General features: G+C 39.4%; 1 protein-coding gene across 6 annotated transcripts; it reads left to right on the forward strand.

Moving 5' to 3' along the window:
- The first annotated feature begins 27327 nt into the window (after positions 1-27327).
- On the forward strand, positions 27328-95575 carry ABCA5 (ATP binding cassette subfamily A member 5). 6 transcript variants are annotated; one of them, XM_057536456.1, is made up of 39 exons: positions 27328-27349; positions 38626-38745; positions 39821-40025; positions 41824-41985; positions 42888-42976; positions 44512-44741; positions 46634-46775; positions 48111-48299; positions 49727-49874; positions 51835-52003; positions 53140-53198; positions 54403-54513; positions 55739-55914; positions 56754-56873; positions 57928-58066; positions 59261-59351; positions 59538-59677; positions 60642-60761; positions 63520-63721; positions 65908-66083; positions 68400-68527; positions 68920-69057; positions 71214-71327; positions 72671-72841; positions 73811-73924; positions 74768-74902; positions 76396-76470; positions 77245-77336; positions 83028-83154; positions 83457-83574; positions 83676-83767; positions 84541-84716; positions 85092-85167; positions 85769-85863; positions 86574-86693; positions 87786-87935; positions 88316-88395; positions 90018-90073; positions 90593-95575. In XM_057536456.1, exons 2-39 carry the CDS (start codon positions 38644-38646, stop codon positions 90698-90700), a joined length of 4935 nt encoding a protein of 1644 aa, XP_057392439.1. In that variant the 5' UTR covers positions 27328-27349; positions 38626-38643; the 3' UTR covers positions 90701-95575. The 6 variants fall into 6 exon arrangements, with proteins under 6 accessions (XP_057392439.1, XP_057392437.1, XP_057392438.1 ...); XM_057536454.1 differs by lacking the exon at positions 27328-27349 and adding an exon at positions 27425-27546; XM_057536455.1 differs by lacking the exon at positions 27328-27349 and adding an exon at positions 27588-27612.
- Positions 95576-105078: the final 9503 nt, after the last annotated feature.

Raw genomic sequence — 105078 nt, forward strand, 5'->3', positions numbered from 1 at the left:
CGACTTGATTGTCTCCAGGTTTGGGGGGAAGGAAATCTTTCAATATGGCTTTTTGGCTGTAGGGGGTTGGGTGGGGAAAGCACAGGAGCCAGTTTAGACTCAGTACTTCCCTCTCTTTTGCTGTAGACGCTTCTATTCCGTGTTGACTCTTGAATTTTCTTTTTTTTTCCTGGTGGTCCTTTTAAAATCGAAGTCAGGTCATATCACTCCATTTAAAATTCTCCAGTGCCCCCCACCCCACCTCTTTGAGAGTGAAAGCCGAAGTCTCTCACTGGCTCTCTGGGCCCGTAAGGCTTTGCCTGCATCCTCACTCCCAGTACCTCCCTAACCTGGTCCAGTTCTCTCCTCTTCCTTCTTTCTGCTGAGACCCGCTGGCCTCCCTGTTAGTCCTCAAGCTCACCGGGTGTTTACCTGCCTCAGGGTCTCCTACCTGGAACATTCTTCCCTCCTTCCACCCCTTCCTATATCCTCAGGGCTTGCTTCTTTTCTTTCTTTAAATCTTTGCTAAAATATCCCCTCAAAGTGACCTCTGACCGAGCTCATTGAAACTACAGCCCTCAGCTCTGTCCCTGCTTGTTTTCGTTTTCCTCCATAGCACCTGTCACTTTCTAATACACGGCATCGTTTCCTTCTTCATTTTATTTACAGATTGTCCTGCTGCTCTTCTCCCTCCCAAGATACGCGTCACGAGGGCAGAGATTTTCTAAGATAGCACCTGGCACACAGCATTTCATAAACGTTGGTTGAATTTGTTTGTTTGTTTTGTTTGTTTTATTTTGCTCATGACATCGAGGGAGAGAAGTTCTTTGAGGATGTTTCTCCTGCCCCTTCCATCCTTCTCACTCAGTCTTCTCCAACAACCTATTTCATATATCTTGATGAAAGGCAGTCTTGTTTCTAGAAAACCTGTTCCAGGGTGTAATAAGCTTGCAGTCAACCTGTTCCAGGGTGTAATAAGCTCTTAAGCAGGATTCCTTCCTTGTAGAGCAGTTTACCCAACTACATTTTTAAGCATCTCAGCTCAGGTTTCTTTGTTCAATGGAGTAACGTAGAAATATATACCGAAATAAAATATCCTTCACTCTCTGCATTGCAAGGTCTATCTATTTTGGTGGTAAGGTAGTCTAGGAGGAGAAAGATAGGGCAGTTGGAAGTTTATTTTGTTTATTTATTTTAAAATTTATTTTATTTATTTATTTTTGGCTGCCTTGGGTCTTTGCTGCTGCGCACGGGCTTTCTCTAGTTGCGGCGAGCAGGGGCTACTCTTCGTTGTGGTGTGCGGGCGTCTCACTGTGGTGGCTTCTCTTGTTGTGGAGCATGGGCTCTAAGGTGCGTGGGCTTCAGTAGTTGTGGCACACGGGCTTAGCTGCTCCACGGCATGTGGGATCTTCCCAGACCAGGGCTCGAACCCGTGTCCCCTGCATTGGCAGGCCACCAGGGAAGCCCCGTAAGTTTATTTTAACTCCCTTGTTTTGATTCATTTATTTGCCATTCCTTCTTTTATTTCCCCCACATTATTAATGCCTCTTTGGCAAGTGGGTGACTTCTGTGAGTGGCAGAATTACGAGCAGTGAGGAGGGGGTTCCCTTCAGACTCCACTACATATTTTTCCAGGTGTTTTTTCTTGAGCCTCTGCATCCTTAGGCACTTCCGGTGATAACTAAATCTCTGCTAGCCCCTTGGCAGATTTTGAAGGTATTTAATATGAAATCAAAACACGATTTTAAGTGAGATATTGATTTTGAAGATTCATAACCAAAATATATGTAGTTTAATGATACATAGGTTTGTCTCTCAAGAACTCTGTAGTCTTATTAGCTTCAAACCACCTCAGCTAAATCCTTTGTGTTATTTTGAACTCTTACCAGTTAACTCTGAAGACACTTGTTCACTAGAATCAAAGCTCACTTGATCATTAGACTAAACATGAAAATCATCATCATTGTGTCTCAGGTGCTATATGCCAAGTACTTCACATGTGTCATCTCATTTAACCCCCCCAGAAATCTATTTAGGTAATTAGAAGGGTAATTTTTTAAAGGTTAAAATCATAACCCTAATACAAATATAAAAGGCACACGTCCATTTATTTATTTAACGTATTTTATTTAATGATAACTTATTAATAAACGAGGAAACCAATAAGGTGTTATAACTGATTCAAAGAACAGTTCAAAGAACTACACACATGTAGTCAATTAGGAATACTGAAATGAACTTACAAATAAATGTAAAACAGGTTAATATCCAAAGACAATGATCAATTACATTTCAGTAGACAGTTTGCATATGGACAAGACTCATTTGAATTACTATCAGTATTTTACATCTTGTGGAGTTACAAAACAGCTCAAGGAAATAACCTATATGGGAAAAGAGTCTTAAAAGAATGGATATATGTATGTGTATAACTGATTCACTTTGCTGTACACCTGAAACTAACACAACATTGTAAATCAACTATACTCCATAAAAAATAAAAATTAAATTTAAAAAAATAGCTCAAGGACAATGAAAGGTAGAGATAACCCAGAAGGTTGTGCTAGACAGGTCACCCAATACTCTTCATCCATGTCAAAGTCTTTTACTATTGTTGTTTCAGTGTTTTCCTGACAGTATGATTCCAACTTTGGAGGTTTTAGAACTCAGTGCATAGGAATAAAAGATCACTTTACTATAAATAAAATCTTCAAATTTTTGGTAAACAAAAGATGATCTTTAAATAAAGCAGGTAATCACAGAATATTAGATCTGGATCAAACGTTGCAGATAAAACTTGACATTTTATACGTGAGAGAATCTGAGGTTGAGTAATTTGCCTAAAGTCATAAAGCTGGGTGTTGGCAGGTCAAGAGAAGAACAGAGAAACCAGGACTTTCTCCTAGAGTATTATTAAAATAAAGAGAAACAAAAAAATTTTAAAACCTTGTGTGTTAGAATTACCTTTAGATATATTACATTTAACAAATTACCCCTCAGGACTTCCCTGGTGGTGCAGTGGTTAAGACTCCACACTTCTACTGCAGGGGTCCCGGGTTCGATCCCTGGTCGGGGAACTAAGATCCCACATGCTGCACCACACGGCCGAAAAAAAAAAAATTACCCCTCTATCGTTACCAAGATGAACTGGGGTCTGCTTGCCCATGGCAGAGCAAAGCCAGTCTACTGACACTGGGCAGTGGTGAAGGAAAGACCAGCGTTTACGGCAGGGCACCCAGAAAGGAGAACAGGCAGCTCATGCTCAAAAGACCCCAACTCCCTGATGGCTTTCACAGAAGGGTTTTTAAAGGCCATGTTTTCAGTGAGGGTTGCAGGGTGCATGACTTTCTTCTGATTGGTGGGTGGTGAGGTAACAGGGTGATGCTTCTGGAATCTTAATCATCAACCTTCTGGTTCCAGCCAGGCTGGGGTCCATGTGCTTGTGGTCAGCATGCAGTCACCACCCTCCACCTGGGTAGGGGGCTAACTTCTGCAGAACAACTCAAAGATAAGTGTCAGATTGTTATGTATAGACCTTGAGGGGGAAGTAAGGCTCTGCTTCATCACTGACCTGTTGTTTAAACCATCACTCCTTTTCTTGCTTGGCTGCTTTTCCTTTGTTTCTGCATTCCCTCACTTGCCTAATTAGTGACTGCTTGGGTCTGCTCTGTGGAACTCAGGGAAGGCCTAGAAGATTAAGCCTCTTTCTCCAAACAAGAAACAGGGGACATGGAGGACCTTTTGTACCCAGGGGGGGCCCTGCAGGGTCCTGGTCAGTTTTAATCCCCCCTTTTCTCTGATATTCCTCAATCCTAGGGGGACCAGGGGTGGGACAAGAAAAGGAATACAGTTTTGGATAGAGAAGTTAATCATAAACTTGGCAGGGGAATCGGTTTTAGGGGGACTCAGTTTCACTACGATAAAAATGAACTGAAGCAAATATCAGTTAGGAAAGTTCCGTAAGATCATAGTTCAGGATAAGATCAGGGACTGTGTTGGTATCAGAAAACCTATTTTCTCCCATCAGGGCAAAAGTGACAAACTCACATTGCCTAATGACACAAATGGTATATTCATTTTAAGATTACAAATATTTTCTTTAACTGTAAGGTTTCACTGAACTGAGTATTATTTCTTTGATTCAATATATCTGCCAGGAGACATTCTCTGAAAAGGCATGCTCATCACCTGACGGTCTCTTTTTAATTAAGTCAAAGGATTCCCCTGCCTTAAGGACACATTATCAAAGAGATTACTTCAGTTACAGACTTGAACACTGCTTTAGTAAATTAAGGATGTACTTGACATTTAATCCAACAGAAAAGCAACCTGAGAGCTACAATATTTAAATTAAAAATCAAGTCATGTTCAGATTTGATTCATATATATGTACATATATATATATATAAGTATATGTATATATAAACATATCAGTTTGTTACAGTGTTTCTTTGCTACTTAAGCTACTGAAATGCACATATAGGTAATCAATACAGCTTGATTTAACATACTTTCACAAGTGGGAAAGTCCTGGAGATCCATTGATCTGCTTATTCATATTGTAGTTGTCAAGACAGGCAGACCCTCAGATATATTGCATGTTCAGTTGCACTAAAATAAAGCGAATATTGGAATAAAACGAGTCACATGAATTTTTTCATGTGAAAAAATGAAAAAATAAGTACATATAAAAGTTATGTTTACACTATACTATAGTCTGTTAAGTATGCAATAAAATTATGTCTAAAAAAATAATGTGGATAACAATATAAAAATATTGCTGTTGGAAAAATGGCACCAAGAGATTTGATTGATGAAGGGTTGCCACAAACCTTCAATTTGTTAAAAAATACAGTATCTGTGAAGCACAATAAAGCATAGCACAATAAAACAAGCTCTGCCTGTGTAACAGTAAGTAAACAGATACCATAACTTACTGTTGTGGGAAATAAGCAAAGGCTCCTGCATGGGACTGAATCACATTAACTGTTTTTTCTACTTAATCCACGTCCGTTTTCCAAAACCATTCACTCTGAGAAAGCAATCCTCTGACCAAAGTAGCAACTAATCAGTCAACATTAGTGTTGGAGAAAGATTGTTTAGGTCTTTTATGACCTAAAGGCTGGAGCACATCTGGTGAACAAGGAAAAAGTGTTGCAATCTCTTGTTTGGAAGAGAGATCATCTGTCCTGGGCTAGTACATGCTTGGCTAAAAAAATTACTTGTGCTGGCAAAGGCATAAACATTCCCAACATAATGAGATTTTCTCTTCAGGTACATCTTGCATTTGGAAAAATCAAAAACGTTGGAGGGACTGCTGTGAAATCTCTTCACTGTACTTGCAGTTTTAATTGGTTCTCCTTCCAGCACCACGACGACGTTTAGACGCCACCAGCTGAATGTCATATTGAGCACTTTGGGTCTGTCGAAAACTTTATTAAAATTGCAAATTGGGATTTGAGTATACAGACTATAGAGGTTAAATGAAACTGGGATTTAATCTAGAGAAGAGAAAAATTATTTTTAATCCTGAGTTAGTGATTCAGTAAATGCAGAGACCGCCTGAGTTCCATGTTTAGTTGACGTAGACCATACAGCCTCTCTTTTTCTCACAAATGAGATCCAATTCATGAATAAATCTGTAGGCTCCACCTTCAACATTTATCTAGAAACGGACTTTTGTTGTCACCTCTACCTCACCTTGGTCCAAGCCATTGTCCCACTAATTTATTACTATAACCAGTGATATCATAATGGAAGATACTGAATTTATCAGGGAACATTAAATTACTATTTCTTAAGAATTTTGGGACTTCCCTGGTGGTGCAGTGGTTAAGAATCCCCCGCCAATGCAGCCCTGGTCCAGGAAGATCCCACATGCCACGGAGCAACTAAGCCTGTGAGCCACAACTACTGAGCCCGTGTGCCACAACTACTGAAGCCCATGCACCTAGAGCCCATGCTCCGCAACAAGAGAAGCCACCGCAATGAGAAGCCTGCGCACCGCAATAAAGAGTAGGCCCCACTCGCCGCAACTAGAGAAAGGCTGCACACAGCAATGAAGACCCAACACAGCCAAAAATAAGTAAATAAATAAATTTATTTTTTTTTTAAAAGAATTTTGATTGTCTGTGTTCACTCTGAGTGTAAAATGTTATCAGCAAAGGCATAATGAATCTCCAGGCTTTTCTACCATATTTGATTTCTGAAATATTTATACTGATAAGGGTTTACCTAGACATATTTAACCTAGGCTAGGCTGTGTGCACTTTCTACTTTGAAAAATATTCCTATGCAGCTCTTACTATTGTAACACATCAAACAAACTTAACCCAATTATTTCTAGCATCTCTCTTTTCATAAAATAAAAGCACAAACCTTTGTGCTTTTCCAGAGGCCCTCTAGGAAATCTCAAAGATGGTTTTATTATAAAAGATAGTCTGAAATTTTTTTAAAAATTCTATATGAAAAATGTTGTCAAAGGAAATTGGGGGACTTGATTAAGATAGGATAATGGGTGCCTGAGAAATTATTTAATCAAAGTGACAGTATAACACTTAAAAATAAGCATAGATGGGAATTCCCTGGCAGTCCAGTGGTTAGGACTTGGCACTTCCACTGCAGGGGGCATGGGTTTAATCCCTGGTTGGGGAACTAAAATCCCACATGCCACACGGTGTGGCTGAACAAAAACAAAAATAAAAATAAAAATAAGCATAGAAAATAAATGTCCATCTATGAACCAGGAAGTGGTCCCTCACCAAACCCAGAATCTGCCAGCACTCTGAACATGGGCTTCAGATCCAAGTCCCCAGAACTGTGAGAAATAAGTTTCCGTGGTTTATTAAATAATTAAATTTTTTAAAAGCATAGAAATAGCATTATTGTACAGAACTTAGCTCTTTCATAAGCGAGGATCTTTGCTTTTCTTTTTCTTGAATAATCGAGTTCATAATAAAGTCAATATAAAATGAAGAAAATTATTTATGACATGGACCCTCTGCTTTGTAGGCAGATTATACATCAGGTAAACAATAAACTTTGATATCATAGGTGAAGGCAATAATTGGTAAACCAAGGAAGACAGCCCATCAGAATTGAGAAAATTTTGTTATAATTTTTAACATTTCATAGCTTTTATTGAGACTCAGGTATAATAAATCAAAGCAGATAAATTCAGTTTCAGAGTTTTGTGCTTAATTATGCTCTTTCATATTCTGGAACAAACTGACATTTTAGGACAGTAGTTTCTTAGCGTATGATGTCAAAATAATACTAATATTAATACTAGGATGACATTAACGTAAATATGCAGTGTGTTCATTATTCTTATCTTCAAACCAATCAAATAACTTTTCAGTTTTTCAATTTCCAAAACATTAAGTCTTGATATTTATAACTCACATAGACAAAAGTTCTTTAGGATACTCCACAGGTCCTAAAAGTATAAAGTAACTCAGAGACTAAAAAGTCTAAAGATTGTTGCTTCAGAACAAAACTAGTGTTCCTTGAAAAGTGAAAGAACAGTGGTATTTCTCTGTCACTCTTTTTCTTGGTATAGTTTCAACCTCTTGTTTATAACATTTAATGAAAGTGATGAGCTTCTATCTCACAGAGAAAAGCAGGGAGTGGACAGTTGAGAACTATCAGACACTAGCCTTTTTTAGCAGACTAGCAGCACCCATGAATACATATAACTTTCTGCAGCTGTATTATTATGGACTGAATAGTTGTGTCCTGCCACCCCAATCCACATATTGAAATCCTAACCCCCAATGTGATATTAGGAGATGGTACCTTTGGGAGGTGATTAGGTCATGAGGGTGGAGCCCTCATGAATGGGATTAGTGCCCTTATAAAAGAGATCCCAGAGAGCTGTCTCACCCCATCACCCATGTGAGGACATGTCACTCATGTGAGGACACAGAGAGAAAATGCCCATCTATGAGCCAGGAAGCAGGCTCTCTCCAGACACCAACTCTGCCAGCACCTTGATCCTAGGCTTCCTAGTCTCCAAAACTGTGAGAAATAAATGTTGTGTAACCCATCGAGTCCATGGTATTTTTGTTATATCAGCCTGAACAGGCTAAGACACACATACATCTCTTACATGGTCTTAAAATGGCAAAAAAAAAGAATACATGGATTAATATGACCCAAAGCTATAGCTTCTCTGTAGCACAGAAAAATAAAAAGCCAAAGTATATAATGATCATCTGTTGTTTAACTCAATTTAATGTCAACCCAAGGCTGGATGGGAAATGTGAGCTGGAGGAAGACGGGTGGATAAGACATAACAATCAAAGACAGCTTGGAGGTTCTGAATTTGGGTGGCTGCAGGGGCAGGAATGCGATGAAGAGAGATAAAGATCTCAGGATGGTAAGCACCTTTCTCTGAAAGAGACGATTTCTGTTTGAGATGAAATGAGTTTGAGATGCCACAACAATCAAAGGGAAATGAGCATCAAGCATTTGGCCATTCATCACTAGACTCGCAAGATGTGTCAGGGCATTCGTTTGCGCTGGGTTTTCAGGGTAACAGATTTGTGAATTGTCTTCATTGAGGTCATGCAAATAGATGAAATAGCCAAAGAGAAGTTTGTTTCAGAATTTAATTGTTACTCTGTGCCTAAGTATTACTTGTTTTGTTCCTGAAATAGTGTTGCTTATAACTGTTTTGAAAGTGCAAAAGCCAAAAGAGGTTACACCATAGCACATTCAGGCTTGAGGTCACCAACACAATTAAAAAAAAAAAAGTTTTGATGAACACTTCAAGGAGACTCAGAGAATTATGCCAGTTTCACCTTCCTTTTCCCTACTTGGAACTTCCTTCTGCGTTGGTTTCCCTTTAATTTGTGACTTACATGAATTTTTAGCTCATTAATTTCTTGTTGTGCCTGACTTGAATTTTGCAACACTGTTCTGGTTTACCTTGATGCCAACCTGGAAATCTAATGGGATTCTGCTTTTGCAACTAGCTCATGGTTTTTATTCAGGAGATGATACGCCCACCTTGCCTAGGTGCCCAGAGCACAAGTGCCTGGTTTTCAACTCATGGTAAATCTAGTACAGCTTGTGGCTCGGTCACCACTATCTTTTCAAAATGTTTCAGGAAATTTATAAACATTACAAAATTATGTTATGAAAACCAATTGTATTTCTACCTTTCGCAATGTACACATCAGTATTTAGGACAGTGCGTGGCACACAATAGGTGCTCAATAAATAAATGTTGAATAAATGGGTGGGGGTCTTGGATAGGTAGTTAGGTAAGTTTGAGTTATTTACTGAGGTGGTTCTCATCCCCTGTAAGTTGCACTGTGAAATTTGAACTACTCATTATGCTGGGGGTAGAGATGGAACCATAAAATGCGTGGCATTTGACCTCGAAGATAAGCCCTTGAAACACACATGAGAAAATATTCTTGGAACTCTAGACTTTTCATCTTCAGAGCTGGGTTTTGGAAAGACGATAGTGTTTTGAGTTTCAAACATATGGAGATTTAAAATTTAAGAATAATAAATGGGAGAGGGAGAGAATAGATAAAGAGCCAAGGTATGCTTGTCCCCATCTTCAACTTGACCACGTTTGCCCAAACTGTGGAAGGAGTCTCTTTGGGTTGGGGGAGGAGGAGGATCTGGTTTGAGTGAACTCTAAGGTCCTTTACCCTGTCTCCTCGTAATTGGTCCCGGAGTAGGTTATGAATGGTGCAGTTCTGGGCTTGAACATCTGGGAGTAGAAAGGACCTATGTGTCCTGCTTCCCAAGAAAGCCCAAGGTTGTGGCAAGTCCATGAAAGAAGAATCTCCACCCAGCAAAGTTCAGTGGCAGTCAAGGAGGAGTGGTGTCGTGGCATCTCTGGATAGAGAAGGTCCAAGGTGGCTGCCTAAGTCTTACTTGACTCTGACATAGCCCAGGGGGCGTAGACTAAAACTTTCCATTCTCATTGAAGGTCATCAGAATGGCAAAGGGAAGAAAGGTCGTGGAGCTGTTTGGGATGAAGATAACATGGGATGAACTTCATGAACTTGAAGTCCATAAGTGATGGGCCAGACTATGTGATGAGGTGATAGCAGGGGTGCAGCCCAAATCGATGACCTGGACTGACAAATTGCCTCTCTGTAGAGGTCAGTGGAAGAGAGAGGGTGAGAGCAGACCCGAACTCTTCCCCTGCTGTAGGATCCCCGCTAGCCTGCCACGTCATTATACCCTGGGCCCTGAATCTGTGCTGGCGGTAAGATGTCACATCCTGAAGGGACTGACGGTGTTAAACCTGAATGCAGGGATAAACGACTGAAGTCTTTGACTTTATTTAGCAGGTATTAGATTGCCTTCTCAGCCAGCAGACAAAATGGGGACTCTATAGGGATTAAGTATTCAGAAAAATAAATTATCATTACAAACACCTGCATTTGGGGCTCTCTCCTCTGTGCTCTTCCTAATATGTGTATTTCTTTAAGAGTGAGCCCATGTATCTACTTGGTTACCAGACGACTTACAACTAAGTAACAAAGTAGCAAGACTTCTTAAATCTTGTAAGGGTAAAACATAAAATAGTTTTGAGGTATGTGCATTTATCACTTAGAGATGCAAATACTTATAAATTTTTTTAAAAATTATTTTATTTATTTACTTTTGGCTGCGTTGGATCTTCGTTGCTGCGCACGGGCTTTCTCTAGTTGTGGTGAGTGGGGGCCACTCTTCCTTGTGGTGCGCGGGCTTCTCATTGCGGTGGCTTCTCTTTGTTGCATGGTACGTGGGCTTTAGTAGTTGTGGCACGTGGGCTCAGTAGTTGTGGCTCGCAGGCTCTAGAGCACAGGCTCAGCAGCTGCAGGCACGGGCTTAGTTGCTCCGCGGCATGTGGGATCCTCCCGGACCAGGGCTCGAACCCATGACCCCTGAATTGGCAGGCGGATTCCCAACCACTATGCCACCAGGGAAGCCCTATAAATTGTTTTTGAATGTGCTCCTCTAGAAAGACTCGAGGAGGTTACGGGCAAAGGCAACCGATCCACAAGAGCAAGAGTTGTATTTTTAGTGTCCGGCTGAAGTGTTTGTAATACTAATGAAAGTTTAATTTAGGAAGGGACCACATCCAACTGAAGAATAGGGAGCAGGAAAGAGCTTTCTTCAGTAGCGTAAGGTCAGACGCGTTTTTATTTCCACTGAAGCTTGAAATTCAACTGTGTTTAGAAAATTTCAGCATCCCAATGTTGGAAATAAGGCAAAGCATAAAGTGTTAAATGCAAAACAAAAAAATAAATGTTTGCGTGTTCCACTCAGCAGCCCCATCTGAGAGGAACATAAATTGGATTTATGTACTGTAATTTAAATAGTCCAATATGAGGGAATACATCAGATAGAGAAGCAGTTCTCCCTTATTTTCCTATCTGCAACATGTATACATGGGCAAAATGAGGAAGAAAATGCCCCTTTTGGGCTTACAAAAAAGGATAGACCAAATAATAATAATACCCCAAGTTATTTACATAAGATTTCATTATAAAATTCTTTAATTACTCTTATTAAGATAGTTGGTGGGCTTCCTAGATAATACACATTTAGCTCTCCTGTCTTTGCTTTACCCTACATTTACATATCTGTTGACTTTGAAAGAAGATTGTTATATTACCAGCAGTAATATATGCTTATTGTAGAAAATTTGAAAAGAATAGGCATAATCTTGCTACCCAGACATAATAACTTTTAATGTTTTGTTATATATTCCTTAAGGATTTTCTCTATGCATCTATACATTTATTTTCATAGTTGATATCATAGTACCTAAATAATTTTTCATCCTGTACTTTGTAAAATAAGTATTTTCCATGGTTAGGAAAAAAACTTTAACCCTTTCATTGATTGATTAATTTTCTGTCTTATGTTGTATCACAACATACTCAACTATTAATATTTTTTGAACAGTGTGTTTGTTTTCCTAGTCTATAAACAATACAAGGACTGTTTTTAAGTTTTCATATAGGGCTACATTCCAGTTACCGTTCCCTGATCCACACCCTCACCTCACACGCAGGATAGGGTCCTGGAGTAAGTCTAACCCCACTGGACTATGGCTTTATAAGAAAAGAAAGTGAGAGAAATCTTTCTCTCTCTCCATCACGTGTGCACATAGGGAGAGAGGGCAGCTGTCTGCAGGCCAGGAAGAGAGCTCTTACCAGAAATGACCTGCTGTACCTTGATCTTGGACTTGTAATCTCTGGACTGTGAAATATAAGTTTCTGTTATTTAAGTCACCCGGACTATGGTATTTTGTTATGGCAGGCTGAGCAGACTAACACATTTTAAAAGTTATTGATACGTACTTATAAATTACTTTCCAGAAAGTTGTTACCAATATACATTTCTCCAGCAGTATGCAAGGAGTCCTATTGCCCTGTACTCTCACTAGCACATTCAAAACATTTTTTAATTTTATTCTTTCAAGATGTATCTATGTATCAGTCATCTATCTCTCTTATCTATTTTTTTAAAGATTTTTTTTTTTTTGGCCACGCCTCGGGGCTTGAGGGATCTTATTTTCCCAACCAGGGATCGAACCCGTGCCCTTGGCAGTGAAAGAGCGGAGTCCTAACCACTGGACCTCCAGGGAATTCCCTCTTTCGAAGTTTTTTGAAGCTTGTTCTTTTAAAGGTTTATTTCATCCAAATAGACTTAGCTTCTATGGCATTGCCCCATGGATGTACCACTATATTTTGAAGTTCTCAGCGTTAGTAGTATTTCATAGAGGTAAAAATGGCCACTCAGGAATCCTAAAGCAAACACATAAGAAAAAAAAAAACAACTTTTTTTAAATTTCCATTATTTCATCATCTCCATTTTATATTCATGGAAAGGAAAAGCTAAGAACTAGGAACCTGAGATGGTTTCAAGGCAATTTGTTAATAGGATTGATAATCAAAGACCTGTGATGTAGGCTTTCTTCAATATGAAGCCCTCATCTATTTTGCAATGAAAGATGTCATTTTCTTTTTCTTTTTGGCCGCGCCGTGGGGCATGTGCGATCTTAGTTCCCCGGCCAAGAGATCAAACCCTTGCCCCTGCAGTGGAAGCACGGAGTCCTAACCACTGGACCACCAGGGAAGTCCCCAAAGACGTCATTTTTGTTAGAAAACAGTAATGTAGAAAAATTGTCACATGCACAGAAACCATACTCTCCCTCAGTAGCTTTTTATCATGCTCTTAAATAAAGCCCTGGCTAGCAGAGCATTCTCCTTTCCACACTATGCACCCTAGACTGTTTATGTTTCCTGAACGATAATTTTCTTTCCTTCGGCTTGCAATAGAAATCAGTAACTTAAGAGACAGCTTGGATCTGAGAACTAAATTCCACTTTTCGTCTCCTTTTATACTAAGAACATCGTACCGTGCTCTGTGCAGAATGCAGATGTTCATAGCATAAATTAGTTTACTATTAAACAGTAACAGAAATTTGCCGGTGATTGCCACTGACAGTTTATCCTGAGGATAAATTCACAATGGTGTGACTTGTGTCTGACTCACTTTTCCATTCTCCATTCTTAACTCACCTGTTCCATACAGTATTACCTTACAGTACACTGTGCGCTGTTTTCCTCACTTTGCCCTGAGCTGGCAGCAAGTGAGTGGAGATGGAAATATCTTTCACGTCAGTCTGTCTTGCCTCATGACATTCTCAAGCTGTTTTCCCCATTGTAGCGTTTCAAGGGCAGTTCTGCCCTACTGGGTCCTCTTACAGCAGTTTGGATTTCCATGGAAGGGCTGCCTGCAGAGTTGATAATGGCACAGAGAAGAGAGAAAATTAAATTCTCCTGGGTTGACCAAGTGGGCAAAAGAGAGCAATCCAAGGTCAAACAAAGGATATTTCAAGAGTCAATCTTCAGGGACTTTCATTTTATGGAAAACCCAGCCAGAAATGCCCTCAGCTCAGAAAGTTTTCCTTATGAGGTTTGAGTTTGCATCTTAATGTTATTTTTATAGCATCAGTACTGGTTTTCATCTACCATAAATAGAAACAACAACAGCAATAACAACAAACCACTGAGTTGAGGAATTGAAATGATAATTTGCGCAGAGTGATGAATGGGTAGGGTATGGAGTAAAAATGCCAGTTCTTCATATAGAAAAATGTTCTATTTCAGGAAAAAAAAAAAATTGTGGTTCTTTAAAAAAACCATTTCAGTGACGCTTGTTTTGTTCAATTTAGAAGTGCAGGTATAGCAATTCTAATTTCTTAAATGTCAAATGCTCTTTAAATTGAACAGAAAAAGATGTAATTAAGTGTGTAATGTACTTGGAATGAAATTAGGCTCAAATTTAATTCTTCTTCTGTGCCCACTGTAGTGTGGGAGATGCCAGTTTTTTAACAGTCATATAGAAAAAGATGACTTTTTAGTATTAGGATCTAATATAATTGAATGCATGCTGGAGAATAATACTCACATAGTTTCAATGGAGACTTTTAGAAAAGACTTGTGTCTAATTCAAAGAACATTTTGATTTTTGCAGAAGATCAGGTGGTGTTTCTCCTCTTTCTGTTGACCTGCATGCCTCTGAGAGGTGGGGTGACCAGGAGAGCTCAGCGATCCCACATCACTACAGTTCAGTTAAGATCCAGAGTTTTAAGTGTATTGGTATTCCCCCAGAAAAGGGAACTTTCTCTCATAATATTCAAACATGCCATAAAATAGTAACTCACGGCTTTATCAAGACTGCCCCAAAATGGTTATGTGGTCCTAGACAAATTTTAGACAAATTAGAAGTTATCAAGCCCTGATCTCAAAGAAAAAGAATAACCGTGTAGTGTGATTACTCTGTATGCTAAGTGTGTCACTTGTATTATATCATGTAATTCTCGTAACAGCCCTCTGAAATAGTTACTATTATTATTTCCAAGTAACAGATGAAGAAACTGAGACATGTCAAACTTATTCCCCCAAGATCCCACAGACAGTACATGCTGGACCTGTGATCAGAATCTACATTTTGAAAGTCACTTTACTCTGTTGCTCCTGATCCTACACAAAGTCTTTCTTTTAATTAATTAATTAATTAATTAATTAATTTTTGGCTGTGTTGGGTCTTTGTTGCTGTGCGTGAGCTTTCTCTAGTTGTGGTGAGCGCGGGCTACTCTTTGTTGCGGTGCGTGGGCTTCTCACTGCGGTGGCTTCTCTTGTTGCGGAGCACGGGCTCTAGGCACGCGGGCTTCAGTAGTTGCAGCACGTGGCTTCAGTAGTTGTGGCTCAGGGGCTCTAGAGCACAGGCTCAGTAGTTGTGGCTCACGGGCTTAGCTGCTCCGCGGCATGTGGGATCTTCCTGGACCAGGGCTCGAACCCGTGTCCCCTGCATTGGCAGGCGGATTCTTAACCACTGCGCCACCAGGGAAGCCCCTGATCCTACATAAAGTCTTGTAGGCTACAGGCGGTATGCTTGGGATGGAGGATTTGGAATAAAATGTTTCTGCAACTACCATATTCTTAAAATGTTATGATAGTTTATGAACAAACTGGCTACAAATAAATTTTTAGCATTGCCTGTAAAGCAGCACAAAGTACACATTTGATATTTTGAAACCAGTACATGCTTAAGATTTCACAATACTTGATTTTTTAACTGGTAAGTGGTCTCATTTTCCCAAATGTAGCCCTGAATGGAAGGACCCAGGGCCTCTCGTTGTCTTTGAGCTAGTTTACAACTCAAAGTTGGAGTAATGCAGATGAATTTTGTGCAGAGGAATACAAAGGATCATCGCCCTGTAGATACCACCCAATTTTGCATCCATGAGTAAATTTACTTCAGCATTCCTAATTGTGTGTGTGACTGTGTGTGTGTGTTTGAATTCTTCCTTGAACCAGTTGTAACGTCTGACTGACTTCCCCCATAATTTAATGAGTTAAATAAAATCTTTGATGTACGTTCACGTCGTATTTGTATATGACTCATGACTTCACCATTAAACTTTTTTTCTTTAACACTTTATTTCTTCCTTCTATTTGAGCATCTATTACAGGGGCCAAATCTAACCCCAATCCTGTTTTTGTATAGCCTACTAGCCAAGAATGATGTTCACATTTTTAGCAATTTAAAAAAGAAAAAAGAAAAATAATATTTCGGGGCATGGGGAGATTGTACAAAATTCAAATTTTAGCATCCATAAATAAAGTTTGATTGGAGCACAGCCATGCTCATTAGTTTATATATTGTCTATGGCTGCCTTCCTGCTACAACAGTTGCTCAGTTGCTAGAGACCTGATCTAACCTTCTTGCCCTCTGCCACCTTCCTTCTCGTTGCTGTATCTCATCGCGGCTCGTTCCTGGCTGCCACCCCCGCCCCTCCCCAACCAGACTCCCAGTGACTGAAAGGATTCTGACGTCACCTTAGTTCTCTGAGTACCGCGGAACCCTTGAGAGCCCCTTTCGGGCTGCGGGTGTGGACGAGGCTCCCAGTGTCCACTGCTGTCTGTTGCGTTCCCTTGCTCTCTCCTCCCCCAAAGAACTGTCTCTGCTTCACTGATCCTCTGCTGGCCAAACCTTTGCTGCCTGCCCGCTGCTGCCTCCTAATCCAGCCTGTAGTATTACTAAAACATTGTAGTATTCAATTAGTATTCTTATATTTTGAATTCCATCAATTAAAAAATTGTGAAAATTTGTTTTCTCCCTGTTATAGAAGAGTCTATATAATATCCTAGATTTTGCCTCTTGGCCTGCAAAGCCTAAAATACATATCTCTAGCCCTTTAAAGAAAAAGTTTGCCTATCCCTGTTCTTTAATTGACAGGTACTATTCTAGCCCCTGAGGATATTGCGGGGACCAAGAAAGAAGTAGTTCGTGCCCCTGTGGGGCTCATATTCTTAGAAGAAAGACTGAAAGTCAGCAAATTAATATGTATGTATGTATAGGAGACTATCCTTGTTCTTAGGTAACACACACCATATTTAGGGGTAAAGGGGTTTGAGGTATGCAACTTACTCTCAGATGGTTTGGATAATAACAACGATGTGTGTATCTACAGAGTTTTGAGAGGGAAAGAGTGCTACCCAAGAATTCTGTGCCGGACTTCCCTGGTGGCGCAGTGGTTAAGAATCCGCCTGCCAATGCAGGGGACATGGGTTCGATCCTTGGCCCGGGAAGATCCCACATGCTGCGGGGCAACTAAGCCCACGTGCCACAACTACTGAAGCCTGCACATCTAGAGCCTGTGCTCCGCAACAAGAGAAGCCACTGCAATGAGAAGCCCGCGCACTGCAATGAAGAGTAGCCCCTGCTCTCTGCAACTAGAGAAAGTCCATGAGCAGCAACAAAGACCCAACACAGCCATAAATAAATAAATAAATTAATTAAAAAAAAAAAAAAAAGAATTCTGTGCCCAGCTAAATTGTGATTCATGTGTTAAGGCAACAATATTGCATTGTAAGCATCAAACTTGCTAAGGGACTAGATCTGAATTATTCCCACCAGAAAAAAAGAAATGATAATTATGGGATGGGATGTGAAGTGAAAGAGGTGCTAGCTAATGCTGCAATGGCAATTATACTGCAATATATAAATGTACCAAATCAACATGCTATACACCTTAAACTTACACAGTATGTTAAATTTATTTCGATTTAAAAAACAGGTTTTTGGATGACCATGATGCCAAGTTAAATTTAGTATCTACTGACATCATACTTTGTTTTACAGTTGGTTCTGTGCATGGATTTCTCCTTCACTATAATTAAGTTTCTTGAGGGCAGGAACTATGCTTTGCTATAGTAGAGTGCCTTGCACATGTCAGAGTAAGAACTCAATGACCATTTGTAGAATTAAATCGAATAATGGCTGAAATCTCTTGCCAGGTATAAGCATATCATTGTACCTTCTTTCCTATGCTGTACCACTATACATACATACATGTATATGTGTTACCTTATGATTTTGATGAGGTTGTGGATATTATAAATATTCATATTTAAGTTAATAGTATATAATTTCACTTTTCTCCTAGATAGGTACAAGAATTGAGTGTAAGAGCACCACCTGAAAAAAAAAAAAAACACTAAAAGAAAATATAATTGAGTTGTTGAAAGCCCTAGGAACTGGTGGTGATATTTTTAAGCTTCAAAAACCTGGACCAGGAAAGGCAAATATGTGCTTGTCATATTATTTCTTCTCGTTTACAGTGCCTTTTAGCAGACTGCTAACAGATGAGGGTACTCTTTCTTCACTAAGAGGATTGGTTTTAGACTCCTTCTTAACCTGGTGTCCTCTTCAGCCACTACTGAGCCACGTGAGTCAGCATGTGATGAAAAACTGGTTGTCCATTCTTGAAATAGAGGAGAAGGTAATCAAATCTAATTTTATAAATATCATTTCTTAATTCCCTTTAGTCCTTTCTTGCCTTCTGTTTGAGTGATTCTTTTTCTTTCCCTTTTCCTCCCTTCTTTATTTATGAGTTATATGTTTATCTCTACTTCTTAGTGGTATGTCAGTGGGGAATTATTGTGATGCAATGGTAGCTTCCAAGGCCACTACCAAGGGGTTAACTTGGAAAGGCTCACAGAACAAATTAAGATGCTGAAATCACATGGTTTGTTGACAAGAGGCAAGGGAAAAGAGAGGGAGTAAGGTTAATCGTATTCTTAGGAAAGGCTGCAGTTGAGATGGAAGGACCGAGTTACCTGAAGCCTGTAGAGGGAGATGTTCGTGTGTCCCGACCCCCCTGTTTCTGCACCAGCCTTCCCCTCTGACCTTGTGGCTGTGAGGACCAGCATTGAGGGTGAACAGATGGAAGGTGTCTGGAGCCTGTTCATACTTTCTCTACCAGACTCAGGGCCTGGGATGCCTGGCTAGAGCTGTAACTCCACCCTGGTAACTTGCTGAGCATCCGTGGATTTTATCTAACTGGCTTCAGCAGAGGGCACACGGGGCCAAAGTAAATCCTCATGAAGTTTTGGTGTCTTGTATGTCTCACGAATGTGCTAACCTGGTCCTCCCATCCCTTTCTGTCTGTATGTTCAGTATCCATATAGTCTCCTTTCTTTATCTATAGCAACATATCTATGTATCTGTTCATTGTTTCTTTCTTTCATTTTCTATTACAGAATTGAATGTTCTTAAATGTTGCAGCAAACACACATGACAGGTGATTACACATTTTTAACATGCATACTTGATTTTACGATGTCCGAAATTAATCAATGATTGATTGTAGCCTCCTCTCAGAAAAACCATAATTTAGGAACACAAAATGTTTCAACTGTAACCTCTCCTTCTTTCATGTTACGATGTTTTAATTTTCTGGGTTAGAATGCATTATTATTCCAACCAATACTCATTTAGTTTCCCCCAACGTGTAAAATTGCACTCTCACAGACTAGGACTTTGAATTTCTATGGGAACCATTACCTTCCCTACTCAGCTGAGACTGCTGAGCAGAGGATAAGCTTGGCAACTTCCTGAGCCTTCAGAAAGTGAAAATCTCTTCAGGGTCCTCATTTACACAGGTATTTCAGTTCAGCTTCTCATTAAGTGGCTCTAGGGCCACATCTGCACTGGGTTAAAACCTCAATTCCTGGATCTTACTACTGTGACTTTGAATTTCACCTTTATTTCTGCCATCTGAAGCTTTTGCTTTCTCTATTTTGAGATCAGTTTTATATTTTAAAATAGTTACACTGTACCTGTCATTTCTATAAATTTGGAGTCTCATGCCACGACCGTCATTTCTAGGTAGAAAGACGATTTGGTTCCACAGGTCTTGCTAAACGAACTTCATCCAATTTATTCAAGAGGCTATCACGAAGAATCATCATCTCACTTCTGATTCTTAGAGTTTTTGGCAACAACGTATGGATATTATTCAAATCAACTCAATAAATAATATTGTGCTAAATATTTCAGGAAACATAAAGATGACTAAGATAGTCTCTGCACTCAAGAGGCAAACATTATACAGTACAGAGATGAAGAAATGTTCATAAATAATCATAAGGCAGAAAATCTTTACGTGCTAGAGAGATGCATATCGCTTTGCAATAATGCATGCTACATTTATTATTAAACAAAATAGTAAGCTCGTTAAAAGAAGGAAAAGGGAATGGAAAGAAAGCATTTTCTTGCAGTAGTAACAGGAAGAGTTTCATGGGGGAGGTGCTAGTTGAAATGTGTCTTGAATAATGAGTGGGATTTCTAAAAGTATCAATAATAATGGAGGGGGAAGTATTGGAAGAGAGGAAGTGAGTCTTCCAGGTTGAGAGAAAAGCATCCGTTTAGATAAGGAGATGGGAGAGTGGAGGGCATAAATGAGGAACAGCAAGTAGTGCAATTTGCCAGGTTAGGATGTTAGAAGACAGTATTATTAGAATGTCAAAATAAAAGAAATGGAAATAAAGCTTGGGTCAGGATGAGGTGGTACAAGATGGGCACTAATTTAATTTAATTTAAAGTTTCTTACTGTCCTATTTATCTAAAAGGAAAGGAGGATGTTGGTTTTACCTTTTAAGGATAAACTTAAGAACCAGGATCACTTAAAATTTCGTTTGAGTGGCTTCCTCTTCTCAATGTCCTGATAGCTTAGTTTCACTAGTTTCCGAGGTAAACTGAATCAGCATTTTCGTCTCTCAGGCATACAAGCTCCATCTAGTGGCCAAAGAAGGTAAGCACTGGAATGAAAATCGATATAGAAAACATTTATTTTTCACTTGTTTATATAATGATTAGCTAATAAAAGTGGGCCATACTCTAACTGGACCGGGAAATCAAGTAGTCTCAAACAACTTTTATCATTGATTTAAGAAAATATTGGATCAGATAAAAATGGATTATAGACCAAGGACTTCTTAAACATGAAACCTTTGAAAATTTCACATCAGGGACTTAACATCAAATTGTATTTTGGAATGAACCTTAAAGCAGGATCTAGTTGAGTTTCTAGAGAGTCAAGAAAAGGCAAGTCCACGTAAATGAGGAAGAGGCTGAAATATTGGAGTTAACGGTATTCGACCAGAATATTCTCTTCTCCCCCGTGCCTAACTCCTGCTTTGCCTTCAGATCTTAATTTAGATGTGACTTCCTCTGGACAGTGTTCCTTGACTTCTCAGGTCTGGATTAGATGAATCACTTAATGTCTGCCTAGCGACCGCCATCTCCACGATGCCGTGACCACACTGCACTGTCACTTCCCGGTTTTGTCTGTAGACCTCATTACAGTTTAAACTCCTCAACAGCTGGTACCGTGCTATTGGTGTTTACTTTTCTATCCGTAATGCTTAGGGTAGTACCTGCCATCTAACAGGCACCCCACATATATTATTTACAAAATTAAGGGACAGATAAATGAAGAGAATAACTGTGAAAGAAATGTCCAAGGAACACATATTGAAAGTTAATATCAGTAAAGCTTAAACGAAAAAAGAAAATATTTTCAGGAAAATTACTAGTAGAAGAAAAACTTTTTTTCTTCATTGTATGTTGATTCTGCACATGAAGTCCATTTACTTGTCATCTCTGGTGCTTTATGATTTTCAGAGTCCTTAGCTACTCTCTACCTTGGTGGGGGAAAAATAGTTTTTAAGATACTACTTGAAATAGTAAATACTTAAGTATTTTAAAAATAGTTAAAAACTAACACACCATTGTAAAGCAATTATACTCCAATAAAGATGTTAAAAAAAATAGTTAAGCACTAAATATTTTTAAATAGAGGAAAATAGCTCATGGTGTTACTGTAGAGATTAAACAAAAGGCTGCATATAAAGCCTATGGACCAGTGTGTAGCACATCATGTGTGTTTAATAGTTGGCACTTTTATTCTTTCACCACCTCATCTCATAAACTCCTTGAAGCCACCCAGAGAGTCAAAGGAGGCAGATATTTCAAAAGTCTTTTTTACAAATGAGAAAACTCATGATTATAGAGGCTAGCCATATTACAGAGTTACATCAGTTACTACGTTTTTGAATCCGCACTAAGTAATATTGATCGTCCCTTCGTTGTCACCATGTTGCTTACCTAGAGGGAGAGAAGAAAATAAAGGACGTTTGGATGCTACGTAATCACAGGGCCACCTTGCAGAGGATGAAACTATAAGGGGTGTATTATTTTTTTATTGCTGCTCTAACAAATTGCACAAACTTAGTGACTTAGAACAACACAAATGTATTACGTTATAGTCCTTGTAGGTCAGCAGTCCAACACAAAGTTCACTCTGGGATAAAACCACGGTGTTGGCAAGGCTGCGATCCCTTCCGGAGGCTCTGGGGTAGAATCAGCGTCCTGACCTTTTCCATTCCTTCCTGCCGCTTCACAGCCAGCAGTGGTGGGCAGACCTCAGGGCACAACCTGCTGACGACCTCTTCGCCCTCCTCTTCTACTTTTAAGGGTCCTTGGGATTACTCTGGGCCCATCCGGATGATCCAGGAGAATCTCCCTGTCTTAAGGCCAGCTGATTAGCAAACATAATCCTCTTTTTCCATGTAAAGTAACATATTCACAGGTTCCGGGGATCAGGACGTGGATATCTTTGGATGCACGGTGGCATTATTCTGCCTATTCCAGGGGAACAGTGAATTCTAAGGGGAATCCTGGCAAAGGGATCCCCAAAGGAAAGCAAGGGGTAGGTGCTTGTGGGCATAGTGTTTTCAAATGGAAGTGTTAGAGGTATGACCATCAGCTACCTGAGTGGGCTAGTAACTCCTGTTGATCTGGGCAGACACTAAAACCTCTGGATGCTGTTTCCGTGGCTACCACCAGGACCTAGCCTATTCTGTATTTCTGCAGTTTTCTTTCCAACTTGAACACATGTAGGGGTTGTTATATATTTCTGTTAAATTGTATCTTTTACGTCTTAGCTCAGAGTTCAAATTGTTAAAATGAATTTTGTTTCCTGGTTCTGTCTTCAGTCGTATCTTCTATGCTATATAGGTTTTGTTTCATACTCTGATTTGACCAGAAAATGATTTCTATATCCTAACCTATGTAAGTTATGAAAGATTATCAACAAAAATTTGGCTACAGTTACCCAGCTTTGAGTTTACCTAATTATTATTATGTCAAGCCCTTATTTTAGAGTCTCATCCACAAACATCATGGAGGGCCAGATTAAATGCTTTGCTGAAATTAATTTCTATCATGACTATATAATTCCCATTTTTAATTCAAAGATTAAAAAAGAAGTATAGTATATAGCATGACATCCTTAGTTTAGTGATTCTGGTTCTTAGTGACCACCGACCTCTCTTCTAAACGTTCATAAAATATATGGAATGATGGACTCTGGAGTTTTACTTTTCTGTTCTAAAGTTTTCAGTGTCTTTTAACCATTTTTTTTAAAAAACAGGTGATCTATTATCTTTTTCATTTTTTACAGTTTCTCTGAACTTACCAGCAATGCAGTAGGTCTTAGGTTACCTGTAAACAGCTGTGGGATGTAATTTGTGCCCAGAAACATGAACTTATTTGAAATAGATAGGTGTTTGCGTACCGTCTCCTCAGCCATCTCGAGTTTCAGCTCTCTTCCTATGTTGTTTTGCCTTTACCACTTTCAAGTTCGTGTTCCTTAGTGAAGAAGGAAAGAACACACAGATTAAGTCGTCTCTTTTTTCAGCCTGTCTGTTATTCTCTTAGGCAAATTGATAATCCTGTGTTTATAAAAACCCATGCAGGCTTATTTCTCTGTGCTCTCTGATACATTCTCCACTCTGGTTAAAGCACCCTCCCTGTCTTTCCCTCCTGAAGGTACCTGGTAACTCTAGACCTCAATGAATTCTCTGTGGTACTTTATAGTTTGCAGCACATAGTTTAACAGTGGAACAGGTATTATCTTCCATTAGATGCTCTTTAATTATTATTATTATTTTGTGGTCTTAGAATAATTGTTGATTTCTTGACCTTTTTTTGGTTCCCCTGCACAGTGGGGCTTCTTGCTAAGCAAGACTACTAGGAACTCCATAGACATTTGTTGGTTGGTTGAGTTTTTAAATATCAAATTTGGCTAGACCTTCTTCAAATATTAATCTCCTTGAGTAATTTTTCCATTTGGGGAAACACAAAGAAAGAATATAATACTTGAAATTCTTTTTAGGGTAATGAAAACAGTAGTAATAATTAGTAGTAGCAGCAGCGTTAAACGCCAAACAAACTAAAAGTACCTTTGGAAGTCATTCCCTTCTCCAACCTTCCACCAATTATTAATCATTTCCCTAAGCCATGTATTAACAATCTCAGCCACATTTGAGGTGGTAGCTTGGAAATCTATCGTTAAAGACATGAGATGCTCTTTCAGCTTTGCCAGTCGAGGCTGCGTTGCTTGATTTGTCTCGCCTTATCCTGGAACAAGGCGGCAGTTGAGCTTCTTTGAAGTTACACCTCATTTAAACACTAAATTTAGGGACCGCATCACTGTCTTGGCATATGTTTTCAGCTTGTAGAAATGGTAAATGCTGAAAAACAAATAATAATAAATAGTGTTTAATAGTTACAGATTTTAAAAGTGGTTTATGTAATTTTCAGTGTATTGATAATCATGCAAAATAATGTACTGATTTGGCTGCAGAAAAACCATGCCCTAACAACTTAGCAATTTTGCTCTTAGTTTTGGATAAAATAGCATCAGAAAGCCATGAAGTAAGGCTTTGGTCTCTAGGAAGTAAAAAAGCAACACAAATAGAATCCATTGTTGGCCAGCAGGAGGTTAGGATGTAGGTTGGCATTTAGAGTAGCAAGCAAGACAAATTCTTTCTCTACGTTAAATACTGTGAAAATTCTGGTGCGTCCTCGTTTATTTTGTTCAACTAGGCAACTTGTTACATCTCGATCTACGACTTCTATGGTCTGTGTGTTCCCATGTGATTTATTTGTCTAGAAATGTATTAATTGGATATGGGGATTTGGGTTGCCACCATGACAACCAAGCAGTATAGCTTGTTTACTTTTTCCTAGACACAGAAGCTTGGAAAGGAACATCTTTCCTGCAGCTGCCTATTTAGTACCGGGACCTGGTAACTATGGAAATTTAGATCGAGATTCTGTGGCTAAACTGTTCACAAGGTACATGCAGTCTGCTAAGTAGCTGGCTCAAAGATACAGTAAAACATGTCATGGCCAGTTCATCACTTTGCAGCAGTCTTTTTATTAAAAAGGTCTTATTACTTTCTGAATAATTTATTTTTAGTGTTTGTGATGTGAATAATAAAGGCTCCTCAATTAAAATATTTAAAAAAAGGTCTTATTTAGTATTCTCTCTGTTAATATGATTCCACAAACTGTATTTTCATAACTTTGTCATCCATCCATAAGAAGAATTTAAAATCTTTCTTTTATTAGGTAGATTTTGTTCAGTGCATGGTGACCTTTTGGGGGGATAATAATGACAGTGTTTACATACTGCTGTACATGTGTTTTCTCATCAGCAGTGTTACCCACAGCATTTACTGTACACCATTATGATGCACAAGACCTGGAAATTTAAATTGGTATAAGAAAAAGCTCTTAATCTCAGACTACTTACAATATGATTGAAGAGAGTATATAAGTAAAATGACGTGAACAAGATGGTAGCATGTGTGCAGTTGAGAGGAAAGTGAGATCATTTTGTCTGGGGTGATGAGTTTTTTTTTGGTTTTGGTCATGTTATCCTGAAGTAAGAGCAGAAGTATAGGCAGACTGAATGACAGAGAACATTGCAAGGATAAGAAACTCAGGAAACAAATGTCTAGAATAGTGGTAGAAATGATGCATAGACTTTTGAAGTTAAAGCGGTTGAGGCAACTAGTGAGAAGTACAATCGGAGAATTGGGGTGAATGTATATTTCAGTAACATTTTCACAAGTAGATTTATTTTTGACCTCCATTTATTTACGTGCCCACAAATCCTAGGCCATTAAGAATGCATTCTTCTGAACTTGTAACTAAAATGTCTTAGATATTCCAAAAGAGAAAAAAATACATCATGTATAGTTTTCACTACTTGCCTTCTTCAGTTTTCTGATGTAATTCCTAGAACATTGTCTCCCTTCCCCTGACTCTCACTGCCAGATTTTTTTTTTTTTCCTATTTATTTATTTATTTTTGGTTGTGTTGGGTCTTCGTTTCTGTGCGAGGGCTTTCTCCAGTTGCGGCGAGCGGGGGCCGCTCTTCATCGCGGTGCGTGGGCCTCTCACTATCGCGGCCTCTCTTGTTGCGGAGCACAGGCTCCAGACGCGCAGGCTCAGTAGTTGTGGCTCACGGGCCCAGTTGCTCCGCGGCATGTGGGATCTTCCCAGACCAGGGCTCGAACCCGTGTCCCCTCATTGGCAGGCAGATTCTCAACCACTGCGCCACCAGGGAAGCCCTCACTGCCGGATTTTTAATCATGGATTCCGCTAAAGCTCTTTGAATTTCCTGTTTAATCCATATTCAGTAGGAGAAATAACACGTTTCCTTGTTGTTGTTTTTTTTGGTAGAACTTAGAGTGACTGTTGGAGAGATTTGGTTTAAATTTAAGAAGCAGAAAAACTAAGATAAGTGAAAAAAAATAAAAATACACAATGTATACAGGATCAACGGAATTTTTAAGGTCTTAAAATAGTTAAATTCCCCAAAAGTAAAAAAACTGTGCAAAGAAATGTGACCATACAGAAATCTGGAGAGTAAAAATCTGTTGTGAGCTTTTCTTCCTTTGCAATAACTCTGACCACCATTTAGGTCACTTTGGGCAGTAAAACTCAGAACACCAGTTTACATTTTTAGCAAAAATAAGTGCGGTATAGAATCTCCCACAGATGCGGTATGTCTCAGGCCATTTGGAAGATTCAGGATCTGCCACATCCCAGACTCTCAGGAGGACATTTCGGAATCTAAAGCATCCTTAATGTCCACATGTCCTAGGTCAGGGTCTGATGGCACGAGGACACTGCACCCCACACGGGGCGGCGGGAAGGAGAAGGGGCTGCGGAATGCAGACCTGGGAGGGGACCGCTCAAAAGCCGAGAGGCAGAGAAGAAAGGATTCTTAGTGGGTATGACGCAGGAGGCAGATAAGGATGGGGCGGCGGACCAAGGTCACACGCCAGGATACTGCAGAGTTTGGACTCAAACCGGAGTCCCTGACTTCAAGCCCGTTGTTTCTGCCTGTGTCCCGGGGGGAGAAGGGCGAGGTCCCCACGAAGCAGGCAGATCCGAGGCGCCAGGTGCCCTGGGGCTGAGCCACGAGGCCGCGCTGCAGAGACGGGCGGCCAGGCGGACCCAGGGATCCCGCCCCTCGCAGCCCCGCCCCTCGCAGCCCCGCCCCTCGCAGCCCCGCCCCCTCGCAGCCCCGCCCCCAGGGTCGCTCGCCGCGCCTGCGCCGGGATGCGCGGGGCCGAGCGGCGGGAGCGCGCCCGTCCGCGGGCTGCGTCCTCGGGGAGCCCCGCCCTCAGGTGCGTCCTGCGCGGGGCGGAGCGCGGCTTCCGGCGCTGCGCCCTCCCCTCTCCGCCCCTCCCCTCTCCGCCCCTCCCCTCGCGGTCCTGCGGCGTCGGGGGCGCGCGCGCGGCCGCCCTCTCGGACACTGTTCCGAGCTGTGGTCCCCGCAGACTCCGCGCGTCTCGGCCTGTCGGCGCTGCGGCCCGGCCCTGAGGTGACGCGGTCGCCCAGGGCTGCGGGGTGTGAGGCCCGCCGGGGTGGCTGTCACCCCTGGGAGGGGGTGAGGGGTCGAGGAGGGGCGGCCGGCGGGGGAGGGGCGGTGGGTGCGGCCGGGGGGTCTGGGGCGCGGAGTGCAGCGGGGCTCGGAGGGGGCCGAGCCGGCGGCTGGGGGGCAGGAGGGTCCCCGAGGTTGCGGCGCGTCCGGTGGAGGAGGATGCTGTTCGCCCCCGGGGTGTCGGGGTGCGGATGCCGGAGTCGCCGCGGGACCCCCGCCTTGGGTTGGCCGGGGTGGTCTCCATGCTCAGGGCGCCGTTGCGGAGGGCGGAGATGCTGGGAAGGAAATTCCCTCTGAACACCTGGCCCCGAGCGCGGGTTCCCTTGGGGGCTTCGGGCTGCCCCTCACTCTGCGCGTTAGGAGGAGTTCGGGAGAGATGCGCAGAGCTCGGGGCACGGTTTTGGGGGGAGATGCCCTGATTCCTGAAACGCAAGGCTCCAGGCGTGGAAGTATTGATACTACAGCAGACGCGAAAGCTCGGGAGGCTGCCGGCGCTAATAGCTGCAGGAGGGTTGCTCCTGGGCTCCCAAGGCTTGGACAGACGTTTCTAAATTAGTAAGTCTGAAAGAATAAAGGCAATCACGTTTACTTTCCATCGAGGACGTTGTGCAGTAACAGAAGGGGAGAAAAGGAGCGTATGTTGGACTCCGAACCGTGAGCCAGGTTCAGTGTTATCTCATTCAGTCTTGCCAGCATCCTTTGGAGGTCGGAGGGGTCTTATTCTATTGGGCAGATGTGGAAAACGCTTCCCAAGAAAGTTAAGTCACTTATTGCGGTCCCAACTAGCCAAAAGGGCTGAGATTCCAACCCAGGGATGCCAGACTCGTCCTTGATGCACTATATTTTGCTTCTATCCAGAGAGCGATGTTACATTATATTTTTAGGGAAGACTCCGTGCAAGAGAACATTATTAGGGCAGTTAGGGCTCTTGGGGGTATTTGGGTTAAAAGCTAACTAGTAAGGCATTAATCCTGGAATATGTGCTGTTTAAGTGTACTTTCCTTCAAACAGGATTCAGTATAGGGAAATCTTGCATTCAGGGTCAAAGCAAGTTTATTAATACATTACAGGTTTATTTGAGTGTCTTTTATATTCTAGATGCTAAGCTATGTGCCAAGAATGCCAAGATGAATACGATTTGTAATCTCTGCCCTTGAGCTTGAGAAGATGATTGCATAAAAGAATTTCGTAGTATTCTCATAAACTGGAATCTTTGCTAGTGTGTGAATTAATCGGACTAGAATAGTTTTAAGCACAAATTTTTAGGAACCTGTTATATATAAGAAAAGGTATTGGATAACTTGTCATGTGGGTACCATTGCATTATTTTCCCATTCAGCAAGAAATACTGTCATAAAATTTAGGTTAAATCATATTGACAGTTATTATTTTCTTGTATTATTATTCTACCTTCAGTAAATTTTAAAACACTAGAGAAGAAGAGAACATTTATAATTTATCCCCTGTTAAGTTAAAAGGCTTGATTTCTTTTTTTGACTGTGCTGCACTGCTCGTGAGATCTTAGTTCCCCGACCAGGGATTGAACCTGGCCCTCAGCAGTGAGAGTGCTGAGTCCTAACCACTGGACCACCATGGAATTCCTGTAAAAGGCTTGATTTTAATAGTGCCTTTTTTTTTTTTAATTTATTTCTGGTTGTGCTGGGTCTTAGTTGAGGTAGGCAGGCTCCTTAGTTGCAGCTCACTAGCTCCTTTAGTTGTGGCACACATGCTCCTTAGTTGTGACGTGCGAACTCTTAGTTGTGGCATGCATGTTGGATCTAGTTCCCTGACCAGGGATTGAACCCGCATCCGCTGTATTGGGAGGTGGATTCTTAACCACTGCGCCACCAGGGAAGTCCCAATAGTGCTTTTGTTTTATTAGTTGAGAAGCCAGTGATGTGTGTAGCTGGGCAGGAACTTCTTTCAAGTCATCTGCCAAAATGTTCTTAACCTCTTCTTCTAAAAAATAAATCTTAAAGGTATCGTTGATACCAGATTCCATTTAGCTTTTATCGCTCAGAGTTCTAGTGGAAACAAAGTCTTCGGTTTAGGCCGCAGTGGCACCTTGTTGAAATGTATAACATTCCCTCTGATGCAGCTGTAGGTAGGTGGATAGAAGGGGTAGTGGAACGTTTTGGACATTTCTCCTGATGGCTTCAGTTTCTCAGTGAAGTGGGGGTCAAGGTCATCATCATTTGAGGGCGATGCTGTGGGTGGAAGCTTTGGGGGTTTGGGGATCAGGAGAGTGAAAGGACTAGTGAAATACGGGACTGCCAGGCAATTAAACAATTATTCTTAGGTATGAAAAGTGCAGTCAAGGAAGTATGGGTACACAAAATAAAGATGTCTAGTCTAACTTTGCATACAAGGTATTTGACAACCTGTTTCCAGGGCCTGTCCTAACAGTGTCATCTAGAGGGTACACCTGCCCTTTTTGCCCCAATTCACTTTGCCCGAGCCTCTGCCTCATTGCAGGTTTCCCTGTTCTTTACACAAGTCAAGCCCCTTTGGGGAGTCTAGTTCTTCCATTCTTTTTCCCTGCCTGGAATTTGCATTCCACTCTTTCCCAGACTCTTTCCCCCAGTTGCACTTATCACATTATATTAAATTTTATCTATCTGCAAAGTCAGTGACAGTGTCTAACTCCATTTTGTTTTTTTTAAAAAAAATGTTTGGTGCATAAATCCCTCAGTAAATGTTTAATGACTATGCCGCTTTTCTTCTTTCTTCCTCCTTTTGTCTGTAACGGTGGTCAGCAAGCTTTTCCTGTGAAGAGCCAGATAGTAAATGTTTTAGATTTTGTGGACCACATGGTCTCTGTCTTGATTACTGAACTCTGCCGTTGTAGCACAAAGCAGTCACAGGCAGCACAGAAACAACTGAGCATGGCTCTGCTCCAAGAACACTTTATTTCTGGTCTCGAGATTTGAGCTTCCTATAATTTTTACATGTCACAAAATATTGTTATTCTTTGAGATTTTCCCCCCCATTTAAAAATGTGAAAAACATTCCTAACTACTGGGCTGTACAAAACAGGCTGTGGGCTGGATTTAAGCCCCTCGGCCTCCGTTACAGAACTTTGATCTATAAAGACACCAGCAAATCTGGATAACGGAACTTGCGGTAAGATGATACTGGTTTTAGTATTACCATGGGTGGTAGAGAAGCAAAGATAAAGAAGGCAGTCTTTTTTGTCGCGGATTTCATGGTCAAGTTCAAGATTAAGATGTAAGCAAATCGTGATGGCACAGTATGGTAACTGCAATTGCAGTTTATTTATTGGAACAAAGGAGGAATAATCAGCTCTGCTTGAGTGGATCAGAGGTCACCTCTAATAGTCCTCTGTTGGGGACACTTTCAGCTAAGATCCTTTCCAAGAATCTTTTCGAACTTGCTAAGGTGACTGACCACATCTTTTGCCAGGATGGCTGTGAACATTCGGATGGCTCAATTCCTTTGTTTTACAGGATATAATCTTAATCTGTTCCTCTCAGAACTAAAATTAATACATTCCAGATAATTTTTTCTGACAGTTATTTCTAAAGGTCATGCACATTTTTACTGCTTTGAGAAAGGTGAAATATATTTCGTAGCACATATAGTAATGTTTCTTTAATACAGTAGTGAATTTCTGATACTGAATTTTGGGTTATGTAAATTTAGTCTTTAAGTCAACTATTAATGCATGAGAAAAGGAAGATGGGCTTTAGTGGGCTTTCCGTTTTCTTGCAATTTATTAGATTTCATGTGAATTATTTTTATCTAGGAAAAGTATGGATATATGGCTGTTAGCATCACTGACGCCATCTTGGGCTCTTACAGTTTACCCTGTCCTTTCACCCACCCTACCCAGGACTGAACTGTGCAGTAAGTCACTTTTCTGTTGTCAAGGCTTTGCAGTTAATAGAAACTGTTTTAATAATCATTAGGATCAGGTGGCCTCTATGCTCCGTTAGTCCCCAAACAATGATGATGTATATTCCCGGCGCCCACGAGACTCATGACCCATTCATGAATTTTGACTTAGGAGTGCACGTCCCGTTTCCAAGCACCTGCCTCCATACTCTAGGTTAGCTATAAAGTTGTCCCAGCGGCCCCCGCCGGTGTGGGGTGCAGCTGCTAACGCGTGCAGGTCGTTGTCGCCCGATCCCGAGCCCACCCTGTGAGTTACCCTGTGATAAACTGATCCATTGATTACGTGGGGCTGCCTGCCTCGTTTTGTTTTTCGGTCACAAGGTGCTTTCTCAGTTCAGTGAGCACTTTTCATTCCCTCCTTCCTCCAACAGAAAGTTAAATATTTAATTAAACCTTCAGTGATACTAGGTGCATAAAACTAATTATTATTTAAAGCTCTATAACAAACAACGCATTCCCCAGATATGCTGTGGAGCAATGGAAAGAAACTTTAAAGATTCTTAAAAATAATTTTGTACCCTTATTTCTATGTCTTTGTCATAGTTCTTGAGCAGTTAAGAATTGGCTTTGTTAAAGAATTTTAAAGGTACTGCCTTGGTGAGACTTTGGAACTGTATCAAGTATTATAAGTTTTCCAAAAAGTAACGATTTGTTTAAAATATGCCATTAGAAGTTTTATTGTACTTAAGTTGTTAACTTGTGCTTTCAAGGGTGGTCTTCTAATATACGTTGCAAAAGAGAAGGTCGTACATGTGTTGTCTGCTCAAAAAGCTGCTTTTTTACGGTTGTCTGGTCGTCTCTATTTACAGCGCCCTGGGCTTGTGTGAACTCTGTTACTTGTGAGTAAACTCCCCCTGGATGTTGACTGTATGATTCTCTTCCCACTTACAGCCAATGTTAAATGCGGGGCAGGCCAAGCATCCTTTACTGCCTTTTCCTTTTGTCCTTTTGAATCTCACCACATAAGGCTATAACGTTTGGGATAATTAAGGGGAATTATAGTGTAGAAAGAGGAAATTTAGAGCTTTATGCTAAATATGGGTTTTCTTTTGGTCCAGGAAAAGGCACAGGACAAGTTAAACTTTTTACAGATGTCCCCTTGCTGGCCATGCCTCATTTCTAACTTTTCAGCCCTGTTTTCAGCTGTGCACTTGAGTCAGAAGAGCCACTTTCATGTCACCTCTGCGGGGTGGATTTCCACCTTTCTTTCAGGAAACCTCACTGCCCCGCCCATAGGGCTTGGTTTCAGCTCAGACGCTGTTTCTTTATCTTCGGCAGAGGTCTTCAGTATAGAAAGCACTGCCTTCCCATATCCTTCCTCCATCCCAAATCCCCCCTCCCTACCCTGCAAAGTAGTGTGGGGCGGGGGGAGCAGAGGGGACTTTATGATCACCCCACCAGTGGCAGGTGTAGGCTCCCCTCTTTTCTTTTTCCTTCTGTCTTCTCCCAAAGGACAACCATTAATTCTCAGAGACACTGTGGTCTCAACACTTGAAGAAGCAGCACAATATTTCCCTCAGCATCTGTGGTTTGCAAGGAGCCTTTTACAGTAGTTAGTGCTTCACATCATGATGCACAGCCGTCCTCGCCTGATTTATTCCTCACGGCCCTTTTCAAATTGCACCTGCTTAGACTATGTGGGTTGTGGGTGCCCAGGTGGGCAAATAGGTTCATTGTTGTCAGTTTATAAAAACCTGTCTACAGCTTTGAAGTTACTGGTTAGACGAACATTAAACTAAAAGTTAATGAAGAATCGATGTTAAGAATGTTTCATTTTAGTTTTCAAACACCCAAACCAGGTGTTTACTTTCTTGAAGAAAACAAGCAATTGATTTTTCTTCTTTAAGATGTTTTGTTTTAATAATTTGAGTAGATAGAAGTTCAAGGTTATTGTAATTTAACATTTTTCACATGATTAGACTGGAGCTTATGAATATAAGAAACATCAGTTTGTTCAGGTGACTCATAGCACTGATTCATCTATATACTTCATAACAGAGTTCATACTTTCTGGTCATCATTTTCTTCCGTTTGTCCTTTGGCCATCCATTCTGGGGGAATTTCCTTGACTCAGTCTTCATTCTAACTCACCGATTTGGCATTCACCCCAGCTAGCAAGAATTTTATTTCTGTCTGTCTGTTCCATTTCCAAATTCTCTAGCAGCTTTCTCTTAATTGCTTTGTCCTTGTTTCATGAGTATGATATCCCTTGAGGATATTAGTTATACTACTTTTATAGACAGTAGTGATCAACATGTGTAATTACTTGCCATGTTCCAGGCACCATTTTCAGCTTTATGTGTATTTATTCTTTTGGTCATTCTGACAGGGACAGAGTAGGGAGACAAAGTAGGTAATTAAATAGTTAATCCCACTAGGGGATCATAAATAAAGAAAAAGTATGGGAGACCCTGTAAGTTAACAATCACTCAAGAAAGCAGGTTTGCTTAACAACAGAACCAAGCAGCAGAAGCACGAGACATGCCCCCAAACAATAAAACAATGGTGGCATGAGACCCACATCCTGCCCAGTGAAGTCGGCAAGTTAATGATCCTTGAGAAGGGGCTTACATGTCTGCATGCACTAAGAGCAGAGATATCGGGGAAAGGTGACATTATACCAAAACCTGAAATAATTTACAGTATCATAGTATGTGTAACAGTACCACCGTTTTGCTCATTTCCATAGCGCCGTGACAATCCCGGTTGGGCCATATGGGGTCAAAAACTCCCCCGCCACCATGTAGGAGGAGTTAATAGTGGAAGACTTGAAGAATGAAAAAGAAAGTGGTCTTTTCCCCCCTCCCCACTTTTCCTTTGCTTATAAAAATGTAGACCACTGAGTTCTCTGGGCGGCACTCCCTTGCCTGGGGGCTTGTATCTCTCACAAGCGTCCTGTACTGACAAACTCTTCCTTCCCTCTCACTCTGCCTCTCCCTGAATTCTTTCTGCGCTGAGACAGAAGACATTCTGGCTGAGGAAAAATGATAAGGAAGAAAAATCTACCTAGAATAGAGCTCAGGGGCAAAAGGAAAACAGCATGAAAACACCTTTTGCTTCAGAAGGGATTTTGTGCTTTGGAAGAAAGGACAAAACTGAGGCTGAATAGACACTGAAGTGACTCCTTTGATTAGTCATTGTATGTCATCTTCTGCAGAGACATTTCCCTGTTAATATGACTTTAAAGCTACTTTAAAAACTACATCAATGGTTCTCCACTTTTTATTGGGCCCTGCACACTCACTCCCATTAGCGTCAGTAGAATTGTATACTTAGTAGGCAGGGAGGCATGTGAGTCTTTAACATTTCCCTTTGTTCCTGACACACACTTCACTTTGAAAACCGCTGTTATCCTTCGGAGTTTTCTAACCATGGAGTTAAGAACACATTATACTGTTACACTGGTTGAGTCCTTTGATGTGAGAAATAGAAACTGATCTAGCCAGCTTAAGTGAAAATAAAATATACTGGGTAGATAATAGGGCATTTCACATAGTCCAAGGAAGAAGAATCAGGTTTTGGGCACAGTAGGTATCAAACCTTAGGGGAAAGCCTAGTACGGAGAATGTATGAACCTTCTTAAATGTTTCTATTAATCTGTTTCCATGACTCCCAGTCTCTGGGTCTCTTAGTTAAAAATTCCACTCTGCCCGGAGAAAACTTAAGTGCTACCGCTCAGAAGTAGTTGTGGTGATGGTAGTCGTGGTGTGTCTGTTGGGATGGCGAGGTGGGTGCACAGGTTCATGGGCTTCAGGCAAGGCCGTTAAAGACTCAACCCTGAGTTCAGGGAGCAGTTCTCAAAAGAAGGAAGAATACTGTGAGTCCATCAGCTGCTTTAGGAGGGGCCTTTTTTCTAAAAATGAAGCATCAAGCGTGCAGCGTTCAATCTGAATGAATAATTCAGTGGCTCCCGGTAAATCAATGTGTTTTGGCAGATAACTTGAGAATGTTCTTGCTGTTAAATTGGTTAGTGTTTCTCTGTTTCGTAGTAAATCATCCTCGAATGAGAGTGATCCGTCTGTGTCTCTCCCTTCCACCCTCCCTCCTTCCTTCCTTCCTTTCTTCCTTTCTTCCTTTCTTTCATCGGCCTAGAGATGATCACCAACTCATTGCAGGATCTGATATAACAGGAATGAGGCTGTTGGAAGAATTTATTTTGAGTGTATCCTCCTTTCTTGGCTGCTGCAATTTTGCTCTTTTTAATTTACTCATCTAATATTTTTACAGTATGTCTAATTGTGCAATTACTTTTTTCCCCACCATATAAGGAACACATATTGATGGGAAAATTGAGAAAATAGAAAAAAGCACAAAGGGAATGGAAGTTGTCTAAATCTCATCATTAAATTTAAGAAAAAGCTCTCTTCTGTACATATAGAGAGGATGTTTATTTGATCCAAACTTTAATTATGTATATTGCCTTTTGGGGGGTAAGACAAGCTGCCTCTAAAAAGTTGCCTGCTTTTTTATCCAGGTGGAGACGGTCAGCCAGCTTGGAACAGACTGCTCTTGTTGTAGAGGGGGTCACACCAGTGGCTGCCATCAAATAGGTTTATATAAAACAAGGAACAGATATCTCTCTGAAGAAGGCTTAGCGGGACTTTTTTGGTGTCTCCTCCAAGCTGCCCTCTCGATACCTTTTTAGGTGATGGGGCCGAGCCAGTTGGAGCAGGGACCACGGAGAGTGCACTCGGGAGCCCGGCCAGGCTGGCTTCTGCTTGCGTATAACCTCTTTGAAGAACTGCGACGTGGCTTCGGCAGAGGTCCACTCGCAGAAGGGGCCCCAGGGGCCTCCAGAGGGTCAGCTTAGCCTGGAAGAGAGCTGCTGGGCCTGAGATGCAGTGATTTAGGTCGTACAGCTCAAAAAGTATACTGAGGTGAAATTTGTTTCCGTCACTCCAAAGTGAGACCCTGTGCTCATTAAGCACTTTCTCCCCTTCTCCTCTGGCAGCTACCAGTCTGCATTCCATTTCTGTGGATTTGTGTATTCTGGAAATTTCACATAAATGGAATCCTATTTGGCCTTCTGTGTCTGGCTTCTTCCACTTAACGTAATGTTTTGGAGGTTCATCCACGTTGTAGCGTGTATCAGTACTGCGTTCCTCTTTACGGTAAATAGTCAACCATTGGGCGTATACACCACAATTTGTCTTTACCTTCGTCTGTTGGTAGACATTTGGGCTGTTTCTGCGTCTTGGCAGTTATGACCCTGCGTGAACGTGCACTTGTTTGAGTCCCCATGGAATAGTGGGATCACATAGGAACTCTTTAACTTTTGGGGAACTGCCAAACTGTTTTCCTCAGCAGCTAAACCACTTTGCAGTCCCGCCAGCCGTGTGTGAGTACCCAGTTTAGCCACGGAGTTTCTTATGAGAAATTTGCTCTCATTCAAAGCAGTATTCCTGTAGGTGATGCAGTGGTTATTCTCTGGCTGCTCTCAAGATTTTTCACTGTCTTTAATTTTTAGCACTTTAATCACGATGTGTTTGAGTGTGGCTTTCCTTCGATTTATCCTGTTTGGGTTTCATCAAGCTTCTTGAAACTCTTAGGTGTTTCATCTCTGGCCAAATCTGGGAAGTTTTCAGCCGGTAATTCTGTAAATATGTTTTGCAGCACTAACACACTTCTGTCTTCCTGGGTCTCTGATCGTTTGAATGTTAGACCGTTTGTTATCGTCTCACAGTTCTCTGAGGTACTGTTAATTGTTAAAACAAGAACAACAACAACAAAACCTTTTTTCTCTCTTTTGTTCAGATTGAGTAGCTTCTCTTGATCTATCAAGTTTACTGACTGTTTTTCTGTTGTCTCCATTCTGTTTTTGAACCCATTCTATGGATTTTGTTTATTTGTTGCTGTGTTTTTCTGTTCTAAAATTACTATTTGGTGCTGCTTGATGTCTTGTTTCTTTGCTGACAGTTTCATTGTTTTCAAGAATGAAATGAATGTTTTCTTGCCATTGTTTGCTGGAGCACTTTTTAAATAGCTGCTTTAAAGTTTTCGTCAGATAATTTCAAAATCTGTGTCATCTTGGCAGTGGCACCTGTGGGTAGAGTTGACATTTTTCACATGCTTCATTACCGGAGTCATTTTGGGTTGTGTGAGACTGCGGGTTTTGTTTCCATCCCACAGAGAGCACTGATGTCTTCTTTTAGCGTGCTGTCCACCTGGTTAGGTTCAGGTCTTCAGTTTCTGCCCACATTCTCTGAACTGTGGTTCTAATTTCGGTTTAGTTTTCAGAAGCCTTTGCAGTGCAGATTGGATCTGTCCGTGTGTGCCGCCCAGTGACCCATCTGGATCTGGGCAGTGGTCCGTCTGTGAATTCAGTTCCTCAAGTGTTTGGTGCACAGAGCAGGATTAGATCCACGTTTACCCAGATTGGGGGTTAGTCCAGGAGCTCATAAACAACTTCACTGCGTTGCTCCCCTGAGCTCCTCTTTTCATTTGCTCTCCCTGCTGCTTTTGGATTCCCTGTGGCTCCTCTCTTCCATCTTCCAGCCGCCAAGCTAGGGTTTTCCTGCCCCACTGGGCCATGCACTTCGGCGACTGCATGTGCCGCATGCAGGGCCCTGTGGCTGGAAGGCGGCAGAGCGGAAAGCGGCGGGGTTTGTCCCCCGACCCTTGTGGAAGAAGCTCCACTCAGAGGAGAGAGTTTGGCTGGGTTCAGCTTTCATCACTGCAGTCTGACACTGCTGTAAACGGGGTTGCTTGGGGACAAGGGCACAAGAGAATGTAGAAAAGGATAAAAGACTGGGTGTTTCCCCGTTCTCCGTGAGCAGAAGACTTCCATTTCCTATCGAGCCAGAACTAGAGAGCTTCCTCCGGAACTTCCTCTGTGTCCCAGTGCCCGCTTCCAGTGCGTCCAGTTTAGAGGACACTGGAAGAGAAAAAGTGGCATTCCGGTTCCCCCTTGTTTCACATGCTACTGTTTACTTTTCAGAATCTTCACATTGCTGTTCCATGCGTTCCGTCCGGGTGGGAGAGACAGTGTGGGGTCTGCTTAACTGTCTAGCCTGAGGCTGAAACATCGGTCTGTCTCTGCATTAGAAATGGCGTATACTTGACTGTGTGGTTCCAATTTCGTTTTTTCCGATCTCCTTTCTTTAGTAAACTAACCCAGAAAACATGGCTACTGCAATTAGGGGAGTTGGAGTTTGGAGACAGACCAGAACACTCCTACTGAAGAATTACCTAGTTAAATGCAGGACTAAAAAAAGTAGCGTTCAGGTAAGTTATATGACCATTATGTCTTACTGCAGTTTATTTTGCATTAATATGTTCCATCTTTAAAAGATGATTTGTTTTGCTGGATACCTTTTTATTATAATTTTATATTCTTAGGTCCCTTTAATTTGCTTGTAAAAACTTGTTGTGTTGGCCTCAGAAAAATACCTAAATTATCCCATGTTTTCTGAATGTCAAGAATTTTAATAACGATGTCTAAATTTAGTTAATTTCTAATATCAGTGCTTGATTTTGAACCTTGAGGCATGCACTTCCCGTTTCATGGAATGAAAAATAAATTCTGCAGATAACTTCATGGAACATTATTCCACAGTTTATTCCTTATGGCCGCCCATCTTTTGGACTCTGGATTGAACTGCCCATAATTACTAAAATTATGTCACATATTTGTTCCCACAAGCATACATTACTTTATTATTTATTTATTTAGCATACATTACTATAAAAGGTGGAAGAAAGTAAGAACTCTGGCTAACCAGTTAATAGTGATTTTAAAGGATGGAATGGTATTGTTGATCCTCTCCCGAAGCCAGCAGAACAATTAAACAGCAAGATGAAACAATAAAGAGTTCATCCCTATTAAAGTTGACTATTGAATACAATTGAGTATAGTTTTAGTAGTAGAAACTTAGCTGTAATTAAAGCATGAGTTTTAATTCAGACTTGAATAAGGACATTTTTATGGTGATCCCTATTACAGATGTTTGGTAAGTTACTTTAAATAAAGTCATGTATGAGTAAATTTATTATTATATTTTATATTAGTAATCTAAGATGTTTAAATGTTAGCTTTTATGTCATTTAAATGTATTATGGTGACTTGAATTTTAAAATATTTTAGTAAAATTGAATGTAAAGGAAAAATTCATATGCTGTTGGGTTAGGTTCAGTACAGTATTTCTTTTAGGATAGAATTGCTTTTAGTTTCTGTACTTAAGAAAGGAGACCCAAGTTCCTCATGTTTTTTGTTAGTATTAGTTATATTCATAGAAATCTTGATGATTTTTGCTGCCACTGTTACACTTTGTAATCATTTTGTTTGTTTCCTTTATTATAGGAAATTCTTTTTCCACTATTTTTTTTATTTTGGTTAATATTAATTAGCATGATGCATCCAAATAAGAAATATGAAGAAGTGCCTGACACGGAACTTAACCCCATGGACAAATCTATCCTCTCTAACTTAATTCTTGGATTTACACCAGTGACTAATATTACAAGAGACGTCATGCAGAAGGTTTCTACTGATCACCTTCCTAACGGTATTGTGAGCTTACATGTGTATTCTGTCTCTTACAGAAAGCCTCTTCAGTATTTTGCTATTTGCTTTATTGAGTAAATACCATTCTTAACATTTAGATATATGTCCTTTCACCAAAACATAGTTTTATAGAAATCCTAACATCATTTAATTCTGCTGCCTTATGATTCTTGTGAAACTTTAATTTGTAGTCTTGGTAATAGGAAGCACATTTTATGTTTTAATATTTTATATTTAATCCATAGACCATTTATAAAATAAACATATTTGTATAGTATAAAAGATTTGAAGGAATATTTCATTTTGATTCTGATTCACGTAACTATTAAGAAACTAGAAATACATGGTAAAGACAGTAATGCTGATGCCAGGATGATTGATTTAATGAAATGCTGAATTGTAGAGAATAAGAAAATAACCTGTTATCTTCCATCATATAGGATTGTTAGTTGTAATTGACTTCTAGTGTGTGTCACACATTATTGGATAATGTGTCACTGAATAGAAGATGTTTATACAACCATGAGCCAAATAGCTTTTTCCCCAGTGATTTCTTTCTGGTGTATTACTATTTAATATTTTTATCTTACTAGTATAGAATATATTTGTTGGTTTATCATATTAAGCATAAGCAGCATGATAGCCGTAAGAATTTAGCATGTCAGCTAAGAAGAACTCATCAGAAATGTTGAGAATGAAATTCATTGGTAATTCTGAGCAGGACAAAAGTATATACGCTAAAGAAATCCAAGTCAGTATGTATTAACTTAGATGCCAGAATAGTAGAAATGTATGTAGATTTTTTTTTTTTTTAAAGTTCTCTCTTTTTAATGGCAGAACTCTGAACGTGAGATTGTACATACATACATGGTAACTTAACTGGTAGGATGTTGAATTAACACCCTCTTTCTTCAGATCAATCCTGGAGCTCCATGTACACCTTCAAGGTCTGGAAAATCATGAGAATTCACATTTAAGTAATACTGTATAATTTACAAAGCATTTTCATGTCTGTAACTACATTTGATCTTAACAGCCCCTTGGGATCAGCTAGGTATTGTGGGTGAGGATACTAAAGTTCCGGGAGTTAAATTGCTTACCTGTCCTCACACAGCTAATAAGTAGTAAAGTTAAGTACTGAGCCTACGGTTTTTTTCCCATTTCATGACATGTTCTGAACCTCCTGAAGACTGCTTGCTTGTAAATAAAACTTCAAGAAAATGTTTAAAAATTAAGATGATTGATGCGAAAAGAGCTGAATGATGATTACAGTATTTTTTCATGTATCTTCTAAGAAAGGAACAAGCAGTATTGGGTTTAAATGGTAATTTTTATTCAAAGAAGAATGTGTCATAGTTACTAAAATACATATTTAGTTTCTGAGGAAGGATTATGGAATTTTCTTCATAAGAAGGAATATTTGAAAATAAAATATCCACTCATTTATCAAGGAGTTATTTGTATGGTTTTACTTTGAGATAGATAAGTGAACTACATATATTGCATATAAAGTATATGATCTATTTTATTATGTTAATAACTTATGTGTTACATGACACATGCATAATTTATGTAATCAAATGACAGCTAAGGAATAGAGTCTGTAAAATTGCACTATTTTAATATTCATTATTTAGTTTTTTTTTAGAAGAGCTGTATTCATTTTCTAAGAAGTTAGAGCATCAAACAAGTGCTTATAAAATATTACATTCATCAAATATAATGTTAAATTTGGTGTATTGTATTACAATAAACTATTCAAATTTGTGAGCTAACTAATTTGTTATAATATTTTATAGTCATAATTACCGAAGAATATACAAGTGAAAAAGAATTGCTAGCATCCAGTCTTTCTAAGTCCAGCAACTTTGTAGGTGTGGTTTTCAAAGACTTCATGTCCTATGAACTCCGTTTTTTTCCTGATATGATTCCAGTATCTTCTGTTTATATGGATTCAAGAGGTAAATGGCCCTAAATAATCAATGAAAATGAATTAAATTCCCATTTTTGCTGCTCTTAGATCATATGCAAAATTTGATGGTGTCCACCATTGGCATTTTAAATAATAGTTATTCAGATAAGAAGACTGTCAACTGTAGCATAAAGATATGTGTATATTTATCTATCTACTTCTATATATATAATATGAAGTATAATTTATGTAACATCCACTTTAATTTTAATACATTTATATTGTTTACAGTAACAAAACAACATTTCATCTTGAATTCTATGACATTCTAAGTCTGTTCTTTTCTCCATGTAATTGTTTTCATATGTGGTACGGCACATACCTTTAAAATCTCAAGGTCTTCCACCAGTAAACTTTATTAGTTTTATGTTGGAAACATGGAAAACAGCCTTCAATGCCTAAACCTCTGAAAAGATAATTATCAACCACAAACATTTATTGACTAATGTTAAAGTCACTGTTAAGTACTGTATTTGTGACTTGATTCCGCAAAGCCCTTATAGAATTTTTCTTTTTTTCTGTGCTGTTCACCTGGACTTGCCCTTGCATCTGGAAGATCTTTAGAGCGGATAAGTCATTGTAGAATGGCTTGCCTTAAAATAGAAAACTGATTTATTTTAAATAACTATGTTTACCATTAATTTCTTTCTTTCCATTTGTATTCATTTACGATTCAGTATCCTAACACATGTAACTCTTTAATTTCAGAAATTTGAAGTAAACAATAAGGAACGTGATAGATTTTGTTTGCCTTTGGAGGGCCATTGCTTATTTTCTTTGGTCCTGTGGAGATTGATTAATTATATTACTTTGGTAACCCCATATGTGCTGCCTTTAAAGAAGACACTTGTATATTGCAGAATCTTATGTCTCACATTTTTTTCTCCATAGCTGGCTGTTCAAAATCATGTGAGGCTGTTCAGTACTGGTCCTCAGGGTTCACGGTTTTACAGGCCTCAATAGATGCTGCCATTATACAGGTAAATATGAAAAAGGAAGAAGAATAGAGTCAAACTGTATTTTACCAATCATCCCCTAAGTCTTTACCACAGGATTTCATTTGACTGCTGTCAAATGTACAAAATACATAACTTAATACAACTCCTTTATGGAAAAAGATAAGGGAGAAGTCATATTTTCTGACTTAATTTTTTTGAAACCCACCTTATTTGATGGTTTCTAAGCATGTGATTCAGCATTCTGTATACCAGTATTATCATATCTGTGTTGACTGTAAATAATATTTATGAAGGGTCTACATTTGCAGACTTTTTCCCTTGAATAAGAATAACTTAGTTTAAAGAAGGTGAGTATCTTTATCTTAATCACAGTGGTAGATTTTATTTCTTATTTAACAAACATTTATCACTTGTTTGCCAAACATTATTTCTAAGTTATGTACTAAGATCAACCCATTTAATTTTTAACACCCCTATGTTAAAGGGTGCTGTTATTGTCTGCATTTTATATGTGCACCTGAAGCACAGGAAGGTTATAAGTGACTTTCCAAAACTCAGTTAATTAGTGGCAAAGCTAATTCAGACTATTGCTTTTGGCCTCCCAGTTCTGTATTTTAATACTGTACTTCCACTAAGATTGTGTATAAATGTTGCATTTACGTTCTAAAGACATGCTTAGACCTGATCCAGTGTTTCACATTTTAGCAGAAATGAACAGGAGACCTTGAATAGGAGACCTGTCTCTGTTAGTTGTTAGACTGCTATGTAGTAAAATGACTACAAAAATAATGCTTTACTTGACTGCGTTGTTGTTAGAACCATATGAGATGATATATATAGAATTGTCATATAAACTCTCACAACATGGTATAAATGTATTGTAGGTACAGTATTCAGTAACACAGAAGATTAAGGTAATGACACTGAAATATAGGGCATATCACACTGACAGTGTTAAAGTACTTATTTGTGTTTTGGCCAAAGACCTTAGCCGTCCACATCCTAGACCGTACTGGATGAACAGGTAGAGCAGATCTCATTTTAGCCATTCATTTGAAGGTTAAGTAGAAGTATATCATATGGCATAACTAGTTTTATTATTCTGTCTATATGCGTGCTGCATATATAGATTTTAAAACAATAGAAGGACTTACTATGTAAAAGAACATTTTAAAAAGTCATTCTTTCATAGTACTAGTAATCATTCCTTAATTCTTCAATTTTATAAATGCATGTTTTTATTAAGATGCATATAATTGTCAGCTAAAGATGATAATTGTGCAGTTTTATTTTCTTTGACAAATTATTTAATAAAAATTTATATACTTCCCAACTTCAGACTTCAAACTTTATGACTTGCTTCCAGAATGAGTAAAAGCAGTTTTCTATACGTGTCATGATTCTGGGGTCAATCACTTTATTTCTGGTGTGTAGCTTTTTGAGGATGGTATTTGTACGAGGTTATTGATTAAATTTGGGGGTATAACTGTCACATTATTTTAGGGGCTACTATCAGAACTAAATTAATTGAATGTATTTACATTTTCTAATTACAGTTGAAGACCAATGTTTCTTTTTGGAAGGAGCTGGAGCCAACTAAGGCTGTCCTTATGGGAGAAACTGCTGTTGTGGAAATAGATACCTTTCCCCGAGGAGTAATTTTAATATACCTAGTTATAGCATTTTCACCTTTCGGATACTTTTTGGCAATTCATATCGTAGCAGAAAAAGAGAAGAAGTTAAAAGAGTTTTTAAAGATAATGGGACTGCATGACACTGCCTTTTGGTGTGTTATTAAAACTTTGTTATTCAGTGTGATTAATAACCGTATAAGTATACAAATCTTCAGAATTGTAATTTTGTTATTCACCTGACTTTATGAGGTCTGATCCTGTTTCCTCACAATTATTGCCTTTGTCTTAGAGTTTGAGACCAATCAAAATGCTTCAGCAATTGATTGGCTTGTTTTAACATAAGGGAGGTGAGCTTTGGAAAGCTCATGTGGATATTATATACTTAAATTTTATTTCATATTTTGTTTGAACTGATGAGGCGTGCTCCATGTATTTCAGTGTCTATTTCAGTGTATAGAAAATAGGAGATTTTGGAAAGTTAGAAATTAATTGCCTGTTTCACTCCTCCTCAGGTATCATAGCATATACATGTTATTAAAATGTAATCAAAATGACAGAAGTTTGTGTATGTAGTATATGGGCTTTCTTTCCCCTGGAAAAAGTTATTTTTGTGAATTTTTTAAGATAATATGCAAATAATTTCTAGAGAAACAAATGAAAAAAGTTCACAAATGAGCACATTAGCATTTTTATACAATGATAATTTTATAGAGGCATGCATTTTTTTTTTAAAGTTTATTTTTTTATTTATTTTTGGCTGTGTTGGGTCTTCGTTTCTGCGCTAGGGCTTTCTCTAGTTGCAGCGAGCGGGGACCACTCTTCATCGCGCTGCGCGGGCCTCTCACTATCGCGGCCTCTCTTGTTGCGGAGCACAGGCTCCAGACGCGCAGGCTCAGTAGTTGTGGCTCACGGGCCCAGCTGCTCCGCGGCATGTGGGATCCTCCCAGACCAGGGCTCGAACCCGTGTCGCCTGCATTGGCAGGCAGACTCTCAACCACTGCACCACCAGGGAAGCCCAAGGCATGCATTTTTATAAATAATTCTAAGTGTATTTTTCTTACTTTTTCCACCATGTAATAACAACATTATTTTGACCTCATTCTGGGGGGGAAAGTTAATACTGTTGCATGTGAGTTGTTATTGTAGACCATTTTATTCCATTTAGCTCAATGCAACAGTTAAAACACTTTACATAATGGGGTCATTCTGTATGACATAGCATCTTTGCTCATTTTTTTTTCTCCTGTCCTTTTACTAGTGATTGGCTTTTGAGATGCATTGGTTATTAAAGTATTCTGTGAGGAAACAGTAGCTGGGAGAATGTAGGCAAATCAGTTTCTCAGTGCCTCAGTTTTGCCTCTGTAAAATAATGGTTTTAGTTTTGGTAGTTCAGATATCTTTTAGCCCTATTTTGGTGATTTTATGATAGCATACATTAAATTATCTGCTAACTTGAAAAATGAAAATAATACTAAATACTGTGGTGATTTCACTGAACTCTGATTTTGAGGAGAAATTTTGAGTCCTGTAGTGAATCCATTGTTGATCTTCCTGATCTCACATTGTGTTCCTGTAGTAATTATGTTGTCGATTAGCAAGGTAACCTCTACTGTCTAAAGTACCAAAAGCCATCAGTCTGTCGCATGTACCATAAAGAAAATTGTCAGTCATTAAACTCTTTCATATTTTAAGAGAATCAGAAGTATTGTGCATTGTTGAACTTTCGAGGGTTTTAGATTTAAATTAATCATGAATTGCTATAAATCTGTACAGTTTTTTTTTTGACTCTTGGAAAGATAGTCACCATTTTATCTCTGTATCAGATGATACTTTTACCGACAACCTAACCAATACTGTATTTTTAATTACGTATGAGAGCTTTAATTTTCAATAGATGAGCATACAAAGAAATGAAGAGATTGGCTTAATTTTAAGAATAAAATGGCTAAAATAAAGCTGAAGTTTTGTTTAAAATGTTTTTTTATTTGTTTAATTGTTAAAGCCTATGTCTTTAGCCATAAATGTATCTGTGTTCCCATTGCAGGCTCTCCTGGGTCCTTCTGTATACAAGTTTGATTTTTCTCATGTCCCTTCTCATGGCAGTCATTGCAACAGCTTCTTCCTTATTCCCTCAAAGTAGCTGCTTTGTGATATTTCTACTTTTTTTCCTGTATGGCTTATCATCTGTAAGTACTTTCATTTGAAATGGGAATAAAGAACTGTCAAAATATTTGATTACTAAAGTCTTGCTATTTGGTTTACTTACAGTCGATTTCCCATGCAAGACAAGATTGTTACTAGGCTGCTGATACATGAGTTGTGTCATTGTGCCTCCGTATTTATAGAAAAGTTACAGAATATTCTCAAGTTTAAACTTAACTTGTTTTCATAGGATGTATTCCACATACAGGTCCTCTCTGTCTGTCTTTCACTATCTTCATTTAATTGTGCTTATTATACACCATTAAGATTGTCTGGTACTAGACTTTTTATTCCTTTGTTTTTAAGAGATCCTGACTGTTTCAAGTTAATTTATGTTACAGGATGATGTCGTGTGAAGATATATGTTTGTAAGTGTAGCTCTTTGACAGTGTTGATTTCCATTCGGTAGTTTGGTTGAATGTTGGATGTTCGTGACAAGCTTTTGTTTTAAGTGGTCCCAGTTTCCATTCTGATTGGCGTATGTGCCCTTGCTGTATCCGTTGTTAAATATTTTGACTATCACCCCTGCTCTTTTTTTTTTTAACATTTATTTATTTATTTATTTTTGGCTGCGTTGGGTCTTCGTTGCTGCGCGCGGGCTTTCTCTAGCTGCGGCGAGCGGGGGCTACTCTTCGTTGCGGTGCGCGGGCTTCTCATTGCGGTGGCTTCTCTTGTTGCAGAGCACGGGCTCTAGGTGTGCGGGCTTCAGTAGCTGTGGTGTGTGGGCTCTGGAGCACAGGCTCAGTAGTTGTGGCGCACGGGCTTAGCTGTTCCACGGCATGTGGGATCTTCCTGGACCAGGGCTCGAACCCATGTTCCCTGCATTGGCAGGTGGATTCTTAACCACTGTGCCACCAGGGAAGTCCCATTCCTGCTCTTTAACATGATAACTTACAAATAACTGATATGCTCCTCTGTATAATTGCCTGGTTTTTAACTGGCTCTGTTTCTTGTCAACACGTGAAGTTGAAAAGATGGGCTCTGTGTAAAACCTTGTTGACATACTGTTTTGATCATATTTGTCCATATCTAACTGCAGAAACACACGGTGATTTATGGTTTCTACAGTGCTGAGGTGATCATGTTTGCCTATTACATAGATAAAATGCAGTTCTTAATATTTGTCGGTTTAAATTTTTAATGTAGAGCACTATTTGTATGAAAATTAAATATCTCACTATGGCCTTTAGAAATTAATTGTATTTTAATGAATGTATTTTCTAATGAAAATAACTTGTTCTTTCACAAGGAAAATTTAATTTTGTTTTCATACCAGTGTATATGAACAATGCTTTAACCTTAATATTTATATCTTACAGGTATTTTTTGCTTTAATGCTGACGCCTCTTTTTAAAAAATCAAAACATGTGGGAATAGTTGAATTTTTAGTCACTGTGGCTTTTGGATTTGTTGGCCTTTTGATAGTCCTCATGGAAAGTTTTCCCAAATCTTTAGTGTGGCTTTTAAGTCCCTTCTGTCAGTGTACTTTTTTGATTGGTATTGCACAGGTAGGTAATATACATATCTTGCTTTCACTAAATATTTTCTTTTCTCTCCACTTCCATGCAGCATATTATACTACTATGAATACTGCCCTTAGTTTGCAAAAAAAATTATTTAAAATTTTCAACATGAAAAAGGAATGATATTTGAATATTGGAGTACATTTTATATTAGTTTCATTTATATTTTCTCCATTTTTCAAGTTTTTTTATTTATATGACCTGTTTATAAATAAGTTCTCCACTTTTCACTTTAGTGTATCTCAATAATCTGTTTCACTGCAGTAACTCAGTTTGTTAGAAGTCATTGGTTTATGCGTCAGGTAATCTAGATTGCTCTGTGGCCTGGTTTTATTGCTCCCTATTGTAAATTTATCTCACATGTGTGCCTGGGAGAAAATTGTGTGTGAAGCAGAACAAATTTTTCTTGACTGTAGTAGTGAAAGTAGTACCTTGTGGATTTTATAGGTCCAGCATTTGTGAGATTATCTTTACCTAAATAGTATTTAGATTTATAAATTTGATTTTTATTAGTCTTTATGGGGCACTCAGGTTCTAAGGGGAAAATTCTTATAAGAAGCTGCTTTATGTATTAGAACACAAATTTGGTTAATGGGTAAAGAAAAAATGTAATTACTTAATACAAGAGATTATTCATGTTGGCTGGATAGACTTCTGATTTGTGAGACTTTGCTTGTTTATGAATATTGAGTTAAACGAATTTTAATTATTTGAGACCCAAGAGCTGTTATTACATGTTTTGAGAGTCCACTGAGTCTCCTTAGGAAGGGAGAATTATAGATTCATAGGTTTTTGTTTTGGGAGGGACTTTGAATGTCATTTAATTCACCTTCATTTCACAGATGAGACTGAAATCCAGAACAGCATAATTAAAGTTTATTTACTTAATGGCAGGGCTGAGACCTAAACGAGGCCTCAATCTCTATTGCTTTCCGTCTGCTCTGTCACATATATCTAGTATGAATAATTTAATAGCTGTGTTAATTAATTATAGTACCTTCTCCCTTTTCAGTGTTGAAAGGTGCTGACCATAAGTTTATCCTCTAATACTTAATTTGTCTGACTTCTCTGTGGACCATAACCCTTTTGTTTGCATTAGTTTTTATTTCATTTGATAATCATAGCATTAGAATTATTGTACATGCCCCAAGAATAGATGTATACTAGTTTTAGAAGCACAGCATTGAAAACATGGTTGAAAGGGGTTGCTGTAATAAACTCATGGTTTGGTCAAGTTTATTGTTTTCTTTATAAATTCATGTTACTAATTTGGTAGACTGTTTAATCTGTTAAAAGGCCCAGTTTACTGACTCTGGATATTATGAGAAACTCTAAATAGTGTTAGCTATTTTATAAAATGATAAAATATTTTATCATTTTTATATAATAAAGTTGGTGTTTCTGTTTTTCAGGTCATGCATTTAGAAGATTTTAATGAAGGTGCTTTATTTTCCAATTTGACTGAAGGGCCATATCCTCTAATTATTACTATTATCATGCTGGCCCTTAACAGCATATTCTATGTCCTTCTGGCTGTCTATCTTGATCAAGTCATTCCAGGTATGCAGGTAGTTATTGGATTTTACGGTAAAGATATTTAGGTTTCTTTGCCCACATAAGGTTAACTTAATTAAAAATTTTTTTCTAACTAAGTCGTTTTCACTGTTACAGCTTTTAATTTAATTTTAAATAAGTATATTTTGTACCTTATGCATTCACTGCTAGTGAATGTAAGGAGATTGTGGGTGAAAAGAGATCAGTTTGCTTTGAAAGCCTTAAGTCCCTAATTGAACTTCTTAACTCAGTCCTTCCCCACGTCCATCTTTTTGGCTAAAGTGTTTTGTTATTTTACCGTATAAGGTCCGACACCATGGAGTAATCTGGTAACTCCTCCCATTCCCCGCATCCCTTATGCTGCACCTATAGCAAACTTGTGCAGATTCAAAATATTACTAAATAACCAACACCCCCTTTCCTCTTTCCCCTGAGTTCCTCATTCATTTTGTCTGTGTGCTAGACCTGCAGTCTTATATGGAAAGACGCGTGTGGCTTTTAAAACTTGGATTACTTAGAACTAAATAAACTAACAGGTCCTTCTCAGTAGCGCAGGCCACATGCCAAGGGCTCGGTAGCCGCGCCTGGCTGTTAGTCAGCACGCTGCGGGGCACAGGTGGGGACGTTTCTGTCGTGGCAGGAAGGCACGGTGGGCTCTGCTAGGCTAGACCGTGTGGCAGCTTCCCTCTAGCTGCCTCCCTCGCGGCTGTCTAAGAACCTCGCCATTCCCTCTAATCAGGCTAGTCACCTGCTCAGACACCTTGCCGGGTGGGCACAGCCTGGTGAACCAAGGAGAGACGTGTTATATGTTGATTTCCTCCACACCTGCTTTCATGTATTTAGTCACTTCTTAACCACTGTCCCGCTCTGTTCTGTATTTTACGTCCATCCACACGGTCCTATTTATCTATTTAAACACATCTGCAGTGTATCCGTTACATTATTTTTAGCTACCCATAACAGAGGACCTCTTTAATTGTCTTAAACAAGAAGGAAATCAAGCGTTTTATTTAAAGTCCAAAGACAGGGTGGACTCCGGGTCAGTTGGACTTGCTCAGCTGTGTCATCAGGGCCCACTTTCTCCGTGTTCTTGCCTCTTTGTCTCAATCTGGCAGGTTGGCTCTCCTCATGGCTGCACGGGGTTGTGCTTCTTTGTTCCCGTCCAGAGGGAGAAGGAGAGGGGGAGGGGTAGGGGAGGGGGAGGGGGAGGGGAGGGGGAGGGAGCCTTTCCCCCAGTAAACCCTTTGCTCCTGTCTGGTTGGCACCTGCTTGTGGCTGGAGTGGTAGCAGTTACCAGATCTTGCCAGGGGCTCATTAGGTCCACTGGTATCTCTCTGTAGTTGGGATCAGATCCCTTTGAAACATGTGGTCATCTGGAGGAGGAGTGGATGTTAGAAAGGACGGGGAGTGTCGGTTCCTTGCGGAGAAAGGGAGAAAATACATGCATGCCGTGTGGGCAGTCAGATCTAAGTCTCCTATGTCGGTCCTGGTGGCTGTGTTATTCTCCTAGTTCTAAAAAGTCTTCTTTATGAACAATATCAACTTTTCTGAATACTGTCTGTATTCAAAGACTAAGATGATACTCATTCAAGCCTTCAGACTATCCAGATGTAAACTTTTCCTCTTCTGAACTCTTATTAGCACTGTGCGTGGCATGCCTCATGCTGTACGTTGTGTTTTAGCCGTTTAGTATGTACATGTACTCATAATGATGTAAGTTTCTGTAGGGCAGAAAATGTACTCTGCTTACATTTACGTTCCCTAGACTCTCAGCAACTCTGAAACTATTTATGGACAAGAGTTATTTGTCAGTAAAACTTTTATTTTTCACACACTATTGATTTAGTATTTTATGTCTAAACTTTAGATCTAGATTGTCTTAGGTTTCACAGACTGCCTTTATGATTTAATAACTAGTTTTCAGAAATAATTTGTTAGGATAACTCAGTTGTTTTTTTTTTTTCAGGAGAATTTGGTTTACGGAGATCATCGTTTTATTTTTTGAAGCCATCATATTGGTCAAAGAGCAAAAGAAATTATAAGGAGTTATCAGAGGGCAGTGTTAGTGGGAATATTAGTTTTAGTGAAATTGTTGAACCTGTTTCTTCAGAATTTATAGGAAAAGAAGCCATAAGGTATGATTTAATCTTTGGCAGTTTAGGTCTAAGAACTGCTCATGGGACATGCCACATTTAAATCCTATCTTTTAAATAATGCATGTAAGTATGGTATCTTTGGAGATTTGGTGCACATTTCATGATTTTTTAAAAAACAGTATTAAGGGCTAATTCTCTTTTAAGTTTTTATTTTCTTTGCAGCCATTTAGAATAAGGTTGCTGCTAGGTTTGAAATTTTATGTTTGAATAGAAATTTTTGAAAGTAATAAAACCTAGTATTTATAAAATTAAGCTATTTTAAAGTTTCCTCATTATGTAGATTAAAACAGAATAAACATTAACTTTCTATTTTTATTCAGGCTACATTGTCTGAGATATACACCACACTAAAATTGTGCTCTGTTAATTTCATAGACCCTTAGAAATTATGACATAATTAACTTGTCACATCAACTTAATTTCTGAGAATGAAAGGAATTCATTACTGTTCCTTGCTAGTTCAGTCAAAACCAAATTAAAAAAATAATGAGACCGAGAAAAGAAATAAAAGTGAAAGAAAAAGTGGAGTATAATTTGTGTTTTTTAAATTTAAGAAAAATGTATAAAAGCAAGGGAGAGTTAGATATTTAAGATGCAGTCAGTGGGCTGGCGGTCTGCCTTCTTAAGAGTAAAATTTAAACTGGTGAACAAGACCATTCATTCCTTCAAAAATTATGTAAAACATTTAAAGTGGAAGGAGAGAATCACTTCACATTTATAGACAAGTGCTGATGTGAAATAGCACTTGGTTTTTAATCTCCCTTAACTGATAAACAAGTATTGATTAATTACAAACAGAAAAGAATCAAATGTGAACTAAGAAATCTATAAATTGCTTGAGTCAAATGTTTCCATTTCTTTTTAGAAGTTGGCTTATCATGAAAAATGAATGAATAACACTTAAAATGGAGAGGAATACTATACTTTTCTCTTGTAGTTTCTTTAAAATACTTTTCTTATTATTGTCAGATTTCCTTGGTTTATTGTTTTAGTAGGAAGATACTTTATGATTATTCCCATTAAATATGACAGCTTTGATTAAAAATATTATACATGGAAACACGTACTTATAGATTGCTTTAAATACTTATAAAGTAGAAAATGGTGTTTTTCAGAATCAGTGCTATTCAGAAGACATACAGAAAGAAAGGTGAAAATGTGGAGGCTTTGAGAAGTAAGTAGCTTTCCTAGTGTTCAGTCCATAGTATTAAAGTACAAATGGAAAAACAACGTACGTAGTTTGTGGGAAATTTAAATTCTTTACCACAATTTTCTCTCTTTCCTTTAGGGATACTTCCATTTATTTATGTGATTAATGGTCATAATAAAACTTAACATCAAAGTAGTAAAAGAAAAAAGTAATATCTATCAAGATGAAAAATAGTCAACTCTTTGAACAAATCTGTGTCCTTTTTCATTTTATTATTAGCATGTGTATACATGTTAGTTCCTTTTTTTTTTCTTTTGCCCTAACACAGGGTTTCTCAGCCTTGGCACTATTGACGTTTTGGGCCTGATAGTTCTTTGTCGTGGGGAGCTGTCCTGACAGTTGTGGCATGTTTAGCAGTGTGTCCGTCAGGTTTCTTCAGAATCGTTAGAATATATATACACACATATACACAGAGAGTGAGAACACTGAGGGGAGGGGCGGGCGGGAAGGGGGGAGATTATTTTTGAGGAATTGGTTCACACGACTGTGGGGCTTGACAAGTCTGAAATCTGTAGGGCGGGCTGGCAGGCTGGACGCTCAGGCAGGAGTTGAAGCTGCGTCTGGCCTGCAGGTCTTGGGATGCTGTCAGCCGGAGATCACCTTCATCAGATCAGGGGTTAGAGTTCTTTGAAGCTGGGTTTTCAGCCCCCTTTCTGCTGTCTCCTTTCAAGCACTGACACATCCATCCGGTGATATTCATTCTACTTTACTCCTGTTTAAATTGAACTTTTAAAGCATTTACTTAGCCTTTTCCAAGCTATTGGTTAATTTCTAGTTTTTTTGCCAGTAGATTTAACATGCCTCTAAATACCCTTGGGAACAAATTTTTGTTTGTCCTTTTGTTTTAATTCCCTTGGAAGTTCCCCAAAGGGGGTACACAGAAATCCCCCCCTCCATGTTTTGTGCCCCCTCTAAATCTGTTAGTGTATTAAAAAGAGAAAAAGCTTATTTTGTATCATTTTTCTTGTTGTTCATACCATTGACTATAACAAAGAATTATTATTGTGTTATAATATTAAATATTATGTGATTAAATATGCTGGTAACTTTAAATCTGTCTTTAAATTTATTGACTTCTTTCAAGGTTGCTCAAGTATTGTGTATTATCTTACATGGCTCAACAGAAATAAAAATCACATTTGAGACTTCTCCTTTTTCCCTGAACTAGGTTTATCCTTTGACATATATGAGGGTCAGATTACTGCGTTACTTGGCCACAGTGGAACAGGAAAGAGTACGCTGATGAATATTCTTTGCGGACTGTGCCCACCTTCGGATGGTGAGTTTTTTGACTTAAAGAGAAAAATCCCTCACTTTGTTTTATTAGGGTTATTAACTAAGGTACCATCGTAATTATTTGTCCTTGTGATATGTACCGATTGATTTTTGTCACTGATTTGGGATCAACTTCTGTGTCTGTAAAGATATTTTTCTTTTTTTTTTTTGATTACACACATTTGTTTTTTCTTCAATAGAAAATAAAAGTGATTCAGTCATATTTAATAGAGAGGATCTAATTTTGTACCTATTTTATCATATATTTTACTTGTGTTTTTGTTTACTGTTCATTTTCAAGGAAGGATAAATCAGTAATTAATTGGAAATTAAATGAGGCCCATAGACATTTTGGTTGAGAAAATAAAGACTTCTAAGTATCCAACAGTAGTTCAAAAGGAAAGGATGACGAGTGTCAGTACAATCTCCTAAAATAGATTTGTAAGAGCAATACCTCAAACGTATAATTGTTACATGTGACTGCCCTGTAGGTGAGAATTCAGTACAGCAGCTGCATTTTTCCACAGTAACCAAATAGAGTGGCAGAACAATAAATATTTTAATTTAAGAAAGGGCCAAACTTCCGTGTATTGATTCTGCATCTTTTTAGATGTAGTTTAACTTCTAAAATTAGTTTGATTTTGTTGCTTATCTCTGTGTCACTCTTTGATGGTAATTATAATAACTTTCATTCATATAAGGATTTATTATTTTTGTTACGATTCTCCATACATTAGCACATTGGTTTAATAGTTCTTAAGTAGAGGGGGATATATTAGTATTCAGTTTATAGTAGAGAAAAGCTTGAATTTAGATTAAGTGATTTTCTCAAGGCCACACAGCTGGTTAGGGGTAAATTTTAAGTTATTTGTTCTCTGTACTGTTGCATAATGCCTGGAAATGAGGGAAAATTGTTCCTGGAATATTAGTTAATGCACCAATAGATAATTTTGTTTAGTATTAAACTTATGGTTCTTTGCTCTTTCCACTCTGTAATATGCCCTGAAAATGAAGGAAAATGAGATTGGAATATACGTGGCAGCAAATCACCAGTATGATGGTGATTTCCACCAGTATGGAAATGAGCGTGCGTTGTGTCCTCCAAATCTATATTGACTCTTATTTTATGTCTATTACATACAAATAACTAAATTATTAGTATATACTAAAACATATATACTTTTTGATACTTAATATATTTAATGTAAATACATATATTTTGCTTTTAGGGTTTGCATCTGTATATGGACACAGAGTCTCAGAAATAGATGAAATGTTTGAAGCAAGAAAAATGATTGGCATTTGTCCACAGTTAGATATACACTTTGATGTTTTGACAGTAGAAGAAAATTTATCCATTTTGGCTTCAATCAAAGGAATACCAGCCAATAACGTAATACAAGAAGTACGTTATTTATATAGAAATCTTTACTTTTATTTGCTGTAAATTAGTAACCTTGTGCAATAACTTCTGTAATAAAAATATGCTTGAAAATCTGAATATAAAACCTGTTCTGAGCCAGTAAACAGAAAGTCATTATAAAGAATTAGAACTTGGAGCAAAAGTTTTAGCACATAGAAAATAGTCCTTGTTTTATCTGGAGTATTCTGATCTCTCAATATAGATGTTTCTTTCTTTTCTTTTCGCCTCCACCCCCTTCCCCTGCCACACAGACACACACGGAGCCTTTGCACTGATCCCCTCCCACCACCCAGGGGTCACAAAAGTACAGTAGACCTTCCCATCAGGAATCCTTTTAGCTGTTATTTCAAAATTATACATGGATATATGTCAAAATTAAGTTCTGGACTAAAAGAACATTTTAAAAGTTGATATTAAAATTGGAACACTTAAAAACTAATATTGAGGGGCTTCCCTGGTGGCGCAGTGGTTGAGAATCTGCCTGCCAATGCAGGGGACACGGGTTCGAGCCCTGGTCTGGGAAGATCCCACATGCCACGGAGCAACTAGGCCCGTGAGCCACAATTACTGAGCCTGCGCGTCTGGAGCCTGTGCTCTGCAACAAGAGAGGCCGTGATAGTGAGAGGCCCGCGCACCGCGATGAAGAGTGGCCCCCGCTTGCCACAACTAGAGAAAGCCCTCGCACAGAAACGAAGACCCAACACAGCCATAAATAAATAAACAAATACTTTTAAAAAAAAAATTAAAAAAAAAAAACTAATATTGATAATTATGTAAATGATGTGATTTAAGAAACGTTTATTGACACTTTACTTTCATAGGTGCAGAAGGTTTTACTGGATTTAGACATGCAGGCTATCAAAGATAATCAGGCTAAAAAGTTAAGTGGTGGTCAGAAAAGAAAACTGTCTGTAGGAATCGCTGTTCTTGGGAATCCAAAGGTAAGCAGATATTAGTGTCATTGATGAGATAATTTTAAATTATGTTGAATAAAAAAGTGGTTGTAGAAAGACATACATACACATATAAATTTTAAACATACATAAAATACTGTACGTTATTATGGTTGCAATTATAGTAATAAGGTTTTAAAACTGAAGTCAGAAAGATATACAGCATCTTTAATTTAGTGGTCATCTCTCGGAAGGGGAATGGATAGGACTGACTTTCTTTATATCTGCAGTGTTTTATTTCTTTGAAAGAAGATCTGAAGTAAAATAACATTTGTTAAAGTTCAGTGGTGGCTGTAAAAGTATTGTTATATTTATTATTCTCTTCAGTTTTCTATACATTTGTAATGGTTATAATAAAAATTTTAAAATAAGAACAAAATCAAACGAATAGTTCCGTTTTTCACTGTTCTGCTGATTTGATTTTTTTGTCTGTTTTGTGCTCTTCTCTGTCTGGCAGAAACAGAGAACCAGCTGGTCACTGCTTTGCACAGTGTTAGAAAGCTGCCAGGTGCACGCCTGTGGCCAGGAGCTCCCTGGGTCCCCACCATCCTGCCACACGCCCTGCTGCTGTAGCTTGGGGAAGACTGTGGTTCAGGCTTTGTGTTAATTTATCTTCCTCCCAATCCCCGCCACCATATTTTCAAAATTAAAAATAGTCTTAAAATAAATTTCTTTCCCTGAACTAATACAGAACATAATTCTCTAACGAGCAGTTGTTACATCTACAAAATTTAATTGTTCAGGTAAAAGCGAAATACTCGGTGTTTTGGTTTTTAGTTTGTCTATCTGATTGTTATTATACTTATGTCTTATACATTACAGACATTAGTATTTTAAAATTAAACCAAAGAAGGTATTCATATGCCAAAGCGATAGTTTTTTAAATTTATGCTAACTCACATATGAGTGGAAAACTCAGACCTAATACATTTCTGATTGGATAGAGTAACTTTAAGTGGGGAAGGTTTGCAGGGTCTGCATGAATTTTATATATTTTAGTTTTCCTGAGGATTCCCTGCCTTGCCCACCCCTTTGCACACAGGTACTGTTGCTGGATGAACCGACAGCTGGAATGGACCCTTGTTCTCGTCATGTTGTTTGGAATCTTCTTAAATACAGAAAAGCTAATCGGGTGACAGTGTTTAGTACTCATTTCATGGATGAAGCTGACATTCTTGCTGGTGAGATTTTTACTTTATTTTTAAAGGTTAAGGTCATGGGGCCAAGTGGGAGATTAGACATAGAAATGCTAAATTCTGAGGAATAAATAAAGAAGCTGTGCGTTCGTCACAAAAAAAGGTATTACAGTTTTTTAAACTTACATGTTTTTGTGTTGTGTTGGGCGGTCCCCCTGACCACCCCAGGTCCAATGATCTGCCACGAAAGCTCACAGGACTCCGCACAGCCACACCCCTGGGTGTGAGTTATGACAGTGAAACGGAAGGGGTTCAGGGCAGAGTCAGCAAAGGGCAAAGGCACATGGGACGAAGTCCGGGAGAAACAGGCAAGCTTCCAAGAGTCCCATCCGCACGGAGTCAGCCAGGGTGCGCTCCGTCTATCCAGCAGCGAGTTGTCCTCTCGCCCAGGGTTGTTCTTTTTTGTTCTTGGGGCTGGCCGTGTGGTACCCTCTGCCTCACACGGGCCACCTGCCAGCTGCCCAGCAGGAAGCAGGTGTCAGCCATGACTTGCGTTGCCAGTGCAGCGCAGGTGCTGGGGGCCAGCCTTACCTGCTCAAAGCCGGGTCTCCAGACACGGGTCAGGGGCCAGCCTCGTAAGAGGCCTTCCTAAGCTTAACGGCCTCAGACCAGTGCTAAACACATTCACACACAGAAGAATCCAGGTTGAAACCAGCACATGACTTGAGTAGCTGTGACAAGGTCCAAGGCTCTGAGGTTCCCGAGCAACCTCTTTCTGTTCATAATACAATCTAATAAATTGGGCATGTCATTCATTTTCGCAGTAGTATCTTTGTTTAAAAAAAACCTAACGTTTTGTTTCTGTTGCTTTCTTGTCGTTTTTACATTTGGCTATTAAGGAAGTTGTGAAAGCGCTTCTGTTAGTAACCTTATAGGAAGAGTCTGAGACATTTGGAGCATATTAGGAAAATAGACTGTAGACTTACACTGCCTGGGTGGAACCCCTGGCTTTGTCACTTAATAGCCACGTGAAACGTGGGCAAACTGTACATGTTCTTATTGCCTTCCTGTTCTCATCGAAAAAGCAGGTGATGATAATCTATACCTTCCTCATAAGGCTGTTGTGATAATTTAATGAGCTCATACACTGGTGTCTCATAGGATAATCCAGAAACTATAAATGCCAATTATTAATGCTGTTACTAACTCTGAAATTGAAACGCAAATCTCTTTTTGCAGATAGGAAAGCTGTCATATCACAAGGAATGTTAAAATGTGTTGGTTCTTCAATTTTTCTCAAAAGTAAATGGGGGATTGGCTACCGCCTGAGGTATCATTCGTTCTTTATTGACTTGTTCCTTATTATATTCTTGACCTATTGTTACTATGTTTAAGGTTTGCCATGATGTGCTTTGGCCATTTTTTTCTGGCACTAACTTTAACTTAAAGCATTAGAATTTACTTTTGGCTGTTGACTGAGTAATGATAAAACATGATGGTTTCTGGTTTTCTCCAGCCTGCACGTTGACAGACGCTGTGCCGCGGAAGCTCTTTCTTCGCTGGTTAAACAACGTGTACCTGCAGCTGCTTTATCACAACAGAGTGACCAGCAGCTTGTGTACAGCTTGCCTTTCAAGGACATGGACAAATTTTCAGGTATTCCTTACTTTCAGTTTCTTGACTGCTGAACCAGCTTCTTGCCTTGGGGATGAGTTTTCTTAATTTACTTGGTTTATTTTTCTATATAATATTTACGCGCTCGCAGGTCGCCAGAGTTAATACTCCGTTTCTGCTTTATTTTGCTTTTGAAAATCAGAAATGCTGTAAGCTAACATGTCTTTTTTTTTATAAACGGCATGCAAGAAACTCCAACTAGTGTGTTAACTTACGTAAATAATTGTTTGTTTTATTGTCAAGAAAGAAAGAAATCGTTCCCTTTTTTTGTTCTGGGAATAAGAATATAAATATACATATACACAACATATATACATGTGTGCACACACAAATGTGTATACACACACACACAGTTGTTTGTATAAGTCCTAAGCTCTTTTCCAGTTTCATGATTTCATAATGAATTACATTTTTATACGGTAAACCCTGAATTATTTTATTTGTGACTTTAGTTTTCTGCTTTTTGATGAGGAACTCAAACTCAGTGTCCTTTATCTGTTGACGGATGACTTAATAAACAAAAGGATATTTCTTACTGTTGAAGATATGTTATGCAGAATTCCCATAGCATTCCTATAATTAGATAGAAATTTTCTATGCGGTTTTCTATGGTTTCCTTTTGAGAATAAGGAATCATTAATTAACTGAATTGAAGTACAAGTGTCAACGTAATGTACTCTGCCCATCATTCTGTCTATAAAATATTTCTTAGTTTTAATTTATATTATGATGCATGTCTAATAGATATATATCTCCCTAAACAAACACTCCTTGGGGTCCTTAGCAGTTTCTAAGAATGCTGAAGGGGTCCTGAGACCAAACAGCTTGAGAACACTGTGCCAGCACAGTAAACTCAGTCATGCACTATTTTAAAAGGACATTTTAGAATAATTCATGATAGTGTGCGTGCTTAATGACACAACGCTCTTTCATTTTTCTCCTTTAGGTTTATTTGCTGCTCTAGACACTCATTCAGGTTTGGGTGTTATTTCTTATGGTGTTTCCATGACGACTTTGGAAGATGTATTCTTAAAGCTAGAAGTTGAAGCGGAAATTGACCAAGCAGGTAAAAACAAAACTAACGGCACATTTTAGGCAATGAGCCAGACAGATAGTGATCAAGACAAATAATTGTAGAAGCATGTGGAATTTATATTTTGGGAAAGAAAGGGTAGAAATAAACAGGTAAATAGATATCTACAGAGAGTGATAGGAGTTATGAAGGAATTAGTGGGGCGGTCTCAGGAGGCAGATAGCTTAGATGGCATCTCAGGGGGGGACTGGGTTGGGATGATATTTAAAGTGAGGCCTGAACAGCAAGAAGAGTGAGATTTCATTGCAGAGCCTTCCAGATAAAGGGACCCGCTACTGCAGAGGTGTTGGTTGAGGGATGGGTTGGATGTTTCTGATGACAAAGAGGGGCCCCCGTGGAGAGCCAAGGAGAGGGTAGCACGCAGTGAGCTCAGAGCTGGAGGCCAGGGGCCACGTCATATTTAGTCTTTGAATGTGTTTAGTCTGGAAAAACATTTTGTTTGTTTTCTTAGTGTGATATGAAGCTACCAGAGAGTTTGAAAGCAAAGGGGTAACGTGATCTGATTTGCATTTTTAAAAACTGCATTCCGGTTGTTGAATGACGAGTGGATTTAAGGGAAGTTTGGAAGCAGGAAGAGCAGTTAGGAAGCTATTGCAGTTCATCTTAGTTTGAACTAGGATGGTTGTGCAAATAGGGAAACATGAAGAGCTCAGGGTTCTTCTAGAGGCGCTGGTGGTGACTTGCTGATGGGCTAGCATTAGGGGTTGAGGAAAGGGAGGGGTCAAGAACAGCGTCTAATCTTTTGGCCTGAGAACTGGAAATGGAATTGCCCTTTCCTGAGAAAGGGGGAGCAGCAGGTTTGTGGAAAGAAGGGCTCCAGGTGTGAATTTTGGTTATTACACTGTTGAGAGGTTTAGTAGACATCCCAGTGGAGATGTTGCCTCTGGGCTGTTTGATTCACACACTTGGAGCTAAAGGAGAGCATTGGGCTCAAGATACAAACGCTGGATCCGCCTGTGTACCGATGGCCCCGTGGGACTGGATGAGGTGCTTCGGTGGCGAGCGCAGACGCAGTGGAGGGAAGCCCCGAGGGTGAGCAGTGAAGGGCCAGGGAGGGCTGACCGGGAAGGCACCAGTAGCGCTCCTTCTGTCTTCACGAAAGGAGATGCGGGAGCTGGGGCAGCGTGGTGTTTGAGGGCAGTTCTCTGCTGACTGCTGTGAAGAGGAAGATGGCGGCAGAAAAGGGGGGTTTGGTAGCTTAGAAGACGGGGAATGTGGAAGGGTGGGAGCCAGTCATGACCTTGACACGAGTGATTTCAGTGGTGCAGTCGAGATCCGTGTGGTTTAAGCTGAGAATAGGTTGAAGGGTAGCGAGACTGGTGTGGTGCTGGGTCCTGAGAGTGAAGGAAAAGGGACGTTTCTCTCAAACGTGGAGGAAGAAAGGCGAGTTTACGGTGAGGACATAGGGGGCGGATTGCAGCTAGAGAAGAAAAGTTTACGTGAAAATGTTGGATCATTTGGAGCGATAGCAAGATCTTAAATTTGTGCATCCGTCAGTTTGATGAAACTGAGTAGAGACAAAGGTATGGGAATGGAAGAAGTAAAGGGAGCTAGAGGTCAGGATGTAGAATGCGTTAACAGTGAGTATGTCTGTCATACTGAGGATGGCGGAGAGGAGTGGGTGGAGAAGATGCCTGTGTGCGTGGTGCTCAGTACTTTCAGGCATATGAAGTAGTTTCTAGAAACGTCTGGGAAGTGGGAATAAAAGTGAGAAGGGCGAGCTCTGTTCAGGTATTATTCACTTTTCTCTACAGTACCTTTAAGCCCATTATGCAAAATAAATTTACCTCTAACATCAGCTTGCTTTCAGTTTGGTCAATTTTAATTGTTTTATTTTTTAAAGATTAGTATATATCAGATTCTGTAGAAGGCCAGTTGGAGCTCACTGAGTACTATGATTGTGATATGCAGTATTTCAGGACCTGCTTTTAGTTTGATTAGTCGCTGTGTCAGGGGAAGACAGGGACTGGACTTGGCCATCTACTGAGTCATCCGATCAGACTGTTGAGCTGGTAAGATGCCGAGACAGCCAGGTTGACCTTAAATATCATTTTATACATTATTCTGCTCCACTCTTAAAATTTTTAATGTTTACTCATTTCTTAAACTTAGCCTAAGTCCTTCTTCATACTGAAACCAGTTTTCGTCTCTTTTTATTATTTTTCATCTCTTTTAAGTTGAATCACTGTTGTGAAAATAACATATCTTGATTTCTATCCCCATCCAGTAGTTTTGTCAGGTTTTGGTCTAATGGAATCAATCATATAGCATGTCTCTTTTGCTTATATTTATTCTGGTTTCTTTTACTTAATGTAATGTTTGTAAGATCAAGCTACTATGGTTATACAATAGTTTGTTCACGTTCATTGTTTTACACTATTCTATTACAGGAATATTTCATAACTTATTTATTCTTTCACCTGTTGATAGACATTTGGGTTCTTTCCAGCATGTGCCTATCGGATAGGGTACTAGCTAAGGATATTCTTGTACATGTGTTTCAGTGAGCCTCTGTACATAATTCTGTTGGATTTATACCTGAGAGAGAATGTCCTGGGTCATAAGCTGTGCACATGTTCAGTTTTAATAATATTGCCAAAGTATATGACTGTCCGCTTTGTCCTGTATCACTGCCAGGTGTGTGGTGCTTTGAAATTTACATGCTTCAGAAAGGTTTTCACCTTTTTAAGGAATATAACATAAGTTTCTATCGTTTTGTTTTGGCAAATAGATTATAGTGTATTTACTCAGCAGCCACCAGAGGAAGAATTGCATTCAAAACCCTTTGATGAAATGGAGCAGAGCTTGCTTATTCTTTCTGAAACCAAGGCTTCTCTGGTGAACACCATGAGTGTTTGGAAACAGCAGGTGTTTAAAATCGCAAAGTTTCACTTCCTTACCTTGAAACGTGAAAGCAAATCAGTGAGATCAGTGTAAGTATAATCGCTCTTCCGTCTATGAGTTGTTTTTTTAAGGATACAAACTGGATTTACCATCTTAGTCTTTAAAATGTAGACATATGTAAATAATCTGTGTAGTTTTGAAAGATTAAAACGGTAATTTCACAATGTCAGAGAAAAAAATTATACCTCTAGTAATTTCATTGACTATCATGAGAGCCTTAACTCTTTTTTAAAACCAGTATTTTTTTTGTCTCATCTATAAAATGAGGGAGTGACAAATAATTTTCTCTAATTGTGTAATTTTTGAATTACTGTCATTGTATTTAAATTTTATTTTGCATTTACATTTTTCACAATTGTTTTGCCTCTATTACTAATATTTATGACTGTTTTTTTGGTAAACAGCAGGAAGAATAAGTTTTATCCTTATTTATCAGGTGAAGAAACGGAAATATAAAAAAGGGCTTATAGCTGGTAGAACTGGGATCAAAATGACGTCTTTTCCACTTAGCCGTGTCTCTGTCACTTAGGTTCCCACGGGCTGCTAGACGTTGAATTACTTAGAAGTAACGTTAAGTACTTTTATACACCACGCTGTCTTGTTGGATCCAAAATGGCGGTAGAAATAAAACTTAATAATCAAGAATAATAGTTTTGTTATATGTTTGAAATATGCTGAATTCATTGGCTTTTTGCCCAGACTTATTCAATATCAAAGAAATGTCAATCACATATCTGATTTATTCCTGTGTCAGCATTAGTGAGAGAAAAACCTTTGTTTAGATCAGCATGTGTCCATTTATTTAATTGAATACTACTCTCATAAAATACTCCCTGAAAAACAGTAAAAGAATCTCGGCTCCGGCTGCCATAACAAAGTGACAAAGACTGGGTGGCTTGAACGGCAGAAGTTTATTTTCCCACAGTTCCCGAGACTGGGAGTGAGGTCAGGGTCCACGTGGTCGGGTTCTGTTGAGGACTTTTCCTGGCTTGCAGCTGGGCACCCCCCTCGCTGTGTGTGCACACAGGGAAAGAGCCAGAGAGCAAGCTCTCTGGTGCCTCTTCTTCTAAGGGCACCAATCCCGGCATGAGGCCATGCCCTCGTGACCCCGTCTGACCCTGATGACCTTCCGGAGGACTCATCTTCAGATGCCATCGCCTTGTGGGTTAGGGCTTCTGCGTATAAATTTGGGAGGAGGGTGACAGACATTCAGCCTACTACAAGAAGTGTTCCATGGTCAAATCTGTATTGACCATGCATGTAGAAAATATTGTAACTTACATTTCCTCTCTTAAAGATTTGTCCATTAGCATATAAAAAAACACATGAGCCGCTCTATGGTAAAGAAATTATTTCAACTTTGTTTAACTTGGAGTTTCCAAATATTTTTTAATCATGAATTTTGTTTTTAACCTAAAACACCCATTAACTTATCATGGAACTAGAGTTCAGTGCAGTATAGGTCTGCTTACAATTTAAGAATGACTTAAAATTATAGGGTTTCTGAAAATTATAAAATGCTGATGTGTGATAACCTAAGCTCTCTCTACCCACTGTTGTGACACCTGTCACACACACTGTAGAGATATTTTGCAGGCTGAGACGAAAAGTTACCTGTCTCTCAGGTGGAAGGGCATTTTGAGTGGGTAGTAGAATTATGTGCTGGGCCAGCGGCACACGATGGTCCTTATCACTCACTGTAGAGGAGAAATGGAAATTGATGTGGTTAGGATGACATTTCAAAGATACGAGTCATCCTCAGTTTCCACTGTATTTTAATTTTCTTCACTGCATCTAAAATATTTTTGTATCAGATATTTTCTAAAATATTTGGAGAGTACATAGGATAGAGGTAGGGCAGGGAATAGTTCCTTCAGGAGAATAGAGATATAAATGTGACACAACGTCTATTTTGTTTTTAAGTTACAACTACAGGTTTACATGCCCTATAACAATTTCAAGGTGGCTCTGATCTAAAATATACTTTTATAACTTTTAATTTTATCATTGAATATTGGCTTTCTTTCCAATATTGTCATGAGACCATTTTGGAGAGTAGAATTTCTATCCCAAGTGCGAATTTTTCAAGCTTTTTTTTTTTTTTAAAACATCTTTATTGAATAAATGAGTACCTTTTAACTGTCATGTGAAGGAAGATTGTTTTGTAGATTTACATATTAATGTGCCTTGATCTGTGTATTTTTTTTCCTTTCAGGTTGCTTCTGCTTTTAATTTTTTTCTCAGTTCAGATTTTTATGTTTTTGGTGCATCACTCTTTTAAAAATGCTGTTGTTCCTATCAAACTTGCTCCAGACTTATACTTCCTAAAACCTGGAGATAAACCTCATAAATACAGAACAAGTCTGCTTCTTCAAAATTCTACCGGTGAGAGTATGTGCAGGTTTGTGAATGTGTGTTGGTGGGGCCTGGGGTGAGGGGTAGATATAGGTCAGAGATTTGGATTTTAGAAATATATATATGGGAAAGGCGTGGTCTGCGTGCATGAACCTAAATTAAGTAAAACTCCTCACTGATGCTGAGTAATATATTACAGAAATGAAATTTTGGTTTAAGTGTAGATGACAGTTTTAAAAATGTTCTGATTTATACTGTTTATAATCATAAAATTTCCTTTTTTAAGAGTAGCGACATTATTCTCAGAGCAGCATGTTTCATCTCAAAGTTTATGATGTGCAAAATAAACTTCAGAAGTTGAAAAACCCTCTTTAGAAAGAGTTACGGCATGTAATATTTATGCAGTTATATATCTAAATAGAAGTGTTTAAACAATTTTTAAGGACTATCTGAAAAGCTAGAACTAAGGACGATTGTCTTAGATATCTCTATGATCACACACATTAAATTTGTAATGGATATTTTTGGACTTGCTATTGATTCTTTTTATTACATAATTACATCAAATATGAAAGAAATTTTAAGACATATGGCTTTGTGCAAACCTCAGAATAAATTTTTAAAAACCTGATATAGGACTTTGATTTTCAAAATATTAAAACCTAATTCAGAATTTGACGTGAATTAGATGTTTCTACACCATATCCCATCTGTGTGGATAGTTTATAGTCCCAAGGTTCTTGAAGAGGAAAGTGAGCTAACTCTGTAGTTTACAGTAAAACAGAAGCAGCTTCATTTGCTTATCTTGCTGAAATATGTTGGAAAGTTGCATTTCGTTTACCCTTTCTACACGCACAAATTCTTTGGAGTTTAACATTTCCCAGCACTTCACCTGTATTCTAGTATCTTTCCTTTTTGATTCACTATTAACTGAAAAGCTTTGCCCGGTGTTAAAATAATAGTCATAGTTAGGGACAGTTACAGATGGCCGTTACAATCATCACTCTTCAATTCTAGCTCTCTGTTTGTGATGTAACTTTTATTCTTTTGGAGGAAGAAGGTATTTAGTGATAGAAAGCACTCTTGAATAGAAAATGTTATGTTTCTCAATGTATTGCTCCCATTAGAATTCTTATTTTGGTTTTAATGTACATTTCACATTGCTGAAAGACAGTACTACGTGGAGCCTTACACTCTGATATTGTGACTTTTTTTGTGTGTTTGGGGAATTGTACATTATCTCAAGTATTTCTGCTTGGTGTTCACTCTCACCGATCTGCAGAAATTATAGTATTTTCAAAGTTTTGTCCCATCTGTTAATTTTAAGTGTTTCTAGAGTTGCTTACATCCGTCTGTCTTTCTATCTATCTGTCTCACATTTTCTTAGACCTTGTTGTTGGTCCTAAAGGCACATTTCCTTTAGAGTTCACTGGTCTCTGTGTGTATATATTGGTTGGTGTCTTATCCTCCTGGCAAAGCTTTCTGTTATCACAGGTGATACAGTTCCTTCAGTTATAATAGAGCCCTCTTCTCAAGAGGACAGAGCCTCTCTGGCATCTGGAAGTGAGAGATCAGTTAAGGCACTAGGTTGGGAGTAGATGTCTTATCACTAAAAGCACCGTTCTCTCTGACACTCACGTTTGTTGCTGAGTCTGAGCCACCGGCCATGCTACTCAGTTACTGCCAGTGTTTTCCTTTGTTTGGTTTTGATTTCTCTCAAAGCCACCCTTGTCCATCCTTGAATCCTGGCTTTTGTGATGACGGACCGAGAACTGTTTCCACTCATCAGGCACGTTGGTATGGATTTAGACCTCGGACAGGATTCAGAATCTCCCCCTTGGCTCCAGGCTATTTAGAGAATATAGATGGAGACCTGGTTATGGGTTTTACTATTTTAAAGTAGTAACGCAGTTGACATTTATGCAATTTGTCTGTTCAGAGCATGCAGCAGTCCTCCAGGGAGTGATGCCACCTAACTCCACACCCTGGCTCCTCCCTCTCTGAGCGTGGCAGGTTACCTTGTTGCATAAAACTGCCAGGTAGATTTTCACTCTCACTGTTGAACCAGATCGCACATATTACAGGTAAACTCTGAATGCGGGTAGTATCAGTAGCAGCAGCGGCAGCTGAAATGGCGCAGTTGCTGTGTGTCAGGCTCTGTTCTGAGGTCTGTGCGTCTGGACCTGGATTTGAATCCATGCTGACTGGTCCCAGAGCCAATGTTCTTAATCATGTCTTAGCTAATGGAGAGAAAATACTTCTTCAAAAAGAGAGCTCTAAGTGTTACTAAAAGCCTGTGTCTGTTTCTCATTTAAACTGATTCTTTGTTATTTGCTTATCTTCTAATACCAGACTCAGATATCAGTGATCTTCTTAGCTTTTTCACCAACCAGAACATAATGGTGACAATGTTTAATGACAGTGACTACGTGTCTGCCGCTCCGCACAGCGCAGCTTTAAATGTGATGCAGTCAGAAAAGGTAAGAGTAGTGTGTGGGATTAAGATATTTCCTCTAAAATCAGTCGTTTGCTGATTTGACCTTATTAGTTGGAAATTAAAATTTACTTTTGGAAATAACTGGCTGTGTTTACTTAGGATATATTTTATGCCCTGATGGAGGACCAATAAATAAAGCTCTAAAGAATCTAATTATTTTTATGTTATTTTTTTGTTTAAAATATCAAAATATCTAGATTCCAAACCAGGTTATTTTTATCTGTCATTGAGTATTATTTCTGTGATTTGTTGAACCAGTTTTCAGTACAGTTAGTGAGGGTTAACTTAGCTGGTGAGAAAAGCTTGGTACGTAGCAATCATATATTCATTTATATTTATGTATACTATATAATAACTCTATTTTTTGAATTGTAGGACTATGTTTTTACTGCTGTTTTCAACAGTACTATGGTTTATTCTTTACCTGTATTGATGAATATCATTAGTAACTACTATCTTTATCATTCAAATGTGACTGAAAGCATCCAGGTCTGGAATACCCCATTCGTTCAAGTAAGCAAACTTAAAAATATTTATGCGTGTGTGTGTGTGTGTGCATAAAATAACTATTAAAAGCCAAGTGATAATAACAGATGAAATCTGTAGAAGTTCATCTTGTGACATCTCCTAGTCTTAAAACTTGAGCTGGGGATGGTTCACATCCTGGGTTTAGGAGTCTCTAGTATGAGTTTGCTTCATGGTCAAGGAGGTTCTGTCTCGGTACTGATATTTTTGTAAAGCATGAGTAGTTTTTATATTAGTCAGAGAAGAAAAATTTAGATAATTAAAAATGAATATTGTTCATCTGAAATCTAGATGCTGGGTATTGAACCTTGAGAAGTCACCCAGTCATTTTTCCTCTAGGCCAGACAGTTGGATTATAGATATGAAAAGCCACTTAAGTCTCCAGGAAAATAGTCAACATTTTTCTCTGAATACTAGTGTTGTTTTTCATATGTTGAAAAATAAATGGACAAATATCTTTCGGTAATAGCATTTTCTGCTTTCCGTTGCCATACTGTTTTTCAAAAGCTTTACTGAGATGTACTTCAAACACCATCTGATTCACCCATATGAATGTACAATTCAGTGGTTTTTATTATGTTCATAGAGTTTTGCAACTCTGTTAAAAAACGTGACATACTCTATCACTCTTGCTTTTGTGAGGCATCGTATTTCTTACATTTTGGGGGTAAAGCGGTACATAGTAGTAGTATCATTCACCAATTTTGAGAATATAGGCAGAAGAGAGATTTTGGCTTTGTTTTGGTGGAATGGAGATATTGATTTCAGCTTTGGGCCTGTGGAGGGATTGGTTATCCTGGTGGCATTTGAAGGTATGAATCTAGAGAGATTTCTGGGCAGGAAATAAATATTTGTGAGTCAGCAGTGCATAGGTGATATAGAAATCATCATCGAAGTTGTAGATCATCCCTGTGATTTTTGTTGCTGTTGTGAAATATTTCAATCCTACAGAAAATAAACAACTGTGTATCTAGTAGCCACATATTTCAAATGTTAGTATCTTATTTTTTCTTATTTATTAAAACGTTACAGACACAGGTGAAACCTCCAGTGCACCCCTCCCCAGTCTTGTCTTCTTTCCTCCTTCTTTCCTCCACAGTTCAAAATGTTTAATTCCCGTACATGTCCTTATGATGTTACCACATTTGTGTGTATCTGTAACTATTAGAAAAGAGCTTGCTTCTTAACATTTTCCATCAAACACTGACATACAACCATACCGTTGTTTAAAACCAGAGGGAAAGAGTGAGACTTTTTAAAGTTCCCTATTCACAGATATAATCTTGTTCACGTTCCACATTTTTTCCCCTTCGATGATGAGATTCTGTGTAATTGAGTCCAACTGTCATCTCATTAATCTCCACTTCTTGTGCTACTCAGCTTACACATTGGTTGGTTCTGTCTGGGTCTTCCACTGTAAGGTACCAGAGTTTGGGACAAATTCTACAACATCATGTGGCATGAATTAAGGAACTGGCTTTATTGCTAGAAACTCGGGAGGCCGGGGCCGACAGGACGCAGCCTCTCTCCACATCATCCCGTGGCCCTGAGCGTGGTTCTGGGTAGCTTGCATCTGGGGCACCGGTGGTTTACGAGGTTGTCTTGAGACGTTTGCTGTGTCCGCACCTGGATCCACAGGCTGTCGGAGTCACAGTTCCCCCTGCGGGGAGTAAGAAGCTCCTGGTTCCCTAGGAAGCTGAGCTGGGGTGTGACTTCTCCCAGGGGAGGAAAGGAGGGTTCCCGGACCCCAGCTGGCTCATAGCGCAGTGCAGGCCCCGGGGGTGGCATCATGGCCATCCTGAGGGGGTCACGTTCGTTGCCTAGAACCGCTGGTAGACAGGTTAACTGCGCTTCACTACAGTATTGTTTTTAACTAAATGGTGAACCTGTGCTGTATTGTTCTGTGTACTTCCGTACGAAAATGGAAGGCCGATAATTTGCTCAGGATCCTATAGCTATTTAATGTGTCAAATTGGTACTATAGCCCGCTGTGTTAACTCTGCCGCCTGTTGCTTCATGTAGACTGTTGTCTAGGGTAGGTATCCTAACATGTTTCTTCGGAGGTTTTGATAGTCTTTTAGAAAGTAGTTACGTGATATAAAGCGATTCTCAGTTCTACTTCTTATTCTGTGGTTATCTTTCAGGAAATTACAGACATAGTTTTTAAAATTGAGCTGTATTTTCAAGCAGCTTTACTTGGGGTTATTGTTACCGCGATGCCACCTTACTTTGCCATGGAGAATGCAGAGAATCATAAGGTAATGAATGACTCAGTTAAAAAATTACAGGTGCAGTTGACTAATAAGAAATCTTAGACAAAAAAATTAACCTACCTTGTGTGAGTGCAAGACTTCTGTGCAATTATTATTTCAAGAATAAGTAAATGGAGTATAAATACATTTATTACGGTAATAGTAATAACCCTCACTTATTATTTGAGTGCTCGTCATGTGCTTTAAAAGTTTTATTGCTGGGTCGTATTCCATGGTGTGGATCTGGATTGTTTCCAGTTTTAACTATTATGAATTAAGATGCTATTCACATTTTGTGTGAATGTAAGTTTTCATTTCTCTGGGATAAATGCCCGAGAGTATACTTGCTGTGTCGTATGGTGACTGCATGTTTAGTTTTATAAGAAATTGTTGATCTGTTTTTCAGGGTGGGTAAACCATTTTGCTTTCCTACCAGCAATGTGTGAATGACAAAAGCATGGATTATCCAAAATCATTTCATTTGACGTGGTCTATGTTTTTATACTTATATTGAAATTTATATTTTCCTTCTTCTAATTCATTGAACACGAAAGTTGTCCATTTTTTAAATCATTTCTCTTCTTTGTCTTAACTAATATTTATAGCCCACTCTTACCTTCTCTATGGCTAGCTCTTTCTTATAACACATTCAATTATTATGAACAGATGTTTCATAGATGACAAAAATCAACTGAATAAGATTGTTAGGTATTTGGATTTATGAAAGATTCTTAAAATTTCAAATTAAATAATGGGAGGGTTAGGAAAACAATGATCATTTAAGTTTACTGTTTCTTCACTTGCAAATGCTATTCCCTTGTGGTAATAAGAAACAGCTAACATTTTTTATACACAGGAGTGTGTAAAAGGCTTTCGAATGCATCACCAGTGCTTAAGCTGAAAGCCCTGTGTAAATCAGCGGGTACTTGGCCATTTATTAGTGTTTTCATGAAAGGTCAGTATTTAAAAGTGAGAATCCTTTTTCTTAAACCTATTTTTCTCTCTATTTCCACAGAATTTCAAAAGCAGTTATGTTTTGGCTGCTTACTGTTTGCACAGCTATAAACCCCATGACACCTTTTACTTTATTTTAGTTTTGTGTTTCTTAGCTGCACTGCTGTATCCTGATGCTGAAAAATTTTGTTGAAATGTTTACACCTCAGAAATAATGAGCCAGATTACAGGCTAGATGGAATTTATATTTAGCTGTAGGAGGACTTTTATTACCTATTGACAGAATGTGACCTTTTTTGTTGATGTAAAATTAAGAGTTCTACAACCATTTGCTAGAGTTTTTCGTTTGGAAGATGTTTAAAATTACAATCGATTTTTGCTTTTTTTTTTTTTAGATCAAAGCTTACACTCAACTTAAACTTTCGGGTCTTCTGCCTTCTGCATACTGGATTGGACAGGCTCTTGTTGACGTCCCCTTATTCTCTGTGGTTCTTACTTTGATGTTAGGCAGTTTATTTTCATTTCATTATGGATTATATTTTTATGCTGTCAAGTTCCTTTCTGTGGTAAGTTAACATCAGTTGTATTCATGCTATTTATAAATAAAATGTTATTTTAAAAAGCTAGATCTTTATAAATGTGGTAATTGTCTGATTGAGTAATTGTGATGTTCCAGAAAACAGAACCGACATCTATCTAATTTTTGTATACGATACCTATAATCAATGCAGTTTATATTGCCCTAAGTGATTTTTAAAAACAATAACTTTACCATTATGAAATAATTCCTTGAAACTGAGGTGGTCTTTCATGTAGACTGCCTACTTGTATGTAATCAGGAATACTTAAACAGTCCTTCCTTTAAATGTCTTCTTTGTCTCTGTGCCTGAAAATAATTTCACAAAGAAGAAGCTCTTTTATTCCATAATTTAAAGTATGGCTTAAAATACTAAGGAAGAGTGTGATTTGCATTCATATTCGTATGTCGATGACTGACACTAGATCCTTTCCTATGAATTATATTAGAAAAAAGCGAAAACAGAGCTTGGTAGGTTGGGGTTGGTGAAAGTCAGCTTAGGAGCTTTGCCAGAGGCCATCCTGACCTTACAGATTAATTTCCACCTTATAACTTAATAAATGTTTTTCTTAAAAATTTACAAAGTGCATTAAGTGCTGTACAGTAAAATAGAAGCTAATAGTTGATGGAGATTGATAAAGCCGTAACCAGCTATGCTTGCTTTTCATAATAAAATGGTAAGAGACAGTATTTTACTTGGCATAAAAAAAGAGCTACAAATAGTATTTAGTTTAAATGGCTTATTCAAGATTGTGTTAACAGTTAAAAACATGAGTTTTATTGATTTAGGAGTAACTCCTCAAGGAACTACAGTTTCCGTGTTTTTGGAGCGATTTGTTGAGCAATAAAACTTGAAGAATAATTATTCCCTAATGATTTAATGTGACTGGTATTTCACATCGTATGCACGGTTAGCTACTCATATTTTTACATAAAAACCCACATTTCTGTCTTGCAGGTTTTTTGCCTTATTGGATATGTTCCATCAGTTATTCTGTTTACCTATATTACTTCTTTCACTTTTAAAAAAATTGTGAATACCAAAGAATTTTGGTCATTTATCTATTCTGTGGTAAGTCACATTTTATATTATTTCGTCTCAGCCTTTCCTAGCCCGTTATTTGCAAGTCACGCACTCTCTTCATGATTATACTGAAAGGGTTGCTGTGTGAGCGCAGAGCTTAGCCAGCCAGCAGCATCTGTTAGCGTGTGTGTGCGTCTCCAGCCCCGTCCACTCCACGAAGGGATGCTGTGTCGTTTCCGAGTGCAGAGCTTAGCCAGCCAGCAGCATCTGTTAGCGTGTGTGTGCATCTCCAGCCCCGTCCACTCCACGAAGGGATGCTGTGTCGCTTCCGAGTGCAGAGCTTAGCCAGCCAGCAGCATCTGTTAGCGTGTGTGTGCGTCTCCAGCCCCGTCCACTCCACGAAGGGATGCTGTGTCGCTTCCGAGTGCAGAGCTTAGCCAGCCAGCAGCATCTGGTAGCGTGTGTGTGCGTCTCCAGCCCCGTCCACTCCACGAAGGGATGCTGTGTCGTTTCCGAGTGCAGAGCTTAGCCAGCCAGCAGCATCTGTTAGCGTGTGTGTGCGTCTCCAGCCCCGTCCACTCCACGAAGGGATGCTGTGTCGCTTCCGAGTGCAGAGCTTAGCCAGCCAGCAGCATCTGTTAGCGTGTGTGTGCGTCTTCAGCCCCGTCCACTCCACGAAGGGATGATACTTTGTCGCATTTAACAACTAGCATGACAAGGATGCCAGCTGTGAAAAACTGGTGTCGGCGCTCTGACACTTCCTGGCCAAGTATCTGCTGCAGTCCCAGGTTTCATCAGAAGATGAAAGACATGGTTAACGCTGAGGCGCCCAGTGAGTTTGGTGGGAACTGCTAAACATCTTCTCACTTGTTTTCTCATTTTTTTCTTTAGACAGCATTGGCTTGCATTGCAGTCACCGAAATAACTTATTTCATGGGATATACAGTTACAGTTATTCTTCATTATGCCTTGTGCATAGCCATTCCAATCTACCCGCTTCTGGGTTGCCTGATTTGTTTCATAAAGGTAGGTCTGTTAGGTGTTCTGATATTTTTTAGAAAGGGTAAATAATGACTGCCTAATCTTTGGGATCTTAGCTCTTGTACTGAAGTAGTAAAAAAAAAAAAAAACTCAGGTCGGCTGCTAGTACTTGATTTAAATACTATTAATGTAGCAGTAAATGTAAAATTACTGTGGAATCTTTTCAAGCATGTTTCTAAACTGCGGATTCTCAAAGGAGAAGGACTGTGTTCATTACATGGTCTTTCATGCCCAAAACAATGTACATAAATTAGAAGTATGATCTGACTGCAGTCCATATGTGTTGGACTGGGGAGTTTTGGGGGAGTTTTTCAAGTGTATTGTACTATACAGGGATGAGGAAAAATAAAGTTTGAGCGATTTTTTTTCAAGGAAAAAATAGAGGAACAAATTAATTTTATTAAGCCTGATTAATTGAAAACTATTTCTGTGGTTAGAAAAAAAATTAAATGATGAATTATTAATTTAGGACGATGGCTGATTAATTCTACTGACACACCTCTTTACCTCTCTCCCCTCCCTTTTTTTGGCTTAAGTTTATAATTTAATTTATACCTGCTCTGATAGGCATATTTTGGTGTGAGGAAGATTTTAATCTAACTACAAAATATGGCTATAAATATTAACAGCTAGCTAATTTATAGAGAAGACGTGTTTGCTGTTAAATGCATTTTTTTCATTTTAATCTGAACGTTTCTACACGTTGCAGCTAAAAGAAAATTGGTTCCTCTGCGCACAGCGCTTCCGACACCAAACGTGTGGGTTTTCCCTGACATTCAGCAGTTCTGACACTGACCAGAGTTAGCGCAGACCCCACGGGTTCAGGGGTCAGTCCCACAGGCGGCCCCCCGCTTCAGATTCCAGTCACGGGTCGTGGGTCCCCAGGCCACCCACGTTCTGTCTGACTTGGACCCTTTCTCGGGGGTCAGTACTTTGCTCTAGAACTGGCTCCCAGAACTCGGGGAAGCACTTGGTTTACTCTTCCCGGCGTATTGTGACGGATGCACAAATGAACAGCCAGGTGGAGAGGGCCGCAGGGCAGGGTCCAGAAGGGTCCCAAGGCAGAGCTCCTGAAGGGAGTGAGCCGTCCTCCCAGCGTGAGCTGAGCATGCTCTCTGAGCCCCGTGTCAGAGGCTCTGTGGAGGTCCCGTGACTTGGGCAAGATGAGCTAACCAGTCTCCGCGCTCTTCTCCCCTCCCTGGTGGTGGCACCTGGGGCGGGAAGTTCCAGCTCTCTAGTCCGGCTGGTCCTCTGTCAGTCAGCCTCCATCCTCCCCTGAGAGTCCCCTCGTTAGCGTAGACTCAGCTGAGGTTGAGAGGGGCTTGTGTTATACAGCGCGAGACACTCCTGTCCCCTCTGTCACTCAGGAAATTCCAAGGGTTTTAGAAGTTCTGGGCCAGGAACTGTGGTCAAAGACCACATTTCATTATATCACAGTATCACAGCCACATAAAAATTTTCAAAAATTTTTGTCTTAGATTTCTTGGAAGAATATTCAAAAAGAAGAGGACACCTACAACCCATGGGATAGTCTTTTGGTGGCCGTTATATCGGTAAGAAATAACTGTGTTAGCATGTTACCTTATGAGTGGTTTGGTCATGTGATTTTAACTCTCTTTTTAGTTTTTATCCCGTTGCATAAAAATGAAGGTGCATAAGAAGTCAAGTGTGTTAGTCAATGCTAGCTAATGTGCATTTCACTTACTGAATACATCCACTTTAATGTACTTGTTTTTTTCATGTCATTGATACTATTTAATGATAATTCTGGCTTCCATAGAAACAAAAACAAAGCTGTTTTAAAATTATAATTTATGAAGCTGACAACAGATGAACTTTACAGAGGCAGAAAAGTATGTGAAGGATCATTTTACTAAAAATCTACCTTGGTTTGTATTAACATTTATTCTTTTTTTTTTTTTCAACATCTTTATTGGAGTATAATTGCTTTACAATGTCTAGTTAGTTTCTGCTGTATAACAGAATGAATCAGCTATATGTATACATATATCCCCATATCTCCTCCCTCTTGCGTCTCCCTCCCACCCTCCCTATCCCACCCCTCTAGGTGGTCACAAAGCACCGAGCTGATCTCCCTGTGCTATGCGGCTGCTTCCCACTAGCTATCTATTTTACATTTGGTGGCGTATATATGTCCATTAACATTTATTCTTAACCCATTGTATGACATGCAAAAAAAAATTGTGATGAATTTTTTCGGTGATGGTAAGGAACCTGATGTGTGTGGTTTTGGTTCTTTTGGTACACGGGGAAAAAAAAAAAACCCAAATGATTCAGTCACAAGCTGTAACCTGTTTTTCTTTTAGCCTTACCTGCAGTGTGTGCTGTGGATTTTCCTCTTACAGTACTACGAGAAAAAATATGGAGGCAGACCATTAAGAAAGGATCCCTTTTTCAGGTCAGTTTTTTTAATTTCAGGTTTAATTTTTTAAAATTTTAATGTTTTTTTTTTAAATATATTGACAGAGTTGTGCAGCCATCACCATAATCTGATTGTAGGTCATTTCCATCACCCCCAAAAAGAAACGTTGTGTCCACTGGTCACATCCTTCCCGCCTCAGCTGGCCCCCAGCCCTATGTAACCACTAATCTACCTTCTGTCTCCATAGATCTGCATATTTTACACATTCATTTAAATGGAATTATGCAAGATGGGGTCTTTTCTTGTCTGGCTTCTTTTACTTGGGCATAATGTTCTGGAAGTTCCTCCACGTTGTAACATGTAGCAGTACCTCCTTACCTTTTTGTTTGTTTGTTTTTGCAGCGTAATATTACATGGTATGGATATACCACACTTGATCTATTTATCGGTTGATTGGCATTTGAGCTGTTGCCACTTTTTGGCTATTGTGAGTCATGCTACGATGCACATTTGAGTGCAAGTATTTGTGTGGACGTACATTTTCATTTCTCTCGGGAGGATACCTAGGAGTGGAATTGATGAGTCATTGTGGTAGCTTTATGTTTAACCTTTTCAAGAACTGCCAGACTGTTTTCCACAGTGACTGCACCATTTTACTCCTAGGAGTGGATGAGGGTTCTGTTTTCTTCACGTTGTCTCCCATATGTGTTATTGTCTTTTTGATTTTAGCTATTCTCGTGGGTGCACGTTAGTGTCTCATTGTGGTTTTTATTTGCACTTCCCTGATGATTCATGATGTGGAGTGTCTTTTCATGTGCTTATTGTTCATTTTTATATCTACTTTGGAGACATGTCAGTCTGAATCCTTTGCCCATTTAAAAAATTGGGTTGTCTTTATATTATTGAATTTTGAGTTTTTTTAATATATTCTGGATACAAATCTCTTATCAGATATATTTTAAAATATTTTCTCCAAGTCTGTGCATTTTTTTCCAAAGGATGTTTTAAATTTGAAGAAGAGTTATTTCTTGAAATATGGCCATTGGTACTAAATTGGTTCTGAATTTCTTTTTTATATTTCTCACGTATTTGTTTATTTGCTGAATATTCACATTCTGGAGAAAACTGGAAAGTATTGGTAAATGTGTAGTGGTTATTCACTAGCCACTGGACCCGCCTCTCATCCATTGAGGCAGAGTTTCTGGCTCTCCTTCTGCGTCTTTGCCTTTATTCCTGCTCTCGTTTTGGGGGAGATATCAGCATCCACACGGATAACCCTTCCAACACCGTAACCCCTCAGCTTCTGATTTTCTCCAAGCCAGTGACTTTCGTCTCTGTTCCACTTCACGCTCTGTTTGCATCAGAGCCACTGATGATGCCGCATACTCATCCCGTAGACACTCAGCTCTGTTGTAATGCTGTTTGGCAACCCTACGCCTTTACCTACTCAGCACCTTCCTATCTTTTTCTTTTCCGTAGTTCTCGCAGGCCTTCTTTCTATCCCTCAGATTCTCAGAGTCACCTCAGCTCACCTCACTTCTTACTTCTCAGTGGATGATCTTGTCATCTGTCTCAGGAAGCAGAAGCACCTGATTATAAATTATAAAATGTGTACACACTTGTCCACATCTTTCGTCTCTTTTGCTTTTTCCCAGCCCCAGAGGAAGGTGTACCCCTTGTTATCCAAGTCTTCCTGTGTTCTGTCTGCTTAAAGATGTTGCTCAGTCAGCTCTCTCTTTCTGTGTCTTTCCCTTTTGGATCTTATTAGGGTTTATTTCCCTTTGGGAGGAGGTCGCCTTCCTCCCATATAAAACAAAGTAATTGGGCTTCCCTGGTGGCGCAGTGGTTGAGAATCTGCCTGCTAATGCAGGGGACACGGGTTCGAGCCCTGGTCTGGGAAGATCCCACATGCCACGGAGCAGCTGGGCCCGTGAGCCACAACTACTGAGCCTGCGCGTCTGGAGCCTGTGCCCCGCAACGGGAGGGGCCGCGATAGTGAAAGGCCCGCGCACCGCGATGAAGAGCGGTCCCCGCACCGCGATGAAGAGTGGCCCCCACTTGCCACAACTAGAGAAAGCCCTCGCACGAACCGAAGACCCAACACAGCCAAAAATAAATAAATAAATAAATAAAGTAGCTATAAAATTTAAAAAAAAAAACAAAAAAACAAAAAAAAAAACAAAGTAATACATGTCAGAACTCATCAATCACATTGAAACCTGAGTCCCTCTCTGGCTCTTATCCCTTCTTTCCTTTTTTTTTTTTTTTTTGATCATACGTATATTTTTTATTTTTTTTAACGTTTTTATTGGAGTATAATTGCTTTACAATGGTGTGTTAGTTTCTGCTTTATAACAAAGTGAATCAGTTATACATATACATATATCCCCATATCTCTTCCCTCTTGTGTCTCCCTCCCTCCCTCCCTCCCTCCTTATCCCACCCTTCTAACTGGTCACAAAGCACCGAGCTGATCTCCCTGTGCTATGCGACTGCTTCCCACTAGCTATCTATTTTACATTTGGTAGTGTATATATGTCCATATACACACTACCACTCTCTCACTTTGTGCCAGCTTACCCTTCCCCCTCCCCGTGTCCTCAAGTCCATTCTCTAGTAGGTCTGCGTCTTTATTCCCATCTTGCCCGTAGGTTCTTCATGACATTTTCTTTTTTTTAGATTCCATATATATGTGGTAGCATATGGTATTTGTTTTTCTCTTTCTGACTTACTCCACTCTGTATGACAGACTCTAGGTCCATGCACCTCTCTACAAATAACTGAATTTCGTTTCTTTTTATGGCTGAGTAATATTCCATTGTATATATGTGCCACATCTTCTTTATCCATTCTTCTGTCGATGGACACTTAGGTTGCTTCCATGTCCTGGCTATTGTAAATAGAGCTGCAATGAACATTGTGGTACATGACTCTCTTTGCATTATGGTCTTCTCAGGGTATATGCCCAGTAGTGGGATTGCTGGGTCGTATGATAGTTCTATTTTTAGTTTTTTAAGCTACCTCCATGCTGTTCTCCATAGTGGCTGTATCAATTTACATTCCCACCAACAGTGTATGAGGGTTCCTTTTTCTGCACACCCTCTCCAGCATTTGTTGTTTGTAGATTTTTTGATGATGGCCATTCTGACCGGTGTGAGATGATATCGCATTGTAGTTTTGATTTGCATTTCTCTAACGATTAATGATGTTGAGCATTCTTTCATGTGTTTGTTGGCAATCTGTGTATCTTCTTTGGAGAAATGTTTGTTTAGGTCTTCTGCCCATTTTTGGATTGGGTTGTTTGTTTTTTGATATTGAGCTGCATGAGCTGCTTGTAAATTTTGGAGATTAATCCTTTGTCAGTTGCTTCATTTGCAAATAATCTCTCCCATTCTGAGGGTTGTCTTTTCATCTTATTTATAGTTTCCTTTGCTGTGCAAAAGCTTTTAAGTTTCATTAGGTCCCATTTGTTTATTTTTGTTTTTATTTCCCTTTCTCTAGGAGGTGGGTCAAAAAGGATCTTGCTGTGATTTAGGTCATAGACTGTTCTGCCGATGTTTTTCTCTAAGAGTTTGATAGTGTCTGGCCTTATATTTAGGTTTTTAATCCATTTTGAGTTTATTTTTGTATATGATGTTAGGGAGTGTTCTAATTTCATTCTTTTACATGTAGCTGTCCAGTTTTCCCAGCACCACTTACTGAAGAGGCTGTCTTTTCTCCATTGTATATGGGAAGAACACTGCCAAACTCATTCTACGAGGCCACCATCACCCTGATACCAAAACCAGACAAATATGTCACAAAAAAAGAAAACTACAGACCAATATCACTGATGAACATAGATGCAAAAATCCTCAACAAAATACTAACAAACAGAATCCAACAGCACATTAAAAGGATCATACACCATGATCAAGTGGGGTTTATCCCAGGAATGCAAGGATTACTCAATATATGCAAATCAATCAATGTGATACACCGTATTAACAAACTGAAGGAGAAAAACCATATGATCATCTCGATAGATGCAGAGAAAGCTTTCGACAAAATTCAACACCCATTTATGATAAAAACCCTCCAGAAAGTAGGCATAGAGGGAACTTACCTCAACATAATAAAGGCCATATATGACAAACCCACAGCCAACATCATCCTCAATGGTGAAAAACTGAAACCATTTCCACTAAGATCAGGAACAAGACAAGGTTGCCCACTCTCACCACTATTATTCAACATAGTTTTGGAAGTTTTAGCGACAGCAATCAGAGAAGAAAAAGAAATAAAAGGAATCCAAATCGAAAAGAAGAAGTTAAGCTGTCACTCTTTGCAGATGACATGATACTATACATAGAGAATCCTAAAGACGCTACCAGAAAACTACTAGAGCTAATCAATGAATTTGGTAAAGTAGCAGGATACAAAATTAATGCACAGAAATCTCTTGCATTCCTATACACTAATGATGAAAAATTTGAAAGAGAAATTAAGAAAACACTCCCATTTACCATTGCAACAAAAAGAATAAAATACCTAGGAATAAACCTACCTAAGGAGACAAAAGACCTGTATGCAGAAAATCATAAGACACTGATGAAAGAAATTAAAGATGATACAAATAGATGGAGAGATATACCATGTTCTTGGATTGGAAGAATCAACATTGTGTAAATGACTGTACTACCCAAAGCAATCTACAGATTCAATGCAATCCCTATCAAACTACCACTGACATTTTTCACAGAACTAGAACAAAAAATTTCACAATTTGTATGGAGACACAAAAGACCCCGAATAGCCAAAGCAATCTTGAGAAAGAAAAACGGAGCTGGAGGAATCAGTCTCCTGGACTTCAGACTATACTACAAAGCTACAGTAATCAAGACAGTATGGTACTGGCACAAAAACAGAAATATAGATCAATGGAACAGGATAGAAAGCCCAGAGATAAACCCACGCACATATGGTCACCTTATCTTTGATAAAGGAGGCAAGAATATACAATGGGGAAAAGACAGTCTCTTTCCTTTTATAGCCAGAAAGCTTCCACCTCCAGTTTGTCACCTCCTTTCTCACATCCCATTCACTCCCTAATAACTCCTGCCATCTGGCTCCTGCCCTCACCTCTTGACTGCTCCTGTTTGCGGTAAGGTAACTAATGGCTCCTCTCTGTCTGGTAAAGTAGGCTCACCCTCTTTAACTGATCTACAGCCTTAAATGTGACTGACTTCTTCCCTTAAACTTTTCTCCTCTTTCTTTCTTTTTTTTTTTCCCATAATGTCAACTTCTATTTGCCTCTTTATCTCTCTTAATAGTACTTCAGAATTTCCTTTGGAAGCACTCTTTCCTCTGCCCACCTTTACGGTGTTGCTACGGATGCTGACTTCAGCCTCTCCGTCCATGCTGCCTGGGTCATCTCATGTACACCCAAGACGTAAATTCTTTGAGAGCAGGGTCTGTGTTGGTTTTTTTTTAATCTTTTTTATCTTTCTGTGAACTAGTGCTTGACATATACTGGTTATAAATAATTGTTGAATAAATGAGTGAATTTAGATAATATCATCCAGATGATGTCAGTGAGTGAAAAATAGCTCTGTAATTTCTACCTTTAAGAGATAACTGATCTCCGATAACAGAGCACATGTTGCTATATTTTTTTCAGTCTTTTCTCTATGTAGTGCTTCAATTTCTTACCATTTTAATTATTTGAAAATCTATTTATACTTTCAGGACCCTTACAACAAAGTCCAAAAGTAGGAAGTTTCCGGAACCACCAAACAATGAGGATGAAGATGAAGATGTCAGAGCTGAAAGGGTGAAGGTCAAAGAATTGCTGAGCTGCCAGCGCCACGAGGAGGTAACTCAGTCTTTCTTGCTGAGCCACGTGCGGTGAGCAGTGAGCAGCCCCTCTGCACAGGGTTAGCCTCGAAAATTGTCCCCTTAGAAGAATCGATCGCCAAGAAGCCTGTCTTTGAAAAAATATGTCCACTTTCTTTTGAACAAGCCATTATTCCCGTCATAAATGGACAGTTATCTATGCAGTACCCCTTATTAGCAAATATAGTTCTTACAATATGGCCATGAGCTGTGTACGGCCTGTCATTGAACGATGGATATCTGATTTATAACTCTTTTTTTAAATCCTATTTCCCTTATTAGAAGCCAGCCATTATGGTCAACAATTTGCATAAAGAATATGAAGACAAGAAAGATTTTTTTCTTACAAGAAAAATAAAGAAAGTGGCAAATAAATATGTCTCCTTCTGTGTGAAAAAAGGCTGGTATTTAATTATTTTTTCTTGAATAACTTTTCTGGAAGAGTAATTTTCATTTTTTAGTTTGATTTACATATGACAGTTTTTCTTTTAATTCCTTTAGGAGAGATCTTGGGACTATTGGGTCCAAATGGTGCAGGCAAAAGCACGATTATTAATATTCTGGTTGGTGATATAGAACCAACTTCAGGCCAGGTATGGTATAATGGTGTGTGATATATTGAATATGATTTATATTTTTAATTAAAATAAATTTCTTAGTGACAAATGGGATGTTGATGCTCAAATTTCATGTTTCTGGTATTAATTTTTTAGGATAGCTTGATCAAATTATGATCTTTTTGCTTATCTGTGAGAATAATGTACATAGTCAAATTTGCATACACACATGCAGAACACACACAGGTACAGTATTTCTGCTTTTATGCTGATTACAAGCATGGGTGATTTGTCGACTGACTTAATAGAAGCCCGTTGTATTAACCTCAGGAAATAGAGGAGCTAATCTTGACCTTGCCTTTGATCACAGGAACCTGCTTCCTTCCCAGCCACGCTGGCTCATTGCTTTGCTGGAAAATGCCAGGCACACTTTACTCTTTTCCTTTTACCTTAGGTATCCCTTATGTTGGCTATTCCTTACCCCATAGAAAACCAGATGATCAAATTCACTTGTTCCCTTGGCTCAAAAATCACCTTTCTGTGGGGCCCCCTGATCCTCCTGGTTAAAACAGACCTTGCCTTCCCACCCAACCCTGCATCCGTGGCCACCTTTTCTGGCCATGTCACTCATCTCTGACGCAGCCATGTGTGTTGTTTCTTCATCAGAAAGGGGTGAGAATCTGACCTGCTGTGACCCTGACTTTAGGAAGTCAGGAGTTTGGAAGGAGTTTGAATTAACCCACTTGCCACTTCCTTTACAATGTAAGTTAAGCAAAAATAGTCATTACACTCGGTTTATATTTCTGCAGGTATTTCTAGGAGACTATTCTTCAGACCCAGCTGGAGATGATGATTCCGTAAAGTGTATGGGCTACTGTCCTCAGATAAACCCACTGTGGCCAGAGATTACATTACAGGAACATTTTGAAATTTATGGAGCTGTGAAAGGAATGAGTGCCAGTGACATGAAAGAGGTCATAATTCGGTAAAATAATTGTCTCTAGAACCCTTTTGTTACCTGGAGAAAGGTTTACATGCCACGGCTTTAAAATTTCATAACAGGCATTTCCGTGGATCATAATTTTCATAGAAGAAGATCATTAATTTTTCATATATTCTTTACCAAATTATGACAGCCATGAAAATGAAAAGGAAACATTTTTATTTATAAATACAGAATGAATGTACCTATAAATGTCATGAAACCTATTTTAAAGTGAACCTTTTAATCAAGATATTAATTTATTTAAAGTGAGCTTCAACAGAGTAATTGTTCTGGAAAAAAACAGTGTCAGTGATCACTTTATATTTGTATTTATGTGCATAATGGTGCACTCATTTCGTATTGTGTATTTTGCAGAATAACAAATGCACTTGATTTAAAAGAACATCTCCAGAAAACGGTAAAGAAACTACCTGCAGGAATCAAGCGGAAGGTACTTTTATTAAACGACAAGTGTGTGTATAGTCTGGTGCCTGGTAGAGTTTCTTTTTTTTTCTTCTTTTCTTTTTTCACATTCTATTTTTTATTTTTTTTAACATCTGTATTGTAGTATAATTGCTTTACATTGTTGTGTTAGTTGCGGCTGTATAACAAAGTGAATCAGCTATTCGTATACATATATCCCCATATCCCCTCCCTCTTGCGTCTCCCTCCCACCCTCCCTATCCCACCCCTCTAGGTGGTCACAAAGCACCGAGCTGATCTCCCTGTGCTACGCGGCTGCTTCCCACTAGCTATCTATTTTACATTTGGTAGTGTATATATGTCCATGCCACTCTCTCACTTCGTCCCAGCTTACCCTTCCCCTGCTGTGTCCTCAAGTCCATTCTCTACATCTGCGTCTTTATTCCTGTCCTGCCCCTACGTTCTTCAGAACCTTTTTTTTTTCTTTTTTTTTTCGATTCTGTATATATGTGTTAGCATACGGTATTTGTTTTTCTCTTTCTGACTTACTTCACTCTGTATGACAGTCTCTAGGTCCACCTGATAGAGTTTCTTATAGCCTCCCCCCGCTCCATTTTCTTTCCGTCTAGCTGTGTTTTGCTCTGAGTATGCTGGGGAACCCTCCCGTTACTCTGCTAGACGAACCATCCACAGGTATGGACCCTAAAGCCAAACAGCACATGTGGTAAGTATGACGTCAGGGACGCTTGAGACCCATTGTGCTGTAGCATCATCACGGGTGGTTTCGTGTTAGTTACATACACGTATCGATTAAAAATCCTGCACAAAAGGAAAAATCGTAATTAAAAATTTCTCGAGATCCCCTTAAACTTTTTAAACCTGGTCATATTTTTCATCAGCTGTTAACAGTATATTATGTGTGCCAGGACAAAAATGAGAGTACTGTTGTCTGAATAGTTTTTTAAAGGTTTTTTTCCTGTATAAAGTAACATATGTAAGTAAACATCTCATAACAGTATTGTCTTAAATGTCCATTGGAACTCTCTTTCTAGGCACTCCTAATTGTTTGACCAACTCTTTGAGCCTAGATTTCCACGTCTATAAAATGTGATGCATGTTAAGGTTTCCCTATGATTCTGTGGCTATTTTTGTTATAACATGAAAAGCCATCGGTTTCTGTAATCTGTTGGTTAGCATACTTTTAACCCATAGAAACGCTTGAAATCGTGAACTTTCTTTCCATTTGACAAGCTTTCAAAAATAAGGTAAAATGAGTTGGGATAGAAGAATCACAGTTGGGCAGAATATACTAATTATAGCAATGATATTTGATAAATTTAAATTAACCAAATAGTTGGATTTTTAAAACTCAGGTGTTTTCATGAACGTTCAGGTGCCACCTTCCCTTCTTTTCGTTTTATTTATATCTTGTAGGAGCGCAATTAGAGCTGCGTTTAACAACAAAACGCGGGCAGCTATCCTGGCCACTCACTGCATGGAGGAGGTGGAGGCCGTCTGTGACCGAGTGGCTATCCTGGCGTCTGGGCGGCTAAGGTGGCTGTTTGCCGCGGAGGGGGTAGGGGTGCAGGGCGGGGCACGCGTCTGGATTTTGAACGCCGTCATTTCAGAAACTTATAATAATACACATTAGCTTGTATGTTAAAAAATGCTGCCTTGTTTTGTCAGCTTTCTCTAGAATCACTTGGAAATATGTTAATTTTTTCCAAAAATTGGCCAGCCACTCTGCTTTGGAATTGGCTTAATTATTCAACAACTGAGAGTGTTATTTTCAGGCATGATATTTGCTATTTTTAAAAATTGGTAGGCATTGTATGGGATTGTAACCCAGCATATAAAATAAATATACGAGTTCATACTCATATAGGTAAGCGATGGAGTAAGTAAATAAATGTGGGAGTAGAGACACATCTCTTTACAGAAAGATGCCAGATTGTGTAGTATCTCCCAAGTATCATCTGGACTTAGCCAGTCTGTATCCTAAAGTATGGGAAGGGGTGGAGAGTAACTTTACAGCAGAGAAATGGGACACATACCCCCCTAACCAGGCAGGGCCACGTGGTCACCACATGCCCCCTGAGACGTGATGAGAAAATACTTCAGCTCTGTGTTCTTTGCTCCAAAAACCCACACCCCAGTCTAATCATAAGAAAAACATCAGACTACCCCAAATTGAGGGACATTCTACAGAAAGAGTTCTCAAAACTGTCCAAGTCATGACCAAGACCAAGAAGGATAGAATAAGAAACTGTCCCCGAGCAGTGGAGACTGAGGAGGTGTGACCACACAGCACAGTGGGATCCTGGGTGGATCCTGGGGCAGAAGGAAGACATTAGTGGAGAAACCGGTGAAGTCCAAGTAAAGGCAATAAACTCAGTAATAATATACCAGTGTTGGTTTCTTAATTTTGACAAATGTGTCATGGTAATACAAGATGACAGTATTAGGGAAACTGAAATTGGGGGAGGGGTATATGAAGACTGTATTATCTCTTATATTTGCAACTTTTATATAAATTGACAAGTATTCCAACGTAGGAATTTTATTTAAATCATTCTTAAGTGAGAAATTATCTTCAAAACTGTCAGGTTATCTTATATCTGTACTTCCTTTTAAAAATTACTACAGATGTATTGGGACAGTCCAACATCTAAAGAGTAAATTTGGAAAAGGATACTTTTTGGAAATCAAGTTAAAGGAGTGGATAGAAAACCTAGAAGTGGACCGTCTTCAAAGAGAAATTCAGCATATTTTCCCAAATGCAAGCCGTCAGGAAAGGTAAAGATTTTAAAAATTTAGTTACATTTCTTTGTACAGCAATAATCATAAAAATTGGTTATTGTATTAAGGATTAATGAAAAATGTAGTATAACCAATATTGGACTAATGTAGTTTGATGAATGGAGTTTTATGAAGCTAACTTATTTTTAATGTTAGATCTTTCAACATGTAATAGTATTTAAAGTTTTTAAAGTTCTTATCCAGGAGTAATGAGAGAGTTATTTTATTGTGCATGGAAATATTTTAAGATTTAAAATACTTTTTATCTAAATAAGTATCAAAATAAGTTATATTTTGAACTTTCAAAATGTTGAACTTTAGCTTCAGAATGCATAGTAGTTATTTTGAATTTACCTGTATTTTATCTTTGCTTTCAGTTTTTCTTCTATTTTGGCTTATAAAATTCCTAAGGAAGATGTTCAGTCCCTTTCACAATCTTTTTCTAAGCTGGAAGAAGGTAAGTAATATTTGAAAAACACTGTGAGGTAGCTTTCGAATTATTAAAGAATTTTATTAAAAAGTTTAAAAGTTGGGGGCTTCCCTGGTGGCGCAGCGGTTGAGAATCTGCCTGCCAATGCAGGGGACACGGGTTCAAGCCCTGGTCTGGGAAGATCCCACATGCCGCGGAGCAACTGGGCCCGTGAGCCACAATTACTGAGCCTGCGCGTCTGGAGCCTGTGCTCCGCAACAAGAGAGGCCGCGATAGTGAGAGGCCCGCGCACCGCGATGAAGAGTGGCCCCCGCTTGCCGCAACTAGAGAAAGACCTCGCACAGAAACGAAGACCCAACACAGCCATAAATAAATAAATAAATAAAAATTTTAAAAAAAAGAATATAAAATTAAAAAAAAAAAAGTTTAGAAGTTGGGACTCAAGTTTACTGTAGAAACTATGGTAAGTAAGAAGATGACCTTTTACTAATTTAATCTAAACTGTAGGTAAATACTCATACGCTAGGGATTTTGTAGATTAACTGTATTGTAGTGTAAACCTTTCACTCTGGACATCACCGCGGTTTTTCACGTTGCATCTCTGAGAAAGTTCATCCTAATTAGCCCTCACTAGTTCAGTCCAGAAGTGGGAGCACTGAATTTCGTGAGTCCTTACTTTGTATTAGACCAGAGAGGTAGCAATGGTAGCAAGACTCCAGTGGCAGGCAGAGAAGGGAGAGGAGAATTCATAGTGCAAGAGGGTAGGCATTCCTAAATCTAAACTTTAAAGAAGTTTATTGGATCTTGGCATTTTAAAAATAAATGTTAGTTGGGATAAAGATACCTCACCAGCAGAGAGAGGCAGTCTCCTGGATGGGGCACGTATTCATGTACAGGTTATTTTACGGCATTTGTAAACTATGAAACTTCCTGGTGCTTTCTTTTTAAAAGAAAAAAAAAGTGTTCCTTCATTAAATATACTTTTTTTGTTTTTTTGGCTGCGCCTCGCGGCTTGTGGGATCTTAGTTCCCCGACCAGGGATTGAACCCGTGCCCTCCACAGTGAGAGCACAGAGTCCTAACCACTGGACAACCAGGGAATTCCTTCCTAGTGTTTCCTTTATGATTAAAGAGAACATTTGAAGTAATTAGGGAGAATTAAAGGAATGAATAGAAAACCAGAAATTTGATATTGGAACAGAATGCAAACGGACCTAAAATAAATATAGAAAAGCATATGGACACATGACCAATAATATCCAGAATCTAGTGTAAGAAGTCCAGAATGGACTGTACTGGGACTGGGGGATGGGAGAGAGAGAGCAGGAGCAAAAGAAACATGAAAACAGGAGTAAAATGAGGAAGAAGAAGAAGAAAGGAGGGAAAGAGGAGCTGCTTGGAACAGGTGCATAAGGCAAGGCCGTCCCATGAGATACGTTGCGCTTAGGGCCGTAGAGAATCGGGCGGCTGGGAGAGAAAGGAAGCGGATAGAGGAAAGTGACCTGTATTGGCAGCTTTACATTGAAGTGAGTTGATTATAGAGATTAAAACAACAATAACAAAAAACAGATTGTTAGCCACTCAGAAATTATTGCCATTTTATTACTCAAAAATATTAATACGTGGAATATTATTTTTATATGTTAACAGCTAAACATACTTTTGCCATTGAAGAATACAGCTTTTCTCAAGCGACATTGGAACAGGTACTATAAAGTTAAATTTTAAAAGTTCTTCTGTAGAAGAAAGTGTCCGGTATCTAATTGTTTAGGTATATATTGGACAGGGAAGGAGATTGTGAGCCAGAGACCAATCGCTATAGAATATTCCTAAACTTTGTAAATTTTAAACAACTTGAGGTTCTCCATCTGCTTATTTTGAATAGCTCAGTATTTTTTCTTCAGTTTGAAGAAAATGAGTCATGATGGGTGGTATTTCAGATTAGCACATCTGAAATTACATTGCTTAAATATTTATAAATTTTTTTATGACGCTACTTTAATATATTAATCTAAAAACAAATAATTATTAATCCTCTAAAGTAACATTCATCTTTTTGTGGGATTAGTGGAGATTATTCTGTTTAAATAATGGCAGTATATCTCTTGATACTTGAATGGTTAATGTAATTAGGTATAGCCTTATGCCATTGCTGATTTAGTTAAAATTTTTGTAAGGTAATTTTCACAACAGAATATTGTATTCATTTATGTATTTTCATTTAGGTTTTTGTAGAACTCACTAAAGAACAAGAGGAAGAAGATAACACTTGTGGTACTCCGAACAGCACACTTTGGTGGGAGAGAACACAGGAAGACAGAGTAGTATTTTGAATTTGTGTTGCTCAGTCTGCTTACTGCATTTCTTTCTTTTTCACTTTATTTTAACTTTGGTTTAAACGTTTATTGCTTGAACGGTAATTGGAGAACCGTGAAAGCACGTGGGATTTTCCTGACTTCGTTAATTGAAATGTTGTTGGTTGTGTGTTTTGCTTTTCTTCAAATAAAACTTGTGTATAATGCAGTGAAACTGCACGTTTATATCTGAAGTATACTGCACTGTAGTCTGTATGTGAAGTTGAATATGTACTTTTTCACTTTTCAGAAACAGTGCTTGTGATTTTATGATTTGAAGAAATAGTGATAGAATCATTTTATTTTGAAGTTATCTTTTAAGTTTATACCATCTTGTTACATAAGTATGTAATACCCCAATCTAAATAAAAAACGAATACATAAATAACACATAGAACAGAGACATAAAGCAAAAGTTTGCTTCTCCTTTTTAATTTCTAAAAGAAACTGAATGGAAGTTGGTGTCCTAAAAGCGTGAACACTGGACAGTCTCAGTGCACTTAGAGGTCTGCAGGAAGTGACATTCACTGGGTGGCACTCATCAGCCAGAATAACTGAAACGAGACCTTGTTCTGTTAGGTGATTTTAGACATAAGTAACTCAGGTACAGTGCTCTTGTTACAGTTCTTTTGCTTACGGTAAAATTCAGAGGTGTTTCCATTATTGTGGAAGACCATGTGTAGAATCTTATTATGTAATAGTCTGATTCTTTGACTGTTTGTGGCTAGAATGACAGACATCTAGAGCTACAAGAATTAAGCCATACCTTCTCCTCCACCGCTCGTGGAAGATAGAAATTTTTTTGTCATCTTCCTTCCAAAGGACACATTTTCTTTTATTCTAGAAGTAAACTGTATTATTTGAATATCTCTCTCCTTTATAGAGTTTTAACTATATCACCGTGTAGACTTACTTAGTTACTCATCTCAGATTCACTTTGGAACGTGGTGGAATGTAAATAAGCTTTTGGGCGTTAAATTAAGGATAAGTAAACTATACATAATTCTCTTTAATAAGAAACCAGAATTTCACTCTCTGACAGAGTTGAAGTAAGATTACGGTTAAGGTAGTCTTAGAAATATTTCCTTGTAGATCCCACGTTTGGACTATAGGTATACTATAATATAAATCCTACTAGTGGACATTATATTTCAACCAGACGAGTGAAAGTTATTAACTTTGTGAAAACAAATATATCAGGCGTGTGTTTATTGCGTTACGAAGAGTCTTAAAGAACAGCGGCCACAGAAGGGTTTGGCGCTGAGCTCCTCTAAAGATCCACACCCTTTAATGACGCTACTAACTAACTAACGCAGGTGAAACTTCAGTTGTCGCCGTCCCGTGTAATCAGACAGCTGCGCTTTTAGGCTCTAGCAGCTGACGTACAATAGTGCACCTTTCTCAGCCTCGGTACAAAGTCAACGTACATGACTGGCATCTTCCTCTGTCGCTTTGGCCACATTGCTAACGGTGCAGGCACGTTACCCGCCGTCTCAGAGGTCTGTCTTCTAACTAACCTAAATGAGCTGTTTTACAGCCTCTGGTCGGATTCCACAACCCGCAGCGAAGTTACTTCCCCTCGTAGGATTCAGTTGGCCTAGTGTGTTTAATCTTTTATTATCAAGGCACTTGCCTCATGATGCCTACCTTTTGGTTCTTCACCTGAGAATCTCGCTTTTCCATCTTTAGTAAAAGTTGTAACTTTTAAACTGTAGTACTACACGATGAAGGCAAGTCAGGAAACCTTGGAAAGAAAATCTTTACCTTTGTAGATAAATTAGTAAATAGCACATTGTATTTTCTAAGCAAGTCATTGCTAACCAGTGCCGTAAAGAGATATCTTTTAGTGTCTAATATTCATGTAAATACCCAGGGTTTCTCTTTGGGGAGGTGTTTTTGTAGCTCTGCTGACCAGTCATAATCATGTTTCCTATCTATTAAGTTCATTCAGTTACTTTACTATTATTGTGCTCTTGTAAGCATTTTTTTTTAAAAAAGCACTTTTTAAAAAAAGTTTTTACATACTTAGAGTGAATATATTTTGGTCATGAATTAAATTATTTTAATTTAATTAAAATTAAAATGTAGGACTGTTCTGTTCCCATTTTTTCACAGTGAGAGAATTTTTTCTATTCAGAAGTATAATTTAACTACTACGTAGGAAAACAAGGGTAAGTGGGGTGGGAAGAAAAGGACACAGCAGGTCAAATATGAAATTTATCTTTATTGACAGTGTACAGTTCAAAATGTCTTCAATCATAATCTCAAAACTTTTTTTCTGTACCAATACAAATAAATATAAATACATATATTGGGAAAAATTAGAGAAAGCCGCATCACCTGCCTTATATTTTCCACCCACAATCAAATCTTAAAAGTGAACACCTGGACTTCACGGAGCGACCGTGGTTCGTGACTAATAACGCGAACGTCTGTCTGCAGCGTTAGGAACGAGGCCTGAAAAACACGATGATGAGCGTCCTTTACATTTCTCTTTGTGAGCGCTTAATCTTTCTTCCAGTTTGTTCTCAGTAAAAGGCTGTGGGTTTTCTTTTAAGCCTTTTTTTCCTTTAAATTGGCCCAAACTATCTAAAACCAATATTTTTATCATTAAAATGTTTTTAGAGTAATTTTATTCAACAGACATCTTAGTGATCAAGTTTCAAGCAATGGGTTCTTTGGATAGAACAATAACTAGCCACTTTGACCGCGTAAGATCTTACAGTCTAGTAGGAGGAGGTTACATACTTATGTACTTTAATATCATATAATATGACAGATGCTTTCTTAGTGGTAGTAACACTATTTTATTGGGGCACAATTCTATTTAGGCTAAGTGTTGTCATGCTTTTTTTGTTCTGTTGGTCACACAACATTTTCTTCTAAATGTGCTGTGAATTTGAGGAAAAATCATGCTGTATTTTTATGTAACATAAATACACATTAATTTTTTAAAAATAGAAATGCTTATCCCTCATGTATTTTTAATATTGCTAACATTGATCTTTCATTTTCTTTCCTGAAAGAACATGTTACATAAAATGAAAGAATCTATTCTCAGGTGAAAAAATTTTATATCAGCTATTCTTATAAGGTAAAAGTTTACTTATTTTTCATTCCTAATGTGTTATATGTAAGTAATTCTCTATGCTACCATTTAAGAAAAATAAATATGATTATGTTATTAGTAATAAGCTTTAAGAACTGAAAACTTAAGACAACCCTTCATTTTGTATGAAATGGATTCTTTGTTATTTAGTGTCGATAAACGAATAATGAGTGTCTCATATTAAAAATGAAGAAAAAACCTGGCACTAGAATTGTTAGTAATTTATTTTTAGTATCTGTCGGGTGTTTACAAGAATGTTCAAGGAGGAACATTGACAGTTACTTGTGTTTTAATTCACATTCATATTTTAATCTTAAACTAGATATTCTTGTAGATCTTTTTATTTCAAATCTATTTTGTGAAAATACAAAGCAATCATTTTTACTTACATTTTATTACATTTAACATATTAACTTATTCCCAGATATTTAATACATATTTATCATTTTCCTTGGAATGTTTGAATAAATTGATTCTCTTAACACTTAGATAAGATTTTAAATTTAATGAACCAGTTTTTCTCAAGTACCTAAAGCAGCTCTTGCAAATCTAATTCATCAGATTAAGCAAATTAATAATTTTAAGCACCTTAAAAATAGCATACACAAAACTACATGATTAGAAAGCTTGCTACCACACTTGCATAGAGAATTCCCCAAAAATCAGTAATTTAAAGTAATTTTATTTTTTATTGGAGTATAATTGCTTTACAATGTTGTGTTAGTTTCTGCTGTACAACCATATGAATCAGCTATATGTATACATATATCCCCTCCCTCTTGGACCTCCCTCCCACCTCCACACCCCCCTATCCCACCCCTCTAGGTCGTCACAGAGCACCGAGCAGAGCTCCCTGTGCTCTACAGCAGGTTCCCACTCGCTATCTGTTTTACACATGGTAGTGTATATATGTCAATCCCAATCTCCCAATTCATCCCATGTCTACACACAGACCTTCCCAGGGTCACAACAGTTGCCAATAAAAGGGCCATCTCAGGTCACCGAAGTTCACCTCTTGATAACTTGAGACTAAGAGGTGGATGATGCTGGTGAGGTTGCCCAGGTAAGACTGGAACTGCTCAAGGGCGTAATTACGGTAGATGCTAACATAAGCATAAAACCTGGATCTGCCCTCAAAGGGTAAGCTGGCAGCTGTTCAGGTGACTGCTTTTTTGTGTTCAAGCTTTGACTTCTTGAGCTTCCAGCTGTGACTTAACAGTTCCAGGTTTTTGCAACCCAGTGCTTTTTCCTAAGACAAGATATCACTTAAGTTTTATTGTCAGGTTGCATCTAAATTCGTGGTAATAGGATTTTCCAAGTTCTGTGTTGTAACTATAGTGTAACCTTCTTAGTTGAAGACTGGCTAAATGAATCCCTCACCTGGGTTGCAATTTTATTTCCCTTTTTATTTGTAATTCTTCTATGTCTCATTAACCACAATACTGTCGTCATTTTATTAACAGTGTGATATCATTATTGTTCTGCCTCACATTATCTAATTCTTATCATCACATAGTTGTAAGAAAAGATATTGAATGCTAATTCTCTTGTTTATGTATTGGCTCGTAATTTCTTTGGCCACATTATACTATTGACATTATTAAGTAATTATTATGTAATTGATACTTGTTTTCCGTTGACTACATCCAAACACATCAAAAGTATGTGAAATCAAGTCTGTGACTGAATGACATCAAAAGTGTTCTTGGTCCAGCTTTACAAATTGATAAACCCTTAATTCTAATGTCAACTATATTTCTTAATGTTTAAAGGCATTTTTGCTTTAATTTTTTTTTGTTTATAAATTTGTTTATTTATCTTTGGCTGTGTTGGGTCTCCGTTGCTGTGCACAGGCTTTCTCTAGTTGCGGCGAGCAGGGGCCACTCTTCGTTACGGTGCGTGGGCTTCTCATTGCGGTGGCTTCTCTTGTTGTGGAGCACAGGCTCTAGGTGCGCGGGCCTCAGTAGTCATGGCACGTGAGCTCAGTAGTTGTGGCTCACGGGCTCTAGAGCGCAGGCTCAGTAGTTGTGGCTCGCGGGCTCTAGAGTGCAGGCTCAGTAACTGTGACGCACGGGCTTAGTTACTCCGCGGCATGTGGGATCCTCCCAGACCAGAGCTCGAACCCGTGTCCCCTGCATTGGCAGGCGGATTCTTAACCACTGCGCCACCAGGGAAGTCCCTGCTTTAATTTTTAATGAATAGGCAATATACACAACATGGTTCAAAATTTAAAAGTAAGAAGTAAAAACTAAAAAAGTAAGTCATCCTTGCTCTTCTGCTCTTTAAGGAAAGAATAAATCTTCCTACAAACTAAAAAATGGAAGTTCTGGTCTTCAAATATATGCAAGTCTAGCTTTTATTTGGCTGGTTAAAGAAATACAACTTTAAAAGGGTGGTTGTAACCACCAAGTATGCATGCTTCAGAATTTACCTTCCCCAAACCAAGGCATTAGGTAGTCCTTGAGAACTGTGACGGTGTCCAAAATCTTTAAGGTTTAAGCGAAGATTGCTTTTCGTGTATCATTCGTATATTCACAGATATTTTATTGCGTGCCTCTTTTGAATCAGCACTTACAAACACTGGGGATACATAACTGAAATAAAAAATCTCTGCCCTCACAGAACTTTCAATATAGCAGAATGAGACAAGCTACTAAAAGATATATATGTATATAATGCATTAGGTGCTGAAAAGAGAAGCTAAGGAGTGTTGGAGTGGAGTGAATGTTGCAGGTGAGTGATGGTAACACCACACTGAGACGGTGAGCTGGTGAGCGAGCAGTGTAGACAGAGGGACGGCAAGTGCCAAGGCTCCGAGGCAGAGTGTGTGGCGTGTGGCGTGTGTGAGAGCAACAGGACTTGGGAGGCTTGAGTGGACCGATCAAGCTGGGGACACTAGTAAAAGATGGGCGCAGAGAGAGACCCCAGGGGCTGTGATGGACATCGTGTGGACTTTGTGTGCAGCCAGAAGTCCCGGGAGGGTTTTGAGTAGAGGAGGGACATCATCTGATATATTTGAACAGGAGCAACTTAGCTGCTGTGTTGAACGTAAAAGGAATGCAGTGGTGGGGAGGGGAAGGGGGAGAAAGAAAGACCTGGTAGGAGGCAACTACATCTGATTAGGCAAGAGGTTAAGATGAGTTGAATCAGGAAGTGGTAAGAAATGGTTGGATTCTCAACGTTTTGAAGGTAGGGCTAGGATGGGGCTGTAGGAAAGGGAGTCACCGGCCCCAAGTTTTTTTTTGTCTGAGCTACCGGAAGGGTGGAATTGTCCTCAGTTATTATCTCTTTGATCTCATCTTCTATTAACATCAGATGGGATGAAGAGCATGAAAGTTCAGGTTTAAGGATGTGGGGGAAAGATTGGGAATAAGTTTTAAAGTTTGAGATCCTTGTTAGACGTCTGAGTGGAGATATCCAGTAGGTAAAGGAAATAAACGTCTGAAGCAGTGTTGGTTTCGGCACCGGCTCCTAAGCTGAGAATCACAGTGGGGTAAAAAGTGCAGGATGTCTTAGCAGTAGTAAAATGGGTAACATTCAGGTACGATGCCGGAAGCCAAGGATCCCATCCAGAGAAAGGAAATTCTGAGAACACATTTGAGACCCAGTGTTCTCATGTCTGCAATGTTCTGGGCTTTCTGTCTGCAGTCCCTGAATTTATGATCAGAATAGACACACTTGGGAGTTGGCATAACCTGCTTTGTCAGATGTCCCCTCGGGAGAAAATATCCCTCTTTGAGAACACCGATTTAATGCATAGATTTGAGTTGAAAATAGATTCATTTACCCAAAGGTTTCCGTGGAAAAGTTATCTTTGACACATTTCTGTGGATTTTGCATACACAGGTAACGTTCCATATTCTGCTCGAGGGCGGTGGGTTCCTGGTTCTGGTCCACTCGGATCGAGGTAGAAGACACATCTTTTAAATTCTGATTTTTAAAATATAGATGTTGTATCAGAGTTTGATAGAATCCGTCTGCAAACTTATTCTGAAGGTCTTTGTGTGCACATTGGAAGGCTTCTCTTAGTGCTGTTTTGAGTTAATCTTGGATTATCTTTTGGTTATTTTGTGACCTATCTTCTTCTTATGTGTCAAGTTATTTATCTGCTCCTCTGAAGCCATTTCTTAATGAGGTTCCCAATTTGGGACTGTTCGTTTTGGGGCGGGGATCACCATTTACAAGCCTTCATTCTGAATATTAGAAATGTGTGCGTGAGATAAACATAACTGTCTACACAGAGCCACACGTCTGTATATCTTTGCTTATATCTTGAAGTTCAAGGTAAGAACCTTAAAAAAATCCTACTGGCTCCATTTGACTTACGGTCATTTAAATCAACACATATATTGTTACTGTAAGATGCAAACTCCAGGATCTTGTCTTGGGCTTCCTGGATGTTCTCGTGCAGTAGGAGATACAAAGCCTATCCAACAGACTACTGAGCAAATAAAATTGAGGACTGAATTGTATTAAAAAGCTACCGCAAGTTTCTCGGTCATTTTAGTGTAATTGAAAGTCAAAAGAAATTAGAATGAAAGCTTACAGTTTAAATTCAGAGCTGGAGGAGAATGAATCTCACACTGGAAATGTGGTAATGCCAGGGAGTTTTTTATTCAAAAACGTTTTATCTCAAACTTCATAATTAAGGTCCAGTCTTCCCCGCCCACCACCACAGAGATGGTTAGACGCACAGTTTCCAATCCTGCCAGGTGTGAAAGCAACACAGTACAGGCTGCAAGTGCCTCGTGAAGACACGGCAAAAGGGGAAGCCTCTGGCCACCAGATGGCAGCAGAGGGCTGTGCTGCAGGGGCCCCGTCCCCATCCAGAAAGGGGTGGATGGAGGCAGCGCAAGCCGTGGCCCAAGAAGAGCCCAAGTTGGAGGCAGCAAGTCAGCCTGGGAAGCCGGAGCCTAAACTCCACGGGGCAGAAGTGTCATCCTTGTGTTAGTTCATTTGGGAAATAGGAGACAGCAGGGTTCAGAAAGTCAGAACAAAGAACACGTGATGAGGAGCCAGCCAGAGAAGTCCCCGCAGGACAGCCAGAGGTTAGAAAGGACTGGAGTTGTGTGTAGCAAGAGCTTGAGGCTGGGTTTTAAATCAGCAGCGTTAAATCTCTCCTTCGGTCCCTTTAAGGAGCCACAAACAGTAAACCTTTCAGGGACTCTCGAAAAGACAGGCAAGGAATCCTCTGTTAGCTCTCATCCCGAAAGTAGATGTTATTGATAACCGGGATGATCGGGAGGTGGATGGGCAGAGATGGTAACACAAATCCTCCAGGAAGTAAGTTCTCAGGGTGTCACTGGCAATAAAGATACAATCACAGTCTGATTTTTACTGCTCCCCCTTATTTTGCTTCAAATAGTAAAACTAGTGATACCCACACATTTGAGAAAACTCAGTTTATCTTTTTCCCATATAAATGAGGACTTAAGAATGTCCATGATAATTTTCAGGCGGGAGAAAGCATCAAGATGAGTCAAAAGTGTCATTTTATTGGAATATTTTAAAAGCAGACTCGATGTATAACAACTAAGATTTAGAAAGAGTCATTGCTGACATTTATCAAGGACTCACTCTGTGCAGGGCATTGTTCCATTGTTCTATGCACTTCTGTGGGCTCATGATTCCCTGCCAGACGCATCAGAATCAGCTGGGGATCTGTTAGACGTGTGAATTCTCAGATCCTCCCCAGATCTACGGAATCAGAAACTCCAGGAGTGGGATCCAGCCGTCTGTGTTTTAACAAACCGTCCGGGTGGTCCTGATGCGGCTGAAGTCTGAGAACCACTGGTGTTGACTATCACATTTAATCCTTACATCGACCCCGAGAAAGAAGGACGTTTATTTTCACCTTCCACTTTACAGCTGGAAACTCTGAGGCCAGAGAAGTTAAGTGATTTACCCAGTGACCCTGAGTTCCTGAGTGGCTGAGCTGGGATTTGAACCCGGGCAGTGTGACTTCCGGGCTTATATTCTCCATCCCTTCCTTCCATAAAGTGACCCTTAGCCCTGTCATGGCATCTGGCTTCTGTCTTGCGATACTTGCAGAATACTGAATCCACTCGTGGGAGCCCCATGCGTGATAGGCAGACCTCTCAGGGGTGTTCACGCACTCCCACACACAGGTGGGGTGCACGTCGCCAGAGGTGGCCAGTGGTGGCTGAAGTCCCACCATTTGTCCTGTCTTCCTGCCAAGTCAGCCGTGGTCGGTTGTGAAATGCACAGTAAAATGAGAATCAGCATTAGCTAAAGTGGTGATTTTCAGACTTGAATGCATCCAAATTGCCTGCTTTGAGAAGATCCTGATTCAAGCGAAACTAGAGGGGTCTGGACAAAAGTTGTGAAAGTCCTGAAGAAGGAAACCGTCCTCTGGAGTTCTTAGCAACTTTCCCTGGGAGGCTCCTGAAAATTAATTCTACCTGACTTAAATGCCGTTCGGTCACTGCGATGATATAAGCCACATTTGTGAAGAATCCATAATCAGAAGATATTTTTACCGTGGTAAAGAAGTCTTACATCACTCTGAGGTGTTTGAGTGCCTGGGGTATAGTGAACGGCCCCCAGGCTGGACTGAAATTCAGTCACAAGCTTTGTAGTGGGTCAGTCTGTCAATGATTAAATTCGTTTTCTTTTGTTCTTAAATTCCTACATTGGGCCAGACGCTAGGTTAGGAGCTGGGGAAACGGAGGTTAACGATACAGAGTCTTGACTTTACAGGGCTTAGAGTGTTTTGGGAGTTACACAGAAGTAACTGGTGTATTCCTTATCCATTTTTGCATAACAAATCATCCCCAAATGTAGCATCTTAAAACAACGTACATTAATCAACTCACAGTTTCTCTAGGTAAGAAATCTGAGCACAGATTAGCTGTGTGCTTTTAAAATTAATGAGCAAACAGGGAGAAAAAAAGGCAATTTGGAGGAAGCGGAGACTGTAGAAGGAAATACCAACTACGAAAGATACAATTAATACAGCATCGTGAAAAGAAACCGGATATTATAAAAGAGTCAGAGGGTGAGACTGCATCAGGAACAATGGGATTTATCCCGGGAATTCAACTTAAGAGAATCGTGAGAATTGTTAGAAAACAGAAATCGTAAAACTGTCAATCTATGCAGATTAACTGATGGTTTAGAAAATTCATGTTTTCCAATCGAACAAGAGAGCTCCGCAGAGTTCAAAACTAACCTGCAAAATGAACCCTGTTCTCCAGGCAAGCAACAATTAATTAGAAAATGTTAAAAGATAGATCCTATCACGTTAGTAACGGAAACTCTGTGCTACGTAGGAACGCATCTTGCAAAAGACACGGAAGACTTGGAGGGCAAAACATGTGACTTTTTTTTTTTTTTTAATAATTATTTATTTATTTATTTATTTATTTATGGCTCTGTTGGGTCTTCGTTTCTGTGCGAGGGCTTTCTCTAGTTGTGGCAAGCGGGGGCCACTCTTCATCGCGGTGCGCGGGCCTCTCACTGTCGCGGCCTCTCGTGTTGCGGGGCACAGGCTCCAGACGCGCAGACTCAGTAGTTGTGGCTCACGGGCCTAGTTGCTCCGCGGCATGTGGGATCTTCCCAGACCAGGGCTCGAACCCGTGTCCCCTGCATTGGCGGCAGATTCTCAACCACTGCGCCACCAGGGAAGCCCGTGACTTTTCTTGAAAGACGTAAAAGTGACCCAAATAAACGAGTTTCATCACGCTGCGGGGAGGGCGGGATTCACGGCGATACAGAAGCGAATGCTCTTAAACTTCAGCTGTGAGAGCGCACAGCCCCTAGGGTCGGGGCGAGGTCACGGGGAGGGCGTGACCTCTGGTTGACCCGCGAGCCGCCCCGCCCCTCCCCCACCCTGGAGGGCGTCTTGTGCCCGCGGGCCCCGCCCGGCGGGACTCCCAGGGGTGCGGCGCTGCCAGCGAGCAGCACGCGTGGTGTGTCGTTGAGGCCCCTCGGGGAGGCCGGCATCTCCCGGGACCCCCGCCCCTTGCCCCCTCCCCTCCCCGCCCCGCTCCCGAGGGGCTGCCTCTTTCTTGGCCTCTGCCCGCCCTCCAGGTTCGGCCCGGTTCCGATTCCACCCGGGAGCCCGGGAGCTGGCGAACCGAGGGCGACTCCCTCGCCCGCAGCCCTCGCTTCCCTGGCTTCGCAGACACGTCCTTGTTCACAAGCGGAGGTCGGAGGCCGCGCGCCACGGTCCCCGCCCCGCGCTCTGGTGATTCTCGAATATTCCAGACCCTCGACCAGCAAAAGGTTACGACTTCCCCCCAGAGGCTCAGCGGCTGGCTGGCACGTTTCAGCAATCAAGTGATTTCTGCTGAGATTGGGCCTCTGACTCGGGGGAGGACGGACGGGCCGACGGTCTCTGGACGTTTCCGTGAAGCCAAGACGGAGGGTGCTGAGCTGCCCCTCCCCCGGGGGCTTGGGTTTGCAGGGGAGACGGTGGATGCACCTGGTAGATGCACCTGCGGGGAGCAAAGGGGCAGACCTCGGGCCCAGGACCCAGAGGGAGGAAGCAGGCTAAGGAGACGATTGAGAAAAGAGAGCTGGGAAAGGGGGCCTCCTGCACGGTCGGTGGGGATGCAGACGGGTGCAGCCGCTGTGGAGGCCCCTAAAAACCAAAGACAGAGCCGCCATGGGATCGTGCAGCGCCACTGCCGGGCGTACCTCTGGAGAAGACTCTAACTCGGAAAGGTGCGCGCACCCCAGGGTTCATGGCGCGCGGTGCTGTTCGCAGTAGCCGAGACGGGGACGCCGCCTCCGTGTCCATCGACAGAGGACTGGGTCAAGAAGGTGTGGCGCATACATGCGGCAGAATGCCGCTCCGCGGTAAAGAAGAATGAAATATTGCCATCTGCAGCAGCATGGGTGGACCTGGAGAATATTACACCTAGTGCAGTAAGTCAGAGAAAGACAGATATTATATGATGTCACTTATATGTGGAATCCAAAAATTAATACAAATGAATCTATATACAAAACAGAAACAGACTCCCAGGCGTAGAAAACAAACTTATGATTACCAAAGGGAGAAGGCGGGGGAGAGGGATAAATTCGGAGTGTGAGTTGTTTGTTTGTTTGTTTGGATGAGTGGTTTGTGGGATCTTAGTTCCCCAGCCAGGATCGAACCCAGGCCCTCGGCAGTGAAAGTGCCAAGTCCTAACCACTGGACCGCCAGGGAATTCCCAGCAGTATGGGATTAACAGATACACATTACTATTTGTAAAATAGATAAGCAACAAGGAATTTACTGTAGAGCACAGAGAACTATATTCAATATCTTGTAATAACCTATAATGGAAAAGAATCAGAAAAATATACATATATAAAATGGAATCACTTGGCTGTACATCTGAAACTGACACAATATTGTAAATCAACTATACTTCAACTAAAAAAAGAAATATAAAAAAATTAGATATCTGAGACATGTACTGAGGGGGCTGGGTTAACGTCACGTAGCGTGGTCATCCGTAAGTGCAAGTTTGGAGGTTGTAAGCACTGTGACCCTGTAGCAGTGCCGCACCGTCATCAATGCACAGAGGCCTGGAACAGAAAAGGTTGGCTCCTGTTATACACGTGGAACAGAGGCCTGTGCATTTTTTTGTACCTGTCCAAGGCACATAGCCTGTGAGCGACAGCTTGGCATATAGTCCTCAGACTCCTAACCCTGTAACCACTTCACTGCACCATACTGGAGATTACAATCCTTAAAGTTACGGAAATAGAAAAATTATCCTTTCGGTTTAGTTACTAAGAAAGTGTGTGTGTATTATGATATAATTTTAGTTGTTTTTTCCACCCGTTAAGTATTGTCAATAATGTCTGGGATTGGAGCTAGGTTAAATATTTGGTGTTTTCCTGTTCATGGACTTTTACTTCAAGCAACGAGTGGGAAAACAAGACGAGAAATGTGACTCACAACAGGGAGGGAATGCAATTGAAGTCAAAGGAAACATTTATTTCCATATTCTTAATGAAAACGGTGAACGCCTGAATAGTCTCTGGGTGCTTCAACCTCTCTGTCCTTCACTTTCATGAGTGGTTATTAACGTGTGTACACATCCCAAGAAATGTATTGATTACAGTTAAAATCGTGTAAGGAGATTTTCAGGGTTGATAAACAGGGGTTATTTAAATTCTGAGAACGTCCAGCATTTGTAGCTAAAAAAAAAAATTCTGCCCATCTAGTCTAAACTATTAAGCTATTTAAATGAATGTTAGATCTCGCTTTTATTAGCATAATTTTCACAGTGGTAGTTAAGAGTGAATGGGTTTGGAGTCCAGACACTGTTCTGGACTCACGTATTGGCTCTGCCTTTATTTGAGCATCTGCAAATTACTTCGCCTTTCAGTCTCGCATTTCGAATCTGTAAACTGTGTACAAATATAGTACCAACTTCACAGGTTTGCTTTGAGGGTAAATAAAATAATTCATTTTAAACCCTTAGCATACCTTCTAGCACATAGGAATCAGCCAGTACAAAGAACCACTTAACTGAAGTGCAGTGAAGTCTTCTGTAAAGTTTTCTCATGTAAATTACTCTGATTTCTGAGATTCTTACTTTCTCTGTTCAATGTCCTTTCTTTTGAATCTGCTCTTTCTTGGCGTGGCTCTTGAATTTTTAATCTTTCAAAGTTAATATAGACTTACTCAGAACTGGGGGTTTTGTTTCTCGCTTTTAGAATCGGATCACTTTTTTGCATATGCCAGAAAGAGAGTAATAAAGAGGTACCACGTGACACACACTTAGGGACCAATCCACAGCTGCATCCTTCCTGGGGCACAATTGGACTAGAAGAAAGACCTGGGGAAAAAAACAACTTATCAAGTAAAGAATGTGTTTGGCAGGCTTTTTACACACAGACCATGGCCTGTTTTCAGAAGCCAAACTGAATGAAAACAGCTTTACAAGAGGCAAACATTTGTGAAAAAGTCCTTGAAGGATTCTTAACTGTTCTTCTGGACAAAAAGAAACCAGTGAATCAAAGGTGCTTCTCAGTTCCTCACTCCTGTTTTCCTGACGGTAAGTCAAACTTGCTGTTTTTACCTTTTACTCTGTATAGGGTAATTAAGGCACAAAGGACATAGCCAATGCCAAGCATCTTGACTGACATTGTTAAATTATTATATTGTTCTGATATTTCTAAATTATTCTGTATTTTATATTGTAGACCTGATGAGTGATTTAATTTTTTAAACTTAGTAAAATAGTATTTTAGCATGATAGTAAAATGGAAGATAGACTCAGAA

Source organism: Balaenoptera acutorostrata, chromosome 20 (assembly GCF_949987535.1).
Source record: "Balaenoptera acutorostrata chromosome 20, mBalAcu1.1, whole genome shotgun sequence".
NCBI classification, from domain to species: domain Eukaryota; kingdom Metazoa; phylum Chordata; class Mammalia; order Artiodactyla; family Balaenopteridae; genus Balaenoptera; species Balaenoptera acutorostrata.

Coding starts and splice junctions, on each gene's coding strand:
- ABCA5 (XM_057536456.1), top strand. CDS start 38,644: ATGGCTACTGCAATTAGGGGAGTTGGAGTTTGGAGACAGACCAGAACA. Junction 58,067..59,260: donor TGAAGCTGACATTCTTGCTG/GTGAGATTTTTA, acceptor CTCTTTTTGCAG/ATAGGAAAGCTGTCATATCA. Junction 84,717..85,091: donor ATGAAAGAGGTCATAATTCG/GTAAAATAATTG, acceptor TGTATTTTGCAG/AATAACAAATGCACTTGATT.